The sequence below is a fragment of the Limanda limanda genome, chromosome 9, assembly GCF_963576545.1.
Source record: "Limanda limanda chromosome 9, fLimLim1.1, whole genome shotgun sequence".
In the NCBI taxonomy this organism is placed as follows: domain Eukaryota; kingdom Metazoa; phylum Chordata; class Actinopteri; order Pleuronectiformes; family Pleuronectidae; genus Limanda; species Limanda limanda.
Genome location: NC_083644.1, coordinates 23,585,643 through 23,705,152, shown reverse-complemented (window position 1 = coordinate 23,705,152; position 119,510 = coordinate 23,585,643). Strand labels below are relative to the sequence as shown.

Sequence of the window (119,510 nt, the reverse complement as noted above, 5' to 3'; positions counted from 1 at the left end):
AGCTGCTTAATACGTTGTTATCTTATTTGCCAAATGTGTTTGTCTTCCATTTCCTGCTGAGCAGTAGAGCACAGTGGGTTAACCACAGCTGAAAACAGCTGCCGGCTGCTGCTAACACTACGTGACAGCAGTGAGAATGAACAGTGAAGCTGTGGGCAATCAGCTGAAAGACTCAGCAGCATTTAGAGGAGCTGCAGAGCCGGGTGATAAATCTCTTTGTGGTTTTATCACAATGAATGATGCATTGCAGATATAAGGGGTCATGTGACTCATTATTGACTGTGGATTTAGAGTTTGGACATTTCAACTCATTTAAATGACTGAAATGTGGATTGTGTTATTGTACGTTGTCGTCTTTGTCTATGACTTTGTCTACTTCATCTGCATCACAGATTTTTTGGCTTTCATAATTTTTCACATCAACCGTATTTCAGCCAAGCAAGTATTGCACATAGCCTCAAAACAGGCTGCAGGCGGATTTATGGGCAGAATTAATTTGCCAACATCACTAACTTTCATCTCCCTGGGCCAAGAATAAACAAAGAGCTCCGCTGTGTACGTCAGAGCCACCGTCCTTAAGTTCTGATCAAACCACAAACCATAAAGTGTTTACTGTTCTTGTCAGTTACAGTATGAATTAAACACTGCACACGTAAATGAAACCCTTGTCGTGCCACAGTATCCTGGAGAGAGGTCAACGTGCACAATACCAGCTGAGTGATTCTCTGCTCTCATAAAGCACAGCATGAGGTCAGCAAGTGAGGTCAGCTACAGCAGACATGTGGTCCTCATCCACACAAAGGCTGCATGAATTCGATGGGATTATTGCCTCACATGAAAGGCAACAGGAACTCACGTGTGACACGGCAGCTCTAAGTAATATAACCCTTTGAGGAGGTAAGACCAGTTGGAGCAGCACGTTTTACATTAAACACATTCCTATGAACAATTCTACATGGCACACAAATAATTGTGAAATTCACATGTCTTCTCCAACATTCAAGTTAACATCAGAGTGACGACTGCTGTCACTTTGTTTAGTTCTGCCTCACATAACATCCTTGTCAAATGCTTGTGATGAGCCTCATATAAGGAAGAAGAATGATCCTTTTTGTATGCGTCCTGCCCGGAGGCTGTGTGTGACGACAAACACAAACTGCTTTCTTAATTTCTCCACCCTCCTTCACAGCGATTTAAACTTCTAGATAAAGCTCTATCGGATCAAGTGTAACAAGATAGAGGCAAAAAAATAACAAAATTAGATAAGGTTAATGACCACAAGACTGTAAAGGAAGGATTACATGCAGCCAGTGTTTGACACAGGTTTTCTTCTGTCTTTTAATTTTCCGCCTCAATTAGTGCTACTTTAAATACAATTTCTCATGCATTTATCAGATATTTCAATATACATATCAGTGCAATAAAGGGATTTTCACCATGCTACTCCGGACGCGGATTTATGAATTAAAACTAAAACCCGCTATAACGAAGCCCACTTGTGTAATATGGTAAATCCACACAGAATGCAAATTAACTGGAGCAAATATCAGGGGCTGAATCAGAAATTACATTAAGACATTTTAGGTGAGAAGAAAATTAGATAGATGAAAGTGATCAAACTTACCTTGACAATAGTTGTTCTATGTGATAATGGTGATGAAGACGATGAAGTCAGGGACAAAATGATCAACGTTTTTGATGTTAAATGATGAACATCCAATTGCGAAATCACAAGAAATTCACGGCTACAAAATGTTAAATCCCTGATATGTGCTACAGATGCTGGGACAGATTCTCTTTCTCTCTTTTTTTTTTCGAAGTTTGTATCAGAGCACAGAGAAGTTTTTGGTCGAGACACAAGTGCTCCTTCTGCTCTCCTGTGCTTCCCAGAGAAGGAAGGAGATGTTCCTGAGCAGCCTGGGTCTGAAGGAGCTGCTGATGTGGGAGTACGGCGCTGAGAGGGAGTGGCACAACTCTCCACTAATAGCAGCTTAACAGAAAACTTTCCCATTCACTCACTCACTCTCTCGGCTTTTATACAAGCAAACTCCCCTTGTTGTATAGCCGCCTCATTCTTACCTCCAGACCACACTCATGTGCTCCAAATCCAGCAGTGAAAAGAAAAGCTTTACAGCTACTTCAACTAAATAAATACAAGATAAAGTCCTGAATTTAGGTACAATTTCATCATTGATACAGGATTTTTAACCAGATAGTATTCTATTACAGATCGACTATCACATAGAGATATGTTGACCATAGTCATATCAAAGTAGTGTGGTCCGGTAAAGATGATAGAGGTTAATAGTATTCTTTATTTGCCATTCATATTGTACCATTGTGTCTTTTTATACTGAAGTGTTGTCTTTTCTGGGAACCTGACCTTGATGTTGAATCTTCAAGGCGGGGGAGCTGTCACATATTACCCACTGAGCCTAACTCAGTATAAATGGGTGAGTCAACTTCACAGTCTTAAGGTGAGGAAAGGTCAGAAGGTCAGACACAGACAGGCGTCAGGGAAACTTAAAAACTCCATCAGTGTGTTTGCATCTCTTCTGTGAATGTTTCTTTTTTTCATCTTGCATTATGTCATGACTCGTATAAAAAATGCATATTACGCGTTTTCAAAACAAATGGGCATCAGAGGAAACAAATTTTCACGGACCTTCTCATGTCTCTGAAATTCTCATTCAACAACAATGCCAATGTGTGGCAGGGGAGGGGGTGAGAAGGTTAAGCCAGATTTAGTCAGAGGTCAGAGGGGCAGAAAGAAAGTCTAACAAAAATTAACCAAAACTGCCTTGTTTTGGTGAACTGAGAGTGAACTCTATGGTTCCAGAAATTATTTGTGTCCTAGGATTATATATCATTAAAGGGCCGCGGGTTCTCAGCTGCCCATCAAATGACCCCTAATCTTAGTCAACAGAAAAAGTAAATTTTTGAACCCAAAATGCTGGGGGGCCGAAGAAAATTAGATGAACCCTGAGCATCTGTCTCCCAAATTCAACTATATTTCTCTTTATGCATCAAAACCAGAGGCTACAACACAAATGTATAGATAAAATGTTATCTGTATGTTGCTCATCCAATATATGATAATTCTGTTTCCTGAACATGGAGCCCAGACATAACTGCGAACTGCTAAGTGAAAAATATGAATTATATCAAATTTTGGGTGGTGCTAACAAAATCAGAGAGTGTACCGTAAATTTAATTTGTCTTTGACCCAAAAGAGCAGATTAGGATTTATAACATTCCGCCATCCGTGATTGAGAGCCAGTGAACCAGACTAGCAGGATTTAAGTCATTAGAAACTCCCACCACTAAAACCTTCCCCCTATGAAAATGATCTGTCCGGTGAACTGAACACATTCAGCGACAAAAATAGATTTCCATTAACTCTACATCTCAAAGTGATCTTTGCAGCTGAGCAATAGCAGCATTCGCTTCCTTCCTTCTGAGAATCGGCAAAGACAATGTTTCCCATTGAGAGGCTGCAGTCACCTGGTCTGGACTCGCTGCTGCCTGTGACACCAGGAGATGAAAGCTACACAGAGAAGATGTCCAGGGGGGGACTGCACACTGGTCTTGTGGGCTGGTGAGAGATATAGTAGGAAGAACAGAGCCGTCACATGTGGAGCAGGGAGAGAGGAGATGAGCTCAGGGCCTGGACACCGTGAGGCCTTCGATGAATGACTTACTCACTGCTGGATACTGTTAACGTCAGACATGTTCGTAGCAACATTCTAGTGACGCAGGGGGACATGGGACCGATGTCAAGATGGTCCTGGGAAGGATTTTATGTAGAAAATGTGGATGTGTAAACACTGATGGTCGTCTACAGCTTTAGCTGCACTCAGAACTCTGTTATAAAAAAAATTTTTTGCCCATTGGATAAGATTGAATTGTTATCAGGAATCAAACATGTCAGTGGCCGCAAGTGTCTTTTTGAAACTAACATCCTCTCATTTATTTTTCTTTATTTTAACTTTTATTGTTTTTTTCTCACAAATCTGTTAGTCTGTCTTTCTGTCCATCCGTCCGTCTGTGTGTCTATGGAAAGCATATGTCTAGAACCCTTGATCTTAATGACGATATTCACATCCGCCAAATGTAATTATAGTCACAATGTACACAATATACATTCGATGTGACAAAGAAATTCTATAAACAGGAGACCAGTGCTGTAGAGCAGTGGGGGCGGGGCAGTGTGACTTCGTTCTGTGGACAGAGTTGAACCTGTACAAAGTTTGTATTGTCGCTGACATGCTTTATATCAAACTGAAATACAGAGCTTTTCTTTTGAAAAGATGCGACCTAGCATTTGTAGATTGTGTCTTTTTAACTGACCTCTGAAATAGCTTCCAATGTATGAAAAAACAACACCAGTTTAATAATTCCTTCAAATTTAAGTTAAGGGATTCAGAAGTAACTGAACACATAATGTCAAATAAAATCTTTTTATTCGATATGTTGTGGAAAATCCTCTGCAGTCCATGACAGTGTGACCCACAAACATCCTCAGACACAAAGTATCTTCTCTGTTAATGCTCTTCAGTGCACTCTCCCTCAGCTCTGGCTCTGTCAGAAACTACATATATGCATATATATACACACTCACATATATATATATATATACATTTATATCGATTTGTAGTGTATAGATGTTATGTTATATATAAAATCTTGGTTGTGGGAGTAGGGGGTGATATATATTGTTTTTATTGAAATAAAACAATAATATAATATAGAACAATCAATCAGCTTCATCAGCAGATGGAGACAGAAATGCAGCTGTTCACACTTGACTCATCTGCTGATGAAGACCATTTGTAGAAATACAAAGGTTAAACGTTTTTTTTCTCAACTTTTCCAATAATCATCTTTCGGATATTTCAGCTCATCATTACACTCTTCATCAGCCTGGTGAGAATCAGATGCTGTCTTCATCACAGTGATTGTACTGTATTCACCCTCCTCCCTCTCAGTCTACTGTAGATTAGTGAGATCATGTGATGCCAACCCTGTGACCTCTCTGGGTCAGCAGATAGCTAACTACCTTTTCTGAGAGAAACAATGGGCAGGGGCCAAGCCACCACTCCCAATCACCAGGGCACTGGCACAGATATGTCAGAGGTAGGTAGGCTTGAGCTACAGCAAGAAGAAATCCATATCTAACCTGAACAAATCTTCCTCAAGGCGAGCTGATGAAAAGCTTGAAGAGGAAGCTCAAGGACAAATAAGAAAACACGTGCAAATACAAAAAACACGTGCAAATTAAGAAAGCAAAGCCAGATTTGTCACAATGGATACGAACAGTACGTTCAGTACAATATTAAAACCTACTCAGAAAGTAATATTAAAAATGAAAACATCCTCAACCACACAACATACTACATCATTAAAACACCACTTTTTGATGAACCCATCCATGTCCTTCATTTCTTTAAAAAATCTAAAATCTACCCAGACTCTTGCTTTCAGTAGAGAAATAAAAACAGGAAGAGCTTCTTGTCCTGCCCTGCCCTCTACTCTGTTCTTCCTGCTGCTGTAAATTGACATCTTAGCTTCCCCTACCATCCAATTTAAAAGTTTTTTGATTTGATTTCTTATATCCTGCTCCTAAAATGAAGGCCCTTTTACTCCATGTCTCACCAAACTGTTTAAAAACCTTCTGCAGTGTATTAAAAAGGTCTAAAAGTCTTTTACATTCATAAAAAACATGGAAAACTGTCTCTGTTTCTCCACAAAACGGGCAATTGCACTTGACTGTTGGATTGATTTTTGATATAAAACTGTTGACCGCTATGGCTCCGTGTAAAATCCTCCACTGCAGGTCGCCAGTCCTCATCCTTAAAGGTGATTTGTATAAAACCCTCCACACTGGTTTGTCCTTGCTGTCCAGATCCAGTCTCTTCCTCCACATTGTGTCAGGCCTCACATCCAGCTTAGTTTTGTTCAGGGTTAAAACACAACATTCATACATGGCTCTCCCTTTGGCTGTGTACAGGTCCATTTGTTTCCATTCAGTTTTATTTAAAAAAGGTCCTGAGAGCCCGTCCAGATTTGGGTTAAAACCTAGCTCCGGAAACGGGTCGCTGTCATCAGGGGTTTCCGTTCCAGCAGAATAATCCTTTAGCATCTTCACCTCCTCGCCCGTGAGTCTCTTAATCCATTCGTTTAAAATGTGTTCTGCCAGTCGCCTGGATCTCTGCCCGATGAGGGACGCCACCGCCGGGATGTTGTTAAGTCCAGGACCTGCTGCATGGACCATCGTCTTCAAGGTTACAACTCCGGCGGTGCACAGCATGCTGGTGAGGCCTGGTGTGGAGCTGCTCTGGACATCCAGCCTGGCTCCGTTGATCAGTGGCTCTTCTAAAAGCCAGTGCAGAGAGTTTGTAGGTTCCAGCCTTTTCCATTTAAAAAGGTTCCATGTCTTAAAAAGTGACTGATAAAAAGGAGATAATCCATACAGTTTAAACAGCTTAAAATCCATTAAGAACAGTGGCATGTCTAAAACCAGCCCAGTTGCCCCCCTCAGGATGCTGCTTGTTACTTGTCTCCAAACAACATCCTATGGACCTAAGAGATACTTCTGTAAAAACTGTAATCTAAAAGTGGATATTCTGCTTTGGATATGCACCAGCCCTTGCCCCCCCTCCTCCTTCGGTAAAAACAACACACACTGGGGCACCCAGTGCAACCTGTCCCAAAAGAAGTCTGTTAAAATTGCTTGTATTTTCTGAATCAATCCTTTCGGAGGTTCCATGCATGCCAGCCGATGCCACAGAGTAGAAGCTACCAGGTTGTTTATTATCAGGGTTCTGCCTCTGTAAGACAATTGTGGTTTCAGCCATTTCCACTTGTTGAGCCTCCCTTTCATTTTGTCCACCACTCCCTCCCAGTTCTTCTGAACCATGGACTTATTGCCAACATAAACCCCCAGGTACTTGAGACCATCTCTCCTCCACATCAGCCCCCCTGGCAGACTGGGTAAACCCCCCTCCCACCTTCCAACTGCCAGCGCTTCACTTTTCCCCCAGTTCACTCTAGCAGCTGACATGATTTTAAAATCACTGACAATTTTTCCCAGTTCTTGGATGTCCTCCGGATTTTTTACAAAGACGATGATGTCGTCTGCATATGCTGATAAAATGTGGCTTTTTTTAAAATCATTTAAAATCAACCCTTCAATTTTAGTTCTTATCTTGCTCAGCATGGGTTCAATAGAAAGTGCGTATAACATCCCTGAGAGCGAGCAGCCCTGTCTCACCCCCCTGTGCACTTTGAAAGGTGCACTCAGGCCTCCATTGATCTTCAGTACACTCTCAATGTCTTGATTCAAAACCTTGATCATAGCTAAGAGACCTGGGCTGAGGCCAAACCTCTCCAGAGTCTTCCAGAGGTAAAGGTGCTCAACCCTATCAAAAGCCTTTTCCTGGTCCAGAGAAATGAGACCAGCTTTTATGCCTAATGAACTAGAGAAGTCCACAATATCCCGAATTAAGGACACATTGTCCAGAATAGACCGACCAGGCACACAGTAGGTCTGGTCTTGATGGATCACTTCTCCCATCACCTCCCTCAGACGGTTTGCCAGAGCTTTGGAGAGGATCTTATAGTCTGTGCATAACAGCGACACCGGACGCCAGTTTTTAATCTCCTGAAGGTCTCCTTTCTTTGGTAGGAGAGTTATCACTGCCCTCCTGCAGCTTGTCGGCAACACCAAGTCTCTAAAACTTTCGTTAAAAACATTTAAAAGATCTTCCCCCATCTCATTCCAGAACTCTTTAAAAAACTCTACTGGAATGCCGTCGATGCCCGGGGCCTTTCCCCCCCCATGCTCTGCAGAGCCGTGCAGAGTTCCTGCATCGACAGGGGACCGCCCAACCCAGTATTCACATCTTGAGGGACTTTAGGTAGCGCTCCACAGAATGATTCGTACAGGGAATTGTTCTCAGTATATTCAGTTTTGTACAGATCCTTATAAAAACTCACGGCTCTCTTCCGGATCTCCTTGCTGTCTCTGAGTTCTTCTCTTTCAGGAGATCGCAGAGTGTGGATGATCCTGCTTTGTCCATTCTTCTTCTCCAGTCCAAAAAAGAATTTGGCCGGTGCATCCATAAGCGCTGCCGTCTGGAACCGTGACCTGACCAGCGCCCCCTGAGCCTTAGTGCCCAGTAGGTCTTTAAGAGCAGATTTTTTAGACTTGAGATCTTTAATATAATCTCGATTTCCTGTGGAATCTATTAAATTCAGCACCACCATAATTTCTGTCTCCAGATCCTCCATAGATCTGGTTATGTCTCTTGTAACATTGAGGGTATACTGTTGACAGAGCTGCTTTATCTCAACCTTCCCACAGTCCCACCACACCTTTAAAGAAATAAAATCATTCTTTCTTTCTTTAAAACCACTCCAAAAAAACTTAAAAACATCCTTAAAATGTGCATCACATAAAAGAGACGTGTTAAAATGCCAGTATGCGCTTCTGGACTTTAACTTAGAGATAAAAAACGTTACATACTACAAGCGCGTGATCTGTAAAACCAACTGGGAGTATACTGCACTTTCTAAAGATGCTAAAACTATGTTAGAACAATAAAACCGGTCCAACCTCGCCATGGAAATGAGATTCCCTCGGCAATGACTCCAGGTGTATTGTCTCTTATTTTCATTCATTCTTCTCCAAACATCACACAGCTCATGGGTCTGCAGCACCTGCCTCAGAGCACTCTGGGATGCTCTGTGGGGCTCCATGTGATTTCTGTCTAAAACATCATTTTCTGTACAGTTAAAATCTCCTCCTAAAAATAAAAAATCATCAATTTTTATTTTGCTTAAAACTGTGTCTAAAACCTTTAAAAAACAGACTCTATCAGGTCCTGAGACCGGAGCATAAACATTTATAAAAACAAAATAAAATGTCTCGACCTTTGCCCTCACCACCAGTAGCCTGCCCTCCACCACCTCTTCCACTTCTAAAGACTCTGGTGCAAAGCTCCTGAAGAAAATGATGCCCACCCCCCCACTGGTTGTGCTAAGGTGGCTCAGGACCACCTGTCTCTCCCACTCTCTTTTCCAGTCACTCTCAATTTTTGGGTCACTATGTGTTTCTTGTAAGAATGTCACTTCAGTTCTTTTCATTTCTATTTGCTGGAACATCAGTGACCTCTTCGCAGGGTCCCTGGCTCCATTTATGTTTAGCGAACTGATGCTTAAAAGACTCATATTGTAAAATATAAAAAACCCACAAAACCACAGAACTGATTGGTAATCAGGATGTTCACCTTTATTCATCATCATCATCATTATTTTTCTGTTGTCTAATTTTATGAACAATCTTCTTTAATCTATACATCTCCTGGTCAGTAAAACCTCCCCTGCCTTTGCTGCTCATGTGCAGCCGGGCAGAGGTTGAAAACTGTTCTGTATCAGAGAAGTAATCCTCTATCTTTAAACCCTTCATGTTTTTTGTTTTTTGAAGAAACACTTTCATCTTCGCCGCACTGTAGCTTCTTGTGCTCTTCTGGCTTCCTGCCCTGAATTCGGAGGATTCACTGTCAGCAGAGTCTGTCTCCATGCTTGACTCAGACTCTGCTGCTCCTCTCCCTCCTTTCTTCCCGGTCCCTTTTTTAGCTTTTGAGCTACCACTGTTGCTCCTGGTCTTTCTTTTTAGACGAGGAACTTTAAGCACCTCCTCGTCTCTCTCCATGTCAATATCGCTTACTTGGTCCTGTGGGACCCCCCCTGTCTCCTCCTTTTCCCCTTCATCTACCTGATCTACCTGTTGGACCGCCCTTGTCCCCTTCTGCCCTTTCTTACACTCCTGACCTTCCTTTGGGACCTCCCCTGTCCCCTCCTTACACACCTGTACTTCCTTTGGGACCTCCCCTGTCCCTTCCTCACTCACCTGTCCTTCCTTTGGGACCTCCCCTGTCCCTTCCTCACTCACCTGTCCTTCCTTTGGACCTCCCCCTGTCCCCTCCTCACTCGCCTGACTCTCCGGTTGGACTCCACTTGTCCCCCCCTCACTCGCCTGACTCTCCGGTTGGACTCCACTTGTCCCCTCCTCACTCGCCTGTCCCTCCTGCTGGACCCCCCCTGTCCCCTCCTGCTGTTCCTCAGTGTCAGCTGTTTTGTTTCTCTGAGGACAACCTTTTGCTTGGTGTCCTTCTTTCCCACAGCTGAAACACTTTGTATTATTAGATGTTACAAAAATAACATAATCGAACTCATCCACCCTGATTTTGAACACCAGGTTCAGGTCCTCAGTCCTATTATTAAGAATCATAAATAGATGTCTTCTGTGGGACACCACGTGCTTTAACAGAGGGGACTTACATCCCGAGGACACTTTTTTTACCTGAGACATTATCTTCCCGTGTCTCGATAATTCCCTTAACAATGTCTCATCTCTGATAAACGGGGGGACATTGGACAGCGTCACTTTTACCGCCGGTGTGGCGAGAGGCAGAACGTACACGAACGTGTCGTTCACTTCAATCCCGTTCGCCACCACCGTGTTCACCTTATCTACACTATCCAGGACCACCCTCCCCATGGCCAGACTACACTCCTCCACGGAGCACGGGAACGCCGGAGCGATCTTAATTCCGTGCTTCCGGGTTAACTTGGCGAGGTCCATGGCGTTTAGCACGGCCCGCGGCCGGCTATGGCAAGCCGATTGAGCATTTATTCAAAATCCTTGATATCAAATTTCAGTCCCCTCCACTAGTTCGGTCTTTGTCTGCACTAGTTGGACGTTTGGTCGCACTAGTTCAGCATCTTACTGAACTAGTTGAAAAAAAAATCTAACTAGTCACTCTTTTTCAGCAACTAGTGGCACTTTTGGTCAACTAGTTACAACAGAAACCTTACTAGTAACACTGTGCGCTGCACTAGTAGAGCCAAAGTCTCCACTAGGGGGCTTTTTGCTGTACTAGTGGCCCTCTGGACCGAACTAGTAAGGCTGAAAGTGTTACTAGCTAACAAGTGAGCTGCAAAAGCTCTGACATGTAAGCTAGTCAAACATGGATTCAGCTCACATGTTAACTAGTGGCCTCCAATTTGCTGCAGTAGTTAACTAGTGGGAGCCCAAATGCACACTTGCAAACTAGTGCAGCCAAAATCCTCACTAGTTAACAAGTTAACACCTTTTTTGCACCTTGCTAGCTAACTAGTGAGGTGCAAAATGTTTACTAGTAAGCTAGTGGGCTTGAAATGTGCAGTAGTTTGCTAGTTGCAGTGTTTTTTGACTGTACGAGCTAACTAGTGAGGCTGTAAGGGCTTACTAGTATGCAAGTGGCAGCCAAAATGCCTACTAGCTCACTTGTTACACTCCTGGACACACATGCAAATGAGGGGAATCAAATCGAAGCTTCCTATTGGCTCTCCAGCAAGAGCTCCACCCAGCAGAAATTTAACCCTATAAAGCCTGATGAGGTTTCACTGCTGTGAACGGCCAGCTCCTTGGTTACGATCCAAACAGAATAAAGCACGTACATGTGTGTGTGCGTCAGATTCATTATTTTTTTTGAACAACAATGAAACAAAGGTGAAAATGTTTTAGCACTTATTCTTATTTTGAACAGATTCCTAATAGATGTACAGAAAAGTCAAATCTCAGCTCTAGATGAACATTATTAACAGCTTAATCAAAATATCCAATAAATCGTGGTACTTTACAGAAAACACTTCAAGTCATAATCTATATTCAATCTAATAAGTGACAGGGTTTTCAGTCCGTGAATCCAATAGTTTTCCCTCCTGCCTCTTTGAAAATCCCACATCAGTAAAGTCCATTTCAATTATATTCTGCTGGCATTACAGGCGCCTGTACTGCCTGCAGAATTTTTTATTTACACTAGAAGAACCTGAATCTGAATGATGAGATGGCGCACTTAACCCAGATCGTGGATACGGTGTGGCCAACCGTGTAATCCAGATCGAACCTGATTCGTGTATCGAGAAGACATCATACCCCAGTCCTGCCCGTCATGTAGACGGGTAGTACTGAGTATAGAGACCTAAAGACCCGGACCAGAACGGAACCATTGAATCCTCAAGCACACACACTATTCAAGGACTGTACGGACGATATCCAGGGAACTGTACATATACACACTGACAGGACTGAATTATTTACAAGATTTATATAATATTTACTGTTTCTATTTTATGCTGTTTAATACTGTTTTATACTTTATATTGTGATTGTTCGGTGACTGTTTGTGAAACAATAAACTGGTCATTTGTTAAACTTGTTCTTTGAAATAAGCCTACCTCTCCTTCGAACCTAGGAAGATATTTAGTACTTTTTCTAACACTAGCCCAGACAAGTGCTACACATGGAATGCAAGCTCTGTCAGAATTTGAAAATGACAAATGAAAGGTTATTAATCAGCTGTCACGCTTCCTAAACAAGCTTTCTTATCTCTTACACATTTTATTGTTCTTATGTGTTTCTACGTTTCATTTCTATCTTTTGCTTGTGTTATTTGTGTTAGTATACCTGCTCTTGCTACTTGCTGCCTCTTTCGTTAATTATAAATTGTATTGCTTCGTTTTATCTTGCACTATTTGCTTTGTTTTAATAAGTCTTTTTTTATTTTTAGTTGTTTCTTCACTTTATTATAAAACACTTTGAGCTATTAATGAACCCTAATGAATCAACATTTAATCAATACAACGTTTTAGGCATGGCTGCTAAAATAACTCACATGCCATAAAAGAATGTTGCTAAAAGGTTTAGATCATCACAATTCAGAGCTGGCACTTTAAGGCTTTGAAACACAGTTTGAACACTGACCAATCAAAATCCTTGTCCCGCCTGCCTCATTTGCTTACAGTCCACTTGTTAACTAGTGGACATTTGCGCCCCACTAGCTCAGTAGTGGCTGCATTGGCAGTTTCCATGTTAACTAGTGAGGCACAATTGTCCACTAGTCAAACTAGTGAGGTTGCAAACACACACAAACACGCACACCACCTAACACCTCCTCCGTGTACACCGCAACCCCACAAACACTATAAACCGACAATACACTATATAACTATAAACAGAATTACCAACAAATAGAACAAAATCGCACAATCCGCTCATTTACCGTCACCAGCTCTCAGCTCACACACACTCAACCACCACACTCCAGAGAGAGAGAGAGAGAGAGAGAGAGAGAGAGAGAGAGAGAGAGAGAGAGAGAGAGAACGCCACAGGTGTTGGTGCTCTCGTGACATTGAACCTAACTAACTGGGGGAACAGACAGAAACACAACACTTTTTCCGGCAATGGGAAAGCAGTCAATTGCCCTTTTTATAGATTTATCTGCATCAAAAAACTTTCATTTAAATGAGGTATAACATTACTTGACGAGTCAAAACGGTCTATTGTATTATGTATTGAGCAAAATTAGAATTAGAGTGGTGATAGAGTATCAGGTCAATGATCTAGAATGGTTTGCCTATGGTGTGCAGGCTATACGATGCTGCCGTATACTTAAAGGTCAACAGTGACATTGATATCAGGAGTTTAGGATGAGTTTTGGGAGTATTATTGGCCCAGATCTAAACTGAGTGACGGCTGCTCTGCTCTTTTGAGGAGGCATGATGAAATTGTGATGATATGGTGAGACCCCACCACCCATTTCCAAGCCAACATCATAATAGTTGCTTACCCTTTGGACTGTGCAGATACGGGCCATGGGTCAAGAGTTTAAGCTTCCCATTAGCTGTGGTACTGGCATGAATTTTTCAACCCCATGGCCTGAGGTCTCACATCATCCCTTGAACCTGGGGACCTCTGTAAGAAAGGCAGCAGTGGATCAGTGGCATTACATAGCTGTTTTGCATCACCAGTCTCAACAGCATCGTTTGAAGCCAGAACAGACAACTAGTTTTCAGGAAATAAGCTCTGATAAACTGCAGTTAAAGCACCTTTATTGTTGCTGTGGTGAATTTTGATGGTGTCTGCTCCCTGAGCATCTGATATGGAGACTTTACATGAGTGTATGTGGCACACTTCATTGTGGTCAGGTAGCTGGATGGAGGATTTCTTTGTATACATGTGAGGTGATATCAAACGATGAGAAGGGCGATCAGAAAGCACATGTACGTCCACCCCATGGGCTCTTTGGGTCAAGGCCCACCCCTCCACTAAATTTCATTGAAATTGGTGAAGTCATGAAAACATGACCTCTTTGGCAGAGGTATTTCCATTTTGGAATTCCAGCAATAACAACTACTGATAAAATAGAGAAAATGAGGTGGACATTAAATTTTAGCTTACTTCACATCCGCCATCTTGGCATTTCCATTGTCTTCAGGGATCAAAGGAATCTTGTGTAATGTAACACAAATAACAAACATTTAAAAAATGTGAAACAACCATTTCATCAAATGTTAATTTAATAACATAGGAGATCATCATCAAAATGGAAATACTTCACTGCTTCCAAACTGAATTGTGCATGACTGGTTGTCTTCTTCATAAGATATCAATAAGCTGAATTTTAGATAGTTCTCATGAGACCTTTTATGGTAAAAGTATTTTCTGATATCTGAGGAAGTTTTTTGGTGGAAGGGTATCTGATAGCATACTGAGGAGGTGAGGGGAGAGTGAGAGAGTGATATTTTGAAGGGTTCACTGGCTGTGGACTCCCACTGTTGAAGCTGCAGTCACATGGTCAGAGTCTCAGCCTGTGCCTCGGGCCACAGGAACCTAGCAGGATGGTGATCCTCTTAAGATACTCAAGATCTCGTAATTGCATGTTAAGTACGTGCAGGCATGGAAGCAAAAAAATGATATAGTTAATGTGGAACAATTGTAATATGGTGGGAACTGTCATATTACTGCATGAAGCTGTATAGTTAATGTGTATTATAACATAAACACACATCCAGAAGATGTTTTATGTATCGATACATGGTTGCATATAAAACTCAGATAAGAACTGTACTGAAATACAGTATCTGTAATGTGTAACTTAAAAAAAAATATATATATTTAATGCGATATTAGGACTATAAAGAATAACTGGTAGTTATGAAGAAACATTGTTAATCTGAGGATGTAGAAGCAGAATTGAACAAAAGTTTAGCTGCTAAACTTTTCAGAAGAAGAGTCTTCAACCACTGAATATAGATCAGACAGACAGACAGACAGACAGACAGACAGGCAGACAGACAGACAGGCAGGCAGACAGACAGACAGACAGACAGACAGACAGACAGACAGACAGACAGACAGACAGACAGACAGACAGACAGACAGACAGACAGACAGACAGACAGACAGACAGACAGACAGACAGACAGACAGACAGACAGACAGACAGACAGACAGACAGACAGACAGACAGACAGACAGACAGACAGACAGACAGGGAGGGAGGGAGGGAGGGAGGGAGGGAGGGAGGGAGGGAGGGAGGGAGGGAGGGAGGGAGGGAGGGAATGCAGCACTGTGGGTCTGCAGCAGCATGTGACTGCATGGGGGAGGTGGACAAAAGCAGGATGACCCTGTTTCTGTAACTTTCAAAAAAAATAAAAAACCTTCTCTTGGCTGATCCACTTTTATCTGCCCTGTAGATGCTTAGTGTATTGACTTTGTGTGAGAGGAGAGCCGCTCTTGAAAGAGATGAGAAGTGAAATGCTTCATGTGCAGGATGTAGATCCACTGTCAGGAACTTGACTGTATTTATAAGAACTTAAACGTAAAGCTCAGTTTTAGGTGGGTTAATATATAAGAGCTGGTTTGGGAAGGAGTGGATCAGTCATGTGCAGTATAACTTACTTGATCAAAGTATGCAGAAGTGGGGCTGAAGTCATGAGGACCGGTGAACCATGTATAAGCAGTATTAAATCCTGGAAAGGCTGAGTGAGCTCTGTGTGACTACTCAGCCTCACCAGTGCTCTGGGCTACAAACTAACGTCAGCAGGCCCCTATAACAATGCTGATGTGATGCTTAGTTCATGCAATGTCTATTGTCTCAAACATACACAAACAACAAAGAACATCAGGCTGATGGAATGACGTAGTTGAGGTTTTTGGCCATCCAACAACATTTTATTTTATTTGATGGTAGTTTTAGAGGAAAAGACAGAGGATCATAAAACTGGAGAAAATGTACCCTCTGGAAAAGTTAATATTTGTAAAGTAAAGTCCTGAGGATGTTGGCCTATTTTTTGGTATTGGACAGAACTTTAACCTGCTGGTGGCACTAGATGAAAAGTCAAGAGTTAACCAGGCAAAGTCATGAGTCTTCAATAGTCATCAAAATTTGATGGCATCCCAAACATTATGTTATAGATGTTAACACAAAGAATGGGATAAGGTCAGCATCACCCTCGATCCTGTAACAAAGAGAAACTGGGATCTTTCCACTGAAAAGCAAATATGCTAATTTTTGTCAGGTTGAGTTTTTAGTCTGATGGTTGTTTGTACATTATTTGTTTTCAACTTGCATTACAGAATATGAACATTGATTCAATAAGTCCTGCTCTCAAACTGAAAGACCACACTCTTGCAAAGGAAGAGGAAAAAAGCAATACTTCTAACCCTTACATTGAAAATATAAAGACGCATTTATTGTGGACTACCTTGTGAGCCCCCCCTACAGAACCCGTAAAGTGGGAGTGTGGAAGTTCTCCTGTTATTAGAAATTCTCTGCGAATAATTCCCCGGTCTCAGTGCCACCCATAACAATTGTGATTGGTGAAAGAAATACAAACAAACCATTTTATCGGAAACATAATCTCTGGCAGGATTATATTCAGTGGCAATGCTCTTTTCAGTTTTTTTGGATGAATGAATGAAGCGCTACATTTATAAGCAGTGCTGGAGTCCCCGGGGGAGGAGGAGGTTGTGATGGGTGGTGATAGTACAAAGCACAGGACTGTCACACCAGTGACGGAGTTTGTATCCACATTCCTGTCTGTGGTTAGGTGGAGGTGGTTGGGGGGGAAACACGTGTCTGGAGTCAGTATTCATTTTTTCTCTTTCATAAAAGATTGTTATCGTTTCCTGACCTCAACCAAGGTCTGTGAAAGCCTCATAACACAACAATGAAAAGTTGTATGAGGATAGTTACCAGTGGATAATGTACTATATTTTACAAATACACAGTTTGTGAATAATTTCTATGCTGTATTTTTGGTATAAAATAGTACAACATTTAAAAAATATGCCATGTAACTGCTAAAATATATTTTTATTGTTAATTCAGGAGGCTACATGAACAGAAACACTCCCATTTTTCCTGTGTGAACGCCGCCTGGTTTATGTAACAGACCATATGACACAACCACACACACGTGGATGGAGACCATTCATTCCTCGCCGGCCCCCTCCTCCTTCAGTCTCTGGATTGTATTGTAAAGCACCTGACTCCCACCAGCATAATGTTCTTTGTGATTATTACTGTAAAAGCACTAAGTCGACAAAGAATGCTGCTGATTTTTAAGCCAAATCCATCCTTCATAAAGCATTTCTATTTCTTCTACTGCCTGTGCCTTTGAACTACACAGAACTATGCATGGGTGGAGTGGAGGTAGACGAGTAGACGACACACACACATAGGGGGGCGGGCGTTTACTACAGCCAGACACTCTGTAAGGAATGTGTGGTGGAGTCTGAGCATGAGTAAGGGTCTTAAGACCCCCAACATCACATCACCTTCTTCTCTCAGCTCAGTCCAAGCTCATGATGCTGGAGCAATGCTGACAGCAGCACCCTACACTCAACTATGGGAGATTTCTTTAATCCCATAGAGGTTTAACAGAGATGTACAGTATCCAGGTAACACTGCACCTTTGTCCGGCCTCAACCTCTGTGCTGTATATTAAAATGGAGCCTTGGAGAAATTATAAAGCCAATCTGAATTTGGACTAAAACACCTTGTGAATAAAGGGCGGAAAAAAAACTGGTATTAAAACCTCATTCCAATGGCTTCATGAGCTCTGGATTTTAACCCTTTCCAATGCATTTTACACAAGCGCCTTAATCCAGACGACAAAAAACATTAACACAGTAAACGGGTGTTTCAAAAGCTCCTTTTTTCTGCTTAATTTTTTTCCTTTTTTGCTGCGTTTCTGGCGTGTATAAATATTAGATTCAAATACACACACATATTACATTGACTTCCTGGAGAGTGACATTAACCTTAAAGGCTCAGTGTGTAGAATTTAGTGACATCTAGTGGTGAAGTTTCATGTTACAGGTTGATACCCCTCACTTCACCCTCCCCCTCCAAACATGAAAGAGAACCCATGGTCCCCGTCAGTTGTCATAAAAACTCAAAAGATGTTTTAGTTTGTCCTGTCTGGGCTACTGTAAAAACATGGTGGTCTCCGTGGAGGAGACCCCCTCCCAATGTAGATATAAAGTATGGCAATATAAAGGGCCCATTCTAGAGTATAGAAAATAACATTTTGTTCAATTGATTTATTTAATTGTCTCTAGGATTAGTTTATATTCAATTTCTGCCAATAGATACCTCTCACCAAATCTAACACAGAAACTTTAACCAGTTACTACTTTCCTAACCCTAACCCCAAACTTAACCTAGCTCTAATGTTCTAAACTTAACTGTAACCTTGCCAAAACTCTAACCGAAACTGAACTGCATCCTAATCTTAGCCGAACCCAATCTACTCTATTAACCTAAACGTACCCTTAGCCAATCTACCACCTGACACTTAACTTAACATTTAATGATGTACATTATGGAGACTTGCTTTCTGAAACTAAAAGGAAGACTCGCTCACTTACTCAAGGTTTGAATCTTTTTGTCTTTTGTATTTATTAACAGAAATGTATGAACATGTAATATGCAGGAATGAGACCCTCTGTGAATACATGGCACAATCATATTATATACATTCTTTAAGGAGACAGTGCACAAACATGGTGGGGGAGAGGGAAATACAGGAATCTTAAAATGACCCTTCAGTGGGCTCCGACTGACATGAGCCGAGTGAGAAACAGTGACTTTTTCAAGTTAAAAATGTTTTTTTCTTTTACTTTAACAAAGAAACATGACTGTTACCAAGAAGTAAAAAGAAATACTACTGTTCTGTCACACATCATTTTCTATATACAAACTAGGGACAGGTAATTCACATAAACCAGAGGGAGAAATCTACCACGGTGCCAGGCTGGAGCCTTTTTTTTTCTTCTTTAAACTGTGTAACTGTAATATCATACATAATTCCCATGTAACACAACAATCACATGTGCAGCTGATCACCCCAAATATTTTTGAAAGAAACTAAATCAGAGCAAACCTGTGTTTGTTTCTCTCTTTAGCTTATAATGCTTTTAAAGCTCATTGCACATTTTTCCCCCACAGACGTTTGTGTCTTAGTAGAATGCCTACATGAATGTGTGTGTGTTATTAGTTGACTTGAACGCAGTCTCTCTGTGGCGGCTCTTCTTCTACTCGTTCTCCTGCAGAGGTCAGAGTTCAGTGTCCAGTTAAGTAGTCCTGGGTGGAGTCAGAAGCAAAGGAATCGGCATCCTCGTTGTCGGAGTCTTCGCTGCTGTCGTCAGCGGCAGGCTCCCCGGACAGTGCGATGCGGGCGTAGTCGTCGGTGTCGATGGACTTGCAGAAGTGGATAGCATACTTGAGTTTCTCCTCCAGCACCTGTTTACACGAGTACCTGGGCAGCTTGAGCAGGAAGAAACACGTGTAGGACTCTGGCAGGAAGTGGTCAGGAGGGTTGTACTTATCCAGAACCTGAAGAGGGTGAAGATAAATTCGATTCAGGTTGATGTTAATGTCTCTTGACTACACAACAACTTTTGAGAAACACACTCTCTGCAGTAAACATGAAGCTACAACCAGCAGGGGGTTAGCTTAGCTTAGGATAAAGACTGGAAAGAGGGGAAACAGTGAGCTGGGCTCTGGTCAAACTAGGGTTCTCATGTTTTTCACAGATGGGCAGTGGTGTTATATATATTCAATTCAAGACTGTGTATTCACTCTGTCAAAATATAAACAACTGCATCACAGCTGCATGACTAAACTGTCTCATTTCAAGATTCCAAATGTGACCGTATGTTTCTTTCCATCCTTGAGAAACAAGGGCTCGAGCGGGTGGATCATTCTTGTGGCATCTAATCCCAGGCTTCAATGCGCATAGGTGACAAACCATTTTTCACCGAGGTAATGATGTCAGCAAGCAATGTTACGTCGACTGCTTCAGTATCACCCTTCAAATGTACCGAGCAATGGTAAACATGGTAAAAAAAAGCAGGTGAGTGGTTGAACACCAGCAGTAAGGGCAGGACAAGATGGGGATGCCAATCACGAAAAAATCCTCTGTAGACCCGTCTCATTTTGGTTGGGCCTTCAGAGGAGGCAGCACCAGAGCTGGGACACAGCTAGTAACTCTAACGCTAAAAGACTAACTATAAATGGACTTAAAAGCAATCAAACAACTCATAATGTAACACAGCACATTTCTTAAAATATCAAACTTTAAGTTATTAGTTTTTCCCCGGTCTCACCTGCACAACGAAATCCCGCCCACGGAAGTCAGCAATAGTGCGAGGCAGACGTGTGCGCCCCCAGACAAATCTCAGGAAAAGAGACCTCTCTGTGTTGGAGAAGGACTCCATTACTTCCCAGAACCACTGGATGAGCGGTGATGTCGGCTCCACCCCTTTATAGGTGGCCACTGACTTCAGCAGGTGGAGTGGGATGTCCGGGCTTCCACACACCTGAGGGATTATACACATTTAAAAAGATCAGCCCATTGAGTGACAACGTGAGAAATGTAACAGAGTAAAACGGCTCCCACTCACCATAGTTTCCAGCTCATAGCCGGTGAAAAGAGACAGTAGGGGAACAGGAACCACTCGAGCCATGCCCTCGCGCACTGCTGACACCTGCTCGTCAAACTCATGGAGCCTGCAGGGTGGAAAACACAAGAGGCAGGAGGGTAAACACACACACACACGGGAGAATGTAACTTTTACTCATTCAGCATATTGTTTTTTTCACCTGTAGTTAATTGCCAGGCGCACATATTCTGCACGGTTCTCCAGGGTGATGTGGGAGAACTTGGAGCTGAGCTGGATGTCCTGGCCGCTGGCATTGGGCACGGTGAAGGGCAGGGTCATGGCCTCAAACTCTTCGGCCTCGGCCTCGTTGTCCCGGATGTACATCAAGCCGGGAATAAAATCCTTATCAACCTGGGGAGGAACGGATGAGATCACAAAGACCTTCATAAACTAATCCTTCAGCTGGTATGTACGGTGCGATCAGCTGTTTGACTGTGTGTGCGCAGGAGAGCACTCATGCCCACAACCCAGTTCCCGTGAGCTCCACACGGTTCCTCTCGCTCTCCAGTCTTGTGCTGGACTCATTTCTTATCTAACCTTTGGAATATCTCAAGGGCAAAACCGCAAAACAAGAGAAGCTTTGTGAGGGAGCGGGGCCTTTTGTTCCCACCCCAATACTCTCCCAGAGATGGTTCTGGAGCTCATGATCACAGCGTGAGCGATCCGAGTGGACTCACGTCATCCTACAAAGTTTGTCCATCCTTACTTGTTTCGATAAAAATGAATGCAACATTATATATGCCCGAAGAGCAGGTAGAGTTTAAAGACAATTTTCCACCTGTAGTACTCTGTACCATTTAGACCAGGGAGATAATGGGCTTATGCTTTTAATCTGTAGAGGAATGTAAAGGTTATAATGAAGCTTATGAAGGTTGAAATGTTATACAATATCTGACATAACGCAGCATTCCTCTCTGTAGCTGGAGACGATAAGCTCTCCTGCGGAGTTGCACGAGACTTGATTAGTTAAATACATTCAAATTATCTATGACACTAAGCAGCTTATTGTTAAACAATGAGCCTCGTGCAAGAAAACGTTTTGTGTTCTTATCTCAAAACACGTTTCTCCCTGTCTCATGTGAGTTTTTTAAGTCATCTGAATTCTAAACTGCAGAGACTTGATCTGATAAATGCCACCTGTGGATGAGAGGTTACACGTCCTTCAGATCTAATCATTAGTGCAATAAATTACAATACAAGGTTTAAGTGTCATTCACAACAGTGTTACCAAAGAGTAAAAAGAATTTCACACTGCGAAGCTTCACGTCTCACAGTTAGAAATCATCCGACAAACAGCAGTGTCTGTTGTATTCAAGAGAGGGTTTTCAAAGTGGATCCCTCCTCCATTGTTCTCATAATCGTCTGAAGCAGCATGTATTCTTTGCAAATTGTATAGTATTTTCAGGATGTTTCCTCTGAATGCATTCAGCATTCTGCTGGTGTATTTTACGCCTGGTATATTGCCCTGATAATTACCATGGTTACAATCGTTAAGACCCTCTCACATTCTCAACCTTAGAAAACGCTCTAAGTTTACAAACATCAACTGATTCCAAGTTTACAAACTTATCAACCAGATTTTTTTTCTTTTTAAGTGACATATTCTCCCACTGAGAGCCCCTTTGTGCCCTGAGGAGATGGGGTGTGTACGTACCTCACTGAGGTCAGCAATGGTCAGGTTCATGCCTGCCAGCTGTTTCCATACAGGCTCTGCCAGATTCAGACTGAGAGGACTTCCAGTCCGGATTGCAATACCCAGGACAACTCCTGCAGACACAGCAAGACAGAGCGCATTACCCACAGATCAAACCTGTACAGCCATGTGCCACAGTGTTGAAGGAAATGCCAGCAGCAAAAATATTAAGAAACATCTGTATTTAATGAGGCATGCTCAACAGTTCAGGCCAGGAGTTTTATCAGTGAAAATGCACAAGGAGCATTTGTGCGTTTTAAAATGAACATGAATATTTTGGGGTTTTGTTTATCAAGGATTAACACCGCAGCAGAACTGACTGAGAGATTAACTGGATTATACCTAGGAAGCGGAACATGCTCATGTGAAGAGGGGACTTGGCGGCGGGGTTGAGCAGGAAACAGTCCCTGTTGGCGCCCGACTCGTCCCGGCCGTTGGGGGTGACGATGAGCAGCGGAGTCAGGGCGTTCTGCAGCTCCTCACACATTTCTGCGATGGACTCACTGTAGCCTCCGCCGCAATCGTCCACAGACTCCCCTGAAAAAAAATAAAAATAAAAAAGCTGAGTTCAAATGACCAGGATGAGTAAAGGCTCTTTGTTGATCAGTTTACATAAAGTTTAAAGAAAACTCCATATCAGACATTATTGTTGGACATGGACACCTACCAACAAATTTGACCTTCCAGACCCGATGAGGAAGCAGCAGGCTGTCTGGACTGAACGAGCTCATCTTGGCACACATCTGACCAAACACAGACTTAGTTCCGTCTGGACCAGCAAGACCCCCTTTGCTCCGGGAACGCTTCACCTGCAGGGTGAGGAAGAAAAAACTTCTTAGGACTTCATTTGTTTCTGTTAATAACTTCCTGCTAGAAAGAGAATACTGAAGGGCATGAATTGCTGGATATGACAGCTCATTGCACCGTGGCAACAAAGGGGGGAGGGGGGTGTTAGTAAAGTCTAGCACTCAGTCCAGGAACCCCCACAGAGCAGGAGCTCAGATCTCTCTCTCTCTCTCTCTCTCTCACTCAGAGAAAAATCCCTTATAAAAGAGAAGTCATGTAATGAACGTCTGGAGCATGCAGCAGCCACACAGTCAGAGAGAGAGAGAGAGAGAGAGAGAGAGAGAGAGAGAGAGAGAGAGAGAGAGAGAGAGAGAGAGAGAGAGAGAGAGAGAGAGAGAGAGAGAGAGAGAGAGAGAGAGAGAGAGACGGACAGAGAGAGAGAGAGAGACGGACAGAGAGAGAGAGGGACAGAGAGAGGGAGGGGGGGGCAGCTTGAAGAAAGAGAAACGTCACTGTGAGATAATGAGAAATTAAATGTACCTGTATCCTGTTGAGCTCCACCACAGGTCCGTGCTGTCTGTCTCTCACCATTGTGGCTTGAACTACTTTCCTGAAAGCTGCTTCCTGTTCACAGAAACCAGATAAACAATATATCAGTGCCAATCCAACATATCAAAAGATTTCATTTGGGCTGTATATCCTGCCCTTTGTGCTTTATCTGCATGGTTCTGGGTGTGAATCCCAGGCCCCCCACCTTGCCCTGGGAGATGAGGATGCCCCTGAGTGTGTCGAATCCGACAGAGGGTCCGTGGCCTGTCTGGCCCAGCCGGCCCTCCAGGTCAAACATGGGTATACACGGGCAGAATAGCTCTGAGATGTGATGCAGCAGCAGCAGCCTGTTCCTCAGCGCCATGATGGGGATCTCTTGCAGGTGGTTGTACTCCATCGGCACCTTTCACACAGAACAGAGACGGTAAGAAACTGACAGCCCGACAGACGCATGCAAGTGACTTGTTTTATTCATGCTAGTGTCTGTAAAGCTTTACTGCCATCTCCTGGAAGCTGTAATTTCAGTCCAGTGATACAAAAATAAAAGAGCCAAGTTAAGCTCCATTCACAGTGTGGGTATGTATGCTGAGTACCTGTGCAGGCAGTTTCCCGGCATTAGTGGGCTTGCTTGTGGACCAGGCGAGGGTGTGAGCAGAGCCACAGGCCACCCTGTTGATTTTCTTGCCCTGCAGCGCTGCCACCAGCCGTGGCCTCTGGATGGCGTTAGTGGTCCCATCTCCAAGTTGGCCCTCATCGTTGTCACCCCATGTATACACTTCTCCTGTGCCAAACACAACAGCAAAGCTTTCAGTGCGGCTGCAATCCAAACCAACTGAGCTGTTTGATATTGATAACACATGGCAAAAAGGGATCAACAAACAGGGGTCCTTCTTACCATCCTCTGTGCAGCACACACAGTGCAATGACCCAGTAGCTATGGCGATGACCTTCTTCCCTTGTAGCCCCTGGACCTGTCTGGGCCGTCGAACATGGTCGTCAGAGCCATGGCCCAGTCGATGATAGTCACCTTTCCCCCTTGAGTTACACATTGGAATAGAATAGAATATAATAAAATATAATAAAATAGAAAAACACAATTAACATCTCGATTCTAACATTTGACGGTGATTTAAAAAACATCTGTAACTCAGAATCATACTGTACATACCATGTGTAAACTGCCCCTGACTTTGTAAGAGCCACAGAAAACTGAGAGCCACATTCCACTTTGACGACTCCGAGGCCGGTGAGCGAGTCAATCTGAAGACAAAAATATAGAATTAAAGAATTCATTAATCTATCGTTTGATGCACCACATCACTCTCAATGCTATCTGATCATACATTTAAACATCTAACTTGTGTTGCTTCCCTCAAATATAATGAGACAAATCTGAGGGTTGAAATGTGAAAACTAAACAATGTTTTTGGCTGTGATGATGCTCTTTTGCTTGACTCGGACGATACAAAAGAACTAAGAAACAAGACAAGTGTATAGTGATTCCTTTGCTGACCTCCAGTACACACCACTGTGTAATTTGACTTACCTTCATAGGGATTTTGCAGCCATCGCTGCCTCCTCGGCCCAATTTGCCGTAGTCCCCATCTCCCCAAGACCAGACCATGTCATCATCAGTTAGACAGAGTGTCTGGGCGTCCCCGCTACCACAGGCTACATCAATGACCCTGTGACCCTGCAGCGCATCCACCTGGATAAACAACAGAGACACAAACACGAGCTTTACCTCACTGTAATTGCTTGGGAAACCTTGTCGGAGTGCTGGCAAGTGGGATCTCTGTCCCAACACTGACGCACAAACATGATTCTCAAACACTTTTTTCATGGTAAGTGCATAACATTTTGGTTTGTGTGACAAAGTGGGTAAAGCGTTGACTGACCAGCTTTGGTTTAAGCTGGTCCTCACTGTCTCCGTGGCCCAGTCGTCCATAGCGACCCTTGCCCCAGGTGAAGAGCTCTCCGCTGGTAGTGATACAGGCGCTGTGTGCTCCGCCGGCAGCGATATCCACCACTTCAACTCCCCTCAGGGACTCAATTACACGAGGACGGTCACAGGGGCTAAAAGCAAGAGGACTCACAGTTACTATCAAAGCACACTTTTATATGGTCTTTGTTCTTATGTGTTACAATGACATGGGTTTATAATATTGTGCGTGCAATGAGCTGAAAATTCAAGGAGCAAAGTGACCAAGTGAGTCTAGACCTTCTGTTCCCATGGCCAAGTTTTCCATCCTCAGCCTCTCCCCATGAGTAGACTTCTCCCTCTGAGGACAGCGCCAGGCAGTGCTTCCCTCCAGAGTTCACAGCCACCTTCCGGATGAACACATGTTGGATGGACTCCAGTAATGTGGGTGTGGAAACAGACTCTGTGCCACCAATACCCAGTCTGCCCCCTGCTCCGTATCCTGTTGCATACAGCTGAGGATTGAGAAAAAAACATTAGTATGACATCATATACATATCCACACTAAGGGTGTACAGTGTTTGATAAAAGGTGACAGTGGGTAATCTTAACAGACCTTTCCATCGGCAGTGACAGCAAACAGAGTCTGCTCCCCCCCAATGAGCTGCACTGGCCTCAGCGTGGCGAGGGCTTCAGTGGGAGTGGGAACTTTGACCTTCGCACCCTCTATGCCCCCAAGCTGCCCTCTGTGGTTGTGGCCCCAGCCGTAGATGGTGCCGCTACCCCCGGCTGAGAGGGTCCAGTCATCTGGTCGCCGGTTCATCCACTGAACAAGCTGCTCATCGTGCTCGCGCTTGAACAAGTCGTGACTCTCGTGCAGGCCGTTCATGCTCTCGTGATCGGCCATAAGCTCACGAATTTTCTTTGTAACCTTCAAAGGGAGATAAATGTATGATGGAAGAAAAGGGATTAAGGCTCAGATCAAAGTGTGATGAAGAACAATGAGGGCTGGCAGAGGCAGCACAGCCTGGCACACCCACCTCATCCAGGAAGGGTCTTGGTTGAGAAGTCCTTTTGTCTAGAGCCACAGCCACTCTGGAGGCAGTGCAGTATCTGCGGAACCAGGCCCACTTATGGGTCTCAGCACAGCAGGGTAAAGTGTCGAGCTCAAGATCACAGGCAAGTGCAACCAAGACCTGGAGAAAATGTTAAAATTAGACTCTAAGAGAAAACAGCATTTCATAATGAATATACACTATATTCTCAACATACGGTGCCGTGTGTGTGAAGACGCAACTATTATCATACCTTGAAAAATGGACTATGAAGCAGCTGCTTCCCTCCCCTGACGATGGGGTCCTCATACTCATACTGCCTCTGCAGAGCCTCAGGCAGACCCTTTACCAGAGCGGCCAGAGCACTGCCTGTGAAAGTCTGCAAGAACATGTTATTTATTAATAAATTATTCTTAAAATTACTGACTTTAATTTTATTAATATTGGTCCTAACATTCTATTGGACGGTTATATAGAATATATATTTATTTATATTATAAGTAATTACACAATGCAAAATAAAGCGATAAATCTCAATATAAATCACATATCAGGAATATGAAAAACGTGAAAAAAAAACAGATTTACTTGAAAGGTACTTATAATAAGATAATCTGGGTATTGCATCAAAAGACATATGCAAGATTCGTACAACTTTCATTATCTAAAACAATAGTACAGATAGGACCAAATATTTTAAAAGTAACCATAACTCAGTCGAGTATTTAGCATCTACGATCTGTGCAGTCAGACTGTGCTCACCATAGAGCGGGCCTCGCCGTCAGTGTCTCCCAGCAGCCTGTTTATGTTGATGGACTGACCGTACTCCGTGGTCAGGAGCTTCCGTAGTCTCTGCAGAGCCCACATCCTGTGTCCAGCAGCTGAATCAAATAAAATACAAAATGATGATATATTTAATTCCTGACACAAATATTTTGACCTTATATTAACTTAAAAATTCTAGTGAATTCTGCGTTTAGTTAAACTTAAATCATGGTGAACAGAGACAATCACACTGTACCGAGTGCACTAAGTTGGGCACAAGCCGCAAGTGAAGCAGCTAAACGAGGCACGATGCTCCTGTTGGAGGCGAAGTTCAGCCTGAAGTCCAGGAGACATGTGACCAAGTCCATGGAGGGGCAGGACAGGATGCAGCGATCAGACAGCAAGTCTTTGGGACCTGAGAGAAGACATTAAAAAAACTAAGGGTCATAACTCTTCAGTGTGTGTATGTGTGGATGTGGTCAGCCAATAACATTTATAACAAAACAGTATATTACATTAGCATTCTGCTGTGTCAACACAGTCTTTGGAAAACTTTAGTCAATCGTGGATCAATCCAGAAACCTAAAAAAATCACCATATCCAGGCTGGATGGTTTCATTGATAGGACTCCAGGTTCAGTTAAGTACTGCCTAATTCCACAGCATCATGTACACTTGTTTATAACAGCCTTCGATGTACTTTGATGAAGATCTGACCATGTTTTAAGAAATATTGCACTTTCTATGCCTCTACATTGTAGTTTGATTTCAGAAACATATGAAGTGAAAAGTGCAAAATCTGGTGTATTTTTTGGCAATACATTATGTATATAATATGCCACTCAGAGTATGTAAACATGTGGTATCAAACCAATGCCACCATGTATGTTGCTCACCAGCAGCAGGCATGATGGGATAGACAGTGAAGCGCCAGCCCCAGCCATTGACAGAGCCATCACTGGTGAATTTCCACTTGAGTTCATCTCCAGGGATCCTTAACTCACTGGACCAGTCTGACCACTCACGACCTGAAACACATGCACAACATGTAACAATGTTAATTTTTGATCCATTGGCTTTACTCGTGTATGATGTCAAATATGTTTCACTGCCTTCCTCTCATCACCTGATCTAACAGAGACAATCCTATTGGCTCCGTCCATGATTGTCAGCGGGTCGTGGCGTCTCTCAGTTGAACACTGTCGGTCAAATTCTATCCTTAGACCCTCAGCGCCTTAAAAACAAGGGGAAAACGGTGTATATTCATTCAACAGAGAAAATAGTTTTGTTCATTCAAGTTAAACATATTTACCAACTTATGTGTTAAACAAATAATCACGCCAGGCTTTCTGTTTACCTGGGATCTTCACAGTGCCGCTTGTAGAGGTGTCATCTGTGTACGGGTGGCTGCTCTCTACAACAACTGGCTGGGAGGACAGACGGCCACTCTGTGAATCCGTGGCAACGTCCTCCAACTCAGTGACGCACAACTCCAGCAGCATGTCAGCAACCTGCACATCATCCAGAGCCAAACATCTGACGTTAACAGCGGAATTCCAATTTATCACAGGCCTGCACACACATGGAGACTTAAACATTACCTGTGGATAAGCTGTGCCCATGCCAGACAGCACAGCAGACAGCACCTCTTTGCCCTTCTCTCCAGAGCGGCATGACACGGCCAGTTTGAGCACGTCCACCATTACTCGTGTGTCATCAGGCACAAGAAGGCTGGTGAACTCGTCCAGGTACTGAGGCTCTGGACCAACCACTTTGCTCTGGCCCTCTGAGTCCTGGAGATGAACACAATGAGTTCAGTATATACTGGAGATGTAATGGTTTCACCAAACAAACATATCGGTTTATCCTTAGTCCGACCGACCTCTTTAGTCTTTGTCATGGTCTCGGCTATGATGCTGGCTGCTCCTGGATCATCAGTGACAGGGATGAAGGGACGTGAGGAGGCGCCAGAGGCAGACGGAGTCACAGCTGATGGGGTGACAGCATCTTCCGAAGAAGGATTCTACAGCCAAAAAAACACACAATTAACCATTACCTCCACCATTGAGATTGTGTCTTCACCCCTGTCCATTTGTTTGCTTGTTGGTTTGTATGTTCGTTTATGAGCAAGATTACCCCAAAACTACAGAATAGATATAATAATGGGTCAAGGAAGAACCCATTCAATTGAGCTGCAGATCCAGATCAGGGGGATCAATTGTTTTCTGTCTTTAACATTGTGAGACATTTTTTATTTATTATTGTTTTTACATTCTCTCAGTTTTCCCAAGGAATAATTCATAGATGGAAAACAAATCCGGTACTTTAAGGGAGCTGATATCAATGAGTGTTTGTAATTTTGTCAAGCTTGATTAAATACTAGGTGACTATTGGGCCTTGGAGGAGGTACAGTATGTGCTCTACTGAGCACCAGCCTAGTTTGTGTAATGGCTTGGCCTTTTTACATAAACCATGTACGTTCCATTCAGACACTTAAAACTATTTAATGGTGCTACATACTGTATATGTTTGTATCAACTTATTGCAGAATTATATTTAAGCTATATTTATTTTAATATTGAGTGCTATATTGAAAGTACTATACTTGGAAGTACTCATTCTCAATAATATATGGTATATCAAATTTATATCCTAATGAGTTTATTATTTATTCCACAATAATTTGTTTGTGTAAAAACAATTTCTACTTCGAACAGATTTAAATTGTACTGTGGTTGACCATGACATAATATAAAATTGATGATATCGGACAGATTTCTTTATTAAGAACCAAGGATTATAACTTTTAACGGTTTAAGGATAAAAACTGAGAAAGTTGTGGTGGAAAAACAGAACTATAACTATGGACAAAGTCCTGTGAGAGTTATGTTATTTCCGAGTTGGACCCAAATACAAATTGCTGATGGTTGTATTTACACACCTGGTCATTATGGATAGTTCAGCACAAAACATAGTGGAGGCAGTAATTTCATGACAAAAACTCATAAAATAAATAAAACAAATGGCATACTAACGACCTTACTGACATTTATAAAGTTTAGTTTTACAGAGACAAAGTTTGGTGTTCCATATTGAAAGCCACACTGTTGTCTTCCTTACCTCGCCCTTCTTGTCCTGCCAGGGATTGGGGCTGATTCGATCGTCAGTATCCGGCGGGATTGGGGGACCTTCATCATCACTCACACTTGATGAGGACGAGGAGTCTGATAGGGGAACAGGTGAGCTGGCGGGACACTCTAATGGCATAATCATGCAGGCTGGCATCAGAGCATCAACTACTGCATCCCTGCAGAAACACACAACACATTCAGTCAACTGTAATACTGACCAACTAAAATGAATGGTACCACTCAACACATTAATTAATTTAGAGGCCTTGCAGAGTATTACCTCACTTTCAATTTGCAAATTAAAGTTATCTTGACCTGGAATTAAAGATTATAATATATTATAATATAGGGCTGCACGATATTCGAAAAACATGCAATATGCAATAACGTTGTTAAATATCGCGATGGGGGTATGACTTGCGATATAAAAATGAATAAACAGTCCCTGGCTACAGACATAAGGACCACGGAAAGATCCACAGCCGGGAGAAGGCGCACAGCCCGGCAGCAGCACCACCAAGTCCAGGGCAGACATCCAGGGAGCCATGCAGCCATGTTTTTCATTTTAATCTTCAGCTGTAGTCATGCACCAGATGCTATGATGATTCCATAATCTAACTAAGCTCCGATAAATGTGCGATCTATATTAACTTCTATATCCTGCATTCTCAGCCAAGGTTTCTCAGACTGCCTCATACTGAATATTTGAAGGAACTGCACTTTAACCATGTTCGTCTTCTGGACCATCAGACGAGGTCTTTCTAAACTCTGTGGTTGAAACTTACCTTGCATACATGATTTGCAGAGCGGAGAGCACATGAGACAGACCCTGCTGTTTGGCCGGGTTTCCATCCAGACTGAGAAGAATCTTGGCCAGCGAGGGTCGATTGGACTTCACGTTGCTCTGACCGCTCATCTTGTTGTTAACCGCTGATGAGTCAATGTCTGATGGGACACCTGTGGTGTACAACACCAAAACAATGAGACACACTTTGGAGGCTCTTTCAAGAAACTCCAGCAGTCATCATTTAGCCCTGCATGTCTTGGCTTGTAGTTCTTGTCTGACCTGTGCCACCTCTTAATCAAAACTGCAACAGACAGTTACAGCAGCAGGTGTTGTCATGTTCACAGCCGCCAACTACAGGCAGGGAGTCATAGCTTCTGTGCTAAATCAGCCACCTAGTGGCACAGAATCTTACAACTGCAGGTTTTTCTGTATGTGGTTCATGTAGAGTGGCTGCCTGTCTGTGCATGTCTGATAATGCTTTTACTTTATCATCTTTATTATCATCTTTAAATTCAGATGGCACAGGCTATAATTTAATTTTAAAAAGCCAATTTAAGAGCAAAAGTCTCACCCAAATAGGAAGCTCCAAGGGAGTCTCTGGCCGTCTGGAAAAGAACGGGCTCGTGAACAGAGGGTGTAGTCACGTCTACCGTGGTCCAGGACACGCTGTGGGAGGAGCCACAGGCGACTCGGGTGATCTTCTGTCCCTCCAGACCCTGAACCAGGGTGGGCTTCCTGTTGACTGTAGTGGTGCCGTTCCCCTGCTGCCCGTGATCATTGTCACCCCACGCATACACCTGACAGAGACACAGAATTCATCACATATGTTTCATTTGGCTCCGAGTTTAGTTTCCAGCACTCTGTTATGATCAAATTAATATTTCCTAGCTTTAGATACATTGGTGAACAGCGGGGGAATGCAGATTGATTGGGCCGACAAACATTTTTTTTGCAGGCAATGCTCCAAGTACAAAATTTAAATAGCCTTGAAAATGTTTAATGCCTCCTCTCATCATTGAGAGTGCAAATATTAACAAATTTGCTCTGAGCGAAGGTGAAATAATCTGTATAACAGCAATGGTCACAGGTGATTGAGGGTAGGTTTATAAACTCCCACTACAGGAGGACAAACGCACAGCTGGACCTGTGCCATGGCTGTAAATGAGTAGAATGCCTGAATGATGTGCTGTCATAACACTGGAGTTAGTGGAGATCAATGCAAACCTGTCCAGTTTCTGTGACAGCTAGGCAATGCAGTGCTCCAACAGCAACATGGACTATCTTTTTGGCTCTCAGTCCTTCGACCATCTGGGGCTTCCGTACATGGACGTCTGTGCCGTGGCCCAATCGGAAATAGTCGCCTTTTCCCCTGATTGGGAACACGAACAGTAAACAGTCAGATGAAAGCCAAAGAGCAGATAATGATTGGTCATGTAATTATATCATTCGTCCATCTTACCAGGTCCACACCACTCCAGATTTGGTGAGAGCCAGGGAGAACTGAGCTCCACATTCTATTTGGCAGACGCCCTGTCCGTTGAGCCTCTCTATGTTCTGTGGGATGTTGCAGCCCTCGCTGCCTCCGCGACCCAGCTTTCCAAAGTCCCCATCACCCCAGGAGAACACCAATCCTGACAGGAATAAAGACAAACATTACCAACCTGAAACACATACGTCCATGTCAAAAGAAAACGTAATTCTAGGGACTGTCTAAGGTGATTTGTGGAGTCTTCGTGTTAATTAAAGACGTGAACATTTCCACTGTGACCTTTTTTCTTTAAATATTCCAACATTGGAGCATTATGATTCCTGATGGTTTACTGCAAGTGAATCCTTGTGGTCCCGATTTGACAACATGATATACAAGCAACACTAGGGCTCTTTAAAACCCAGACTGCACATGATATCTTTAAGTGCATCAACAAAAATACCTTCATCAGTAAGAGCTAGAGTTTGGGCATCCCTGCTCCCACAAGCCACCTGGACAACACGATGTCCAAGAAGCACTTTAACCTAGAGGACGAAGACAGAGCAACCAGGAGTGCATGGTCAATTTAAACACTTCATAGTATACATGATTTTAGAGCAGGAAAAACACACAAAACAGTCTGTCACTGAGTGCAAATATCTGCTGATGTTAGTACAACAGCTATAACAATTAAAGAGCTACATACCAGTTTAGGTCTCAGCTGGGTAGTGTTGTCGCCATGTCCAAGGCGTCCGTATTCCCCCAAACCCCAGCTGTATAACTCCCCACTGGAGGTGATTGCCGCACTGTGAGAGCTGCCACAGGCAATGTCACGGATGCGCTTGGTTTTCAGGGCTTCAATTAACCGAGGTTTGTCACAGTTCCTGATAAGAGAATCATTGTTTTCTTTAAGATGCTGAAGGAAAATTATAAAATATTTCCACTAAGCCGATAATGTTTAAAAGCCTGGAGCAAAGACCTGAAATCGTGGTGAATACCCAAACAGATATAGTAGTGTTTGCTGACTGACACAAATCATCTCTATGGCAGAGCAATGACAAGGATTTCAAAAATGTTACGCTCTGAGAAAGAAAGGGTGTATCTGTAAAGGATTACATACATTCTGCTGAAGTGTCCCAGTTTGCCGTCGTCTCCCTCTCCCCAGGAGAACACCTTCCCGTCCACAGTCAGGGCCATGGCGTGGCGCCCTCCAGAATGCACAGCGACCTTCTTTACCACGTAGTTACTAAGCGCAGTGATCTGTCGGGGGATGGGGATGGTCCCACTGGAGAGACCCAGGCCCAACCTGCCATTAGTGGCCTCTCCACAAGCATAGATCTTCCCTTCGACTGTCACTGCACCATGACAAAGACAGAGTTACTTTACATACACCATACATGCAAGTTACATTACAGTATCCTCCCGTAAATCATTAGACACTAACCTGCAAAGAGGCTTTTTGAACCACCAGCCACTTGTACGACATTGAGACCAGATAGGGTTTCAGAGAATGAAGGAACCTTAATCTGTGAAGAACACACAAAACAGTGATTAGAGAATGTAACAGGCTCCAAGCCTCTGACACAGACCCAGTGATTGACCCTGTGTTCTGTACTTAGGGTTCACTTTTAAAGAACTTTATTAGTGTTTTTTGCAACTTTATAACATTTTAAAAAGGGAAATTCTATTTTCCTTTGGCTAGATTCACCTGCTAGCTAAAGTAATTCTTCATACTTTGTAGGCAATGCCTCTACAGTCAAGACATCACATAAAAAAATACAGAGTTAGAGATATAACTATCAAGCAGCTGTGTAAATATTTTGAATTGTCTGTTAATGAAGCAGAAAAAATCCAATTGTTTGATGAGCAATTATACACCAGACTGAAATTGTGCTGCATGAGTACTTTTAATACAAAGTACTTTGTTATTTTTATAATATGCAGGAAAAGATTTTCTCAATATTTGTATACAGCCCAAGCAGCAAATATTACTGGCACCTTTTTATTAAATTACAAGCAAGTGTCTGAAAAATAACTACAATATGTAAACCCTGAATTAAACAAAGTTTGCATTTATTCTGCTACAAACAGTCTTTCCACTAATTTGGAAAAAGTAAACACAAGCCTTGAACTTGAAATATGATTTCATTATGTTGCAGGTTACACACCTTTGAACCTTTTAGTCCTCCCAGTTGATCCTTATCATTCAGACCCCACACAAACACTTTGGTCCTGATGGTGGCCGCAGATTCCAGTCCTGATGACTTCTTTCGAGCAAGACTAAGAGACAAAACACACAGCGAGAGCATGAATATTAACTTGTGTTATTTCTACTTCATTTTTCTTGTCTTTTTTACACATCCATTAAGGTATTGAGAGCATTCATTCACTATTAAAATATTCATTCTATGGTCGGCTGTACCTCCCGGTGGCGGTTTTGTCATCATCCTCTTCTTCATTGTCAGACGCCAGGAAGGGGACCGTGGCAAGGTCTTCATCCTCCGCTCTGATGCGCCCCACAATGCCAAGTCCGTGAATCTTGCAGTCTATACCAGAGCTGCGGCACTGCTTGATTGCGATCTCCATGTACCTGTGATACTGTTAAAAACATCCTTCGGGTTATCACAACACAAATGAATACTTAAAAAAGCAACCATTAGAAGTTGACGTCAAACTAAACCAACCAACCTCAGTGCAGTCACTCAGCAGGAGGACAGTGGTGTCTGTGGGATTGATGTTGATTGTCTTCAGCTCAATCAAGTTGTTCAAAGAGCTTCCACCTGTATATCAAATCAAATGTACATATGCTGATGAAAAATGTCTCTACTCTATAAAGAAATAAACATCGGTCTCTTTTTAACAATATAACAATCACCATATTGATTATTCAAGGGGAACGAATCAAGGGGCAAACATTAAACCTGCTACATACAACTGTTTGATGGCAAAATACACGCTACATGTGTGAACTGAGGGGCAACAATTAAAAAAATTTACCGACCTGACACCACCACTAGTGAAGGCATGTAGCTGCTGTCTGCGGGGTCCACAGTCATCTTCAGCCTGTGTACAAGTACGTCAGGGAAAAGCTCCAGACGAATCCAGTGCTGCAGAGTGAAGAATGACAAATCCTCTCAGCTGATGCATTACACTTCACTAAAGATGGCTTAATAGCTGTCATACATCTCATTAGCGTATGGAATTCAATCTCTTGCCTTTCCCTGCGAGCCGGAGGACTGCCAGCACTGATCACTGGAGTCAATGAGGCGTGAGGCCTGGTTAACCGAGGAGGAGACGCTGAGGGTCTTGACGGCACGAGACCAATCGTCAATCAGCATCCCGCGCTGGCTGCTGTGATGCTTCTTGAGCTGTTTTCCTGAGCGGCCGCAGAATGCAGGAGACTGGCCTGATGGAAGGGAAGATGAACAGGTTCACACAAATGTACACACACACACACAACACAATATCTGACAGAACATGTGACCAACCAGGCTCGTTGATTCTGCCAAAGGAATGTCTGGTGTTATGTTTGCGAGTCTTGAAGCAGTTTTCACAGAAGTCAAAGTCGTCACAGTTCCTACATTTGAACCTTGGACCATTTATTGGGAACATCTGACAGCCATCACACCTGCAAATAGTGCAGAGATGGCATTGAAACGACATGTTGGGATACAAAGATACTGTAACTGGGTTAGAGAGGAATCTTAAACATATCCTTACCTCACCCCCGGGTGAACACTGGGCACAAGCTCCAGCTCAGACAACAAGCCAGTCCAGTGGGACTGCTGAGAGAAGTCTACTATTACATCCTTTCCATTGGCACTGAAAGCTAAAACAAAATGTTAAGGTATATTAGTAGAGAGGACAGAGGAACATTAAACAAAAAGATTTTTTCATCAGAAGCAGGTTATAAAAACAGTTCAAAATGGATATGATACAAGATTAAGGGCTGCATGTGACAGCTTACCTTTCATCACTCCCACACTCCTATGAGTGACCGAGCCCCATTTGTACTTTGGCGTTGTGACTGTGGGTTTCACCCTCACTTTGTCACCGATTTTTATATGGGATGGAGAAGTTTGTGGTGGGAATCCTGGTAAAGGAAATAATGACCAAAAACAGGTCAAAGGGTTTTAGGGGAAAAAAAGTGGCCAAAGTTTCTCCAGCATGAGTCACTGGTAATTACCAACATCACAGTGAAATCTCAAACTTACCAAGTAGCTCGATGTGGATGTAGCGGACCCAGTACGTTCCTCCTTTCTGTTGCCAGTCACACTGCACGTTTAAGTCATGGAGTCCATCTCGGTCCAGTTTAATCACTTTCCCCACATCTCCATCATACACTTCCTCGTACGTTCGGCAGCACTTCACCATCATCCCCACCTGCACAGAAGTCCGTGATCATTCAGGCTCGTGTCATGTTTCTTTCAACCAGATTCAGGGAAATGCTGCTGCTCTTACCTGAATGTTTTCTCTGATATACACAGCTAAATCATCGCTGTTCTGGAAATCTGATCTCTTCTTAAAGGTCTGGCTTTCAGTCACCACTGCACCTGATGGCTAATGTAAAACACAAGGAATATTACAGCCGCTCATCCATTACAGAGTGAGTTATGGCAGAAATAAAAAACAAAGGAATAAAGTACCACAGAGAAAGTCGGCTCAGCCTCCTCCAGCTCCTCAAGCACCTCCTCATCAGAGTATTCATCTGACACAGTGTCGGCATCTGACAGCTCGGTGACATGAACGTCTGGATGGTCCAGCAGCCAGCTCACCAGAGCCTCCACACCTGATGTACATGCTCCGTTACTCTCAAAAGTATATTTCAAAATGTTACGTTCAAATTTGGAGATTCAAATATAGTACACACAGCTGCTGTTATAGTTAGTCTTAGCTACATTGATAAAGCAAGCAAGCATTCCAACATATTCATTAATTTAGTTTTATGGTAAATGATCATATACCTGGTGCACCAGAGGTACTGCTGGTAGTTCCAGACAGAGACTTCAATGCAAACTCAATATTCTTGCGTGGAAACCCCATTTCCATGAGCTGGAGGACTAAGGGTAATGGAGGGACAGGGGACGTCTTCTGTTTCTTCTGTTTAGGTGGTCTGACATGTTGTATGGTGACAGGTGTGGTGGCCTCACTGGAGCTGCTCTCTTCAAACAGGGGAGAAGATGGGTGGGCTGATTCCACAGCCAGGTACTGACACACTGCCAGAGCCGCTGCCTATTGGTCCAGAGATACAAAGATAAACTGAGGTCAAACTAAACAGAGCAGCTGAACCATTCTGCTGGTATCACTTAGACCAGGTTGCAACAGAGAGGTCTATTGACTCACCTCCATCTCTTGTCTGTCAAAAATGGCTTTCATGGGGGAGGGCTGAGTGGCAGCGGACAGGAGCTGCTGCAGGAGGATCAGTGGAGGCAGTGGACCCTCAGGAGACAAGTCTCCCACATCAGGAGATGACACCACTGGATCTTCTGCAAACAAAAATAAGTGACGGGGAGTGTTGAGACATCAAAATCAAATTTTGAATTTTTAACCAAGGTACATACGATCTGTAAGTATAAAATGTTTGTTAAAACTGTGCACTGCAACTTAGTTTGCATCCACCCACATCTCTTATAATCTCAGGAAAACTTCCACAGTGTGCTAGGTAAACAGGCTGGCTAATCAGACACTGCTGAATTTGTCCTCCCACACAGGAGCTGTGTTTTCTCAAAAAGATTCACTAATTGTGCAAGTCCACCCACTGGGTGCTATGATAGAAACCCCAAAGCAGGAGAGTACAGATTACATTTTCTATTTCAACCACTGATGGTTTTTCCTAAGATTACTGAACTGGGAAAACCATTTATGGAAGTAAATCTAAAGTACATTAAATAGGAAGACACACAACAAATGACTACTTAAGACCCGAAGAAACATATAAGTAGTGTATCAACTTATTTCCTTTGCTTAAATGACTGATGTCTCACCACTGGGGTTGGGTCCAATGTCCAGGACTGCCGGCTGAGACAGGATCTGTCTAAGTTTGTCCTGATGAGAGAGCAGGGCCCGCGCTGCTTTCAATATATACAGCCTCAGCTGCTGACAGCGTAGTAAGTGGATGTCCACCTGGTCAGCTGGAGACATAATAGAATTAATATAACTCACCTGACACGACAGTAAGACACTTAACACTAAATAAAAAACATCTTCCATAGCTTGGAACCTTTTGTTATGGTCATTATTTGAGAGAGAATGAGACAAGCAATCATTTATCTCAAAGCCTCATCCATTGACTGAACAATAATTTGAATACAGTTAATAATGTTTTCATTTTATGAGCCAGATATGAGAATATTAAGTTGACAAGATTTGTGTTGTGTCCCCGAGCAGTCTCGGTACCTGTCAGTCCTCGGCTAAGGGATTTCTTCATGCGCTGTTTCTCCAGTTTGCTTCCAGCCAGGCTGACCAGCTGAGCCCAGACTGCTAACATGGGCTCAGTGAAGGGCAGGTTCTGCACACTGAAGGATACTGCATGTAGCTGAGGAAAACAACCATTAAATAAAGTCAGTAATTGACTGTGAAAGTAATACTAATGTGTGAGTTGTATGTGCTGAATGAGCCTCTAAACATCATACCGGTCTGAGATGACTGAGCAAGCAAACCCTACAGGTCCTCATCTCATGAAACTGCACAGTGATTCGTCCTTTAGGGGTGATGCGTGTGACTGTTCCTTCTCCGTACTCCTCGTGAATGACCTGGCCGCCAAGCCTGAGGCGCCCATCAATTCCTCCAATCACTGACAGCACGGCCATCAGACTGCCCACTCTGGGACCCTCCGAATCAGGAAAATATTCCTCCAGGAAACACTGAAATAAGGATACGAGCAGATTGTGCTCAAAAATCTGAATTTATAATTAAAGTCACAATCAAAGTATTGCTGAGGTTTGATGCTTTAACACAGACATTTATAAAAGGAAGAATTCTTACTGCCTCAGATTGGCATCCTGCTATAACATCTCCGATGGCACTGAGCTGAGCGTTGATGTAATCATTGATCAGACTGGTCCACTGGCCTAGAGAGTGCAGCGTACGCAGGACAGCCACAATCTCCTCAGCCAGGGTACTGCTGTGAGTGGCTGTAAGAGATGCCTGAGGGCGGGACCTCCTCCTTCGCAGGGAACCTTCTGTGAGGAGGAAGTAGCGACTTTAAAAGACATATTACAGCAATAATATTAATTTTCCCCTGCAAGCCTGAATCAATGCTGCACCTCTCAGAAGTGGCAGGTCTGACGAGCAGGTGCTCAGTAAAGTTCCCAAGAATGTGAACAACTTCTCCACCAGGAACCTCATGTCCTGAGAGCGCTCCATCTTGTCCCATGAGGGCAGGACTGCCTGCAGGAGACGTAGTGCAAGGATCTGGAGAGATGCAAGATGCATGAGACAAAGGGGTGTCAACTCTAGAATAATAATAATGTTTATTTTTGCACAACTACCTGAATCCTAACTTGATTGCATGCTCTCCATTTCAGTAACTCAAATAGAACACCAATATCAGGAGATGTATGAATAAACCTCTTCCAACAATATTCAACTTAGCATAGGGCTCTTTTATGTCATCTCTACTCCACATTTGGACTGCAGAATCTATATCATAAACTCCTTCCACACAATTACAGTAACCCACCTGTCTCTGCAGAGTAACGGCATTGTAGGACTGGTGTCCCTCAACGATTCGGATGAGCAGGTTGATCCATGCAGAGGTGCTGAGCGTGCTGCAAATCTGGGGCATTACAGCAATGCTGCGTATAAAGCCCAGTGTGCACCAGCTTCTGTGCTGCTCCCGAGACACCAACCTGTGGGAGTGACAGCCTGAACACAAATGTAAGTCAAGTTAGAATAAGAGCATAAAAAATAAGTTATTCTTTGAAAAGCTGTTTACCAACATAGTGGTTCAGATACCTGATTTGTCATTAGCTCCACTTTCCACAAGCATCCTCAGCAGCCCACACAGGGTGCGTGTGGCATCCTTCTGCAGCACCTCTGCGTAGATCCCAGCTGAAAGAGACAGTGACTTCAGCAGGTTGACAGTGCTGGTCAGCATCATAGCTGTCGGGTGGCTGCTCTTCTCCATCAGTTCCCCTTCTGTAAAAAAGAGCAGATGTTAGAGATGAGGGGTTGAAGCTCTCATCTGGTTTGTAGTTATGTTCCTTACTGAGACAGTGATATTAAAATTACCTGTGTCATCCTCTGTATCTGAGTCCTCGGTGGGGGGCTGGGCAGCAGGTGGTGGCTCTGCCAGTTTAAGATCATACTTGCCCTCTTTGCCCATTCTGTAGGAGTTGGTGCTGCTTGTGTCCCACTGGACCCTGATCCAGCCATCTTCACCCAGCTCTCCGATGACCCTGCCCAGACCTGGTGCTGGACCGTCCTGGACAAAGCATGCATGGTGTCAAGTACTGAACAGCAGGGCCTTTCTTACCCGTTTTAGCTCCAACAAAGCATTCCTTCAGCTATCTAAATGACTATAAAATAGTTTCAGGTACCTGGTCTCCCCATTTCCAGTCCACTCCCCTCATAACCCTGGTGCCTATCTTCATCATGGCAGCCAGCTCTGGGCCAGAGGCAGGAAGAGGGGTAGGGGTAGCCTCCTTTCTGGACTCCTCCAGTACTGTGGCAGAGCCTCCGTGTACACATAAACTCAGATCGTCCTCACTGCTGTCTGTGCTGGGTCCTGGAAACACAAGAATAAAAAAGACATCAAACACCTGCAACCATAAAGTTGGACAGGTGCACTATGCATCTGCTCTGGCTCAACTGAGTGTGGATTATTTAACTTGAACAGTACTCACCTATGAGCCTAAGGATGCTCTGGGTGAGAGCAAGTATGCCAGAATTTAGCAAGAGACTGAGGCTGTTGGAGCCGTGTTTGAGAGAAAGCATGTGTATCATGGACAGAAGGAAGCGGGCTTGTGGAATGGTGCCGAGACTTGGTCCCGCTGGGTTTTCATTGGTGATAGTCTGCAGAGGAACAGGCTGCACACCTGGTTACGGGACAAACAGGTGGTCAATACATTGCTTGTAAATATTATATCATACAAATAGTAGTTAATATTTAGGAAAATAAACTGTCAAATTCCCCCGACTCACCGAGCTCTTTGAAACGGGCGCTAGCCTCAAGCAGGATGTTGCGTACGTTGTGAATGGCCCAGGAATACAACTTGCCAAAGGTCACCTCCAAAAGCATGCGGTTGAAGGGAGGGATCAGATCCACGTCCTTCAGGCAGTCAGACAGGGCCTCTCTGAAGAGGAAAGTTGAAACCGCAACATGGTCAGAAACAGGGCCGGGTCTAGACAGGCATGTATGAGGGGGCAGCCACAAATCTTGAGGGGGCATTGTGCTTTATTATATTATTATTATTATAAATTGGGATTTAGTTTGAGGGGGCACAACATTTATTTGAGGGGGCCAGGCCCCCTCTTGCCCCTGCCTAGACCCGGCCCTGGTCAGAAATCAAATAAATAAATAACGTGGTCACTTTTTATTCACAATTTGAACATTTAATCGTACATGGGGGGGGAAACTATGTATTTAAACTGTCGGAAGACCTGTTAGAAAAAACAAAATCCATTCTAGAAGCACATCAGCCTGTTTGAAGTAGTTTGTCTCCTGATCCAGCGATCACTGCTAGCTTGACCTACAACACGCCCTCTTGAGCCATCAGTCAATTAAGTCCTTAATGTTACTTTGTTGCGTAAGCAAGCAAAGGCGTCCTGAGCGGACAAGGATGTCCCTAGGCTTATGAGAATACAGACGAGCTGAGCAATGTCAAAAGTCAACCCTGTCTGACTGCATGAAGTGACATTGTTTCACCCGTAACTCCCCAATGAGAGGGGTGGTGTTGCCGTGTAGACGGCTCCGATGCTCTCTCTGTGTATTTTTAAAAGATGCTCGAGGCTTGGATAAATATTGTCCATGTTTAGTTTCTAAATGGCAGCGGCGCACTTAACATGGTCTCTGGGTCTCGTTAGCTAGCATCTCAGCGCACAGCACAGTCTTTTATGCAAGTCCTCCTTTCAGTATTGAATGATTCAGTTTGACTTTGTGATTCCCCTTCGTCATTAGCAGCTCTCCTCTGCTCCATTTTTGCTCGACACAGCACACAACAGAGTTCTCCCTCACCTATGATTCCCCGCTAATGTTGCGTTCAAGTGTTAATGGGACGGTCAGCAAAAATAATGACACCTGCTATATAGGTCAGATAAAATAAGAACAACGTGGAACTGTCTTTGTTTCATTAACTGTGACGATTATTCATTTTTTTAAATCAATCATAATTTGTTGTGGTAATCAACGCTTACTTACAAATCTGAAACTTTTTTATCTATTTATTATCTGATGACCTCTCACCGCCCACCTGCAGTTTGGGAATGACTTCTCTACAGGATTAGGGGAAATAACTTTATTTATTATTATAGATCTAAAACTGCAGACTCACCCGATGTTGGTCCCTTCTGGTATGACCCTCTGCCAACCACAGAGCATTGCATATTGCACCGATGGCAGTAGGAAGCTTTTGGAGGCCAACTTCAGCATGGTGTCGATGCCCTCAAGCCTCACCTCAGCCCTCTCCAGCTGTGACGAGATGGAGGTAACACAGTGGTTATGTTTTGACTTTTCTTGTTTTACAGACAGACAGTGAAGTTACCTCCTTTCATAAACTGTCACCTGTTTTAGAAGGCACTTCCTCATCTTTTCTACATCCAGAGGCTCTTCTTTCAGTACAAACTCCACTATTGTTGACATAAGGCTGGACTTGGAGAAGACCCCCACAACACTGTGTTTCAGCCACCGGTACTTCTGGACATGGGCCACGGTGTTTAAAATCGGCTGCCATTTGTCTTGCTGTAAAAATTATAAAAGATACAGGAGTGTCAGTTTGCACTGTAAACAACTGTTAATGCTAACAAAAACAGCAACAAGCAAGCCATGGTAATGTAACATAAGAATTAGTTTTGATAAACATGTGTTGTGTGTTTTTTCTTCAACCTGGTCAAATCTTGTAAAAGTATAGCTCAATCAAATAACCTTGGATGTCTTGCTAGCGGGTGATTTTCTATCCGCAGTTGTGGGGCTAATGTTAACATCAAGTTCTTCTTCATTGGTCCCTTCATTTTCCAGCTTTGGCTCTTCAATGTCAGCAGACTCTGACTTCTTTGGCACTAAAACAATAGAATAGATTTAGTTCAGAAAATGTTTATATGTTTGAATATCGCAAAACTTTCATCACTTTGTTGTGGTCCCCACCTCTTTTTTTCCTTCGGTCCCTGATTAGTTTCTGGGTGATCCTCCTCCAGCGGGGCTGAGAGCTCAGCTGCTTCAGTTTGGACACTATGGACAGGTCGCTGCTTACGGCTGGACGCAGCTCATTAAAGAGGAACCGCAGACGCTCAATGACAGGGGCACACACCTCTTTGTATGAGCGTCCTTGCTCCTGATGGGTCTAAAATAATAGGATTGAAGCCAACATGTCATTTAAACCCTGTTATTCATCTCTTCTGTGTACCACAAGTAACAAGCAGAATACTTGATGAGTATTACATTATCATGAAGCAGGAATCATACCTTGATTAAAGAACACTTTGCCTGGTAGACCATGCGGCACACATCAATCACAGATTTAGGGAGGGACCTCTGTTTCCCTTGGTCCACTCCCAAGGCACATTGACTGACAAGGGAAAGAGCAATGTGACCTGTGACAGGAGGAGATTTTTGGTTAAATTGCTGTAACAAATAATTGTACTGGAGATTGTGCAGTTGCAGAAAGGAAAGACGAAACTAAAAAATGTAAATAAGAACAATAATAATAACATTTCAGCGAATACAAAAGAACATTTAATTGCTCCTCAAAACTCAAAGTCCAGTTGCTAGGCTACCGAGGTCTTGATGTTTGAGCAGGCAGCAGAGCAGCAGGCGGCCAACTTCCTCCACAGGGTGTTCCAGGGGGAAGGTGATGGGTGTTATAAGATGGTACTGCTTACAGCAACGTTCAATTTGGCATAGGAAGTCCTATAATGTCACAAACAAAAAGAGAAGATGAAAGCATGACTCCATCCTTTGGCTTCATGCTCACGGTTTAATTTGTCTCGTGCTTGTACCTTCACAGTGTGGTCCTGAGTGGTGTTGTCAGCGATGGCCTGCAGGAAAGGCTGCGCATGGTCACTGAGGGTTATTCTTCGGGAGTAGAGTTTGGCTTTGTCTGGAGTGGTTGTTCCGAGGGAGGTGCAGTGGTCTTCATCCTTCTCTTCATTGTAGTTATAATGGATCTGACTGGTTTGGAGACCCCCAGAGAAAATGGAGGACTGGAGCCATTCTGTGCAAATAGATGAAGAGTTTGAGTTTAAATTAAATGCAGATTTTTCAAATGCAGACCAGCATCTGAATTTTCAAACAAGGTTGGTTTAAAAATCATGAAACCCACTGGCACATTCAATCTCAATGGGGGACAGGGGAGTGCTCTTGGCCAGGTAGGAGGCGTGGAGTCCCAGTAGCAGTCCCAGGTTCCTCTCTGTGTCAATAAGAGGGGAGGACAGACTGCTGAGGTCTGGAGTGGTGACCGTCTCCTGGTTAGGCTGTAAATGATCAAATATAATAAGATTAGAACCAGTGATAAAGTAAGAATTTACAATGTAGGAAAAACTTATACATTGGGCTAGCTGGTACCTCCATATACTGGCCAACGCAAAAGGCCTGCATCGACTCTCTGGTGTCTTCAAACTGCAGAGCAGCTTCCAAAGCAACCACAGGGTCCTCTCCTGCAAACTGAGCTGTGAAAGATACGACAAGATAAAACTTATTTATACAATCTGTAAATATTCCTGGAATTTGACACAATAAAGGTATATTTTTATCATTACCCAGGATACTGTTTCCTGTTAACGACTGGGACTGAGCCTGGAAGTCCTTGATGTCATAGACCTTTCCATCTATTACTGTCCAGAAACCACCGTCTTTGTTGTGATTCTCCAGGTCAGCCTTGCGAATGAGGGAAACTTCTTCATTGTTCTTGGAACTTTGACCTGTGAAGAAGGACCCTGCCACAGCAGAATAAGAGCTAGTTACGCTCAAATAGTAAAAGTGTGAATTACCTTCAAATTTACAATCTTGATTCTAATAAATCCACTTCAGGGACATGTTAGATAAGCCATTTATACAGGGAGAAAATGCGGAAGATCTCGGGGTTCAGTGCATGTCCAAGCAGCTATACTGTGAGTGTTTTACCCATAATGCCTGGCCATGCCAGATCCTCATTATCATCCCTCTCATGTCCTGGAGCCAGGTGATTGAAACGGTCGAGGTGCTCAAGGAGTCCAGCAAGGAGAGGGATAGAACCAGTCTCCTGCATCAGACCTGCATCAATGGTGAGGAGGAGGACGATGGACACCACCAACTCAGGCAGAAGGACCCCTACAAGTAAAAAGACAGAAAGCCATCTATTAGAGTCGAACAAGCATTTAAAAGATGTAATTATCATCCTGCACACACATTTCTGCAAGAGGAAATTACCAGTTAGATCTCCTTCAATAACACGAGAGACTTCAGCAAAGTGGCGGCGACCAGTAGAGGCAATACTTGTCGCCACTGGGAGGATGTCTCCAATGTGCGTACATAAAAGAGCTATGTATTTCTTTAACAGGGAACCAACACCGAGAAGCTCTGGATCTGCAAAAACAGAGGAATCAAATGTTTCTTATATGAAACCTTTTTTAAACCAGGATGAGTAGAGAAAGCATTTGAGTAGAAAGAATGACTCACTGTATCCATTCACATTCTCTGTGCCACTGACTCCCAGGTAGAGTTTGCTAACAAGCAGCCTCTGGAAGCGCAGCAGCAGGTCGAGAGATGCAGAGCGTTCCTTGCTGACATGCTCTGCCTCTAAATAGTTGGATATGCGGCAAGCAACATCCTTCAACCTTGCGATGGTCTGGGAAGCAATGTTCCTGGAGAAACGAAAATGTAAATCTGTTGGATGGCAGTGAGAGGTTATGCTGTACAGTCTACACTATAAATTCAGGCAAAGTGAACGCACCTCAACAGCTGCTGTACAAGTTGCACGAGAGGCAGGCTTTGTTTCCCTGCTGACTCGTAAATGCCCGTGTTGATGAGGTCTTTGTCCAGCATGGTGCGACAACGATGCATGGTGGAGGCATTGGCCTCCTGCTCATCGATCTCCTTCTCTTTCTGAGCCTCCTTCTTGGCTTCAATATCCTGTCATGAAAAAAATTTGATGTCATTAACTTTACAACAAGTCTATTGTAGCTCTGTTTTGAATACACCAAATAGCTGACCTTGAAAAATAACCTTGAAACCTAGCTTTTGAGGTCTTTCATATTCAATCAGCCTCTCAGGCCAAAGGCAAATCTTCGTCTACATTTTGTAAAAGAGTAGAGTGATAACACACACAGACCTGTATCTCAGCAGTGATGGCTGCATTCAGTGCAGATTCCAACCCTCCATCAGCCATTAAGCTGCTGACCAGCAGGTCGATCATGAAGCGACGTCCCGCACTCACACTCATCTCATTTCCAGATGCTGAAATAAACACATAAAACTTCAATCCACCCAGCCCTATCTCGTCTTCTGTGCACATGAAAATTAACAAAATTTACGAACTACCAGGTGTTTCATCAGTATTAGCAAATGTTGTGATTTTCACTCACCAGCATTAGGCAGAAGTGAGGATAATGCCCTCGCTCTTTCCTCTGCAGTGGGCAGCAGCACTGACCAGCCACTTTGGAGGACAGCTTGGGCAGCTGCTTGCACTGTGTTGAGCACCCCAGCATTGCTAGCTAATACTACCACTGTTTGTTTCAGGTTGTTGAGCAGCACACTGCCAAGCCCTAATCCCAACTCCTCTGGATTTACCTGGTTACTGATGGCGGCATGGAGCTATGGACAGAGAGGGAAGATTTCAGAAGGGTCATCTGCTGTTGTTTTTATGAAAAACTGAGAAGTTACAAATAACGAGGCAGAGTACTGTGGTTAACTCTGCGTTAGAGAAGGGTCCGATCTGTTGATAGACCACTGCCTACCTGGAGCCTGAGCAGGTTGAGTGTCGCTACTACCATACACTCCTTCTCCTGCGGGGGAGGCCAGTCTGAGCTGCCATCCATTCCCTCGCTGACCTGCCTCAGGAGCAGGTCCAGCTGCTCAAAGGACATGGGACATACGTCCACTACGAAGGGCACACGCTGCCCAACAGACCACTCTGAGCATGAGGACCAGGCAAAGCTCTGAAAACAAACAAATACTCGGTGTTGAATCTATCTACACTCATTATAGCTATTGGAAAGACAGTCCTGTATATTACCTGTCCTGGGCCACAGGAGATCCCCACAATTTGTTTGGAGTTGAGCCCTGGCAGGGCCTTGGGCTGCTTCTTGTTAGAAAAGAGTGTATCAAAGTGCTGAAGTTTATCGTTGCTGCCCCAACTGTGCACCTCTCCATCGTCTGTCAGGGCTAAGCAGTGGGTAGATCCCACGGCAACATCCACAACTTTCTTCCCTGATTGCATACAAAAAAGACAGAAATCAGTATTTGCATTTTAAAAGCTACTGACGATTTTCATTTTATAGGCAACTCACCCTCTAAACTGTCGAGTAACTTTGGATAGCGGACGTGCTCATCAGTGCCATGACCGAGCCGTTGATTGTCTCCTTTTCCCCAGGTGTACACTTGGCCATCTTTGGTGAGGGCCACTGAAAACTGGCTGCCGCAGCACACCTTCACTATGTCCAGGTCCTGAAGCTTCTCCACAAGTTTGGGCGTCTTGCAGCCGTCACTGCCTCCTCGGCCCAGTTTGCCGTAGTCTCCATCCCCCCAGGACCAAACCTGACCTATGGGGGAAAAAGAAGTAAGTGAATTAGAAACAATACTGTAATAGTTTGGGTAATGATGAAGGTTTCTATGGTGAGAGGTCCAGCCAACAACCACTATTCTTACCATTTTCTGTCACAGCGAGTGTTTGTGCATCACCACTTCCACATGAGACATCCATCACCTTCAGTCCCTTCAGTGCTGTCACCAGCATGGGCGTAGTCTGATCCTCGCTAGAGCCTAAAATCCGATCAAATGACGGACACATTTTCATAGATTGAACACACACACCAACAAGAATTACACCAAAGCAAGGCAGTGTACTGCAGGTTCAGTGGAGATGGAGCTCACCGTGGCCCAGTCGACCATAGTTCCCTCTGCCCCACGTGTAGAGCTCGCCATCAGCCGTGACGGCAGCGCTGTATGTGCTTCCGCAAGCAATATGGACCACGTGCTTTCCTGTCTGCTTCCCATTGAAGGCTGTGATCACTGCAGGCTCTTCAAGATACCTGATAAGAGACAGAGAGGATAGAGCACTGAAATACTATTCCCAAATTGTTTTAATAATTTTGGCGGAAAACAGTAGGCCTTTAGGTAACCTTCATTTTGGTGAACGGTTTATATTTTTAGGAATTATTAATAACACAAATTCTATTTATAGAACTGTCACTTTTTGATGTTGTCTAAAACAGAGATATTCAGGTCAGCTCAGCTCTTTTGATCTATAAAGCATAAAGCATTGATACGAATGTCCTAGATTTGGGAAATAATGCAATCTATGTTTTCACCATCTGGTTGATCAGAAATGTAATGGAGCTAAATCTGCTTTTTGTGAATGTCACTTACAAAGTCCTGTATCAAAGAACCTATTTCAAATTCATTCTCTCTCTCTCTCTCTCTCTCTAATTATTTTATATTATGTGACAAGGGGGGGAACATCAAACTGGATGACCTCTGAGGAATTGAAATATCAACCAGGGTATTCTCATGTAACTTACGTTGTGTCTCCATGTCCAAGGCGGCCACCATCACCGCAGCCCCAGGAGAACACCTCCCCATTGGCTGACAGGGCCAAGTAGTGCTGCCCGTCAGGATGAGCTGCGAGCTTCACAATCTTTCTGGAGCTCAGAAAGTGCATCAGAATAGGAGCCTGCAACATAATCATTTAGTGACTTCTATAGCAGAATAAAGGATGTTTATTAGGCAGGTGTAGATTGCTTGACAGAAAATAGCTGCATTACACAACTGACCAGGGTTGTGCTCTTGTAGTTCTGAGTGTAGACAGCACTGCTGCGGGACAGGATGAGAAAGCCCTTCTCTGAACAGACAATTTGTGTGACTCCGAGGCTGGACAGGGCTTTGCACTGAATGGGTCCACTGAGATTGGGATAAAGCTTCCACCCCAACAGGCCCCATGAAATCACCTCCTGTAAGGATCCCTGGAAGAAACAAAGTCAGATAAGGACATAAAAGTCAGTCACATGATTGTTTGCTGTGACTTCTCCTCTAGCAAAAACACATGACCATGAAAATTTAATTTGTTATGCCATACAAGTGTTGATTTTATATGGTTAGGTGTTTTACATAACCATCACATTCGATTAACTGCTGTTCCTACTTTTTCCCACAAAAGGATTCTAACTTGGGTTAAGTCTGAGGGTGACCATGTTTATCCCACCATAATAATACCAGTTAATAGGTAGCACATCACAGACATACAGTAACTAGCACAAATATCATTAAACAATCATGAAATTCCAGAAGTAGCATAACATGCCATAACAAAAAGTGACAAATCTGTTAAATTTTGCCACTAAATAAAAAGAGTCTTCACCTTGTGTGACGTGGGAGAATTGCACTGTGGAGGGCTGCAAGGAGAAGCCAAGCGATCCAGGTGGGCCATGATCACAACAGCTGTTTGGCGAAGGTCAATGGCTAAGTCGTTGTCCTGAGGCAAGGTCAAGTAGCGCAGGAAACTCTCATTTGGACTCAAAGGTGCTGTCAGGATCTGGAAATCACAGAAATTAACCACAGAGAACTAATTAGATTTTTTTCTCAATCAGGAATAGGGGGACAGAGATCCATGTATTTTTAAAAAGGGTGAAGCAAGACCCTAGCTAAGCAACACACCCCAAACATTGTGTTTGAAAGGATTCTTGTTTTCTCGTTGTCTTATTTTAAACGTTTACAGAAAAGGGACACTGTTCCATTTCCAATATTTATTTGGTATAGATCTGAACTGCTAGTGAGATATAGTGGAAGTTGTCACCTCAGCTTCCTCTTCAGGAATGGGCTCTTCCTTGCTGGTGTGTATGTTCTGAAAGCGCTGCAGGAGGGGTAGTAGAGGAGCGCTGGTTCCCTGGGTGGAGCGCTCGTTGTCCATCTCTCTTGTGCCACTTTCCCACAGACGCAGCAGTAACAGAATAGCAGACAACAGCTGACTGGAAAAACATGAAGATGAGAGGGCAAGGTTAGCAGTGAAGAAGAACAAGTGTATTTCAACTGCTGTGTGATAAACAGGATAGCAAATAAACAGTCATGGAGAGTGTGTGGTTACCTGAGAGTTCCCCTTTGCACAGCCAGCTCCAGCAGGATGGCCAGGACTAGGTGCTGGTCCTGTAGAGGAATGTTGCCTTTGGTGGCGGCACTTCCATGTACGTCACTAGTCCCAAAAAGAGACAAGCATTGGGAATCATCAAGATGATCATATATATAGACATTTTTTTTGTACTGCCACGGTGTAGAATGTTTTTCCTGACACTCATAACAACATCAGTGATACTGATCACACCAGACATTGCAGAAGTAAAGGCTTGTGTTGCATGCAGTGTTTCCCATAACTCCCATACCTAGACTGTGTCGGCTCACTCATATTAACTTGATCTCCAACTTGGTGTTATTGTAGATTTCTATTTTGTTTTGAACACATCTGAGCAGAGAAACTGCTGCTGCGATGTTCATGTGTGAAAGACGAACTCCGGAGGAAGTCCAGATCTCATTCTGCAGATATACTCCAGAATTAATGTTTGAAAACGGCTAAACTAAATATTGATATCTTGAATTTGACAAATTATATTTTTTTTCAAATTAATTAATTTTAGAGGTTTTAGATGTTGTATATTTGTCTGATCACTATGTTCCACTGGTTAGGACATCAACCCTAGAAAAAACAAACCTGAGGAACTTGGTGGCTCTCTCAACAACCTCCAGCCACACTGATGACACAGTTCCCTCATCAAACAGTGTGGCCTCTGGCAGAGCTCGCAGGGCATCCAGAGACTCCTGGAGAAGCTCACTGCAAAGATCTGCATCATCTCCTGAAACAAAGCACATATGTTTTCCATTTAATAAATTGAATGTAGCCTTTATATGCTGAGCAACATAAAGGTTACCCTGAGATATTAACATAATAAACAGTTTAACAGACCTAGTTACCGCACAAATGTGGAATTTATAGCATTTTGGATGAATATATTCCTAAATCTAAAATTGAACAGCAGTTAATGCACATAAGCATATAATGACACATACATTGCAAACTGACCACAACTTGGTCCAAAACCGATTTCCTTAGTATTTAGGGAAATTGTATAGGATAACTATTTTTAAATCACTTGTTCAATCTGAGATACTCGCTGAATGTGAGTCCATTCCATCCTGCATGAACTTATGGGATAAAACCTTCAAGCAGCAAATTTCACCAGCAACCGATCAAATTGACTGTTTCTGGTCTTGCCTGTTACAGTCCCACTAAAAATCTCTTTATATCTCCCCAGCTCAGCAGGTGAGTGAAAGAGCACATTGTTACACTTCTGTTGTTCTTACAGTGTATTCCAGGAACACAGCTAGACTGAGGATGAGAGGCTTAGGAGTGAGTGTGTGTGCACGCACTGCTCATATTACAGGAAGGTTACAGAGAAGAGGCCGGCTCTTTGTTCCAACCCAGTCCCTGTAGATAGGCGGCTCTCAACCTCACATCAGTGCATGATTAAAAAAAAAACAGCATCCGTACTTGCAAAGCTGACAATGAAGAACTTTTAAAAAAACACAGCCTCTGCAGAAGCTGTTAATTATTTGATCTGATCAGAATACGTCATGGTCTGAAGTGTTGTTGCGCTGGACTGTTTTACTAGAAAACATTATGTTAAACTACATTGAAGGTTCAGTGTGTAGAATTTAGTGACACTATATATGGTGTGATTGCATGTTGCAACTGAATACCCCTCAACTCCCCCTCCTGTTCCAAACATCAACAAAGAGCCTTCAGTTGGCCTCAAAACTCAAAAGGTGTTTAGTTTGTCCAGCCTCGGCTACTGTAAAAAACATGGCGGCCTCCGTAGAGAGGACCTGCTCCTGATGTAAATATACAGTTATATACATTTAAATATAAAAGACCCATTCTAGGTTAAAGACAATTAAGAAGAAACACACTTGTGAAAACATCACTGGATTTATAATATATTTAATTTCTGCCAATAGATCCCTTTCACCTAAAATATCTTACACACTGCACCTTTAAGTTAATTCTGAAATGAAAAGTGTATACATTTTTAAATACCTATGAAAAACCAATTCTATCCACCTTTTTTATTTTCAGCTGCATGAAGTTCCAGCTGCATGAAGATTCAGAGCTACATGTAACCAAATGATAATTTTCAGGTTAAATAAATTCACATCACAGAGCGTTGTTTTTCCAACATGACACCCAGGCTCAGTCCTGCATTAACTCCTGCAGTCCTTCAAGTCGTGGACACCACCAACCCAACATATTTTGCAATGCGATATTTTTAGCACTAGCAGTAGCTAAAAACATTGCATTGCGAAATATGTTACTTAAAACAGAGCATTGCGAAATATGTTGGGTTCATGATGTCCAAGAGTTCATTTCTACGGGCAGCTTGTAAAATGGTGCAACACATTCATCAACAGCTGTTGAGCAAATATCCATTACTATGGCAGCAGTCATCACTGCTAAGGGGCCAAAGGCCTTCACTGTTATTGTATTGTCACATTCTTACCTGATCTCCAGGCCCGACGCAGGAAGGCAAAAGCAAAAGAGAGAGCTGCCCTGGAGCCGACTCTGGCCAAACCTTCAACGCCCTTACTGACCGGTCGAGAGCTGAAATAACAACGTCAACAACAATGGGATCATCTCATATTGTGTCAATTCTTCAGTGACATTCAAAGTATATTAAATGCTGTTATACTCGTTCATATATGAACAAGTGTGGAACACAGTAGAACACTAGACAACAAGGAAGTGCTACATATAGTATATTATACACACAAGATACAAATGCTAAAGAGGAAACATGGATTTGAGATTTACAGCTGTATGCCTCCGCCAAACAGTCAAGTTGCAGTTTGAGCTACATTTAATACAGCTACATTAGTACAGTATAGCTGCTTTCAGACATGGACTTTACTTCGGTCCGATCACATTGTGTGTGTGTGTGTGAGAGTGTGTGTGAGTGTGTGAGTGTGTGTGTGTGTGTGTGTGTGTGTGTGTGTGTGTGTGTGTGTGTGTGTGTGTGTGTGTGTGTGTGTGTGTGTGTGTGTGTGTGTGTGTGTGTGTGTGTGTGTGTGTGTGTGTGTGTGTGTGTGTGTGTGCGAGACTGAGTGAGTGAGAGTGAGTGTGAATGGCTGATGCATGCGTTGCTATGAAGAAAGATTTAACTCAGTAATAAAAGTATCGATCATTATGTGATGATTAGTGTTGATATTGAAGCGGCAAACAAATCAACTTTTAAAATGTAGCGAGTCAGAGACGTCAGCAGAGAGAGAGACACAGAAACACACACACGCACGCACACACGTTACTTTTCCCTCAGGTTCTAGGATCATAAATAAGCTTCACATGTATTATATAATCAACCGCTCATAGTGATGAATTTAACTCAGGACAAACGTGACCACCGGAAATTTCCACAGTAGAGTTTAGTTGGAGGAGGCTGAGCGAGATTCGATGCAGCCGCCTCGCTCCATCAAATCGCTGTTTACTCTCTGTTCTCTACTTATTCTTTTCTTCCAACAATGGTTCACTGAATGAAAAGCCTGTCAATGATCTGAATGTCTTTAATTTATCATCTAAGGCAGCAGGGCTCCATCTGATTGGCCAAATATATTGACACACAGTGTGTGAATGCTGGTGCATAAAACAGCATTTATACCAGTTTTTGACGTCTTTTGCGATACGTCTAGTGCGCACGTTGATATACAGTATATTCAATATATCATGCAGCCCTACTGCATTCTTCATGTTTGAAGGGCAAAATCCAGGTAAAGTCCGTCCCAGTGGTCCAGACATTATCCAGGTGAAAACAGCTTAGGAGAGTAGGAAGCTGGGCTCATCCTGGACACATCACCAGTCATCACAGGACTAACCACTTGCACAGTCAAACCTACAATCAAATCTCTGATTCATCTAACCTTCAACATTCATGCTGTGAGGTGGCAGAAGTAACCGCAGATACAACGTGCTAATCTCTAGCTATGTTTTTGTTTTTTTTACCTTTTATTGTCAGCAGCAGGCAGTTGTGGGCTGGGGGCCGTCTTCCAGCGGACCTCATATTTCTCCTCCATCATGCTGTGGCTTAGAGAGATGAGGTAGCGCTCCAGGATGACCAGGCGCTGGCGCAGGCGTTGGGCAGAAAGAGTGCTTTTGGCCATTAGAGCTGAGAGCTTCTGTTGATCGTCAACCAGGACCATCAGACAATCCTTTAATTCAATCTCATCTAGACACACAGGAAAATGAGCAATGAAAAGAATTATCATCCACAACAATTAAACAAGTACAAAACAATTCACAATAAATCTAAATTGCCCAGTTTTGTTACTTTTTTTTTTATGTTAGACAAGCCAGCACATTTTCATTGTAATATTAAGCTCTTAATTTTCAATCAAGGCTTTGCTTCTGAAATTCGCAAGTGATTTTGAGAAAGTGGCCCAAAATACATTAAAAGTGAATATATATTATCACAGGCTTTCAGCATGGTTAACAAAAGACTAAACAAAAACATCACGCAAGTTTGTGTCTACTGTGCTGTAAAAAGAATTACACACATAACCCACAAAAACATTTTGATATCAAATCATTTAAAAAAAAAAACATAACAAAATATTTGTCCATTCTATTAAAATTCTGCTAAATTTTAATTATTTAAAATGCAATAAATGATGAAATGACTCAATACATTTTTAAAAGAGCATCTCATCACTGCACATCGCAGTACTTAATAACACCAAGAGCAAAAACAGTGTTTCATAAAGGGTCCTGTGACACTGAGCATATCACTTGTAGACCTCACCGAAAAGAAAGCTAACGCACCATATTTAAAATTCCCCCCCACTAGCCTTCATCACAACTAGTCCTTTGTTCTGATTTGGTTCAGGAATAAAATGCTTTATTATGGGTCTACACAGAAGCGCTGCAGGGAGGACAAGAAGGGCCAAAATAGCCAGTCGCAAATCCACTTAAGCTTTATATAAGCCAAACTGGCCTGAGGTTGTATGAGCCTCATAAGAGTCAGCTGTGCTCGGCTGTCAAGACAGATATGTATCCCAGTCAGACAAAGTCGCTTACTATGTATTATACATTATCAAAGCTAAAAAGTAACTTGTACTAAAGAAGTATCACACTCAAAGATGTTGATTAATTCAGAAAGGTTGATTTCATATGCAAAAGAGGAAATCAGAGTAAATCTGCCATGTGTGCCTGGACCATCCTGATTTCAAAACAATAGCTTGGTTCTGGGCTGTAACTGCTGAGGTCGACATATTACAGATTTCTGAGCGCTCAGTGGAAAAGCAGCAAGTATGCTGTTTGAACTTAAAGCATCAACGACTTGGTCAGGTAGTGATCCAGTTACACACACTGTACAAACAGACCTGTGTGATTTCTGTGCTCAGTCCACACGATAAGAGAAAAGTAGCCAAGCAGCTAGAAGCAAAGCCAAAATTCACAAGGCAGTAGACCATCCCCCGACCCAATGCTTATCTGACACCAACACAACACTGTCCCACCCAGTCCCTCTAGTAAACACAGCTTGGGTGAGAGCCACTACCCCTCGCTGGACCACATTATGACACCTACCAAGATTACTCTCCGGAGGGGTAAAAATAACCTCTCACTCCTGCGGCCTGCAAGTTGTCGTTTAAGAGTTTCCACAACTCACGTGACAGCAACGCATGTGCACATCAGCAGGGCCTGACAGACTTGACACTAATAAATACAGATGATGACCATGTGTCGAAATGGTCGGTATCAATGCATCTAGTCAACATCTCGGTGTTGTGAAACCATGAGCTTAGTGGCCCTACTTGGAAACAAAAAGGTGTAACATAACAAGACCTATACCAGGAAAACAGGGACACATTGTAGTTTGCAGCCACAGCATTCACTGTAGGTTTCACTTGCTTCAGGATGAGCGCTCACCTGGTTGCCGCCCCCAGTCCCAGGACTCAATGATGGAGTGATGGACAGATGCTGCCGTCTCCTCCTCTTCTTTCTTTTCTTTGTCGTTGGGTTCATCCTTCTTCTGAGTTCCAAAGCAGTCGCAATCTTCTAAGAGAGGAAAAAATTTATAAATTCACACTTCAGCTTCGCTCCCATCAGCAAGTTTAAAGCACCCCGTCCATGTGTATAAATGTGCCAGGTTATCATAAACAGATGGAAGCAGCATGTGAAGCTGTCAGAAACATAAGAGGCTACACGAATAGTGTAATCTAACAGTGACAGACCTGGGTGAGCTGATTCTTCTCCGGTGAATGTTATCTCCTCATCTTTTACCATTTCATTCCACATCTCACTTAGTCCCTCAGGAGAAAACGCCCGCTGCCAAAGGAATTCAGAAACCGAAAATCAGTCCACATTTTTGTGTTTGCTTTGAAAATGCTGCATAACTGTGTCAGTGACAGGTACCATCAGTGTTTGATGACATTACTGAAATAATTGCAGCTGAAATAGATCTAATGTGACCAGTGATTATCCCTTAAAAACACTGTGTTTTTTGTATTCTGTATTAATAAATCAAAATGAACTAATACAAACTACTATAAAAGATAATATACATCAAGAGTGCAAAACATGTGCATGATCCCCATAATCGAAATTAATCAAGGATACATTATATGTCATTGCCTTAGTGTGACACCATTCATCCACAGCTTTGCTTTACTAAGAAGTACTCTCAAGTGAAAAGCCAGCTCTTCCTTTCACGGATCTAATGTCTTAAATGTGAAAAACATGTTAGGTCACCAACAACATTAGCCCAGACACTAAAGGTACCTTCAGCACTGCAGAGTGCGACTGACAGGAAAAATTTGACACCCTTCCTTCATTTCATTCCTCATTTGTAGTGTAAACTAATTTCCTAGTCCAGACAGGCTGCAGATGTTGGTGGTGAGAGCAGACAGCTTGTACCACAGTCTGTTGTGTAGTATGAGAGTCAATTCAGTCTCACAGCCAGTTCTATATTCATCATAAAACCCATCTCGGAAATTACCTCCAACATGAGTTTGTTTTCACAACAAAGATCTTAATTTACAATTAAAAAAGCACAGGTGTACTGGATAAACAAAGACCAACTTTTTAAAATGTCACTGCATATCGCTGATGACAATCACTCAAGGTGTAGATGCCTAAGTACTGCAATATAACTCAAATATCTTTATTTACCTGACATCACTCTCTGTAGAAATATTTAAAATAAAAGGATTTCAGAGATGTATTTATGATTTTGTGTTTTTAGCATTCAATAAAATACAGCAGTACAGACTATTGCAAATATTTGAATTATGATAACCCTTATGGATACTATTACGTTTCAATTTCAAATACAGTTTTACCTGCTATGTTATTACAGGATATAAAAACTGCACATGAAAAACTATAATCATCTTTGCAAGCGGCTTGATACAACTCGCACGACAGTGGCTGCAGACATGCCCTCAGAGATCAGGTGTTTCAGTCTATTACACACCTGAGCACATAGGCCCCAGGTAATAGGCATAGAGTCAAATTTGTTTTAGGGGAAAAAGGATAATACATGACATTCCTCAACATAATGCAACACAGCCTCACTGAAAACAGTGGGGAATGAAGCTGTGTGCCCTAAGGATGTGTATAAAATAGAACAATAATATAATTTGTCTAACTTGAAATAACTGTCACCTCACCTCCGTCTCATCTGACTGAACCCACAAACGCACATGCAGACATTTCATTAACAGGAAACATGTACCTGTAAGTCTATCTTCAGCCATTTATCATGAAATCTCATCTGAGCATCGAGGCTAAAAGACGGAGAAGGCATCTTCCCCTCCCCTCTCCTGGCTGCAAACGCAGCCAGCCTGCAAGATTAAAGAGATGAAAAGCTGTGTTAAAGCACAAATTCACAAACCCACAGTTGGATGACATTTAGATGAGTGACATTCTTCAGTGACTGCAGATCAATGAGGGCTGAGCTCATTACAATGAAGTGACTGTTAGGAACACGTTGCTAGTATCACTGGATTTAGATCAAATACAAGTTGAACACAATCTATTATAAGATAAAGAGTCGCACTAACGTTCAGTGGTAAACAGGTGAACTCTCTCAGTCAGGGAAAAGAAACATGACAAACCTGTGTCATCATTCAAGTGTAAACAAAAGGGAAACACGACCCGATTATTTAGAAACACACAACTAGAACATTACAATCTTCAGTGCTGAGTCTTTAAATACACAAACTAAATGTTTACAGCATTTAAAATAGCTTTGATTTTATTTAGTCATGAATGTTTATGTTAATGCAACGTCACAATGCGTGCTCCATAGGCTCTGAACCTTCCCCGGTTGTGTGTACAGTCATGTTTACAACATCCCTTTGACGTGCAGGTGAAACCCTGCATTAGCTTCTTTTAGATGTGGACGCTGAGGCCACAGATGTGTCCAGAACGACACTTGAGACCATCGCAGAAAACGACACTACCTTAGCTTTGCAAGCTAGCAAGGACACGGTCTCCATCCACCTTCACTACGTGGTAATAACGTCATTATCACATATAACGACACAAACACACACAACCCCCCCACACCTCCTCTGGCTCACTGACACCGCACCACTGCGCTCATATAACGCAGCAGCTAACGCAGGGCTCACGTTAGCTCTGTAGCTACAGGCTAACAACTTAGCATCTGCTCCACAGCTAATACCAACACGGCGCTAGCGGGCTGCAGCCGCTGTGCTGGCGGGCGGGGACATGACAGTGCACCGAGCAGCGGCAGCCTCGCTCCCCACAGCCGCCCTCCGGTGCTCGGTGGTCGGCCTGAAGCCGGGTACCTGCAGTCTCTGCTCGGGCTCCGCTCGTCCCCTCTGCTGCTCTGCTGCATCACTCAGTCCTTCATCATGGCTGTGATTGACAGCTCCGCCGAGGCACGAGGCATGGAAACAATTTACGTAGTCGTCGCTGGAGGATTTGACGCGACTGACGGGGACCGACACAGCCCGGTGAGGCGGGGCTTCTGGTGCGAGGCGGTTCGCCTGCCGCTAACGGTCTAACCCCGCCCACTCGTGTTGACCGGTGTGGTAATCTGTGCGCTCCTTTTGGATTCGAGGCGGGACTTGGGTGGGGCGGGGTTGGACAACAAACATCCGGCTAGAGGGCGCTGTTGTCTCCAGGAGCGGGTAGAGGGGTTTTAGTTATTATTTCCTGGTGTTTGATGGTTTTTTAACTCTACAGTTTATTTATCTCACAATCACAGTCATGTAAAGTGCCATAACATTAAAAGTTAACTTACTTTATTTTATTTAAATATTGTATAATTTGGCTGCTGTCTGTTATTGTAAATCTATTCTTTGTTATGACACTTTCACGTATTTATCCCTGTCGATTTAATGTGGAAAGTTAAGGTCTACTTCAGTCCAGAGATAGTATTTTAACTATGTAATGCTATCTGTCTGTCTGTTTGTCTGTCTGTTAGTTAGTCAGTCAGTCAGTCAGTCATATCCTGTCATATCCTGTCTATCTATCTATCTATCTGTCAATGTTTCTGTCTGTCTGTCTGTCTGTCTGTCTGTCTGTCTGTCTGTCTGTCTGTCTGTCTGTCTGTCTGTCTGTCTGTCTGTCTGTCTGTCTGTCTGTCTGTCTGTCTGTCTGTCTGTCTGTCTGTCTGTCTGTCTGTCTGCATGGGTTAGGCTAGGTGGGGGTGGGTGGGTAGTATTGTGGGTAGGGGTATATCCATCAGATTTGTGTTTATAATTGTATAATTGTATTGAGTACCCAAAGAAAACCAATAAAAAGTGTTAAACAGAAAAGCACTCCAGCAGCAAGTCCAACATAATGTCTATCTTTTTAACTTAGTCCTGGTTTAGCGATTGGATTAATTTAAATATTCTTACCATTTGCAATCCCTCAAATATATATATAAATACAATATATATATATTACCCATTAATTTACGCCACAAGCCTGTTGTTCATCATCATCATTGTGATCTCCTTAGAACATAAGAACCAGTGCATATTCCAATTCATCACAGTCCAGTTACCATTAGCAAGTCTAGTTTAACACAGTGTAATCACACATCCGATCACACAGGCCTCCTCCTACTCACCCGTTTACCCTTGTGCTCCACCCAGCGTTCAAGTAATATATCACATGTTCAGGGTTCTAAATGGACATCCAATAAAACAAACAAACGTGTGTTGTGTCTTCAACAGTAGTGTGGGTTTGTGTGATGTGACAGCCTCTGGGGCGTCAGTGTGACATTAGGAACTCTTTGTATCAGAGTGTCGGTGCAGGGTGGAGGTGACAGGTGAAGCAGCTCATAGGATCATTACCTGGACATGTGCTTAACATATTAACCTGCTTTTATGTGAACGCAACTTGCAGAGCAACTGTGACAGAGCGCCCTGGTGCAGGAGGGACCGCGCATGCGCACCACCATGTGACTGTGCACAGTGGACTTTGCAGTGAAGCTAAAAGCTAGCAGCTAACAGCTAAAAACAAATGAGAGACAGGAGCAGACATCATAGACTTTATATAAAGACGCAGTCATGGTGGTTGACTCGGATCCAAGCGCCAGTTCTCTTCCAGTTACCGGGATACTTATAGCTGTGATATCAAGTGTCATCAATGGGTCGACATTTGTGCTGCAGAGAAAGGGGATATTACGCTCCCGGGACAAAGGTAGACTGTGTGATTAATCCTAACAGCCGGGTACAAGCGGTGGAAGCCATGAAATGATATTAATGATCAGCAGAGGGACGATCAAACCGAACTGTTCCCTGTGTGTCCTGTAGGGGGCTCCTACCTCACCGATGTGCTGTGGTGGAGTGGTACACTGGCCAGTGAGTATGGCGCCATCTGGCGACTGAAGATGCACAGTTCAGTCAGTAGAGTTCGGTGCTCCATGCCCCCTTTCTTTTGTTTTCCATTCATGTTGGAGTCTAAATCTGCTGACGCATCTTTTTATGAACTTCATCAGTGATAATTGGTCAGATTGGGAATTTCCTGGCATACAACGCGGCCCCTGCGGTGATAGTTACACCACTAGGAGCCCTCGGAGTGTTGTTCGGGTGAGAAATGTGTACCTATTTTTTAAAAAGAAACATTCAGGTTGAGGTTGTGATATGTTTTGACCAACTAGAATAGGATAAAGTGAACTTATTGCTTCAGAGCTGACTCAAGTATTTCCTTCTGGATTGAAAACGTTTTGTTTTATCTAATCTAATCTTATTTTATCTTATTTTCACCAAACCACAGTGAGTAATAACAATTCAAGGTGAGTGTGGGGAGGTTTTTGTCATCTAAAAAGATGTAGATCACACACACATTCACACACATATATATAATCAGTGGGATTTTGCCTTATCTCATAGCTTTGTAAAGCCACATATGGATTGTTAACATCACTTAGGGCATGGATGATTTTATTAAAAAATATCAAAATTTCAGAAAGTAATACAAAAAATAAAATTGCTTGTTTATTTTACTCAGTGATAATCAGCAAATATTTGTCACTTTTTGTAGAAAATTACTGTAAAGTTTATTGTCTCATGATTTGCAAGTATTTTATCAAACAACTCGTAAAAAAACAAATTTTAAATTTTAATTTTAAAAACCTTTTTGTTGGTTAATCTTACCATTCTCTGCCACTTATTAAAATCTAGCTCATGTTGACCAATTATTATTATAGCTTGGAATTATTCCTTTATACAGTTTGGAAGTACAAGTGCATGTACTTATTAAATATATGTAGGCCTTTTTACCTGGTTTTACTGGTATACAGATTTTCTCTCAAATAAGCCACAGTAATATATAATAACTGCATTCCACATGGTCCTGAAAAGTCTCCAATTCAACACTGTGAAAACTGCAGAAACCCTGTATTAAAAATGATCATCATCATTAATACAATTTCAGGTTGTGTAAATAAGTTTGGTACCATGATTCGAGTGATCATAATGTGAAGATAGCAGGTTAAAAGTCAAACTAGAACATGGCTGCACCATGTAATGTCTTCCCTGGGTTTCTGTGTGTGTAAAGAGATGCTGTGTTTGTGTGTGTGGTGCAGGGCTGTGCTGGCTTCTTGGATCTTGAAGGAGCATTTGAACATCCTGGGGAAACTTGGCTGTGTTTTGTGCTGCTCTGGCTCAGTCGTGCTCATCCTTCATGCGCCTAAATCAGAGGCTGTGACGTCGAGACTGGAGCTGGAGGAGAGGCTGTCGGACCCAGGTTAACATTTCAATTCGAGCTGCTTTCTTACTTCTCATGAAAATACATTATGATGACTTAACGACTTTGTCATCCCCGCAGTGTTTGTAACGTATGCCGTCCTTGTGGTCCTGCTCCTGATCACTCTAATCACTTGGATCGCTCCGACTCACGGCTCATCAAACATCATGGTGTATGTGTCTATATGTTCCCTCCTGGGCAGCTTTACTGTTCCATGCAGCAAAGGACTTGGCCTGGTGGCCCCAGACGTGTTTGGTGAAGGGCCGCTGAGCAGCAGAGCTCTGGCTCTCTTCCTGGGCTTGCTGGGGACACTGGCTGTCAGCATCCTCATCCAGTTCTTCTACATCAATAAGGCTCTGGAGAGGTTTAGCTCCAACATGTTCGAGGCTATTTACTATGTGACGTTCACGTCCATTGTGATTCTCGCCTCTGCTCTGCTCTTCAAAGAGTGGACTGCGCTAACTTTGACCGACTGCCTTGCAATGCTATGCGGTTTAACAACAGTGTGTGTCGGGGTCGTATTACTACGCATTTCCCAGGAGGCTGTGATTACCTGGAGGAAGAAGGAGGCCCGAGAAAAGACAGACTGATTGAGATGTTTTTTACTTTACATGACTGTAAAGAGTTTATACTTGTTTTGTACCATATTAACAAGAGGTTCATGACCAAAGCTTCAGTATATTTATAACTAGTTTCTCTTGACATTATACGTATGCAGTTTCTTATGGAACAGGTCTAACAGGGTAATCCTCACACATCATAAACACATTCCTGAGTCTCCATGAGTCTCCATCCTCATGGAGCTGTTTTTCACTTGGTGAGCTCAAACACAAATAATTCTACAAAATATTCTGTTTACTTATATCTACAGTTTCCCTCTCGTATCTTTAAAAGGTCCCCTATTCTCTCCTTTCTCCTGAGGCCAGACTCAGTGTATGATCACTCACACTGTGACTTCTTCAGTCTGCCTGTAAATCAATCAGTGACACTTCTGAAGTGGTCTCTTGTTCTTTACAACATGAGGATCATAAATAAATGAGTGTTTTGTCTACTGGATGATTTATAAAGCGGACACACCAAATGTGAACTACTGATAACAGACCAATACTTGTTTTATCGAGATGTTAAACATGGCTACAAGTTATGGCTACAATTTGGGGATTTTTGATTATTTTCATAATCACAAACTGTTTACAGTAATTTCTGTGTCAGAGATGGATGAATGGTGATGCTTTGTGACCTGAGCAGCTAACTGTCTCTAAATGGGACCTATTTTTGGTGTTTGGTTCAACTTGTTTAATTTAAAACGAATAAAAACAATCAATCACTAGTTGCGTGTCAGTTATAAAATATCTAGTTTTTTTTCTGTCATGAATCTTTAATACACAGGTTTTTTTATGTTAATTAATCTGCCAGTTTGTCTATAACTGTTCAGATGTGTTGTGTTCTTGAACCGAAAGCCTACATCACATTTAATTTACAAAAATAAAGTCTGGATAAACTGCAAACTGGAAAAGTTCAAATTTAATTATTCATGGTCTGACCATGGACGAATGATGAGTCGTTATCTGTTTCTTCCAATGATACATTCTGAATTCAAACTAACCTCTGTTAGATTAAGAAACACCTTCACAATAAAAGGCTCCTCCAATTTAAAGTAAAACTGTACACATCTGATTCAAATAATATGTTGGTCTGTATGTCTAATCTAATATTAGTTCTTGTCTTTTATAATTGTTTATATTATGAACACACAAAGCCATTGTTTTTTAATTTCATTAAATTAATTCATGAATGCAATGATATAGTATATAATTGATTTTAAAAGGTAGAGGATGTAACCTGCTAGGCTTTGGGCCTGCCGGACCTCCACCAGTGCTCATCTCGTTGGCTGCGGGTTCATCAGCCGGGCTCTCCCGGAACATCCCCTTGTTGTGGGCAGTGAACAGGGATCTGTCTGAATCTTGTCCCGCCTTCTTAACCATAACCAAGCTTCCATAAGTCTGTGTATGTCCCTCACAGACTCATCAGCAGAGTCCCTCAGATCCATCACCAGCCTGGCCTTTTCTTGCTTCCATCCTGCTTATGGCTGAAGAGGAGCTTTCACTTACATTCAGTGGCCACATTACCCTTGGGTACAAGTTGAAGCTAAAAGACCATCCCTTGTATTTTCCAGGAAGCTGGATTTTCTTTTCCTTTCTCATATACTTGATGTTTTATGGGCATATACAGGAACCAAATCTCAGAAAGACCGGCAATGACTTTGCTCTTTATTCAAACGAAATTGCCATCACAATTTCATCTTATACAAGTACATGAAATGCATTACAAAATAAAATATAAAAATGTGCATGCCTAGCATGCACATCGATTTTGCAGATGCAAAAAATATTATTTAGTCTTTGCCAAAGAAATGAATCCTTTAAAAATGCTTGTGTAACAAATCTACCCAGTGGACAGGTCACCATCAAGTGCTTTAAATAGGCTTCCTCTCTGGTTACACCTCAACATGACAGGTCCCTCTACTGGTTTTTTCTCCAGCTGCCCAGGATCATTTCTTAATCTAATTGCATCCCAAAAAGTGGCTTGCAGTGGAAACAGGAAGAGTTGGCAGCTAAATATCTGACTCATAACAAAATATGTTTTAATATTAACCAGATCAACATTTTATACAAATAATATCTTACAGTGGTATTGAAACATAATATGTTATGAGCTTCACTCTGACTATAGTTCATTCATCTATCAAAGCAGCATAAACAGTGAGATCAGTGTCTCATGTGCGGACCAGTGAGGCCAGGTACACCCACACAGATAGGACATTATTAGGGTAAGGGTGCACGTACACAGCCAGGGCAAACTCCACATTTGATGCCTGGACATTGTGAACTCCAGTGCTGTGCACTGCCTCTACGATGGGACGAATCTCAGAGAAGGGCAAATGCAAGGGGAATCCTGCAATCTAAAAAGAAACATATGCAGTATTAGAGGTAATTTATGATATGAATCTGTCAGAGTGAGATCATATGTTTTCCTCCAGCTTTTACAAAGCAGATGATGACAGATTGATTATTAACTGATTATATCACACAGTTAAGAGTAACACCCATTTCAGACTTACCCTGTTGTCTCCCAGCAGGCTCTGCAACTCGTGGCGGTGCCCCTCAGCCACGTCGCGCCCTCCACTCAGCTCCAGTTTGGGCAGGAATTGTTTGAGGGTGGTGGTGCAGTAGCGGTTCCAGCGGGTTGGTTGACGAGGACGCCACTCCATGATCTTCTCCTTCAGGATCTTCTCAATTCTGTGTGGAAAGAGAAGCATTTTGTCTTAAGTGTAGTTTAAAAATCAAGTAACAAACATTTCAAGAACAAAATCAGTTGCCACAACTCGCCTGTCCTGAAGTTCAGCTGCAGCTGCTTTGTCTGTGCGTCGATACACCAGCTCCTCTTGCTAAAGACAATTCAATTTAGTTGAAATATTGATGACATAAAAAAGAAAAAAAATACTTTGAGAATCTGCGGACATGTTGAACACTCACTTGTACACTGGACAGTCCAGGGTGGGAGAACGAGAGGGAGAAAAAGGGCTTCCACAAATTTGCTTTTGTTGTGTCAAAACTCATCCTCATTGGTGCAGTGTATTGTTGAACATTTAACCAAACCTATATGTCACAGAACATATAATTAGTCACAGTAAACAAAAGGAAATTATTAAAGAGTGAAGTGTCATATTGTGAAAAATTTGATAAAGTGTCTCTCACTCACATTGTCAGCATTGACCAGGCAACCAACTGTCTGCAGTGGGCAAAAGGTGTCATACTGGCCATAGTACTGACCACTGCTGGGATTCCATATCAGGTAGCGGCTCTGCTCATAGGTCAGGACATACGCTGTGGGTCCCTAAGAAATTTAACATTTAAAAAGTTTAGAGCTGCCGATTTAGGCCTCAAAAGTGATGTTATTTATCTATACATGTCCAAAACGAATGACATTTTTTTTTTAAAGATTTATAATACGTATGTTAAAATCTCCATATTTAAAAAAGAAATGTAACCCACCTCTGGTATAGCAGTGCCAATGATGAGCCAGGTTTTCTTGCCCATTGACAGAAAGTAGTTGCACAACAGTACGGCATGTTCCTCTTCATCTCCTGCTAGGAGAGTGAGGAATTGCTGTACAGGAAGAGGAAACAAGGTACTGTAAGACAGGCGATTACCTCCTTCTCCAGTCCCAATATCTGAAAGAGAGTTCACTCACATCACAGGTGCTCCACAGGTCACAGACACCAGAAAAGGAAACTCTGTCTGGCAGAGATGGGATGAGCGAAACAAACCGGGCAACCACGGCCTGTGTAGGGACAGAGTAAGTGGAGTCAATAAGAAACACAGGCATCTGAATAGTCTCTTTCCATTTCAAATTTTAAATTTCAATACACTTTATTGTTATGACAGTCACATATGTTGCATATATTAAACACAATTAGGCCATTTTCAGACATGACATCCAAAAAAGGCCTGGAGAATTGGGTCCGGACTTTCTCAGACGTGTTCACATTACAAATCTCCAGAGCATTCAGGTGAGGGGTGGTGCAGCAGCCAGATCATTAAACCTATGGAGGACCTCATGCTGTGTTCTCATATCGGCCCCTTCAGACTTTCTGCGGACTTTATACTAGGGACAAGATGGAGAGAGTCTGCAGAAAATCCAGAGCCTCTCACTCAGATATTTACGTTCATTCATACAGCCCCTAAAGCAATTCTTAGCAATATTGATCACATTCTCCTTATGGAATCCCTTATGTTTCTGTAGTTTTCATATTGTGTATAAAGTTTAATTCTGTCTCTATGGCTCCCTAATCATATTGAAAGCACAGCCTGTCCTCTCTAGACAGAGCACTGCTTGTGCCATTCCTGCTCTATTTTCAGACTGTGGTCTGCTTGCAGACATGCACTGAACTCCGTAGGTCCTCTGTATTTTCTCTAGAGGAGGTGTATGCGTGAACGTAAATGACGGAGTGAGACTCTCTCTGCAAACTTTCTCTGCCTGACCTCATGAAATAATGTCCGAAAGAAATCCAGTCTGAAATCCTCTGCCTGCTGCATCTGGTCGCTCCACCTATCGCCTGAATAATGCAGAGGATTTATTTCTGTGCAGAGAAGCTCTCGCTGTGTTGTGCATGTGTGGAGGAGAACTCTGGGTAAACTCTGTCGCCATTTTGTGAATTTTGTCCACAGGTCATGACTTTTATTATGGCTGCAGAATTTAATTGGTATTTTTTTTTTTATACTTAAAAGAACACAATTTGGCCTAGTTCAGCCCTAGACATTTCTATATACTCAGTTCAATCACACTGACCGTGGCTTCCTGGGGGTTGTTAGGGAATGCATCCAGTAACTCCTGTGGGGGGTTGAGCGGTCGAATATATCGTGTGATGAAGACCGTTTTCCCATTGAGGTCTACGACAGTGGTGATGACAGGTCTGTCCGGATATCGCTGGGCTGCATCCCTCTCAAATCTTTCTGAGGCCTGAAGTAAGTGCTCATCCTCCTGGCTGTCAAACTGCACAACAAGGTCAAAACTTAACTTCAGGTAAATACAGGTCAGAACTATCTGAATTACCTCATTAGAGTGATGTGGTCATGAATGGGTGAATAAGGTCAAAAGATGATTCTAATGAGTGTCCTTGTGAACTTTTACCTTCAGTTCCTTTAACTAGTGCATGCAGCAGAGCAAAATCAAGTCAGTGACAAAAAGGCAAACATAAGAGAAATTTTACATTTTAATATGGAAGCTAGTTGGTCAAATACATACATCTATATTATATGAACTAGATGTGACCATCAATGCTAAAATCTGGAAAAAAATAATAAATAAACTAGCATGATGATTGAAAACTAAAAAGCAGACACAATCCCATGCTTGAGTTCCTAGACATGACTCACCTTCTCCCTGATGGGCTCCCCAGGCACCAGCTGAGGTTCGATGGTGATGAACACTGTGATAAATGCTCCCTCGCTCAGGCTTCGCATATCATAACCACCATTAGTGCCATGGCTCCGCTCTTTACTGTATCCCAGCAGCACTGCCGGTGTGTTGACCTTGAATGTTCCATCAATCTGCCAGATGGACAAAAAAAGAAAAACAAAACGAAATTAGTCAAAGCATCCGTTAAAACACACAGACACGCACCCAGCCATACAAACATACATACACACACACACAACATTTACTCTCACCCTGGACTGAGAATAAATAGTGCTGAAAGGAATCTTGACAGAGCCTAGCCAGTGCTTCTCTGCTCGGATGTGAATCGATTTCCCGCCGTCTTTGTCACTCTAAAAAGTAAAAAACTGCAGTTACAGGAACATGTACTCGCATAAACACTGTGAGTGCGACGAGAGAAAGATAAAGTCAGAGTGGTTTACTCACCACTCCAGTTTCATAAACCAACTCATCAAATATGCTGATGAAGACTTCATCTTTGGCTGACTGCAAGCTGGCAATGCTGTAGTCACCATTTGGGGCACTGTAGAGGAGAAGGCCAGTTTACAAATTCAAATTTCAAAATCCAACTCATTAATTTAAGACATCTAGACTCTTTTTTCTTGTGTGTCTCACTGTGTTAGGTTCTTCACAGAGATAGAAATGCTGTGCAGTCCCACATTAAACAGGACACCTGGTAGTCACCCTACATGAAACACACTGTTGCTCACCTAAATGGCAGCTGCAGCTCCTCGTTCCAACAGGGGTTTGGTCCATCTGCTGTGGTGGTTTGAAGTACTGTGCGCTGGAAGGAAACCTCCACAAATGGCCTGACTTGTACCTACATTACAAAAAACACACATTAAAGACATATATAATATTGATCATACAGGTTAAATTGCTGCCAGATCTAGAGAAAAGTTTGAGGTGTATTATACCTGTCCGATCAGCCAGTCGTTGCCCTGGATGACACTCGGAGGTGATTGTCCTGGTTTACTAAAATAAAAAACAAAGTTCAATATTACTTCCTAATCCTGCAAATCAGCAAAGTGGGATTTTCATCAACATTTCTGGGGGAAAACGAGGACAATCTTTCTTCCCTACAGTACTCTCAATGCGAGTGGGTTTGCTGAACACTGACTTGCTCTGGGGTCTGCGGACGGGAATGTCATAGGCCCGGATGATGTTGACCAGAAGTCTGATGTCTCCGTCTGACAGATTCTGAGCGGTCACCTTCTTCCTCTCTTTCCTCTGAGGTTTCAGCGGCCGCTTGGATTCAGCCAGCTTGAAAAGATTGATTCCTAGGATCCTGAGTGTCACAAGAAACGCCTTGTGTCAACCATTCAATTGAAATGGCATCAGACAGACTACATACATTTATCTACCGATCACAAATACTTTTTCATTGAGGGTGTGGGATTATTGCCACCAACACTTTAGCCCGTCCAGGTATTTGTAATTTTACAATCACAATAGTCATGAGTAGAGTGTTTATCTCCTGTGACCTCTGATGGCAAAGAAAGAGCTGTTAGAACATGGGACCAATACGGTTGGTTTATTCAGTGTGAATTTGTTTCTACTGTGAACTGCAATATTAACATTGAGAATAGAACAACTCTTTTGTATCATAGCAGTTGAAGAAAGATTAATACAGTTCAAATTATGCCAAACTGCTTCACTACTTAGAGATACAAATAGAGTATATATATGATTACATTATTATAATGGGTAATGTGACTATATAATAATAATAATAATACATATCACATCATAGATGATCTATGCATTAAAATGTTTTCAAAATACACGAGGAACACAGAGTAACTACTGCACGAGTCAACTTGTTACTATGGTGCTACTCAGGTTTCAAACTAAAAGGGAGAAACAAAAACACATAGGGTGGGAGAAAAAGAAAGAAACTATAAGCGCATACCCCGGACCTGCACCACTGTTAAAACGCAGAGCAAGAGAGCAGAAGAAAATTGGAACAGAAGAAATTTTAACATTCACTTTCAATAATAAACAACATGTGCCTCCCATCCGATAGCGTGACTGGTGTTGACGTGCATCACAATGTAGAAATCTGCTCAGACGCCACCAAGGACTGAAGAACCACCTTAAACAGTTCCAGAAAACAGAATCAGTGCAGTGTGGAGCTCAAGATCAAAAAGGCTGAAGCAGCATCTGGCAAAAAAAAAAACTAACGTACGTCACCCTGGGGATTTATATGGGCCCCGTCAATCTGATAAGTTGATTTAGCTGCTGATCCCACAGTTTACAAACACTTTGTAGCTTTTTAATTTGTTTGGAAAGAGGGAATAATCATTAACATGCATCCCACAAACATAAATGAATCCCATTTAGAAGACAGAGAGCTGGGATTTAAAAGTGAGACAGATTATTTAGTGAATTAGTAATGCCCAAAGGAGTATTTACCCGATGCTCGGAATCTCCTCTTCAATCACCAAGTCAGACAGGAGGTAGTGATGCTTGGCAAGAAGAAATCGGTTGATAACAGATTCTCGGATCTGTGGGTAAATACCAAAATATGTGAAGATATCATGCGCAAAACACTGAGGTAAAAACATGTTTACATCTGGTGTGTTTATTCACCTTCTGCAGGTATTTGGCAACTAAAGCTCTGTGTGAATCCAGATGTTCCTTGGTGTCAATAATGTCTCCATCCTTCAGTCTCTTCTCATACTCCTGCGATAATGTTGACCAAAGAAAAAAAATTACCTCACATAGAGCAAATATATGCTCCTTTTGCCATATTCATAACCTTCTATGATGTGTAAATATTTGGATGGCTGACCTGGAATACTTTATTAGAGACCTCCCTCTCCAGACCAGGAACACATTTGTAATTTCGAAACTCTGCAACTTCTTGGTTCCTGAGCCTGAGCAGGCGAAATCGTTTTGACCCCTCCAACTCTTCATCAGTCACAAAGTTAAACTCCTCCTGGAGCTGCTCTAGTCTGAAGTACTCTGGAGCTGTCACCTCTCCACTTCTGGCCACCTGGTGAACAAAAGAAACAAAGTGACAAAAATTAGAAACTTGAGTTCTCCAGGATCATTGAGATGTTTAACAGCTCTGTGTTGTGGCACCCACTTTTAGCAGCTGCATGATAGAAGCATTTTTTGGGTCGTTGGGGTCCAATCGTGACTGCGTGGCCCACTCCCCAATTTTTTTCATGTCATAGAGTCCAGATGCCCCGATAGATGTGACAGCATCAAGACGTCCCAGGCCACTAAAACAGAAACAGAGAGTGAAAGTGTTCAAACTAGTGACAGAAGGGATCAGCTGATGGGTCAGCTACTAATTTTGACTTCACCGTATCATCTCATGAAAGGGAGAGGTATTGTGCTAATGTCACAGTAATTGCGTGCAATGACCAAACTGTCAAACATAAACACATGACCACCAATACTACTTTAGAAGTGATATTACCTGTGTATGCCAGCAGGTTGTTGAGACACAGGAGGGGCGAGTGGTACATCATCCTCCCCAATACCCCAGGATACACAACAGGTCAGTTTACCAGAGGTCAGCAGAGTCTGTTTGTTACTGCCATCAGGCTCGAAGGACAGGGGGACATCTGACAAGCCAGACAGATGAGAGACAGACAATAAATAATGAGTTACTGAAATGAAAGGCATTTTTGAGCCACAGTGTTTCACATCTGAACAGGTGTCAAGTGGAGACATTTACCACTTCCAACTCCTTCATGGTCAAACATCACTCTCTGGTTGCTGCTGAACTCGAACTCCTCAAGAAGGACACTGCCCGTTAAGACAGAAGGTTCTGGCACTGGGACGAACACTTGAGTCAGGAGGGAACACGAGGATCCAAGCTCTTCAAACACCTGCCCACAAACAGTGCACCCATATGGTGATGGTGAGCAAAGAAAACTTCTCCTGAATCTATTTATCAGCGATAGCACACGTTTCTGTACTGTACCTGCAAATTGATGCTTTGAGGACAATTGACTATCTTGAGGTTGAAGATCTGACCAAAGTGCACTCTGAAATCAGTGTTCAGGGAGCGGCTGTCAGTTCGGGAAACTTCTTTGCTATTGTACAGGATCTTGATGAAAAGAGAGCGTTTTGCAACATCATCTCTTCGAGCTACTTCAGCCCTACAACAAAAGAGAAAACACTAGTGAGATATCTTCCATGGAGTGACATAATTTCACCAATTTCTTGTACACAGGAAGTTGATCATGTGACAGATGAGAAGAAGTTAGTTAGGTGTCCTTCAAAGAAAGTTGTTAGGCCCGTTGTCAAGGAACCTTTGATCAGGGCTGTGTGTACTCAGTTATACTAAAGCAACTTTTTCAACACAAATCTATAACTACGGCAAAATCTGTGTGTTCAACATCAACAAAAACAATCAATAGAATAAAAGTAGAAGTTAACACTGAGCATGCTCCCATGACCCCAGATAAGAAATAAGATATTATCGTTATAACTTTTTCAAAACAAGACACCATCAGCTTTCACATGGTAGAATATATGATATAAATATCAAAACTGTTTGTGCTTATTGAGTTCATAGGGCCAGGGATACTTTCCTCCTGCTATCACATGCTTAGTATAGTTATAAATTAGAAACAAATTACTTTCAAACAACATTAAATGCATCGCACTGCAAATCGTTTCGGCCGGTCTTTTCCGGGGAAGCATCAAAGTAAAAAAAAGTATGCTTGCATCCTTTGATTTGTTAAATAAAATCTTTTCTAAAAAGGTGAATCTGAGTCAAAGTTAAAATCTTCTGAAATAAACACAGACTTTCTCCAGGATTGTGCTCGTACCTGGGGCAGAGGTCATTGGCCGTGATGTTTCCAGATGCATGCAGCTCAGGAATCAGGACGGACTCTCCTGGTTTCCTGCGTATCCTGACAGCTTTCTCTCTGACTTGCTGCTCTATAGAGTCAAAGTCTGGCCTCTCGGGAGGCTCAGGCTTTGGACAGTCTTCTTCCTCAGGCCCTTCTGATTCACTCAACTCCTGGTCTTCATCTTCTTCTGTATCATCCTGTAACTGGCCCTTCTTCTTCTTTTTTCTCTTCTTCTTTTTGGCTTTCTGCAAACAAAGAGATATAATAATTTCATATTTACACAGTCAACAAAACCATGCAGATTTTTTCTATAAGCTTAAGATATAATAAACAGAGTGTATTTTTACAGTAGTATACAACATGTTCAGATGTCACTAACTAATCCAAGCAAATAAATATGTAATAGTTAGGCACCTGTTTTCTTCTTGAGAGCTTCCACTCTGCCAGCTGTTTCTTGTACTCTGCCAGCTTTCGTTGGTAGTCCTCCTCACTCTCAGCCTCCAATTCCACAACTTCTGCCGAGATTTCATCCTCATACACCTGCTCATCTGACGCCTGGTCTACACTCTCTCTGGAGCAGATGTGGAAGACACAGCTCATTAGTCACAGGATTACAAGAATCTGTGGTTAACAAGATAAAAGATACATTATCCAGAGCATTACTTTCTGAGGAAGAGCTTGTAGGGTGTGTTGGAGAACTTCTGGAACTCTCTCAGGGCCTTGATCTCCTTCCACACTTTAATTATGTTCTTCAGCAGAGTCCGGTCTTTCTCCTGCTCGCTGTCTCGTAGCTGCCGAGTGTTTCTACGGCATTAAGAGGGACAAACATGCATCAGGAATATTGATAGTCATAGTGATTACTGATTAGAGTATAGTAGAGAAAGATGTCTGGACAGGACACAGATGGGAGAGACAAGATCTGGGAAACTCACTGAACCTCCAGACTGTAATCAGATATCCTCTGCTGCATGGCCTGACTGAGGCTCTGGCTGTCGTGGATCTCAAGGATATTCCGCAGTGCACTCCTCAACCCATTCAACTGCAGCAGACAGAAAACACAAAACACACTCGATTTGTATATGGGACCTCTTTGAATAATACGTTTTAAAGAAGAAAAATTAAGGAAGTTCTATAGTATTGGTAAGATTACCTTGTCAGTCAAGTGTCCTGTCAGGTTATTATGCTGTCTGGTGAGGTACTGGTCGTACAGCTGAGCTAGCCGGGCCCCCAGGACATGTTCGCGACTGAAGAGTGGGTGATGGGAGAAGATCAGCCCAGAAACATCCACATCAAGTTGGTAGTCTCCCTCAGGATCTGCTGTACCAGCTATGTACATATTTGCATACTTGGACTTTATTGCCTGGGGAATCGAAATCATCATCAATCATTCAGTATTTTGAAAAACAATGATCACATTGAACTATATTTAGCACCTGTGTTTTGTTTGCATGAATAAACAAAGATATCCTTAGATCAGATAAGAAACCTTTCAAAGCAAACAGAAGATTTAGCTATGGGTACACACTGACAGACCACGTGCAGACCAGATATAGCAATAGCAGAGGTGTCGAACTGTGTGACCAAATGGGTCTTCAATAATAAATGTAGATCTTTGCTGCTATTTAGTGACTCTGAATTATGTTACTTCCTTGTGAGGAGCCTATTTAGGGGGTCATAACAGATTTAGATTTGGTAAATGGATGTGGTAATCAAAGTTGGAGTCACAGCGGGCATGTGTCTGACCTTCCTGTATACAGTTTGCAGAGCAGGGTCTAGGTCCTCCTCCATGAGGAAGAGAGGGGGTCTTGTGGATGATTCCTTAATGGGGTCCGGCAGAGCCATGATCCGGCCATCATCTCCAATCCACTTCTTTCCCTTAATAAATTATAAGAATTAAAATGCATTTTAGAGAACTCCTGGAAGGTTTAGAGCCAGTGACATAGTTAAACTGTCTTGTATGTTGGTTGAGATTACCTCCTCCATTTTTAAAATGCGGCTCTCCAGAATGTTCTCATTAGTCCGGGACATAGGGGGCCTTTTTCCCACATACAGACCCTCATCCTCGAGATAACGGGGCCTCATGTTTTCAGGCAGTTTAATGGATGTTGGCACTGTAAAAAAAATAAATAAAACATTTAAATATATTGATTATCCTGAACAGAATATTTAAAACGGATGATCTGTTTTGAAGAGATGTAGGTGCTTATCATTTGGTTCAGTGCATTAGAGTACCTGGTCTAGAACTTGGCGTAAAGAAAACCTTGCGTTCTCTCTCTCTCTCGATACGTTTTTGATACCCGACATACTCTGCTTTCCTCACTTCCAGGAAGTCTTGGGATGACTTTTCAATGAGAAATAAATCTTCCTCTTCGCCTCGAACCAAAGGAACTTCTTCGCTCTGAGGCAGGACAAAAAATATGAGGTAGACACAACCTACGTTTCGTGTGGAAATAATTAGGACACAAATACATATAGAGAAAGATGACCTGAATGGACACTATGAATAGAGGTCTTAATTTGAACTGAGCCTAATATACTTTGTGAAGTTGCAGTTTCTGTGATGTTCACACAAAAAAATAAAAACTCAACAGATTATTGGAGAAGTCTACCCTACTAGTCACTACTTTCTTACAATATTGTTGGTGTCTTCATTTTCATCCTGATTATCCTCATCTATGTCCCAATCTTCTTGATCTTCAGCTTCATGTCCCTCTTCTTCGTCTCTGTCCTCCGTTGTTTTATTCTGTTTTTGTCTTTTCCTGTTAATCTTCTCTGTCTCATGTTCTGGATCTGGCTCAAAGTTGAACGTAAAGAATTTGTATGCTTCTTCAGCAGTCGGGAGTCCTTTTTCTGCCTGCATTTGAAAAGAACAAATAAATACAATTATATAAATGAATGGTACATAAAGGATTGCAGGTTTTTCTTTGTCTTACTTGTCTTGTTGTTTCTCGTAACTGGACCCTGTTGCTAATGTCAGGATGGACATTATGTCTTCGAGCTTTTTCTGGTTCAACCTGTAAAACACTGGGATTTAAATAACATTGCATGGTTGTATCACAGCAGTATAATCATGGATGGATTGAGGAACATACTCACCTCTCTGTCAAACCGTGTTATGGTGTCTCTGTCTCTAAAGCTCTGTAAGCGACTGGCTGGCTCTGGAGACGCCTCCTCCTGCTGAAGGCTCTGACCTTTAGACTGAAACAAAAGAGGCAATTCATTATGCATTGACACTTTTCTTCACGGATTGGGAATTTCACATTTGTATCAAAAAAATGGATTTGTAAGCACTATCTTTTAAATTGTTATTTAAACCTAAAGGCTGGTTTGTGTGGAAAAGATTTAATTGGAGTTACCATGGCGGCTCTCAGCCTCTCCTCCAAGTATTTCTTGACAGAGCTGTCTAAATGCTGAGAGCCAGTAGTATGCTGCATTTCTGAGGAGAGCCATGAACAGAAGCACATAAGGAAACGACAATTAAACATATTAATCAGTATTGTAAAGAAATAAGTAAAGTTCATCAAGAACAGTGTTGTAAACAGAGCAAAAACTAAAAGTGAACAAAAAAAGCTACATTTAAGTAGTATGTGCAACAAAAACACGTTCAAATATGCATTACAGGGGTTATCAAATCTCTTCACTGAGGACTGAATTGTTTCTTTCTTATACCCAATTTTGACATTATGTCCTTCATCAGCAACTCAGATTAGTTTACAAGATATTTCCAGATTTTCAGTGTCGTTTTTTTTCTTTATTCTTTAAAAACAGTTGTATTGTGGCTTTATTTTGAGAATGCAGCTCATTATACTGAGACAGATTCACGGGACACCTACCTCTCTTAGAAACAGTCAGAGGTCTGGAACCAACAACTGACTCTGCTGCCTGCACAGCTGATTCCTCATTTTCACTGTGGTGCTGGATGCTGGATATCTCTTCCACATCATCGTGGGACTCCTGGGCTGAAGACTGCTCAAGCAGCTAATATTTAGCAAGAAATGCAGCAGCGATTAGCACTTTTAGTGTCAGAGCACTTAAGTGGAGACAGTTAGAGGATCAGGGAACGAGAATTGACAGGATGCCAGAAGAATGAATAAATGAAAGTCTGGCATTTTAGACAAGAAAAAAGACAAACAATATCCATTTAAGTGCATATTTTATGTCTGGAAGGAGTAGGAAGTAGTGTGAGCTTATTGTGTCTTCCCTTTCTTAGAATCAATGTTAAACACATTCCTTCAAGCGTTATGCTTAGGCTACCATATTTCACCCAAAACAAGTCAAATAAACAAATAAACACAAATAAAGCTAATAATAGCGTTACAAATACAGCTTTAAGAGCAAAAAGAAAACACCAAATGAAGAAAACATGACAGTCAGAATGGGACAAACTCCACAATAGGACAACGTACACATCCTCTTCCATTATACAGTATACCCATGTTATTTTTTAACATTAGTTTTAACTTATACAATGTTAAACAGATTTCCAATCCCTTTGCACAATTATTCAAAGAATTTACTAATTTTACTGGGACACAGTGATTCTGTGGGTTGGTTAAACAGTAATTGTTTATAAATGAACTTTTTCTTGTGTGCTCATGCTGATTTCCCATCATTTGAGTCAATTTTGGATACTGTTGGGTAAAAATATGTTCATTGGGGCTTTGTCCGTAAATCGGGCAGTGAACCAGATCTTTACATTTCAGTGCGTTAAATTTGATAGAGTGGGTTAGTTCAGTGTTCATTTATTGTATAAAACCAACTTTGAATAGATTTTAGTTCCCTCTACGTGGTATCCAAAAGTGGTTCCAAGGTCCTACCACTACAGAGTAGGTTTGTGTCACCTGCAAATAAAATCACTTCTAATCATTTGGAAACCATACACAAACGATGAAGTACCTTTGTCTTTCGCCTCCGTCTCTGCTCCTTGAATCTGCGTTTCAGTGTCTCTCCCATGTCTTCCCCGCTGTCTTGGAGTTCCTGGTGATGCACAGACACAGTGAAGAGAGACAGCGACAGCAGATCTGCAGACACTAACTCTACCTGCAGCCACACTGCTTATTAGCTCAGATAAGCTGGAAGAGGGGGAGGGAGATAGTGGGGGTGTGGACTGGAGCACACAGAAGGGCGACTACAGCTCACTACTGTCTACAGAACACACACACACCAACCTTCACTGTGGTTGGTCGTTTCCCTGCACCCGACTTGGACGGAACCAGAGCCTATCGAGTATAATTATATTAACTAAACAGTTAGCATCTTCACTGTGGGTCTGACTGTAGTCTCTCATGTTGGGGAGGACTCTAGTTCATTTCAACTCAAAATGATGGCTACCATCAGTGCACAGTAAACAAGAAAGACTTCACTTTTAGTGTAGCTTTACCTGGACGTCGTCCTCATGTCGGTTTTTTACCAGCGTGTCTTGCAGAGCACGTCCCTTCTTCCGCAGCTTCTCTCTTATGTCGCTGGAACACAGAGGTTGTTTTGAAACAGAGCTAACAGTAGCTTAGCTTGGAAGGCTACATTTCAGGGACGCTCAGCTAACGTGGGAGTTGTTTAATAAAGAAAAGCGAGTAGACATGAACCTTGAGGACGCCAGGGTGACGGTGGTGGTTCCTCCCAGCTGGCGGGTCCCCTGCTGTCGTGTCCGGTCCGGAGTGTAACTTCACCCAGAGTTAGCGAGATGGCTCTGTCAGCAGAAGCGTTACCGCTGCCTAGTAACCACATAAACTACGGCTCAACCAACCCTGCTAAGAATCGTCGGGGCAGACAACCTTGCTCTCTGCACTGTTTGCTTCCCATTGGTCCGACGCTTTGAGTCGTTCACTACGGTGTCCGAGAAGTAGCAAATGCGTTTCTCTATGAACCTGTCCGTTTTGGTTGAGCATCATCTGTAATACTTTTATTATGTGATGTAAGATATTCCTAACCCCACAGCAAAAGAGTTTTGTCCCACGTACTCCATGGAATGTTGGAACGTGGCCCGTCCGCTCTAGTTTGCCAGGTCTGGGCTACAAGTGAGCCATAGCAATACCGCATAGCAACCAAAATAGGAATTTGTTTTGTCCTATTTGGAACATATTCACCAAATACCACATTTGGTTGACATTCAAATTACACTTTTGTTTTAGGATGTTTTGGGACAAACGCTATTCTTCAAGTGCAACTTTAGACTCACACAAATTTGTTTGCAACAATAAACCTTAATCTTTGATACAGTTATTTTACCATTGTATCAATTTTCTTTTTGGATTCGATTGAAGGGTTATATATTGTATACAACTAATCATAGTGATACATTTGACTGTATACATGTTATTGCACCTTTTAAAGATCAAGATTAAAAAACAGAATGGAAAACAATAACCATATTTTTACAGGATTTCAATGTTATATAAAATAATATATCACGATTCTACAACTAAAAAAACTATGAAAATGTACGAAGACATTTTCTATGAACAATAACAAACTGTCCCCATCTTTTCTCATCTTTATATTTATGTTATATATAGATATATGTATATATATAAATCTATATATAGATTTATATAGATATTTATTTATATTGTTTTATTAATTGTATCTAATATTCACGTCTGGTCATTTAGCTGATTATTTTCTGTGTCGACCACATATCTGCAATGATGAACATTTCGGCTCCACGGTTTTGACCTTTCACATCATATTTAACAATATCTTTGTATCACTAATGTTTCAGTTTGTCTTTTTCTAAAGGAAACCAAGCTCTCTATATATCAACAATGTTTATTTAACATATTGGCTTCCAGCCAAAACAAATATATCAAATACTCATTCAAGCTTTATCAAATTATATAATCAGTAAATACGTCTCTGTAGTAATAGTAATAGTAGTACAAACATTTGTATAAAAATATAGCTCGACCATTACATAAATGTAATAACACTTTGAAAACAACAGTGACTAGAGGTTTATGTTTTTGTGTTGTCCTGGTTTCACGAGTAGTCCTCTGCCAGTGCGTCAAAGTAGTTTTCGTCAGCATAGAGAAGGAAACCGGAAAACAAGCTGTCGGCCCAGCTAGGGTCTGCAAATAAACCGTTCTGGTCCTGGTAGAAGATTTCCAGCCACACCTCATCTTCTGGGTTCAGGTAAATCACAGTGGACCCAGAGGCCACGTCATGATTTCCCGTGTTGCCATCAAAGGTTTTGATGCGAAACTGGCCGTTTTGCACCAGACCAATAGCCAGGTGTTTGTTTGCCAGTGTAATGTCATATGAAAAAAAGTAAACGCCAGGGTATGCACAGATAAACTTGCCCGTCTGTGGGTTGTAGTGTCCGCCCTCATTATAGAGGACTTTATTGAACTTGATGGGGGTCTTCTCTAATGGGTAGCTGCTGGTGATTCCCACAGAGAAGGCCGATTTAGGCAGCAGGCTGCCACATCTGCAGACTCCTGCGGTGCCGCGTGGCCCTTGTTTGCCCATGTCCCCTTTCTCTCCCTCACGGCCCAGAGCACCGGATGGGCCCACATCTCCACTCCCTCCTGTAGGGCCTCGTTTCCCTGCAGGGCCACGGTCACCTCGCCCTCCAATCTTACCTGTTGGGCCAACCCTGCCCTTCCACCCTGAAAACGAAAAATCGCGTTGACGTCATTATTTCTGAAGCATCATCCCCTATGAGTTTCTGTTGTGCACTTGTTGAACTAGACAATGAAAGAAATATAACTCCCCACCGTGTGTCAAGTGTTAAGTTATGCTTGGAACACAGCCACTTTGACATTGTAACAGCACGCATTTGGCTTATATCCAGCTGACTACATCGTCAGAGTAAATATCCTGGAGCTAGGAACACTGTGAGTCACCATATGTCTCTGCAAAACAGTAGGCGATGCTGAAATTGTACTTTCATGTTAAGATGAGGTTGTTGGTCTGAATTCCTGTTTCAACAGATAATGGAAACCTCAGGTGCATGACTATCACTTATTCCTGACAGATTTATTGCCGGTCGGCCTGTATAGATGATATCAGTCCAATCTTTCTGCTGGAAGAGACACGCACTGGCCATCACATATCATGGCAATATTTAGCCAGCTTTGCCCAATAAAATATTTACATTCTGGTTAATCTAAAAACAAAACGAGACGTATACCAAGCTGTGAGCAACAGCTTGATAAACTGAAAGTGTTGTTGGAAACTTGGAACAGGCTGAAAGCATATTGTAAAGCATCTATAGGGAAACATTCACTGCAGGGTAGACCCTTCCAAGTCATTACAAAAAAATATATAAGTTGGAGGCCTGTTATCACAGAGTTATAGTTCATCTTTCCACCCTCAGTAGGTGCTATTCCAAACAGATCCTACAAAACACCTTTTAACCAACAATATTAATAGTTCAGTAAGCTTTTTTTTTGTTAAGTTTCCTGTGCCAGCTTTTCTCTTGCACAAACTAGTGGCATTTGTGTACCATTTGTACAAATGAACTGACACTTTATCTGTCTAGGCTTCATATTATACCTGTTTCTCCCTTTTCTCCCTTTTCACCCTTCCTGCCTTCTCTGCCATCTCTTCCTGGGATACCCACATTCCCATCTGCTCCCGGGGGCCCGGTGGGGCCAGGTTTGCCAGGCAGTCCCGGTGACCCGGGGACACTGCAGATTAGACGTGGTGCTCCTTTCAGCTTGGTCTCAAACAGCTGTCCAACGACACAGTGGAACAGACACACGACTCCCATTGACAGCCACATCTTCGAATCTGTGAATAAAAACAACAATTTCAAGAGAATTCTACCAACTTCTGATTTGTCTTTTGGAAAATATTGCCAGCCCCACTAACAGGTTCTGAAAAGAGGTGAGATCATGTTATCAGTTCTCACAATGCTGTAAAAATAAATCTTAGTGATGTTGAAAAGTACAGCATGAGGCCAGATGTTATTTTTGTAATGAGAACCAATAGCTGTTTGAATAAGTCTTACATGCTGATGTTCTCATCCACAGCTAAATTGCACGTGAGAGACCTTTAATGAAATTCTTTATCTCTGTTCCAAGTCTTCTTTTTTTGCCAAACATTCCTAAGTCATGACACAACATCCAACACAATCCCTGTTAGGGGAGCCTAATTGTGAAGCAAGCATGAGCAGAGAGAGCTGTTACACATTAATGTTACACAAAAGGAGGTCTAATCATGTGTGGCTGTCTTATAAAAAGACAAAGACACCATCATACCTCATTTGAAAACATACTGGGCATCAAACACTTCACAGGAACCCATACTGGTCATCAGAAACTCGATATGAACAAATACTGGACATCACCGACTTCATATTGAGACACTATGGACATCAAACATTCCATATAGACATAAACTGGACATCAAAAACTCGATATTGACACATACTGGACATGTAGCATTCCACATGAACATAACCTGCACATCAAACACTTGATAGGGATACATACTGGACATCTAACAGTCCATATTGACACACATTGGACATCAAACACTCCATAGGGACACATGCTGGACATCAAATGCTCGATATGGAAACATAATCAACATCAAACACTTGATATGGACAGATAATCAACATCAGACACTCGATAGGGACACAAACTGGACATCAACAGTCTGTATAGACCCCCATTGAACATTAAACCCTTAATATGGACACATTCTTGACAAATCTCTTTTAGGAGTTTGAGCATGAAGAAAGATTTGTCGATTGGATTAGTACACATGCTTGTTCTTTGCATATTTGCCCGTGTGGGCGTGAGAATGTAAGTCCTGCATCTGCTCCTTGGCTGGCTGGCTGGCTCTGGTCGGAGGGGGCTTTGGAACATGTGTGTCTTAGCATTGCAACATGCTCTCCTTGTCATTACACATTGGGTTTGTCTGTAACTGCAGGATGCCTGGAGAACAGACAAAATATGTGTCTAATACGGGATAATAAACACGATGAGATAAACAGGACGGACACAAGCACTCCTGCACACCCACCCACACAAACACGACTGGTTCAAGCGGAACAGAACAATCGTGTTTTGGATTTCAGGGTAATGAACTGGTCACTGAGCCAGTGTGAGGTCCTGCGAGAGAGAAACCCCGCCCGCCAGTTCCACTCTGCAGCAATGATGTCAGCGAATGGCTATCGTTAAAAAAGAACTCCTTTAAACTCACACATGCCTGATGTGTGTGTGTGCATGAGGACATATGGTGAATGTATGCAAACACAAACAGATATACAAACACACCCCTAAATATTTAAAAAGGAGGTGATGGAAATATAGAGACGTTAATGTCCCATTGAAAATTTCTCTAAAAACACTGGTTCTTATTGAACCAGGCAGATTATTCAGGCATAATGAAACACTTTTATTTGTGTGCTTCACTGAACATGAGCAGACTCTGTGAAGGTGTTTCTCATTCATGTCAGACATAAGTCTCACAATGATTCCTGAGCCTCATCGTGGTAAGAGTTTGAAAAAGAAGTGAGATTGTTTAGACGTCTAAATCCTTAAAAGTGATTGTGTACCATCTACAGAATGTGAATAAGTTTGGATAAACAAACACACTTAGAAGCCATGAATGTATATAAGACACATTGGAACACTCAGACAGACTGACAGGTTTGTATTCAAGTTATAGAAGTCATACAGAGAAACTTCAAATCTTGAAAATGTGGTGGTGTCCATCATTTGTGAATGAAGGATGTTGTGTGATAGTCAAAAAAACAAACCAGTTCTCTTACCCCACACCTGGTAGCTGTTCATCACTGCTGAGCGTATTCCTCCTATCTGCTCAGATCGGGTTAGGGTCGCTTACTTGATGATTTGAGTCCCCGATCGACATGTTCCTTTCTCTGCTGTGCTCTCAGGTGTCAGTGACAGTGTGTTGTAGTGGAACAACAACAGCAGCAGCAGTAGCAGGCTTGTTTCACTCCATCCAACCCTTCCTGCTTCCACCCACCCACCAAGCCCTTATCCACTCCCTTCCCTCTGCTTCATGCACTCCCCAAGGCGAACAGCTCTGCCCCAGGCGAACACTGGTTTTGCATTCAGCGTGAACTCCCATTATGTCATGGATAAAGACTCCTTCCAGATGACACATTTAGTGTAGATGTCAGCAACTTGGCACTTGAAGAATGACACTATTGAGTTATGAGAAGTCAGATTAATAAATGCCAGAAGTAATTTCTCAGTCAATTTGACCTCAGAGTTGTTCTCAATTGTATTTCAGACATTGATCCCTAGATGGCGCCAAAAGTGATTTGATTGACTTTTAATCTTATTTCTGACTCTCACATGGGTATGTTGAGTCACCTTTGTAGATGTGAGTCAAAAATGTATCACAGAGACCAAGATGATGTTTGGGTGTGAGAGTTAGTTATGATTAAATAAATATCTGGGTAAGAGATAAGAATAAAGAGGAACGGTTCTGCTGACCCATACAGTTGTCAGGGTTTCTTCACTCCTCAGTGGAATTTTGGATAATAGGATATATACATTAGCAAACAATGCATGCGCTTATATAATAGTTTTCTAAAGCTTGATGACAACTCAAAGCACATTACAGAACAGTTTTGCCATTCAAACACAAATTCACACAGTGCATCTGTGCAGCATTTTCTGTACCACCCATTAATCACACACAGACAGCCGTCAGGAGTGATTTGGGGTTCAGTGTCTTGGACACTTCGGCACACCAATTTGGGGAGACTGGGATCAAACCATTGACCCTGTGGCAATGACCCACCCTAATTACATGTACTACATGTATCTAAGGAGTCACAGATTGCTCCAGCGTGATCAAGTTACTACTACAAGAGGTCATAGCATAAAAAGCCCAAAAGGCAATGTTGTGCTGTTTTTGCAGCAATATTGGGCATGCTACAAATGATGAATCAGGACAAGTCAGATTATGATAAGCACAGTGTTTCTCCATGCAGCGAAGATACTGCATGGCTGATTTAAAGTCTCCCCACTCTGCGGGAGGAGGCCACAGCCCAGTCGAGAAAAAGAGAAATCACATGAGGAGCAGCCATGTTGTGTCCAAACAGAATGGGTCTTTATTCAGGAAGTGAAAGAAAAAACAAAGATCGTAATCAACACCCCATTAAATACAAAACCAACAAAAATAAAAATAAACATGATATTCATTTTGCATATCAAAGAACCATTCAGTAATAATTACAATCCAAACACCTCATAAACCACTTTTGTGAATCTATACACAAACTCTGATTTAGAAATTAGTCACTTTAACAATAAAATTACAAATATTTAGCTTTTAAAAATAATTAAACTCAAAATAATATCTTAGCAATTAGCATCTTAAAATTATATATAGTGTATTTCGACATAAAAATACAAAATAAGACCAATGACATTTAAATATGAAAAAGTATTCCAAGAAAGTCTGCTATTATTAAACGAAATAAAAACGTGGGATAAAACAAGATGAAATGAAATAGAAATATGCATGAAAAAGTCTCTCCTTTTGTTAGCAAAACACTATCCAAAATAACTACAATCATTTACATCAGTACAAAGATATCTGGATTTAAAAATAGTTGCAATGAAAAAACGGGGTTTATCTTTTCTGACAGTAAAAAATGACACTGTGGATCAGAAATCTGCAAAATATGCAATGAAAAAAATAAATCTGCATTAAAAAGGTTTACACTGTAGTTCTTACTTTTATACAAACATTAGAAACAGTATTGCACATCACAACACAGATTCGAGGTTAGTCAGCCTTTCAAAATGTGTTATATTCAAGTTTCAGAGCATCTACGAGGACAGGCAGCTGGGGCCTCGATGCAACAGGGGAGAATCTCAAGTGTCTTCCAAGAATATGATAAAACCTTCATGTTTCCCTCCGTCAAATGAAACATGTGTCATGTGTATCAAAATAAGAATCCGCTCAAAAACTCTGCTGTCGTTACTAATGTCATGATTCTTGTCTTTTAACAGAACTTTTGGATATAATTATCACTTAGGGGGGAGGGGGGAAATAAATTGTATAATGTCCTATTTAAATAGAAAAATACAATCAAAATCAAATATTTTTTTTGTCTACAAAAATAGTGAAATAAATATGATTTTTACAAAAACAAAGACACATGCAGAACAAAGTAACAGTGTTCAACATAGAAAATAGAACCTCACGAGAACAGCACAAGTCAAGTAGTACAGGTGACGATATTCATGTTCGTGTCGGACACCATGAGAACTAAAGCCACGGGGGGGGGGGGAATCTCTTACGTTCATGTGATTTACGTCATGGCCGGCGAAGTCTTTCTGACTCCCGCTCCTCACAACATCCAAGACTACATTAGTTAATATATTAGAAAATATTGGATTCTTTCTCTACTCATACAGAACACAGATAAATTAAGACCACTGCTTCACGCTACATCTTAAATAAGTAATCATGAAAAAATAAAAATTTAATAAATCATCTTTAGAATTCTAAATAGGTGGAGGCCTCAGAGAATCCACGTCTGCACTGAAATCACTTCAGGGGGTGAATACGGAGAAAAATGAGGGGGGTATATAGAAAAGTAGTGCATAATATATATTGTAAAAAACATACTGAAGGGCCAGTGATGGGTAAGTAGTTGACAAGAACAAATTAAATTGTATGACTCAACTACAAGTAATAATTTCATAGGTTTTGTAACAGTACACACTTGATACCGAGGAGAACACACAAGGGCATGAAACACAAAAACCACATCCACATGAGAGCAACACACTTGTACAGTACCTAAGTGACGGCTGGGCCACCATCCTTACAGAAAGATTGTCCATAAATAGTTTGTTTAAGAGTACTTCAAGGGTCACGGCGGGAAATCGAACAGACGAACGATACAAAGAGAGGAGAGTTTCATATCTAGCACGCCAAAAGACCAAGTGTCATCATCCTTGTAATAAAAGCTTGGATGGGGAGTTGTGGAGAAACTTCGACTGGGCCTGGGAGATTCATGGAGCTGCAGCCACATAGCACAACGGACTTGAGCAGTTTAGTGAAGCGAACAAATTCAAAAGATACTTTTTAACCCAACCTTCATCCCAGGCCCACTTCTCCCAGTTTAATCTCCCAAATGGACCCAGCTCTTTAGTCTACATTTGGTCTGCCTGTGCGACGCTGCGTCAGATAAAACCTTTGGAACCGCACGGAGACACAGGACGGGGAAGGGTGAAGGCAGAGTCAAGTCGCTGTCTTACTTCTCCTACACTACTTCTGCAGGAAACTAAACCATAGCCTCAGTCTACACTTACAACAGTCACACGGCACAGGGACCACACACATACACAAACCACTGAACACCACTCTGTTCTCCACAGGGTTTTTTTTTTCGCCACACAAGACACCATGTCACAAAATGATTGCATCTACAGTAGAGCCAATATCACTTTTTGTATCGATAAGTATGTAAACGGATCAAACAACAGATAAACATCAATGCATGCAAGTTTAAATATGTTTTTTTTGTTATTAAGCTTGTCTGATTTTTTTCCCCTCTTAGGCTTCTGTAATAGATGGTCATGCTACTGTCTTAATAATTTCTTTAATTATTAGTTTTTTTTCCTCCGTGATTTTCTTTCTCTCACCTCTATCCTGCATGCTAGTTGTGTAGCTATGCCTAGTGGCATAACATGCACTTGAACTCTTAGTGTTTGAGTGCATACTGCATTTCCTTTAACATGATTCAGATTTATAAATGGCATTAAATATTATTCCTACACACCTATACATATATACGTATATATAGCAGCAAAGCTTCTGAAATAGCTTGTTAAGTATAAATGTTGAATACAGTCAGAAGAAACCAGATTTTGTATTTTGAGGTATCACTCTATTGATCTGTGAGAGTGTATAAATTAAAAAAACATATTTTTTTTTTGATAAACTCTTTAACAAGAAGAAAGAGCCCACGGCAACGTTAAAAAACAACCATTTGCTTTGCGGCAGAAATGTGTAAATTTTAAGCTTCCTATAATTTTGCTACCTTTGGTTAATGACCTGGGGCAGGCGTCAACATTAGAGAATTGAGGTTTTTCCCAGAAACAAGTGTGCACTAGACGCACTGTGGGGGGGGGGCTAGCAGCAGACAAACAGACAGACAAGCTGCCCCATGCAAAAACATTCCCGTTTCTACTTCAAATCTCACATACAAAAATAATAATGATAAAAAAACCTACAAAAATCAATCTCTTTTTAAATCTCCTCTTAGAAAAGATGAAAGTACCACAAAAGAGTTGTAGAGTTGTCGGAGCCTGAGATGTGAGGGGGGTTTTGGTGAAAACTGAGGCTTGTGGTGTTTGGCTGCTACAAAAGATATATAGATATATAGAGTATATACTGTAGTGTTAAGTACTCAATTATACTGAAAGCTTAGGAGAGCATGAGAGGCAGAGCGATGCTCTTTTTTTTCCTGTTAGCCAGTGTTTCATTTCCCTTCCCTCTGACCGTGTCACCACTTGCACCTCTAGTTCCAGCGGAAGTGAATCTGGCGGGGGCGGTCAGCTCCTTCTTTGACCAGGGGCTTGTGAAACTCCCGTCCGGCGCGGGAGTGAATGTTGGCCCAGCAGAACTCACAGTAGTACTGCAGACAGGTGACGTTCGCACAGAAGAAGGGAGCGAATTTCCCCCCACAGCGTGCACCCTGACACTCATCGCAGAGCTGGTCGTCCAGGACGTAGGGCTTCACCTCCACCTGCACACACACACACACACGTTGGAGAGGAAATAGAGGGTGCATTAGCAAATACAGTGAAAAATATAATATACTCATGAAAGACGAAGGCACAGAGAAGCAGAGAAGGGGGAAGAGGTTAATTCAGTTAGCCTTAATAAGCTTTTGATCACCATAGCAACAAGCTGCTACCCGTCTGTGGTGATGCTGATAGCGAACAATGACACACACACACACACATACACACACAGACAAATGAAAGGCCAAGTCACATACACTTATGTGTATACTAATAAAACTAGGAACTATATAAATTGGTAAAGAAAGGGGAGGCTGTACCCGCTTATCGATGTCACCATGCTGCAGTTGGACAAATCTGGCGCTGATGGCCGCGATGTAACTCTGCTGGTTGGAGAAGGCCACTCGTCCGGCACCCTTGGGGTATTTGAGTTCAGGATCAGTGTCAATTCCCGCGTAACAGACTCCACCATAGAGACGATCCATGATCATGGCCAGCTCAACTTGTTATAGAAGAAAAGAAACATAGAATAGATACAGATGAGTGAAAAGGAAGCTGTGAGTCTGCGGTTGCAGATGGAATATCTCGGATGCTTGTGTCATGCACTTTGAACACACAGCTGATTGTCACCTGCAATATGCAGCATGTACATTATGTCCAATACAGAAAAAGAGATGCAACTGATTGAGAGAAACAACATGAGCGGCATTACTTGCTCTCAGGGGACGAGGGACACCTCCCACAAAGATGGTCTTGCGGGGATCAAGGGGCTGAGATCCGTCCATCACAAAGTCACTGTCGCTCAGGTTCCAAGGTCGAATTTGCACCTGAAGTTAAAGTCAAACGTTAAATTATGTCAGAACATTTCCAGTGAGTGCACTTTGAGTTTTGCAGTGTGAGCTGACGCTGTTTAACTCACTGGTTTGTCCTTAATAGTGGGACTGGAGACGCACAGGTAGAGCTTCCCATCCTCCTCCATGCAGGCTTCGATCAGAGCCTGCACTGAGCTCTCCTCCTGGAACAGCAGGAATGCGTATCCTAGGAAACAAACACACACGGGCATCATTCACCTGACATACAGTATGTTCTTCCCTCGGCTTATCAGTATTTCAATGAAACATCGCTTCACTTATCAGCAACATAGCCTCACACCATTCAAGCTACATGTAAATACTGTTCATCAACCATAAATGCATGCAGAGGCCAGCTGCTTCTGCCAATACCTTTAGGTGGAAAGTAAGATTTGCTCTCAGCTTTGTGCGGCCAGTCCACCACCAGGTGACCAAAGCGGCGGAAACTAGAGGTTATTTCATCTGCGGAGAGGAAGAAAAAGAAACAGGAGACAGGTGAGGGGATGAAATACGGTTGATGGAGCAGAAGGATCAAAAACCAGCAGTACAATGCAATCACAAGAGACTGTTTCCTGTCTCACCTTCATCTATGTCAGGGGGCAAACCTCCAACAAACACCTTGCGGGAGAAGCGCTCAATGCGTTCCCCATTCTGGTGGGGGTAACCGCTGGGGGAGCCGAGGACTCCTGGGACCCCCTGGTTGCCGTGGCCATCATCGAGGAGATTGTCATCAATGGGGAAGAGGGAGGAGCGGCCTGGGATAAATAAAAAAGCAGGTGAGGATAAAGTAAAAATCACATGTTCCATTAAACACTCACAAGCAGAAACACTCACAAACATAATACCATAGCAGCACCTGCCTCCCTTTTGTAGAATTTGATATCTCTGCAATGTTATGGATGAATCCAGTAATGTTAATAATCATGTATCTGCTTATACTGTAGCTTTATACTGAGTGGTTGTGAAGCAGCAGCAGCTCACAGTGAGGGACATACAGTTTGGTTTAAAGACTCTGAGCGGAGTGGTAGATAAAGGAAGTGTGGAAAGACAGGCTGTGGAGCAGAGCTGTTAGTGACATGACTTAGTAGTTCGGAGACCCAGAGTGTTATTGTGTTTTTGAAATATTTATGTTGGCTTTTCCTGCAATACAACTTTAATTCATAACACAGTTTATTTTATAATGTCACTTTACTTATCTAACTTTCGATGACTAATTCCCTCCGACAGCTACCAACAGAAGCTTGTGTGATTGGCTGAAAGGGTAGTGAAAACCTAACTTGTAATAATTGAGAAATGTCATTCTATTATGGAATTAAAGCAGATTTTATAAATAAAGTTGTCTAAAATGAAAGATGTGTATATACGTATTTAATATTATTTATTAGTTCATAATTACTTTACACATTTTTAGTCATCGAATATTGTAATAATACTTCTTAGCGGTATAGAGCAGACACACAAATGCAATAGTGCTTCCGATAAACGTGACCAAATCTGAAACACCATGCACATCTGGATACTAGAACAATACAATTGCCTTATAATTGAGTGTGGGTTTTTAATATGAATCATCTTTGGTTAACCAATGATAAATCACGGGGCAAATTAATGTATCACACAACACTACATAAAACTATGTGTTCCTGATTTTGAAAATGATCTAAGTCTGACTCGGTTCCAGACTGAAGGCTTCAGCAGTTTGGTGTCCAGTCAAGCAATAAAGCACGTCACAAGTGAAAAAGCCACAAGGAATAAAGATGCTATAGGAAGCTGAATTTACCTCGACGTCTCCCATAGCTCCTGGCTGCATGTAGAAAAGTACAGAGTGCAAGTTTCAGCCATGCAGACATTTCTCAAAGGGCATTTGTGATTATTTAAACTTAAATCCAATCTAAATTTAAATCTAGCTAAACTGAGCTGGCTTATGACCCATGTAGTTTTGACCCAAAGCAAAATACCCTTTTTGTCAACAATACGTCTTCAGATAAAATAGACTTAATAGTTACATAAAACAAAAGAAACAGGCAGAAATCCACGTTTCCCTGCTTGATATAACAAAGCCTTTTTTTCCCCATCGAGCATATCAGATATAAGAGCAGTCACATTTGGGCCACTAGAAAAAAAACTGTTTTTTTGTTATGTCACTGAAAAGCCCTGGATGTCCTCTGTCATAAAAAAACAAGACTCATCACAATCACAAAAACTCTTTCCATCAGAAAACCCACGTGAACTGCTGATTCCTGAGTCTCGGGAGGAAACAGCAAAGCACCAGACAACACCAGAAACCAACATGCTTGTGTTTATCTGCAAACACTGTTTGACCCAGATTTATGTCCCGTGGAGACTGTTATGAAACAAGATTATATTTTGGACACCGACATGATCTGTCCACATACAAGGCTAAAAAAAGAATCGACAATTACTCTGAGCAGCACTAATAATTTACATCTGAATGAAGGGGTCACTGTTTGTCTCCACATACATGTATATACTGTAGCATGTACAGAAACACACATGTGAGGACTATCAGAACTCATTGTCAACCTGTAAAGGTTTGAATTAAAAAACTCTGGCAAAGGCTGAATTAAATATTCTGTATGGATTTGTTAAAAAAGGAATACAAATGATGATAGATTGTCTCTACACCAGACATAGCACATGTGACCTAGTGCGACCCTCACTGTACCACTGTGAGTCTGCTGAGTGTGTCTAATGAGGCTAAAGAGCAACAGTGAACGTATCAGGAGAGCTGGAGATATAGAGGGAGATGGTGCTAAGCGATAATTACCATTGAGCATGAGGAGGCCATCAGCCCCAGGGTGAGGACATCCCACACGGCCTGACGTGAGAAAACACACGGACAGAGATAGAGATGAGACACAGAGCAGATGGAGAGGACAGGGCGAGGCCAATGTGTGTACAAGAGAGAAAAAACACATACAACACACACACACACACACACACACACACACACACACACACACACACACACACACACACACACACACACACACACACACACACACACACACACACACACACACACACACACACACACACACACACACGTTCAGCCCTTCTTACCACCAAGATTAACTTGCAGTGGAAATTTAGCAGAATAAAACATCTCAGGGACGATATTTGTATTAACTCTGAGACAGATTCTTCAAAACAAAATCCTGCCCTCAAACACCATCATGATGTGATCTTGTTTCTGTCTGTCTATCTGTTCATCCATCTAATCTCTTAGTCTATTTTTATATTTTCTTTTTTAATGAAATGACTAAGTGATTAAATGTGTTAATAGTATTTTTTACATCATTCTGATGACTTAACATTGTGTGTGTTGCATTTTTTCCATTCATCCTCACTTTCAGAGTAGTGGTGTGTGTTGTTGTCTAACACTGTCTTCCCTGATTGTAGCATAGATGGCACAGAGATACACAGATTGTATTAAAAAAAACTTTCGCAACCAACTTTTATTACAGTTTAATGCCTTTGCATCTGATTTCCAAATGCAGCAAATGCACTATTATGGTGTTATGGAGCTGCTAGCCAGACTACTCTGTTGTGTTAGCTGTGGTAATGCTATAAATGGCCGAGCACCGTTCTCGCAAGCCCTCCCTCCCTCTCGGCTGCTCTTTTGGCTGTCATACACAGTGTGTGAAAGTGTGATCACATCTAAAATTAGTCTAGATCCCCCTTTCTCTGCTGTGCACACTGGCCCATGTTCTCTCCATCTGCTCCAGCAGGAAAAACAAGAAACTCGCCCAAGAATGGAGGGCACAGGACGGGTCCCAATTTCAGCAGGTTCCCCATCAAGATTATAAATAACCAATCAAATACTTGTTCTTGTCCCGTATACACAAACAAGTACAGGCTGTTTGCAAGGTTTGGATTTAACAGTTTTATAATGTCTGGGTTGTGTTTTTAAGTGAGAGTGTAGGCTGTAAATGAGCATCAAGCAGCCATCAAGGAATGAGGAGGGTAAGAACGTCGCAGTTATTTGACACTGCTCCTCTGATGTCCAGCAGCTGAGCCCAGGAGTTCAGGGCAGTGTCACACTACAAGTGCGTCTTCTGCTTGCTACTGCAGTGAGACTGGAATTTTTTTTTTTTTTTTTAAACAATGACTATTTCAGCATCTTTTAGTGAAAGATTCCAAGTCGTGTCAGGTTTGCTTGTGTCTAATCTGTCACAAAACATCTGTTAACTAATTAAAGACATCCACAGCAATGAAAAGCCTCTCCTCGGCCTCCTCGGCCTCTTACACCGCTCCGTGTGCAGCCCAGGTTAAGTCGCCACAGGATCAGAGCAGGGAGGTCATGTAAATGTGCAGCTGGTGGCACAAGTATTAAGCTCTCAGCAGGGAGAAAATAAGCCGGTGTGTGGAAAAGCCACGCAGCTATGGGAGCAATGGGCCATTTCACCTCCCTGCATCGAGTGAGGCTGCAAGTTGTCGGGTTGCCTTTGCGCGAACATGATCACCCCCCCCTGACCCGCTGCAAAAAGGGAAAGGGAGTCTTACCTTTCATTGGATCCTGCTCAGCTCGCATGATGTCGATCAGGGAGCTCTCCAGGGAGTGCATGTTCAGACTGTCGTACATTCTGGTGCGGTCCTATAAAAACACAGGTTTTGTATTTGAGGTTTAATATCATCAGCAGCAGTCAGAACTGACAGAGCAAACACACGTCATGATGCTTGTCTAATCTGTCACGTTTCTAACACACTTTTGTGATTTGGCTTATGAATAATAAAGCCTCTGAAGCATGCGTATTTGGCTTAACATGTAGGAGAATTAAGAGTGCGAGTAGCTGACGGATTAACATTCTTTCTATATTTATTCACTTTAGGGGTCAGGAGATATGTTTGTGAGCAGACTATTCGATGTATTCCCCCCTGGATCTGTGGACTTGTTCCCAGAGGCAGGTGGAGAGAGAATGGAAACCAAACCTGGGAGTGGCATTCAGCCGGAGAGCTGAGATGGAGGTTATGAGCTCATCAAGCCTTCCAGTGAGACAGTTATCCTTAACAAACAACTATGACAGACTCATACGGTTATACTCTAGTGACTAACCTACCACAGAGCACTGAGCCTACCGTGCACAAGCCAACATAATAACTGTGTCAAGGTCAATTCATTACACTTTGATATTGGAAGATTGTAGGCTGTCTCTGTGTTGTTTTCACCTTTACTTCTAATGCAGACTGAAGAACTGAGAACGTATAGAAAAACATCACTAAAATATTGTTTCAATTAAGGCTTTGTTTGAAAAAAATTCAATAAATCAAACTAGATCTGCACTCAGTAGAGCACAGACCTCCACCAAGAACCAACAGCCCATTTATGAAACCACATTTATTTGGATCTGCACCAAATTGCACATGAACACACCCCTCATCAAGATCCATGACTTATTCTCTGAGAAATAATGTGAATAATGTTAATAGTTAAAACCAGAAAACTCAAATTTGGAAAACAAATCCAGAGCCATTTCTGTCTGGCTTGATACTGAAGGTCGCTGAGAACATTTGCTTTTTTGGACTCATTTCAGTGAACTGAACCTTTAATCCAACCCAGGTGATCACTGCTATTTTTGCCTCTGATCATGTCTGTTCATGACAGACAGGTTTTTGAAAAAGACTTAGAAGAGTACTCTCTTAGTTTTTTATTTTATTTTATGAATTACAAATTTAAAGATTTATGAGATTTCACTCAGCTCCCTCTGGATGTACTATATACAACTTCCCCCCCCCCCCCAGTTATGCAGAAGATCCCCAGACGTGTAAACAGACTTTTATGTCTTGACTTGTTTGGTATGATGGTTGGATTAGAAGCTTTAAAACACAAGAACATTAAATGTGGCAGAGGGAATCATTTTCTTAGATGTATAATTTCTATTACTCTCAGAATGTAGGTTGTTAGGGTGGTCGTATGTGGGAGAATTGCTGTCCAATTATAATATATGTTAAGAAATCAGGTTTACTGCAGGTTTACTGAAAGGGACTCTCTCCTATCCTCCTACGTGCACCTCTGTTTGATATTAAAAACATGACACAGCACTGATATCGCACATCAATGGCCAGGCTTTAAACAGAAAGGCAGGAAGGAAAAGACTTGGAATCTGAAAAATTCTGGGTCTGACACTGTTTATGGAAATTAACAATCCATGGACTCGGGCCTGTTTCCTGGAAAAGGAAGCGGTGTACTTCTTGGCACAGATACCATTAATAATTTGAGCTCATAGCAACAGCAAAACCACTCACTTACACCATTATTTTGGTGATACCATTTCTTTAGTTTGGATGAGTCACAGTAATGAATATCTTATCTATCCTATTTAGCTATTTTTACAGTGTCTATTACAAGCAAACACTACACCGGCAAATATGTGTGGAAGAGAAACCTTGCATTATGGACTGTACTCTGTGGTATGCTCATACATACAGCTTTTGATCAACCATATATATTAGAGAATTAAAGAAAGTGGGAATTAATAACGTAATTTACCAACATGGTAACAAGTACAATCAGAAATCATAAGCCACAGAGAAATGTCCGACTGACAATGACACTACGCTTTGAGGAAATAATGTGGCATTTAAAGCAATCTTATTAGATTATTACATTGAGAAAATATAGTTCCTTACTTAAATAATCATGTAATTACCTCTGGCAACACGGTTTTATTTTAACCCCTGTCTGTTTGTTAGTTAGTTAGCAAGATTTCACTCTACTAAACAGATTTCCTCAAAACTTGGTTGATAGGGTATGTATCAGGGGAGATTTCAAAACATTTTAATGCAGATCTGGATCAGGGGCAGATCCAGGAATTAACCAATGCAATATTTTTACATATTCACTGATTTCCCAGGACATGATTTGTGGATTTTGATTAAAAACGAGGTATGTAACTTATATTTATAGTATGTGAAATAGTGTGTGAAATTTGGTTGGGCTTTGGTGTTGGCCATTTGAATTACTACTAGTTATTACAAATCGTGGGCAGTTGCTGACATGCATGTACTGATTCATATTTTTAAGCTAACATCTGGCTAAATTCAATAGATCAATTGTTTGCACAAATCCCAGATAAACCCAAATAGACAATAGGTGGATGTCAGGAGGGGTTACAATCCAGATGCAGAGGAAATCACCAGCATCGTTAACCAGTGTTAGTATTTTATTTTCCTGCTAAAATTGTTGAGGACAACTGGGGACTTTGCTGTAGGTGGTGTGGAAGATAGATTAAGTGAAATGATCAAAACATGACCAAATGGGGATGTAGACACGAGTGCAGGAGAGTAGAGGCACTAATTATAGTCAAGCTACTATTACAAACCATTAAGATACTGGTCGTTTACGATGCAGACACAAAGAGCTTCAGCAGCCGAGCTACCTGAGGAAGATCTCACATATAACCTGATAATAAATTCAGCCCAGCACCCATTTTGTTACACCTTTGGTAAAACCTGCAGAGCAAATCAGTTCCAACTCTCTCCTGATTGAAATGCTAATCACGATGTCCCTCTTTTGGTAATTTGCATCGACTCACTGCTACATACATCTGAGGAATCCACAGCTCTGAAATTCCCCTTGGTTTCGGTTTCATCTAGAGACGATCTCAATTGAAACTCATTCACTCTCTCTTTCTCTCTCTCCCTCACACACGATGAGGGCATAATGCATTTCCTGACTCAAACCTTAACCATCGCAACAACAATGTATTTTATTTCTTTTACATTGGCATTTTGAACTAGCCAAATATGGTTTAAATAAGGAACACTTTTTAACACGTACCTGCCTCCTGTGCCTGTGACACTCACAGCACTCACATAACCTCAACCAGATTCTAACCTGAAGCGCATGGTCATACATACTTGAATGAAATGTGAATATCACGGGTCAATGTTCAACACAGTTTTACTCCACACAAAGACTCGCTACGATTTTTTTCACCTTTATGCACCTCCTCCCTAGCACAGATTGGAAGTGAACTGGAGGCAAATGTTCACTACCGCTACATTTGTTTGTGTAACTGGGCCCTAATCCTTAAAGCTAAACTTAACCCTAAAACACCCCTTCTCAAAATGTCCTCACTTTCCCCAAAGGTCCTCACTCCCTATGGTCTATATTTAAAATATTCCTCGCAGAGATCTAATCACACAGACACACAACCCTCATTCCCTTTGTCTTAACTGAGTGTGCTACTGTAACTAGATCTTTCAGACCTGAAAAGCCCCTGAATCTCACACAGTCACACAAAAACAAAATCACTCACACCAAACCAATTATCTTACAAAAAACGACAGACACGCCGACGCAGGATCAACCCAAAACACATACCTGCATTGGCAACAAGGTGTTGCTGTTGCCGTCTGTGCGGAACAAGTTCTCCTCTATCCAGGACTTAGGCCCCAGTGATCCCCCAGTGCGTGGGAACTTCGGGGGAGCGATGACGTTGCTGGAGAAGGGCTTCTTCAGGGGCGAGACGTGACTGACCGAGCCAGGTACGCCCATGCCACTGCTTCGGCGGTGGTCCCGGCCCCAGGACATCCCCCCGGAGCCCCAGCCATTCCCCTGGTGGCTGCCCCAGGGCGACTGCTTCACCATGGGCTGCTCACAAACATCGATACAAGGACATAGAGGGGGGGGAAGGACGGGAGGTTAGGAGGAGCAAGTCGATTTGAAGTACTTATATTTCCATTTCATCCTGTCCTGCCTCTACTTCATTTTCTCCCTGTCCGCCACAGCCCAGCTTGATCTGCTCCAGTGACGGGTGGGTAGATAAGAAGATTTGGGGCTTTAAGACTAATACTAAGCATCCCGTGCACTGCGACACCACCAGTGTAAGTTACACACACACACACACACACACACACACATACCCTCTACCTGGACCTTGTGTCCACTTTTAATCATACATCGAATCGTATCATGCTTAATCTTGTGTGTTTTCACGTGGAAATCTTGCCCAGAGCACAATCAGCCCTCTGTTTCTACAATACTGAGTATATAGTGTAATCCTACATATTAATTTCACTGCTGACATCTGTGTAGGATGTCAGACAGCGTTTAGAGTGTTTTAAAGCCCCTGGTTTGGAGCCCTGGTGGACGATAATATGTAAATATTACATTTACGTGTAAAATACAAATAAAAAAATAAATAAAAACAACAGCAAAATGACAAAAATACAGGTTTATTCTGCTCCATGTGGTATTTCCTTGCATTTTTAATGTGTTGGACCTTTAATATGTGTATCACCATGTTACTGGTTATAATCTATAGTACTTGTAATCAAAGCAAGGGGTTAGAGGTCAGTTGACAACACCACAGATGCACATTAAGCACACCCAGTCACACACTGCATGTGCTTGCTCACTCACACGCCCAATGTGCAAATCACAAGAGAAACCTGAAGCCGAAGGCTGTGAGCACATACGCCCTAGGACTACCGCAGAATCTGAACCTCCATGGGAGCTGCTGCTGCCACGGGTATATCTGCAGGGTCCCTAAACTGTCTGCCACTACACACACACACAAACACACACAAACCACCAAGACACTAGATGTCTTCATTTGACCCATTTAGCACACCAACCCCTGTAAGCCTTTGTGTTCCTACTGAGTGAGCCACAAGACAGGGATGGTCCACTGCCATGTGACTGCATCCCACTGCCAGCTTCCAGGAGAGAACAACGGCTAGATTCAGTGATGCTCCCTTGTTCCCCTGTGCAGCCCTCCCTCCCTCTGCCCCTAAAGAGTAGTGACCTCAGCGGTTGCAGCAGACATGACAAATGCATTATGGAGAAAACGGAACTATTTGACTACAGCTGCATAATAGCAGACACATACTCATAAGACTATGATTTATCTCTGCAGTGTCACAAGATGCTCCCTGACCTGCAGGCATCCAAGTGGTGGCCTTCTGTTAAATTAGGTGAAACCTGGATTCAAATAGGTTGAAAGGAGTCGTTTTTTTAGGGTTTCAGGCCCTTTCAGGCTCATTGAACTGGGGGTGGATGATATTAAAGAGTTGTCTACAATCTCCTGTCTCCTTCATGGGATTTCTCCATCCCTGTAGCAGCTCACCTGATGTTGGTTGTAGTTGTTCCTCTGCTGCAGGAAGGCGCCCTGCTGGGGGTGCATCTGGGGACTGACCGGGGACCTGCGGCTCTGCTGCTGGTGGACGCTGATCTGGGGCGAGTACGGACCGCTGTAGCCCTGCACATTAATCCCGGCGCAGGGATTAGCTGACACCGGCGAGTAACCCTGGAAGAAGGCCGGGTTGATGGAGGAGGGGATACCTGGGTAGAAGCTGTTGTCAGCGTCCGCGTTGGGCATCTGGTTAATGGCGTTGGCGTGGATGGGATGGATGGGGTTGATGGAGCTGGGTGCGGGCGGGGGCGAGGAGCTGGTCTGGACGGACCACGGGGTGCCGAACCCGGGGAGGGACGGGGACGACGAGCCGCTGTGCAGCTCCTGGCTCGGCAGGTTCGGGAACGCGGCGCCGAGCCCTCCGGACAACATGCCGCCGGGGCCGCCGCCGCTGCCATTGCCGTTATTGATATGGTGGGCGATGGGGGAGTCCATCTGGATCGTGGGTGGATTTACGGAAGTGGGCGATGGCGACGCAGCATCGGCTTCAGCCTCTTCCAGGGGAGAGCAGCCGGGGGGGTCGTTCCGAGCGGAGAAGAGCTGCCTCTGCGGCGGCAGGTGACTGAACAGACCCGGGGGTGGTGGGGGGGGCGACGACACCACCGAGGGGCTAAAGTCGTCTCGCTGACTTAAGAGCTGATGTATTCTGCGGCGGTGCTGAAGGTCACGGATGGACCGGGGCGAGCAGGGACGACCTCGATCGTAGCCGGGGATTGAGGCTCTCTCCGGGCTCAGGTGGCGGTAGCAGCTCGGCTGGGTCCCGGGTCTGCTGCCGGTGCTGCGGTGCTGCTCCTCGGGGGACCGGGTCGGGTGTGTGGTGTGTGTCAGCCCCGCAGGCTCATCCTGCATGGTGTGCTGATGCGCAGCAGCTGAAGGACGAACGCGAACCGACAGGACGGGGCCGACCGACCGGGATCCAACCACACAGCGAACCCTCCTCTCGGGATAAACCAATGAACGTTTAATGTCAGCTGGATGAGGCTTCTCTGTGACAGGAGGGTGTGTGTGTGTGTGTGTTTGTGTGTGTCTGTGTGTGTGTGTGTGTGTGTGAGTGTGAAGAGGCTGCGGGCTACAGAGAGGAGGGGGCCCGGCCTGTGAGAGGAGAAGAGTCGGCTCGTCCCGGTCGTGTCGTGTCGCTTTCACCCGGTGGTTTGATCCTCCATCTGAACACCGAGCTGTGCGGGACTAGCCTCGGTCCATTCCCCGGTCCTGCGCTGTCCTGTGCTCCCCCCCTCCTCCGGTGACCGGCTGCTGCTGCTGCTGCGGCAGTGGATTAAAAGATCCCCGGCTCCGGCGACGTCACGGCCGCGTCACGCCCCGGTGCGTCCGCCTCGAGCTGCAGAGAGGACCGCATTGTTTACGTCATTCTTTCATTATTCATAAAGTGCAGGAGGCCTCCACCAGGAGCCGGACACTAATGTCAATCAAATTCCTGCTGCTCGGAAATGAGTCAGTCATGTGCACAGCGCGAAATCCTTCGGTTATTATGCATCGTTTCCCCTCATATTTTCTATTGCACCAAATTGCATGGTTAGTGCATTTTATTTGGAATTAAAAGACGAGCCTAAATCCAACGGGACTTTAATTTGAGTCCCTCATTGGTTCACAATCAGCTCACTTCTTGCTCAGAGCAGATCTTGTCGTCATCATGTCTCATCCAAACGGGCGTTTTTATAATTCAATCTCAAGATGCACACAGTGTGGTGGTTCGGTTTGCTGGTGCGCATCAGTATTCAGTCCACAATCATACTGTGTGCGTGCGTCTTCGCCAGCGTCACTTTACGCACGGACGACAAGAGCTAAATATAGTTTTCTATGTCAGCGCCTGTCTGGGGAGATGAATCTTCATCTGCCTGCTCCCAACTCAAAGCTGACAAGCAGCCCTTCCATATGATCGGCCTCATGAATGGCCACCACCAGCACCGGGCCTGTGTGGCTCCTGGCAAATTATTTTATAAACGTGGATTGGAGTGCTGTGTTTGTGTGTGTGTGAGTTGTGAGTACGTCACCATCTGACTGCTTATTTGGGTTTAGGACTAAAGGGAAAACAACAGATGGTTTCAGACTGACTCTCCTCTGTGATGGCAGACATATTTTATTCACTTCAAAAAACACAAAACAATCAATTGGGAACTTGGGAATTACAAACTCAGTTTCACTTTCTTGTTTTGAATTCATTCAAAAGACCCAGTTCAAGTTATATTCCATTGTCTCATTCCTCTTTTGTACTTTTTTACGGCATCAAATAAACATTTGAAGGTTCATTTCTCTTTATCAAGTCTTAAACTGATTAAATCATTGCACTCAGTGTGTGTGTGAATGTGGTTTCTAAGGAGGAAGACAGATACCAGAGTAGCAAAGCAATGTGCCTGATCAACCTACCATCTGCTCTGCTAATGAAGATGGCTTATCTCAGCCCAAACTCCACGCAGCTTTCCGCCCTTCATTGTCACCTATACAATGCTTTAAAAACCTGGATATGAAAGCTATTGTAATTTCACAAATCTCGCCAAAAACTTTGAGATTAATTGAGACTAAATGTTATAAGGTTTGTTGTTATGGCTGCTGGGAACAGCCAAGTGTGTACACAGGAAGGCCTCGGATCACATACATTATCATTACAGTAGTTTCACAGATATTCATTAGTGCTTCAAAATATTTCCTCTATGTACTTAAAGTTTTGGTGATCACAACATCACATTCCCAATGTTCTTACACAACATGAATCTCATGACTGACAGAATCTGATCCCAATCACTGACGTCTTGATTTTCTCTTCCCTTGTTTGCAGTGCCTTGAGCAGTTTTTGGGAAGTAAAGAACCCCCCCCCCCAATAGAAATTCCCCATCACAAGGTCCCAGATGGGACTGTCCCACCAGTAAGGGGGCAGGTGTGGTGGCCATGCTCGGTGCTGAGCACCAGTGATTAGCCAGGCCCAGTAAGTGCTGGAGGGAGTTAAATGGGGCAGGCTGCCAGCTGCTGGTGTCTGATGATGATGGGCTGGGGGAGGGGGGGTCAGCCAGGGTGGGTGTGGTGGAGGCGGGGGTGGTGTTTCAGGGGACAGAGGGGGGTGTCATTCCCTGACTCCCAGCTGCCCTGACACATACAGAAAGTGACACATCTATCCAAAAAGACTGACCCAAACTCAGTTTTACCTTTGGATTCTGTCTTTCCCTGCGCTCTGGATCATGTAGTGGTGCGCACAATGAATAAATACACGAGAAACACGAGGATATCAAAATGAGCCTGAACATATGATCTGGTCATGCGTGTGGATGCATGACATTGATGAGTGTGAGGTAAAACCGCAGCTGCGCCTCCATTTTAACCAGGTTACTGGTAATGTTGCTACTGGTGGTTATTAGGAAGCACCTGCCGCAAAGCATTATCAAGTTTCCCTGTATTTGTAAAGCCACCTCTATTTAAAACTCTGTCAGAGTGGATGGCTGTCATGCTGCAGCTGCAGTCGTCATAGCAACAAGTTATCTGCATTTCCTTTTGTGTGCTTGATTACTCTGTGTTTGACTGAGGCCTCTCCCTCTCTCAGTGGCACTGTGTGTGTTTGAAGGGCCGGGCGGAGGCTATTGATCAGCTCATCCTGTCTAACAGACCTATCCATCAAATCTGATGACTCTATTCTGGGATTGATGGGGTGTGTTCCATCTCTTATAATCATATCTCCGCATACAGGAAGTACCTGTGTACAGAAGCCCCCTGTGTGCCACTGAGCGCTGGGGTCGGGTTTCACAGATGTCATCAGGCTGTGGTGTCATCTGCCTGTTTTCTCACTTCGGATAATAAAATCAGATTCGTAGAATCTCTGACATTTAGATTTGTACCAGTCTTTAATCACAGGGTCTGTTCACCCCAGTTACCAAACGCTTTCTACATTTATCTATGGTAGCATTATGCAGATAGTTCTGAATGCATCCCTGTTCTGAAATGTGTGTCTGCTTCCACAGTATACACGGTGAATATAATTTGTATTGCTCGCAGCATAAAACCATAATTAAACAGAAACAGCCTTTTCCAGAATGATCGCCCCCATCGCTCTGGAATTAAAAGACCTCTGCTGTGGGCACTTTTTATTGGAACTACATGAGGTTGGTGAATAATCCAGAGTACACAAGGTGCTGAATTATTGTTTCCAATTTGTCCGTTGATGTCTCCAAACCTCAGACAGTACTAGTGCGGGACCAGATACCACTTCAGATCATTTTGAATTTTTTTTTCATGTTTCTATAATTTGAGTGAACTGACCTTTCACCTTTATTTATATCTACTAAGGCTTGTGGACATCAAGGTACCTGAGGTCTCAATTTTGCATGGTAGTCTGCAGATTTAATGTCAACTCATGGCAGGGGTTTTGTTCCGATTTCCACCCGGCATGGCCTCCAGGACCGAGGTGCCTTTGTTGCACTAAACTGCCCCTTTGTCGTGTCTCACCGGGCACTGAATGGCTCTTTGTGTTGCTGACTGATAAAGCTTCTGCAAACATTTTGCTCACACACACACATGCGCACACACAAACAGACACACAGCCAGAGGTGTCGCTAACGATGTTACGTCCGAGCTTACAGATTGACACACATTGTGGGAGTGGATGCCTAGATGAGCTTATCTCTTATCCAAACTGGGGCTTGTCACCAGCGCTCACACCTACCATCCCCACTTTAAGCCACTGTTACTACAGAACCAATCAAGAAGGCCCCGCCCATCTATGATTGTTGTTATTCTGTGAGATTGGATGAGCAGTAGGTCGGTATCAGAGTGGTACATATTAGCATTTTATGGCCCACTGCAGAAGGCGTGCAGGACAGATTAGGTGGGTTGGTTTCTCCGAGGCCGGAGGACTGACGGCAGACAGTCACATCTGTTACGCTCTTCACATCAGATTAGAAGTGTGGAGGGTTGTAATTCTCCTCATCACACTGACCATTTGGCAGTATAGTTAACTTAAAAGGTCAGTCTTAATTTTCTGACAACCTTCCTCGCGTTTGATCAACTTTATCCCGTCTTCCTTGTCTTAGTGCTCTCCTGATTAGTGCTTCTGTCACTAATCCCATTCCCAATATTCCCACGAGTGCCCTCCAGAGACTGTGTCCACATCACATCTGTCTGCCCTCCTGGCTTTGGAGATGGTATTATCTTAATGTCAGAGTAAATTTCCTCTGGTTGTTGCACAGAAGCCAGAGCTCTGTTGTAACAGCAAACATTCACATGAGCAGATAACAGCCTCCAGCCTTCTGCTCTCCATAGGCCCTTTATTTGCACACAAATACATGAATGGCACACACACAGGCACACACACACACAAAGGCACACATGGGCACTGTGTGTAATGTCAGGCAGCACGGGGGTCTCAGACATATTTAGATGCTGTTTAACAGACAAACAAGGGGAATATCAGCCTACAGTATAGCCAGTTAGCCACACACACACACACACACACACACACACACACACACACACACACACACACACACACACACACACACACACACACACACACACACACCCTTTCCAGATTTAATCTATGGCTGCACCTGTCCTTCTGTGTATTGCATTATTGCAGGTAATGCAATTAGGTCTATCTCCATGTGTGTGTGTGTTTGTGTGTGTGTGTACATGCGTCTTCCATACTGTGTCAGAGGGCATCTCAAGTGTCCACAGAGCAGAGCTGTAGCAGGGGGTCAGAGGTCAACAGTGACAGGTGTCCCTGGCCTCAAGATGTCTTGCTGAAAGTCAGCAGGTGGAGGAATAGTGTGGCTGCTATTGAAAATGGAAAATGCTTAATTTCAGTTTTGAACTTTCTTTCACTTAAATTGAGCATTATAGGTTAAAGATGTGTGCTTATTTTGCTCATGTCTTATTCTAATTCACTACAAACCCCTTTCCATCCTCTGAATTAGTCTAATAGGCCCTTTTGATACAAACTCCAAGCTTCAGTTTACAAGATGTTAAGTGTAGATGAAAATATCCTCACAGAAATAATATTCTGACAACTTTAGTATTTTTTTTATACATAAACCACAAAACAATGAAGATATCACAAAAAAACTATCACATTGCACATTTTTCTGTGTATATTCAAGTTTGTCTCATACATGATATTTCTTTATGCTGTTTTATAGAAACATTCTTGTCTGTGGGGTTTGTTATTCTACCTTGTTGACATGGATGAAACCTAATTCCTCCTAATGTCTTTTTACCATAAATACAGCGTGTGAACCTTAAAGGAAAAGTCTTCTGTGAAGCCTTCTTCTTTATCCCTTTCCCACACACAGCACTGCATCTTCCTTGTTTGAGATGCAGCAGTGGTTGGAACTGTAAAACATGACACATCACTGCCACTCAGTGGTGACAGCTGACACTGCAAAACACATATTTTTCAGTTATTTAAATACATTTAAGTTATTAATATTTTTTTTCATATAAATCCAGTCACAGCACGTGTTTGCAATCAAAAGGTTTGAGTTTTTAGGTTTAATTTTATATATAAAATAAAAGTGCTTTATAATTGTCTACCCAAAATGGTATGGCTGTTCTCCAGTTTTATTTAATCATAACAGCATTACCTCTGTGATCAGCATATATATATGCATATGAACCAGCATATATATATAAATGACAAACTGATCACATCATGCAAAGGTTATCCCTCATACCTAAGAAGTTCCTCATCATCATAGTCATCCACAATAGTTCCAAAGAAATGTAAACTTTTACAATAATAAAAACCATATATTAATATATATATGTATCTATAATTAAAGAGATGAGGGTCACACCATTAAGACTGATACTGAAATTGATAAATAAACCTTAATCAATCAACTTAACTGTCTTTTTCAATCATCTTAACGTAGTCAAGGCAGCAGATATCACTGCAAACACAATAATCTCCTTCACGTGAGCAAATTCCCTTGAATTTGATAGTTTTACATTGTCTAAAATGTCCAAAATTGAATATCCTGAAACCAGGTGACTGTCATGGACGATCAAACAAAAGAAGCAAGGTTTTATCTGGTGTATAGTTAACAGTCCCTTCCCCCTACAGAGCCTCCTGTGGCTTTTGTTGACTCGTCTGCAGCTCAGCTTGACAGTTTATCCATTGAGGCCTGGGAGAAGGTGAATGGAGACGAGCAGCTGGTGCAGATGGTATCCTGAGCAGGTTTGTCTAAGATGCTTTGATAAAACCAGTTAAAATCAGCTTCAGTGTTACAGTAATTAAATACTTGTCTTGTTAGCCTTCTTTTTACATCTGCAATCCACTGTCATGTAAATAAACAAGGCTTCTCACATGTGTCAAGTATTGTTACTGAGATAGAAGAGATTTGTTTAGAGACAATGTGTCATGATTAAAACATACCTGACATCTACTGAGAAAGCAGATTCTGTGTCATTCTTTCTTTATTCCTACTGACCTGGTTTTGTTTCAGCAAAAACATTGAAATGGACTAGAAAGTGTAAACACACATCCAAAGCTGAATGCTGCACTTTCAAACAGAAAGATTCATTAAAGGAGAGTGCTATTCAAACTGTGTGTGCATTCATCAACAAATATCATCTATGTCTTTTATGGTACCAACAGCTTCTATCTATCTATCTATCTATCTATCTATCTATCTATCTATCTATCTATCTATCTATCTATCTATCTATCTATCTATCTATCTATCTATCTATCTATCTATCTATCTATCTATCTATCTATCTATCTCTATCTATAGAAAAAGGTGGCCATACCCAGAGTAATAAACTGAAATAAAATGTGAGAAGAATTTCTGCTAATTTTTTTTTAATTAGATTTTACATGTGGAAATATGTCAAGTTTAATTCAGAATAATCTGCTGGCCGTTACCAAAAATGAATCTGAAAGAAGCATTGAGGATGGATGAAGACGAAACAATCTGTGACTATCAGATGTTGTTAGATGCTAGTGGGTATACCGTTCGTGATTTATTATTAGCCATATGATAATCCATAAGGTAGACATTTTTTGAAATGTGTTTTAGTGGGATGCTGCATATCTAGTTGTAGTGTGCCTCTTTGGCCGGCAGGGAGTAGTGTTTGCATGCCTTATTCTCCTCACAGCAGCCTAATACATTGCCACAACTGATGTGGTTGGGAGCAAAGAACTGAATATTTGGATCCTCGCTAACAACAGTTTCACTCTTAATGTGCTTGTGTTAATGTCAATGAAACATTATTTTATAATATCAGAATGGTGTTTTTCATTCCAGTAAAATGGGGTTTATGCCAATGAATGTTTCTCCAGGAATCTGAGTATCGTGTGTGTTTGTGTGGTCCATGTATTGCTGCTTTTGTGAGGACCTCGATCTGTTTATAGAGCAGCATTATGAGGACTTGTCTTCAACATGAGGAAAAAGAACAAGTCCCTATAAAGCATGTGTCATTATATTTTAATGTGAAGATGTGTTTTTACAGTTGGGCGTTAGTTTCAAGTTAAGGGCTAAAAGGTTAAGTGAAAGGTTAGCATTAAGAAACTAGTAGGGTTGTAAATAGCTTAATGTATGTTATAGGTTAGGTAGGATTAAGGTTCCAGTTTATGTTAAGGTTAGGTTAGGTTAAAAACTTAACTGAGAAACTAATGAACAATTCTTAAATTAAGCAATATGCAAGAGATAATTGTAATATTTAATATTTGTTAACGTCATATAACATTATGTACGTTACATCACATATAAACATTATATAACATTTTGAATTCCTCCTCTCAGATATGATTTCATGCAGGAGAAGCACAGATGAACAAGTGTGAGGTGTGAATGAGTTGTGAGGTGCAGCGTCCCTTTGCTTCTTCCTCCTCCTCTGTCCAAGATTCTTTCAGATTTTTTCCAGATTGAAGACTTCTTTTTAGGCGTCTCCTCAGACAACTCAGTCTCCACAGGTTCTGAAGCAGGGACGGCATCAGAGAGGGATTCCTGCTAGTTGTTCAGTACAGTTTTATCTTCATGTACAGTTTCTCCTCCTCTTTCTCCTGCTGCTCCTCACCCTTTTCCTCCTGCCACTCCTGATGCTTGACATCCTCTCTCTCCTTCTTCAGTGAGAGTTGCGAAGTAAGTTCCTTCACTTCTCTCTGCAGAAGCATTTTCTCCTCAGCAGCACTTTTGCGGAGACATCTCATCTCCTCCGTTATCTGCAGACGGAGGAGGTGCTGCTCAGCCTGGAAGGTGTGCATCTGAGACTTGAATGCTTTCTCAAGCTCAGCCTTCAGGTGGTTGGCCTGCTGCCAGGCTCTGAGGTTGTCCGCTTCATACCTTTGAAAGATCTCATTGTTTGAAGCTCTTAGTTTCTCCAGTTCCTCTAGGAGAGCGTTGTTTGTGCTCCTCTCAAACTGCAGCTCCGAAGCAAACCGCTGCTGGTTGATTATATAAGCCTCCTGCATCTCCTTGTAATATCTGTGGAGGTCTGTCTCCTGGTTCTGCTCGGTGGTCTCAGTGAGGATATTTGTATTGCTGAGGGTTTCACTGTCATCTTCGCAATCCTCAGGCTGCTCTGCGTCTTCATCCCAGTCACTCTCCTCCTCCCAATCCTCAGGCTGCCATATTTCTTCATCCGCATTGCAGGAGCTTTCTTCCAGGGGTTGCCATTGGGCCAACTTTTCGTGGGCCTCATCCAGCGCTTGGCAAAGACGGAGTGTCCACGCTCTTTGTTGGCGACCACGGGCTCTCTGCTTGCCCAACAGATGCTCAAGATAACTGACATCTCGTTGAAAGGCCCGGCAATCCCTGCATTTGTACCGAGCTTTGACCTGTCCAGCAGTTCTTCCGATGTAGTCCATGGTGATCAGTTTGAATCTTTTCCTCCTGACAATTGTAAACCACAAGGTAATCAGTAGGAAAGTAGGAGGTTTGAGTAAGATGCTGTAGTCATATATATTTTTATAATATGTTCTAGATTCTAGTATCTAGAATGTTCAAGTTCAAAGCCATTTCATCAAAGCCATTTCATGTCAATGTTTCTTTGATGTTTGTGCGTGTGGTCCAGGTATAGCTGATGTAATGGGGACCTAAATTTGTCTTCTTTAAGGTTAATTCAAGGTTAAGTTTAGGTTTAGTTTGATGTTGGAGTCAGTTTAAACTTAGGCTAGGTGTCATGGAGACATAAGTGTGTGTGTGTGTGTGTGTGTGCGTGTGTGTGTGTGTGTGTGTGTGTGTGTGTGTGTGTGTGTGTGTGTGTGTGTGTGTGTGTGTTCAGTAAATTAACTGACACACTTGCTGGAATGTTGAAAGTCTTTTCCTGTAAAATCTCTCCTGGGACTGAAAACCCTCCTCAGACAGACAGGCTCTCTTTGGTCTCTGTGATGATTACATGGCTCCCTCTCCTCATGGTAGCCACTCGTTATTATTTTTTCACATTCAAATGTGTCAAAATTGCAAGTTAATGCCTCATAAAATAAGTTAAAGTGCAGCTGTTATATGCTGTAAATGGGTCCACCTTTCCAATGCATGATTTACATTTGATGAAAGTTTCCTCTTTGCTCACTGTTTTAGCTGGATCATAAAACATCATTAATTTACCACAGTTAATCCTGTCTTTGAATATCTGTGTGACGGAGCGGCACACATTTCACACACATGCACACACAGCCACACACACGCCGATGTTGTCACTCTTTCTGTTACAGGTCCTAGTTGATCACTATCTAACCATCATCTACTCTGTTTAGCGCTGGGCCGACCGAAGGTGCACACGCTTCAGCTCTGCATCTGGGTTACACACAAACACACACACGCACGCACACGCACGCACGCACACACACACTCTCTCACACACACACACACAAACAAAACGGTGTACTTACCAGCGGTTTAAGGACACGGCGCGCTCATCTCGCCAGTTAGCGGAAACAAACCGGGCACAACTTCCGGTTTATTTAAATATTCTCCTGTTGTGTTTTTTTCTAAAGATAATTAATAAGAGTTGTACTGTTTATGGTTGATACCGTTTTGTATATACAAGTCATTTGATTTGTTTAAAGATGATTTATTTGGTGACATGTAAAGAGGTCAGTGTAAACTCTTATTTTTGTTTCAAGCACTGGTTTTGCAGATAACTGTGTCTGAGTTAGTAATTAAGCCCGGTGGGAGGGGCTAAAGGTTTAAAAGAGTTTTTAAGAGAGACCCCGCCACAATCTGACAGATAAAATAAGGCAACACAGGCTTTTATGCCATAAAGAGGGAAGATCATAACTGTGTTGAAAATGCAAACTGAAAATAAATCTATATCTAATGCAAAAACTACTTGTAGCCTATATGTGCATGTGTGTGGTATATGCTAAACAGATGGTTCTTGCACATCATTCATGTCTGCAGAAAAGTAGCAGTAGTATTCTCCGTTTTTTTGTGTGAAAAAATACAATTACGTTTTACTTTCTAAAGCGCCAAATCACATGATATATTATTTCAAGGCATTTTGAAGTCAAAACCTTAAAATGTTGTAGAGACATTTAACAGTTCCAACTATAAGCAAACACGTTGGGGACTGTGGAGAGAAGAAAAACCTCGAACAGAACCAGAATCGATGTGGGCGTCCATCTGCCTCGACTGGTTGGGGTGAATGGAGCAAAATGGGCTTGAGAGGAGAGGTGGATGGAAAAGAGGGGAGAGAACAGAGAGAGAGAGACAGTGGGAGAAAGAAGAGAGGGACATGAACAGGATAAAACCTTCATATGAAGAGATGCTGAATAACATGAAATTAGGTCTGAGAATTTAAATTGTTTATTACCGAACCTCCGCTCCCTTCACTAGTTACCTGTGGCTGCCCGCACCTGTTCCAAAACACTAGCACTTGTGTACCATGCTGCGAACGGATTGTGTCGAGTCTACATACAGGATATGGTCAAACGTTACCCACTAGCCCGTCCACTCCGCTCTGCATCTGCCAATCGGCTTGTTGCTGCCTCAGCACCTATATGGCACTTACTGATAGCACTTTGAAGTTTGGCTTTCTTGAAGAAAATTGTACTTTCTTGGTTCTTGTTGTTCTGGGTTTGTACCCTCCTGGTTGAATGCACTTATTGTAAATCGCTTAGGATAAAAGCTTCAGCTAAATGAAATGTAATGTAACATGATGATTTAGTACCTGGGTTGAACCAAATACAGGTTCATAAACTATGAATGGATCTTGTGACAAGGATCCGATATGAGTCCAAATGTAGCGACTACATCCATTGCTCTTATCAGTGTCATATAACACAGTGTTATTATTGTAATAAGAACCCAGAAACAATATAGAATGGAAGAAATACAAGAATTTGGAATTTTTTGTTGCATTTTATTTCTAGATGGGAAGAAATGTAACTTCATCTACGAAGATAATTTAATCAACTGTTTGAATTGGCCTTATATGATCATATGATAGACATGCAGAGCATGAAGGCTTCACCTCTCGATTTTTTTTTGGAACTTTATTATAGTAAAATGATCTTCTCAGTGTTTGTTGTCCTGGAAACACAACAGCCATATATCTATTTTGTTGTGTGTGTGTGTGTGTGTGTGTGTATGTGTGTGTGTGTGTGTGTTCTCTGCATATCCACATCTCAGATGACAAAGCATGTCTTTTTTCAGGCACAGCTCAGGGTTTAACCTGACTACACTTCATATGTCAAATCATAAACATGTTCCTAACAGTCTGCGGTGGATCAGCACGTGTTTGGACCATTTGTTTCACCGTCAAACACAGTGTGAACTTGTTGCAGCTGCTACATCCTTGAACACACCTCACATGTGTCTCACAATAACACAAATCTCTAAGATAGAGTTACCTTGTAAAACCACTGGGTGTGTTTAGCACTTTATCCTTCACTTCGGACCATCAACCCTATATTCTAACATTCATTTTCTATACTGGCTTATTCTTTGAGGTTCACTGGGCTGAGACCAATCCTTGCTGACATTGGTCGAGAGGGCAAAATGATTAGCTACTATGATGATATAAATTTAATAATGGAATTTGTAGGTGTAGCTGTCTGGTGTGTAATCTGTTACAGATGATGTCATGCTTCTTCCACTTTGTCCTCCTCCTCCAGACAGCAGAGTGGATCCTCCTCCACTTGTCCCTGCCTCCTCCTGGCTGTGTTTACAATCGACATACCACGCCTGGAGCTGCTGCGCTCTAGAGTTTCACTAAAAAGGCCCGGTGCAGACTCCTGTTTGAATCGGCCTAGGCATGTGTGATTGTGAGTCTAAACTTTGCTCTCTGTTTATGTCTCCCTGTCCTCTGGGGATTTTAGGGCACCGCTGACATGCCGGTCCGTCGCTCGGATAATAGGACGCTGACTACTACTGCTCTCTTATTGGATAATGAGAGGAAGTTAGACGCAGACACGACGATGCACCGTTCGCTTGTGTCCCTTTTCATCTGGTTTCAATTGTGGCTTCAAGTCTTCTTATCAAGAGCCAAAAGAGCTTTTGAGGAAAGAGAGGAGGATGAGGGAGTGTGTGAGCTAAAGGATGGCCTAAAGACTCATTTTGCAAATGCTGAACCACTCACCCGCTCACTCACTCACTCACTCACACAAAATGCCCTGTATATTGATCTTTATTTATGTCTGCAACGTAATGGATCTGTACAGCACAACAAACTCGAAGAACAGCAAGAACCTCTCTCAAGTAATGAACCCTTCAGGGCTGCCTTATCTCCACTCCCAGCTCCATTTTGTATGAGCTGACAGAGATATCTGTTGAAGGCCAGGTGGGCACACCATGCACAGGATGTCCTCAACACAGCCTCATTTCCCGTCACCATCCATCCCTCCCTCATTCTTTCCCTTGAACTGTAACCTCCTGTCTCTCCTCCCACTCCATCTTGCTCTTCTCTTCAGGGGTGATGCCTTCAGTATCACTCGGCGTGCAAACCGCACATGTTGGACCGGTTTATCCGTTTGAAAAGATGGCAAGCGCGTACCATCTTCAGCTGGGTCAGAGTTCACACATTCTTTCTCTTTCCTGTCTGCCTCCTCAAGAAGCAACAAAGGGGGAAAAAATGATGGGGAGAAGTGTTTACAGAGTGGATGTTTGCCTGCCTGGAGAAGGCACTTAGCCTGGCTGAGTTAATGATGAACTCACTTTTAGGTGGGCAGACGGCTAAAAGCAAGGCCTCGTGCTCCTCCCTCTGCAGCTGTGACGAAAAGCCTCTCGGAGGACGGGGAAAAAAAAGGATGTGAGGCGAGTGCTGCAGATTACACCCTCCAGGCTCTGCTCACTGTCATACGAATGCATTTCAGCCCAATAAGATATTACTTACCATCCTCCCTGTGTTAATGGATTACCTGAGCCACTGTGGAAGTGTGAGGAGATCAATCAGATGAAGCAACAGTCAGTGACAGAGTTATCCCCCAAAAGCAAACAGACTGAGAGCAGGCGGCTTGTAATGATTCTCAGCATGTTTCTGTTCTGGACTGACCTGCAAACGCCTCAAAACCACAAAATTCCACATACGTTATGAACAGGGCTGGACTGGGAGAACAAAACGGCCCGGGCATTTTTTGGCTCAGACCGGCCCACATAATTAGCCGAGCACATCTGCCATTAAATTGACGTAACTTATGTCTTCTAAATGTCTTAAAGTAGCTCATATTAAAAGTACTTAAGTATCAAAAGTATCTGGTGTTGAAATGTACTTAAGTATCAAAAGTACAAGAACTAAAATTAAAAATGCAAAGCTCTTTTTATAGTAGGTCTATACAGACACAAAACAACCCAAAATGTTTCTCCTCAAGATTTAACTCAACTGACTGAAAAATTACAACAACAATATGCATATAATGTATAATTTTACCAATTTTGAACCCTAGATGCTGAGGTTCAAATAGTAATGGACCAGTGCATCTGAACTTCTAATTAACTATAAACAAGTGCCTCTTGTGTCTGCCCAAGAACATTAATAAACCACAGTATAACCACTATACTATAGGCACACAAAATAAGACACTATCTCTTATCCTATTCTAGAGGAAGTAAAAGTCGTAACAAGATTTCTGAAGGTGAACCTGCGGAGGGATAGACCAACCTCTCGCGCTGCACCCCCCCCACCCCCCAACGGCAAACACGCCACCGGACCTGCACATCTCAGGAGGAAGGGGGCAGCGAGTGAGAGAGAGAGAGAGAGAGAGAGGTGTGCCGTGGGTAGAGGCGTGCGACGCCAACCTCCGCTGCTCAAGTAACGAGCCAGTTTGGAGAATGTATTGAAAATTGAAAATGCGCGCTCACATGTCTGCCTCCACTCGCTCATCATTGTCGAGTCCTCCTCGCTCGTCTCCCGGCGCACCTGCTGCTGCTGGGCTGGTGAACCCGGCACCACATAGGTCCGTCAGTTTGGCACATTTAGCAGCCTCCACCTCCAGAGACTTCTGCTTTTTTTCCCGATGCTTCTCAGCGCCACCCGGGCGTTTTTTTACTCTTATTATCCATTAAGTTAAGTTTCTGTCTCAGCAGCAGCCCGTCCCGCGACTCCCCCGCCAATGCCATGAGGTCCCGCCCCCCCCCCCCCCCCTGGTTTGTGTTGTGATTGACAGCACTGTCAGGGCTCTCTGAGCCTGTAAGCCCATGATTGATTGACAATGACAAACAATAGACCAATAATATGTGTCGATGCTGGCAACACACTGCTAGCCCTCTGTAGCCAATTGGCCGGCCCAATTGGAGGGAATTTAGAGAGGAAGAAGAGAAAAAAAAAAACAACAACAACATAGCGGACCAGACCGGCCCACATTGGGTCAACGGCCCACCGGGATTATGCCCGGTATGCCAGATGGCCAGTCCACCCCTGGTTATGAATGATGAATTCACAGAGGCAGTGACCCATTTTGTCAAACCAGATCACTGATCTGACGTTTTACCTGTGAATGCAAGAGAACACCACCTGCTGACATTTGGATCAGAGGTGATGTTACACGCTGACAATGAGGATGGAGAACATGGCTCTGTGAAACCGATGCCTCGATGTCCAAAGAGCAAACGCATCAGCTGCACAAGCTCCGTGTTTCACCCTGATAATAAACTATCAATCACTTGGTTAGATCCCCCAGGGAAAGGGTTGGTGCAATCAATTTATTAAACCTAATTTCTTATCACTTTCCACTTGAAAGAAAATGTTTTATCTCGGAGCTTCTCTCTCCTCCTCTTCTTCTTCATCACATTTATGTTTTATCAAAACCTGTTAATATCATTCCAGATCCGGGATCACTGCTGAGACCACATCTTGTATCGTGATTGTGGATTATAATAACAACTGAACTTGTTTCAATTTACAATATACCTGCTCACAAACAGCATACTACTATTATTGGCAGTACCTCAATCATTACACTTTTTTGATCTGATCTGATTTGATTTATTAGTGGAATTTCTGATGTTGCTTTTCCAGTTGTTGGTTTGGAGAATTGCTGCAGACACAATGATTTTACTTTGTGTTCTTATTATTATTTAAAGAGGGATGTTGACATTTTATGAAGGAGCAGAACATTTGCTTAAGTGAAGTTGCTATGACTTTATGTGATTTATTAACATTTAACTTTAATGTCAATGACTTTAAACATTAATGTGTGTGTAACCAAATCAATGAATTCCTGTTACAGAGAAAAAAACAGACTGAGGGTGTGGGTAATCTGAATGAGCGCATACCTCCACTAAGTCCCAGTAGTCTCCCTAAATACAATGAAGCTGCACCTAATTTGACTCATTCACAGATATCAGTCCCCTAAACATATCTGTTTTTTTCCTCAAGATTCTTATTCTTTGAGAAATTTAAGAAAATGACAATAAAACACCCCATCATAAGGAAACTGTCCCTTTGTCCAGATCTGTGCCGAAAAATGAATGGTTCTTTCTCGGTCCACCATGTTGAAAGAAAATCGATTCAGTGTTTTTTATGTAATGCTGCGGTCAAACGTGAATGAAAACATAACCTCCTTGGCGAAGGTAATGATCACGAAAACTGGTCACCAGAGTTTTTTTTGTAGTTTGCTGGTTCTCTCGGGTCTTCTAGCTCGCACAGTCCAAAGACATGCATTGATAGGAGACTCTAAATTGACAGTGAGTATATGAATGTGAGAGTGAATGGTTGTTTTTCTCTGTATGTTGACCCTGTCATACACTGGTGACCTGTCCAGGGTTCACCCCACCTGTCGCCCAATGTCAGCAGGGATTGGCTCCATCTCCCCTCCTGCGACCCTGAAAGGAAAAGCAGAATAGATAATGGATGGCTGGATGACATCTGACCACCATCAAGATACCATTGAGCAAGGCTGCAGTGGAGCTGGTCATTGACAGACAGCACAAACTGCCAGGTGCAAATGAAAAATGTGTGTCCCATGTTGACTAGAGAAAATGTGCTTTTTTGTGTGAAATATCCTCAGTAAATTAAAAATCAGGATTTATTTTCATGTCTTCAGTGGAGCTGAAATAAAGCAGAGGGATTAGCATTACAGGAGCCTTTCCCACCTCCTTATTCCCCTCCTCCTTCCATAAACTGTCCCTCAGCGTGGATACATTTCCAAGACTTTGGCATGTGGCCTGGTCAGTGCAGTGTGTGTGTGTGTGCGAGAGTGTGTGTGTTATTGTGAGTAAAGCGTACATGTCCCCAGAAGGGATTGGTTTTCACAGCTTGGTGATGTGGCTAATAGCAGATTCAATTTGGCACCTATTTTAATCCCCAGGATGTGAAGGTCACAGCAGCAGCACTAACCATGAGCCCAGGCATCAATAACACCAGTGAACATCAGTGGTCTATCGCTCTGTTTTGTACTATTCTTAAAAAATATTTCTTAAGCCTGTTTTATATATTGATGCGCAGCAAACGATGCTGACTTTTTTTTAATCTCTTCAGTCATTTCTGTTTATGTCAAAGAAAAACATTTCTGTGCCAGTGAAAAACACACACTGTGGCGTTGTTAAAGCAGACGCTAGATGACGCTGTTACACCAACACTGTGTCCAGCCTCTCACTTGCAGCAGTCTGCTGAAGATCGGACACTTCTAAAGAAGCACCAACACTATGGGCTGGTTAATGCATAATCATTTTAAATAACTTTTTGAGTTAAATAAACAAAACAAAAATTGTAGAAACAAAGTGTGACTTTTGAAATTCATCCACTTGCTACAAATGTGACCGTAACATATTTCAAATGTCTGAGTTGAACAAGTTGTCCTCCTTCCTTGTGTAAATGTAAATAAATCATGATGATGGTGATGGAGATGAAGATGTCAGCTTCTTGCTCCAACCTGAAAATGCAAAATGCGTGAAAACGTGCAGCCACACATGACGTGACATGAAAGACGGTCCTCCTGGGGAGGAAACAGCAGGAAACGGCAGCATCCTCTAAATCCAGATTGTCTGGTCATCAGACACGGACCCCCTCACCACCACCACCTC

At 42.6% G+C, this 119,510-nt stretch overlaps 5 protein-coding genes across 7 annotated transcripts; 1 reads left to right on the top strand and 4 right to left on the bottom strand.

Annotated features, from left to right (window-relative positions):
• Positions 1-18,766: 18,766 nt before the first annotated feature.
• herc2 (HECT and RLD domain containing E3 ubiquitin protein ligase 2) lies at positions 18,767-60,316 on the bottom strand. Of its 3 annotated transcripts, none has more exons than XM_061078796.1 (91): positions 60,190-60,316; positions 59,109-59,217; positions 57,607-57,700; positions 57,302-57,430; positions 55,379-55,601; positions 53,886-53,986; positions 52,043-52,184; positions 51,425-51,529; positions 51,137-51,308; positions 50,702-50,875; positions 50,118-50,306; positions 49,866-50,017; positions 49,219-49,376; positions 48,994-49,107; positions 48,636-48,887; positions 48,362-48,555; positions 48,084-48,284; positions 47,712-47,940; positions 47,459-47,583; positions 47,081-47,259; positions 46,807-46,991; positions 46,558-46,713; positions 46,273-46,458; positions 45,909-46,085; positions 45,715-45,818; positions 45,473-45,623; positions 45,150-45,364; positions 44,928-45,060; positions 44,617-44,744; positions 44,299-44,494; positions 44,080-44,213; positions 43,720-43,896; positions 43,490-43,626; positions 42,141-42,292; positions 41,843-42,034; positions 41,537-41,724; positions 41,229-41,421; positions 40,953-41,135; positions 40,678-40,862; positions 40,262-40,409; positions 39,981-40,177; positions 39,629-39,859; positions 39,393-39,531; positions 38,981-39,127; positions 38,340-38,482; positions 37,961-38,228; positions 37,643-37,785; positions 37,458-37,556; positions 37,211-37,379; positions 36,964-37,089; positions 36,717-36,825; positions 36,485-36,624; positions 36,212-36,402; positions 35,998-36,103; positions 35,685-35,776; positions 35,419-35,594; positions 35,165-35,276; positions 34,441-34,522; positions 34,117-34,351; positions 33,703-33,880; positions 33,460-33,541; positions 32,988-33,159; positions 32,753-32,897; positions 32,100-32,325; positions 31,527-31,698; positions 30,731-30,917; positions 29,493-29,633; positions 29,212-29,403; positions 28,968-29,121; positions 28,737-28,844; positions 28,507-28,638; positions 27,868-28,026; positions 27,609-27,727; positions 27,100-27,225; positions 26,832-26,987; positions 26,408-26,722; positions 26,092-26,306; positions 25,769-25,946; positions 25,417-25,578; positions 25,039-25,130; positions 24,766-24,905; positions 24,464-24,651; positions 24,076-24,273; positions 23,862-23,945; positions 23,203-23,344; positions 22,878-23,072; positions 22,497-22,609; positions 21,003-21,193; positions 20,804-20,909; positions 20,507-20,719; positions 18,767-19,733 (listed from the first exon to the last, which is right to left on the bottom strand). In XM_061078796.1, exons 1-91 carry the CDS (start codon positions 60,237-60,239, stop codon positions 19,461-19,463), a joined length of 14,571 nt encoding a protein of 4,856 aa, XP_060934779.1. In that variant the 5' UTR covers positions 60,240-60,316; the 3' UTR covers positions 18,767-19,460. The 3 variants fall into 3 exon arrangements, with proteins under 3 accessions (XP_060934779.1, XP_060934781.1, XP_060934780.1); XM_061078798.1 differs by having other exon boundaries at positions 31,527-31,686; XM_061078797.1 differs by having other exon boundaries at positions 57,302-57,427.
• Positions 60,317-61,796: 1,480 nt separating this feature from the next.
• On the top strand, positions 61,797-65,102 carry nipa1 (NIPA magnesium transporter 1). Its single transcript, XM_061077813.1, has 5 exons — positions 61,797-62,038; positions 62,152-62,199; positions 62,337-62,427; positions 63,426-63,586; positions 63,668-65,102. The coding sequence occupies exons 1-5, from the start codon at positions 61,906-61,908 to the stop codon at positions 64,174-64,176; spliced, it is 942 nt and encodes a 313-aa protein (XP_060933796.1). The 5' UTR covers positions 61,797-61,905; the 3' UTR covers positions 64,177-65,102.
• Positions 65,103-65,889: 787 nt separating this feature from the next.
• On the bottom strand, positions 65,890-80,439 carry cc2d2a (coiled-coil and C2 domain containing 2A). Its single transcript, XM_061078918.1, has 38 exons — positions 80,435-80,439; positions 79,986-80,063; positions 79,784-79,865; positions 79,300-79,380; positions 78,237-78,381; positions 77,760-77,839; positions 77,500-77,601; positions 77,337-77,417; positions 77,036-77,257; positions 76,636-76,801; positions 76,378-76,514; positions 76,147-76,278; positions 75,554-75,763; positions 75,336-75,442; positions 75,067-75,207; positions 74,818-74,974; positions 74,380-74,648; positions 73,527-73,704; positions 73,278-73,431; positions 73,017-73,164; positions 72,678-72,816; positions 72,381-72,584; positions 72,179-72,271; positions 72,002-72,093; positions 70,707-70,874; positions 70,504-70,561; positions 70,297-70,406; positions 70,013-70,109; positions 69,820-69,918; positions 69,526-69,699; positions 68,939-69,142; positions 67,841-67,930; positions 67,642-67,755; positions 67,349-67,483; positions 67,123-67,245; positions 66,976-67,034; positions 66,708-66,885; positions 65,890-66,548 (listed from the first exon to the last, which is right to left on the bottom strand). The coding sequence occupies exons 1-38, from the start codon at positions 80,437-80,439 to the stop codon at positions 66,363-66,365; spliced, it is 4,998 nt and encodes a 1,665-aa protein (XP_060934901.1). The 3' UTR covers positions 65,890-66,362.
• Positions 80,440-81,154: 715 nt separating this feature from the next.
• On the bottom strand, positions 81,155-85,274 carry LOC133010862 (complement C1q tumor necrosis factor-related protein 7). Its single transcript, XM_061078517.1, has 3 exons — positions 85,127-85,274; positions 82,897-83,133; positions 81,155-82,007 (listed from the first exon to the last, which is right to left on the bottom strand). Exons 1-3 carry the CDS (start codon positions 85,146-85,148, stop codon positions 81,379-81,381), a joined length of 888 nt encoding a protein of 295 aa, XP_060934500.1. The 5' UTR covers positions 85,149-85,274; the 3' UTR covers positions 81,155-81,378.
• Positions 85,275-89,822: 4,548 nt separating this feature from the next.
• Positions 89,823-99,470, bottom strand: cpeb2 (cytoplasmic polyadenylation element binding protein 2). The gene is made up of 8 exons (XM_061078399.1): positions 99,297-99,470; positions 95,477-95,567; positions 91,531-91,704; positions 91,322-91,411; positions 91,018-91,136; positions 90,811-90,925; positions 90,419-90,600; positions 89,823-90,100 (listed from the first exon to the last, which is right to left on the bottom strand). Exons 1-8 carry the CDS (start codon positions 99,468-99,470, stop codon positions 89,873-89,875), a joined length of 1,173 nt encoding a protein of 390 aa, XP_060934382.1. The 3' UTR covers positions 89,823-89,872.
• Positions 99,471-119,510: the final 20,040 nt, after the last annotated feature.

Coding starts and splice junctions, on each gene's coding strand:
- herc2 (XM_061078796.1), bottom strand. CDS start 60,239: ATGCAGCAGAGCAGCAGAGGGGACGAGCGGAGCCCGAGCAGAGACTGC. Junction 29,404..29,492: donor CCATGACAAAGACTAAAGAG/GTCGGTCGGACT, acceptor GTTCATCTCCAG/GACTCAGAGGGCCAGAGCAA. Junction 27,226..27,608: donor ACGGCGAGGCCCGCTCTATG/GTGAGCACAGTC, acceptor ATGTTCTTGCAG/ACTTTCACAGGCAGTGCTCT.
- nipa1 (XM_061077813.1), top strand. CDS start 61,906: ATGGTGGTTGACTCGGATCCAAGCGCCAGTTCTCTTCCAGTTACCGGG. Junction 62,428..63,425: donor GCCCTCGGAGTGTTGTTCGG/GTGAGAAATGTG, acceptor TGTGTGGTGCAG/GGCTGTGCTGGCTTCTTGGA. Junction 63,587..63,667: donor GGAGAGGCTGTCGGACCCAG/GTTAACATTTCA, acceptor TCATCCCCGCAG/TGTTTGTAACGTATGCCGTC.
- cc2d2a (XM_061078918.1), bottom strand. Junction 77,602..77,759: donor AGAGGCTGAGAGCCGCCATG/GTAACTCCAATT, acceptor CTTTTGTTTCAG/TCTAAAGGTCAGAGCCTTCA. Junction 70,110..70,296: donor GAGCTGCAGCTGCCATTTAG/GTGAGCAACAGT, acceptor TCTCCTCTACAG/TGCCCCAAATGGTGACTACA.
- LOC133010862 (XM_061078517.1), bottom strand. CDS start 85,148: ATGAACAGCTACCAGGTGTGGG. Junction 83,134..85,126: donor GAACAGCTACCAGGTGTGGG/GTAAGAGAACTG, acceptor TTTTATTCACAG/ATTCGAAGATGTGGCTGTCA. Junction 82,008..82,896: donor GGGAGAAAAGGGAGAAACAG/GTATAATATGAA, acceptor TTTCGTTTTCAG/GGTGGAAGGGCAGGGTTGGC.
- cpeb2 (XM_061078399.1), bottom strand. CDS start 99,470: ATGGGCGTACCTGGCTCGGTCAGTCACGTCTCGCCCCTGAAGAAGCCC. Junction 90,926..91,017: donor CCACTATTAAGGACAAACCA/GTGAGTTAAACA, acceptor CTTTAACTTCAG/GTGCAAATTCGACCTTGGAA. Junction 90,601..90,810: donor CCCTCGTCCCCTGAGAGCAA/GTAATGCCGCTC, acceptor TTCTATAACAAG/TTGAGCTGGCCATGATCATG.